The sequence below is a fragment of the Oryctolagus cuniculus genome, chromosome 12 (assembly GCF_964237555.1).
Source record: "Oryctolagus cuniculus chromosome 12, mOryCun1.1, whole genome shotgun sequence".
Lineage (NCBI taxonomy): Eukaryota > Metazoa > Chordata > Mammalia > Lagomorpha > Leporidae > Oryctolagus > Oryctolagus cuniculus.
The window spans coordinates 113,318,001-113,462,179 of record NC_091443.1 but is presented as its reverse complement, the minus strand read 5'-3'; the positions used below and the strand labels follow the sequence as shown (position 1 = coordinate 113,462,179).

The 144,179-nt window shown below is 41.5% G+C and overlaps 4 pseudogenes; all 4 read right to left on the bottom strand.

Moving 5' to 3' along the window:
- Window positions 1-29,705: 29,705 nt before the first annotated feature.
- LOC138844772 (CLIP-associating protein 2-like) lies at window positions 29,706-30,847 on the bottom strand (annotated as a pseudogene).
- Window positions 30,848-67,080: 36,233 nt separating this feature from the next.
- LOC138844769 (zinc finger protein 717-like) lies at window positions 67,081-113,899 on the bottom strand (annotated as a pseudogene).
- Window positions 113,900-124,967: 11,068 nt separating this feature from the next.
- On the bottom strand, window positions 124,968-125,763 carry LOC138844771 (CLIP-associating protein 2-like; annotated as a pseudogene).
- Window positions 125,764-128,242: 2,479 nt separating this feature from the next.
- LOC127485933 (CLIP-associating protein 1 pseudogene) lies at window positions 128,243-129,175 on the bottom strand (annotated as a pseudogene).
- Between the last annotated feature and the right edge of the window lie 15,004 nt (window positions 129,176-144,179).

Here is a 144,179-nt window from a genome sequence, read left to right as displayed (position 1 = left end):
TTTGATTCTATCAGCTAGTATTTGCAGACTCTATTCTTGTTTATGTGCTCCCTTTGGTTCTTAGTCCTATCATTATGATCAATTGTGAACAGAAATTGATCAGTGGGACTAGTGAGATGGCATTGGTACATGCCAATTTGATGGGATTGAACTGGAATCCCCTGGTATGTTTCTAACTCTACCATTTGAGGTAAGTCCTTGGGCCCCTGCACCCACATGGGAGACCTGGAAGAAGCTCCTGGCTCCTGGCTTTGGATTGGCACAGCTCCAGCCATTGCAGCTATCTGGGGAGTGAACCAGTGGTTGGAAAACCTCTCTTTCTGTCTCAACCTCTCTCTGTAACTCCGTCTTTCAAATAAAAAAAAAGGTACATGTAGTTGGAAATATTTCTTCAATATCTAACACAAGCGTAAGCCAATTAGAGAAGAACTCTTCATAAATTTTCCATATAGACATACAATATGTACACAAGTATAATACATAACATACATTACAAAAGAGAACAAAAGAATTTCAGTAATAGCTTTTTTTTTTTTAAGATTTTAAGTATCTTTTTCCTTGTGTTCACCTGAAGAATGTAAGATTGGGATGAGAAATAATACAGGATGTGAGACTGCCTCTTTAAAGAAGGCAGGAGTAAAAAGAACCTAAAACGACTGAAGCTTATGTCCTTTTTTTTAAAAAGAAAATTTATTTATTGTACTTGAAAGTCACAGTTACACAGAGAGGAGAGAGAGAGAGAGAAAGAGAGAAAAAGAGAAAGAGAGAAAGGGAGGGAGGTCTTCCATCTACTGGTTCACTCCCCAGATGGCCGCAACAGCCGGAGCTGTGGCAGTCCAAAGCCAGGAGCCAGGAGCTTCTTCCAGATCTCCCATGTGGGTGCAGGGGCCCAAGGACTTGGGCCATCTTCCACTGCTTTCCCAGGCCATAGCAGAGAGTTGGATTGGAAGTGAAGCAGTGGGATCTTGAATTGGCGCCCATATGGAATGCTGGCACTGCAGGTGGCAGCTTTACCGGCTATCCACAGTGCCAGTCCCGAGGCTTATGTCCTTTTTCCATCATCAGCCAAAGCCAAAAAGATCCCAGAACTCCTTCTGCATTGCCACATGTGTGGTAGTGCCCCAGGTACTTGGGCCATAGTCTGTTACTTTCTCAGGTGCATTAGCATTGAGATGAATTGGAAGTGGAACAGCTGAGACTTCAATGAACACTGAGGTGTGATTGCTTGCATGTAGTTGATGGATTAACCCACTGTGCCACAACACTGACCTGATATTGACATACCATTAACTAAAGTCTATATTTTTATTTCCTTTCATATTACATAATATTCTTTTTCTGTTCCAATAACTCCAAATTATTATTTGAAAATCAGAATCTAGCTCTTTTAGTAATAAAAGTAATACACAGAGCAGTATTGTGATTCTGCAGGTTAAGCTGTTGCTGCTTCGAATGCCAGCATCCCATAATAGAAAGCCTGATATGAGTCCTGGCTGGGCTTCTGTTCCAGCTTTCTGGTAATCCCGCATCCTGGTAATGCACTTAGGAAGGCAGAGGAAGATGGTCCAAGTGCTTGGATCCCCATCAACTATGTGGGAGACCCAGATGGGGTTCCTGGTCCTTGGCTTCAGCCTGGCCCACCCTACTTATTGTACCCATTTGGGGAGTGAACCAGTAATGGAAGATATATCTCTCTCTCACTCTCACTTTCTCAGTCTCTGTCTTTAAAAAATACATCTTTAGCAATAATGTACATATTAGCTATTAAACATTGCAGAAGAACATAAAAATATAAGCATTATTCCCTTCTTTCTAAGGAGTACTAGTCATACTTCCAAGAACAAACTACTCTTAAAGGATTCTTACATTCCATTCTGAGACTTCCATATACATATACAGAAGGGTACTTTAAAGCATCATAAAAAGTGGAATTAAATTATTTGTCTGTTTTACTATAATAAGTTTTCAAGCTGATGCATACAAGAAGGTTTCAAAACCATTTGGGTATATTATGAAAAAAAAAATTGAATGAATTTCAATTGTTGCACCAAAGTAATGTCAGCTTTTAACTCCCATTTTCCATGAGGCTTTTGAAATGCCTTCATAAAGATATATGTGCATGGGGCCAGCATTGTGGTATAATGGTAAAGCCACTGTCTTTGATGCTAGCATCCCTTACAGTCATTACTGTGTGTCCTGGCTGCTCCACTTTTGATAAAACTCTGTGAATGTGCCTGGGAAAGCAGCAAAAGATGGTCAAAGTCCTTGGCTTTGGCACCCATGTGGGAGACCCATATACATTTCTGTTTTATTCCCATAATGAACAATATTACAAAGAACTTACATGGCTTTATGTATTTGACCAAATATATGTAAGATAAATTCCTGTAGTTGAACCATACCAAAGAACATTTGCATTTAAAGTATTTCACAGAGAGATCTGTCAAATTTTTCCTCCAAAGAGACTCTACACCCATATGAATGCAAGAACCTGTCTCCTCACACCTTCAATACATGTATGTGTGATCAGTCAGAATTCCCTCAGATGCTCCCAATTTACCATCTCTTTTGATCTCTATCTTCAAGCTTGCTTTTCTTCTTTTTAGCTCTCTGATCACACTTAGTTTTCTTACCAAACTTCTCTGTGAATACGGTCCTGCACTTATTTCCTCTATACTCACCCTCTTCATTGCCTTTTCTCATGCCTCCAACCTCACTTTTCCTGCTCACAAACTTCCTATATAGCTTCCATGGAGTTCAGCACAACTGAACAGAAAACAGGTGCTCTTTCCCTGGCCTCCGAACCTGTCAGCCTCCAGAACCAATAGAAAATGTTAATCAGGAAACATGGAAATAATTAATGTGAGTCACATTATAAGAAGAAGTAAATTCCCAATGGTATAGCCACAGGGAAAAGGCATCCAGAAAAATTCTGTATTGTCTTTTGTTAAGATAGAATCTGGGGCTCATGCAGTGGCATAGCCATAATAAAGATTGCCACTTGTAGTGCTGGCATCCCGTAAGGGTGCCAGTTTGATTCCTGGCTACTCCATTTCTGATCCAGCTCCATGCTAATGAGCCTGAGAAAGCAGCAGATGATGACCCAGGTGCTCGGGCACCTGCTCCCATGAGGGAGACCTGAATGAAGCTCCCGGCTCCTGGTTTCAGTCTAGCCCCACCTTTGACATTGTCATTTGGGGAATGAACCAGCAGATAGAAGATCTCTCTCTCTCTCTCTCTCTCTCTCTCTTTGCCTTTGTCTCTCCCTCTGTAACTCTGCCTTTCAAGTAAATAAACATTATAAATAGAAAAAATATATAGGTAATTTTAAAAGCAATGGAATCTTTTTTTTTCTTTATTCCATACTACATAGAATTCCTGTCTTTCAATCATGATTTTTATTCACTATTCCTTCTTTGAAACTGGGGTCAGAATAGACAAAAAAAGTGGATGAGAAAGAAAGGGAAAAAATAAAAACCTAAAAGTACCAGATTGGACAGGAAGACTGGAGAAGAGAGAATAAAAATAAGGTTAAGAAATAAAGCCAACTTCTTAAATCATTAAAAACAGAAATGAAGAAATGAGGAGGAAATAGGCAAAGAAGTATGGTTATGTTCTGAGAATTATATCCATTAAATACATGGAATCTGCTCTCTTTATATTAATAAATATAAGTGTTTAAAAATTAAAAGCTTTTTCTTCTTTTATTGAATCACTGCAGTGCTCCAAAAGCAGAATTCAAAGGCAAGCATGGGTTTCAGGGTTGGGACAGAGTGCAAAGGGCAGTGACAGCCTTATTCCTCTAATAGCAACTTCTGCACCCCAACTTGTGACCAATCACCCAGAATCAGCTTCATAAAATAAACCTCTTAGGGGGAAGGCTCAGAGAAAATCAACAATCTCACAATCTCTTTGCCTATGAAGCATCTTGGAAATAAGCATGCTGCTGAAGAAAGTGAGATTATGGCCAAGCTGGATATAAAGAACACAAGGATATAAAGCTTGGAGGCAGTTTGGTGATTTATGAGCACTCACAGTGAACTGCAGATGATGGAAAGGCATGGATCACAGAATGGGAGCCAAAGTGGGCAGCCCAGAAAGCAGTGATCACCCAGACTTTAAGCTGAGATTTGTGAGTATTTGCAAAGTGTACAATGAGTTCTACATACAGCAGCAGTAATTTTTTTTCCTTTGGACATAAGGCAAAACATTTTTTTTTAATTTTTAACTATTTTTTCATTTCCTTTGAAAGGCAAGGAGAGAGGTGGGAAGAGACAGATTTCTTCCATTTGCTGGTACCTCCCAAAGTGCCCACAGCAGCTGGGAAAGTGCTAGCCTGAAGCCAGGATCCTGGAACTCCATTCAGGCCTGGGTGAGTTCAGCTGTTCCTGAGGACAGAGTCCTCAGTGATACCTGACTTTGTAAAGACACATCGCAGTATAAAATCACACCACCTACTGAAGGCTTTTGGGATCTAAGAGAAAACTAACTGCATCACAGATGAGAGCAAAGCATTGACCCAGAGGCTGCTGTGACCCAACAGGTTTCCTGCCTACCTGAGAATCAGCCTGCTCACTAGCGAACCTAGGAAAGAGGACCAAGCAAAGCCACTTGGGACCTGTGAGCAGAGCCCATCTCTTGAGTGAGCAAGAAAGAGGAGCCAGTCATGGGCAATTCTGGGCCCCCTTAACCCTGGAATGGGTGCATGAACTAGCCAACTCCAATTTAGACTGAGTGAACAGACCAATAGGCTGGCCAAAGCTTGTATCAAGGGGCCAGCACTGTGGTGCAGTGGGTAAAAACCACCCCTGTCATGCCAGCATCCCATTTCGGCACAAGTTCAAGTCCTGGCTACTCCACTTCTGATCCAGCTCTGTACTATGGCCTGAGAAAGCAGTAGAAGATAGCCCAAGTCCTTGGGCCCCTGCACCTGTATTGGAGGCCTGGTGGAGGCTCCTAGTTCCTGGCTTCAGATCAGCCCAGCTCCAGCCATTGCAGCCATTTGGGGAGTGAACCAGCATATGGAAGATGCCTCTCTGTCTCTGCTTATCAGATAAATCAATAAATCTTAAAAAAACAATACTGTGTCACCTATTCAGGAATCTGGATACAAGAGTGATCAAGAAAGAACCATCAAGAGAGGTACACAAGAGGAGCGATTGTGGTAAACAGGTAATAAGTGCACAGATTCTAGCCCAAGACAGCAGACAATGGCAATATTCTCGTCTGTTGTAAAGTTTTATTGGGAACAGCTTGGGGAACATATCTGTAGACAATTCCTATGTAAGACACACATGGGCCCTTTGCAATAGGTCTATAAATATTATCATTACTAGTATTTACTTGAGCAATGATCATCAGGAACTACCTCAGGGAAGAGCAATTAAAGGGAATTGTCTCAGTCCCTTTCCTAGGGAATATTGCATCCTACTTCTTACAACCACTTTCCTAATTTTTCATTCAAAAACAACAGAATCTTTTTTTCTATATTCTGTACTGGATAGGAATCAATTGCTCATGATTTTCATCATTTTATTGTTATTATTTGTATTATTTATTCAGGGGAAATAATTCATCCCTGAAGAGGCTTTTTTTCCAGATACCCAACAACTGTCTTGGAAATCACCTGTGATGTCGGATGGATGGACAAGCAACCCCACTGGAGTCATCTTCTAGGAGAAAGGACACTATACCCAAATGGCTATATTTCATTCCACAGAAAAATGCAACCTGAAACAAAGAACTTGTCCATCAGTCCCCTGGTTTAAGCAAAGGGCATATGTACATTATTCCAGGTCTGCAGCCCTTTTCACTCTACTCACGTATGGACTATCTGCATTAGGAAGTAGAATGTGAGCCAGAAGTAACCACAGCAAAAGTGGTCAGCATTTCCATTATAAAACTGATTTTAATGACCTCAAATTCAGTCATAAAAATTCTGCTCTTAGCAAGGGACACACACACACAGCCATATTCATCCCTTTATGAAAACTTTATTGTGAACTGCTTATTTAGGAGTGTCTTTGCATTTAATTACAGCAGTTCTCTACTGCTTATAAAAATAGCTACATAAAACCTGAAAAATGAGTCAACTACATCAAACTATTTAAACCAAAAAAACCCTGGGGCTGGTAGTGTAGCAGTACCGGCATCCCATATGGGTGCTGGTTCAAGTCCCAGCTGCTCCACTTCTAATCCAGCTCTCTACTATGGCCTTGGGAAGCAGTAGAAGATGGCCTAAGTCCTTGGGCCCCTGCACCCATGTGGGAGACCCGGAGGAAGCTCCTGATTCCTGGCTTCAGATTGGCACAGCTCCAACTGTTGCAGCCATCTGAGGAGTGAACCAGTGGAAGGAAGACCTCTTTCTGTGTAATTGTAACTTTCAAGAAAGTAAAAAAATCTTTAAAAAAAATAAAAACCCTAAAAGATAAAATGTTAATTCTGGCAATCTACACAAATGACCCATGTCCACTTTGTGTTTTGAATACTTCCTGACATCTCTCTGGCTTTCCCCTCCTCCCTCACCCCTCACTCCCTTTCTACATCATTGCCCCACATACCCCTGAAGCTCTCTCCCTTTGGAGCAGTCTCAAATGATGGCATCCCATATGAATGCCAGTTTCTTTTAAGATTTATTCATTTATTTGAAAGTTGGAGTTATACACAGAGAGAGACAGAGAGGTGACGGCAATGTGGTATAGCATGTAAAGCCACCACCTGCAATGCTGGCATCTCATATAAGCACCAGTTCATGCCCCAGCTGCTCCACATCTGATACAGCTACCTGCTAATGGGCTGAGGACAGCAGAAGATGGTCCAAGTACTTGGACTCTTGCCTCCATGTGGGAGACATGGATGAAGCACCTGGCTCCTGTTGTGGACCTGGCCAGGGCCTGGCCCAGCCCTCACTACTAAAACCATCAGGGGGGCCAGTACCATGGCTTACTTGGTTAATCCTCCACCTGTGGCACTGGCAACCTGGGTTCTAGTCCCTGTTGGGGCACCAGTTCTGTCCTGGTTGCTCCTCTTCCAGTCCAGCTCTCTGCTGTGGCCTAGGAAGGCAGTGGAGGATGGTCCAGGTACTTGGGCCCTGCACCTGCATGGGAGACCAAGAAGAAGCACCTGGCTCCTGGCTTCAGATCAGCACAGTGCCAGCCACAGCATGCTGGCCACAGCGGCCATTGGAGGGTGAACAAACAGAAAAAGGAAGACCTTTCTCTCTGTCTCTCTCTCTCACTGTATAACTCTGCCTGTCCCAAAAAAAAAAAAAAAAAAAAAAAAAAAAAAAAAACCAAAAAACATCAAGGGAATGAACCAGTAGAGGGAAGATCCCTCTCTCTGAAACTCTGCCTTTCAAATAAATAAATATATCCTAGAAGAAAGAAAGAGAGAGAGAGACATCTTTCATCTGCTAGTTTTCTCCCCAGATGGGCACAACAGCCAGGGCTGAGTCAGGTGGAAATAAGAAACCAGGAGCTTCATCCAGATCTCCCACAATGGTGGGGGGAACTCAAACACCGGAGCCATCCTCTATTCTTTTCCCAGACCATTAGCAGGGAGCTGGATCATAAGTAAAGCAACAGGGATATAAAGCATCACCTATTTGAGATGCTAGAATTATAGGCAGTGGTTTTAGCCCATGATGCCAAAATGCTGCCCCCCGTGAGTGCCAGTTTAAGTCACAGCTGCTCCACTTCTGATTTGTCTCTGTTAATACACTTGGGGAAGAAGCAGAAGATGATCCAAGTATCTGGGCCCCTGCTCCCACATGGGAGCCTTGGATGGAGTTCCAGCCTCCAGTCTTTCAACCGGCTCAATCCTGTTCATCGTGGCCATTTGAAGAGTGAACTGGCAAATTGAAGATCCTCATCCTTCTCTGTCTCCCTCTTCCTCTGTAAACCTGCCTTTAAAATAAAATGCTTAATTCTTACAAGAAAAGGAAAAGGGTAAAAGAGGAGCCACATACAAATAACAGAGCAAAGCTACACTTGTGCAATCCCTCAGCAGCCTTCTGTCTTAAGTGGGAAGTCTCCAGCTTACAGACACTGACATAAAAGTCACACTTACAACATATTTCAAAATAACAGAGGACAGGTTTACAAGGCAGGTTGATTTTAAGATGACTTTTATTGTAAAGTTACACTATCAATAGGCAGATCCCTTTTAGTGCAACCAAGTGAACCCAGTGCCTACTTCAAGGAAACAGCCAAGATGTGCTGACAGTGGAGATAGCTGAAATGTCTCTGTTACTCTTCTCAACATCCTAAACAGAAGGGAAGAAGGTACTCATGTCTGTGATTATAGAGGATGGAAGCACACCAATTTCAGAAGAGGGGCAGAAAAGCTCAGAGAGAGTTTTCTTAGAAAAGAAAAGAAAAGAAAAGAAAAGAAAAGAAAAGAAAAGAAAAGAAATCTCAAACTATAATGCGGGTTGAAAAAAAAAACCATCAGTTCTCACCAGGTTCCAGGAAAACTGCTCATGTGAGCCAAACAATGGTATAGTTCCCATTATGGGCAGGTGTAACCCAACCAGGAACTCAGAGAATGAGCAAAGCTTTTCCAAGATGAAACATGAACTGTGAACCAGTCACACAGGACATCTATGTCTAGTGCTCAATGCGAGTCCCAGAATAATCACCCAGCAAACCTGTTAGGTCCCAAGAGAAGTCAGCTTTTTAGCCTTATGGTCACAAGGAAAACACAGCTGCTTGAAATGCTTTATGGTAACTAATAACACCTTCGTCCTTCTCTGAAAAACAAGGGCTGACAGTTAGGAAAACAGAATTATATGTAGTCTACCAGATGTGAATCAATGGAAAAGCTAGAAAATCATGTCAAGAAACATAATGATAAAAGCAATGAAATGAGGGATGGATGAGTTTCTTCACCCCTTTTCCTCCTTCAAATTCCCTAGGAACCTACACTTGTTAACATAGTGGCATTCACTCCACTGCCAAAACATTGGAAGGTAAGACAAGTTTGTCTACTTGAAGGTGCCCAATGTGAGTCCTTCAGTCTTTTTCAATGCCCAGTGTCACACAAGAAGCAGTCTTCCCAGGGAGAGGCCAAGTAGCTGGGCCATCATCCCCATTACAGACCAGCAGAAACAGCAAAGAGAAAAAGTGGAGAAGAAAGTTAGGGAAAAAAAAAATGGAAACCTCAATTTGTGGAGACTCCATCTTTCTGGCTTACAGGTGCTCAGACAAGAGCCACCACAGGTTTTAGGAGCCACTGGGGGGCAGCAGCACATCAGGGTCACTCAGAAAAATCAACAGCTTCCTGTTGTCTATACAAAGCTGATTTTGGTCTGTACACAATCCAGGTGAAATGCAACTGAATCAAGAAAAGAAAAAGACTTACAAAAACCTTCAAATACAGTATTCCACTGGAAATGAACTTTGCAAAGCTAAGTCACCCAATAGAGTAGATGGGGGAATCCATATTTCATAGAAATGCCATCCATGATAGCCCTGATATTCAGAGACCAGTTTTGAGTTTTACAATCCCCCCACATATGCATCCTCTCTTCATCTCCCCCAACAAAGACCAGACACTGAAGAATCTCCATATCATGCACATCTAGGAAAGCACATCTGTACACATGAGTTGTACAAACTGTGCACATGGATACCTCATGCACACTGGCCATAAACATACATCTCCACATGTCACTTAAGACTGTTCCAGAACCAGGTTCTCTGAGCCAACAGTAGCAACATTATTTTTGATACATACACCTCTCTCATCACACAGGATTCATATTTCTCTTTCTGGAAAGTAATAAAGTCATTTTCAACCACATGATTGACATCTTTGACAGTATGTAGAAACAGAATTGATGTCTTTGGGATGTGTTGTCTAGAAGTGTCTGTCTTCCACAGGATTGGTAATTGTAGCCATTCATTCCCACTTAAACAGATTTGTTAACTTTCTTGGATTTGCCATTAACATTTGACAGGGGAGAGGATTTTTTTTTCCTGCCAAGATTATTTGTATATTTATGACATCATTCATGGATCACACAAAATTACCAAATTAAAAGTTATATGCTGTAGATTGAGTATCCAGTGCCACATGCAGTTGCCTTGGCAGGGCCAGAACAGATGATTTCATGGACGGGCTATTTCCCACCTCTGATTTAAAGCAAAATGTTAGCTAAAGTTCTGACTTCTTTCACTTTGGTTACTGGCCAAGTTGGAGCCAATGTCCACTAAAGGCCCCTGGAACCTACTGGAGTTAGAAGAAACTTTTTTCCATTTCCCTTGTAATTCTAGAGTGCACTTTCATAGCCACCACTTCCACTTCAAATTGTCTGTGGATGACCTAGTTCTGTGGCACACTGGTTTAAGCTACCTCCTGCAAAACAACCTTTCTACATGAGCACCAGTTCAAGTCTCAGCTCTCCACTTCCAAACCAGTTTTCCATGAACAGGTCTGGGAAAGGCAGCAGATATCCCAAAAGCTGTAAAGGACTTGTCCCACCTATCCTTTCCTCTCTTTTTTCTTAACCCACTTCCTCAACTTTGTGGAGACCCAAGTTGCCAAACCAACCCTTCATGTGTCCTTGCAATGCAAATAGCAAAGCTGATAAGTAGCACAGAGCATCTTGTGAAACAGAAAAGCTAGACATCCATTTTTCCCCAATTGCTTTCTACACCTACCCACCCCTTTTAGTGAAAAATTCCCTCTGCACTGAAGAGCCAGGTGGGTGTCCTGGCTCACCTGCCAACAGCCCTTTCCTGAGATGGGCTGCACCCCCCTTTGCTTCCAAGAAAGCAAACTGTCTCTGTTGAGGTCAGTCTCTGTCTCCTTTTCCTATCTCTCCTTCTGAGGGTACAAAAGGCCAGAACTTGAGCTATTCCAAACCTAATAACTTGGGTCCCTGCCACCCACATAGGATTCCCAAAAGGTGTTCCAGGCTGTATCCAGGATTCACTTTCCAACTGAGCTAAGGACACTATCCAGGACTCACTTTCTATTTTTACTTCCTAGATGGCCTCATTGTGCTCAACAATTACTAATCCATGAAACACCACAACACATGAATCACTGAAACACAGTTATGCATGTGAAAACTTCATTATCCTGAAAGTCAGTGAAAGGAATGGCTGAGAGCCAAGAGCCGCCATAAGAATGGCCTTAATAAAACAGTCCTGGGAAATGGGGAGTAAACTAAGTTCACAGAGAAAGCAGATAGCTACTACCCAGAGATAAGGGCTACTACCCAGAGATAAGGGCGACAGAACATCCTGGTATGCACATAAGCCCCCTCCCCTGTGCTTGTTCAAGCTTAACAAAAAAAACCGCAAGGCACGTAGGGCACGTAGCCACCCCTTTCTGCTCTTCAAGGACCCCCTCCCCTTGTCCAAGCTTAGACACGTAGCTTAGACACGTAGCCCCCCGTTTCTCCTCCTCCTCGACGACTTCCTCCCCTTGTAGTTGCCCAATAAACTTATGCCACCCTATGGTATGTTAATTTTGTGGTTTTGCCCTTTAAAAACTGTGTAAAGTGATTGTACGGGGCTCCTCTCTGCCTCCGCTGCTTGCGGCAGCAAGTAGAGGGCCCATTTGCGTAAATGAAATAAAATTGCCTCCTGCCTTTTGCATCGTCTGGCCTGGAGTCTGTGTTTCTGGGGTCGTCACAAAAGGACACCGCTTTTGGGGTCCTTCATTGGGGGCTCGTCCGGGATTTGGGGGACCCAAGACTCCCACACTCCATCGACCTGATGGAGGTAAGTTTGCTTACTTGTGTATTATTGTAATTGTGGTTTGTACTGTTTGTCTTTGTCTGCCAGGGCGACGTGGAATCCATCCTGGGGCACCTGTACAGGCTCAGTATTGAGAATACTGGACCAGTGGGGGAGACAGACGTGTCCTGAGACCCCTGGTTCAACCCTGGAGGATGCTCCAGTGGTGGTCTGGGAAGGAGGGAAAGAGGGAAAGAGGGAAAGAGCCTGGCCAGACGGCCGCTCCCTTCTGATAGTTTCGGTTTTGTCTAGGTCTATTGCCGCGCAGCTTGTGATTTGTGTTCTGTGTGTCGCTGTTTTTGTTGTCCTTTATTTCTTACTGTCTCCCCCATCTGTTTTTATTGTTGTGTTTGATTGTTAGATGTATACTTGTATAAAAAATGTGTATTGTATTCTTATAATGTGTTAATGATGTCTAATTCTCAATGCAACTCTAGGGCCAAATGTAAGGACAAATTTTTGGGATGGAGAGGCTTGTACCTAGATTTGGCTCTGGTAACCAAGAAACTTTGCTGCCGAATGACCTTCTCCTGCTCCTTGGGAGCCTGGCCAGCTCCCGGGGAGGGGGATAAAGGAATGTTTTCTGATAAACAGGTGGGCATGCTTCATGTCTCGGCTCTCTGGCCAAGACCCGAGATGGGACGCACTGCTTGCCTAACATCTTGGCAATGAGCCACCCTTGTCCTTGGGGGCTTTAAGGGGGAGCTGGAGCAAGCCTCTGTTGCTGCTGTTTCATCCTGGGGGAGCACACAGTCAAGCTGAATGTTAAATGTGCCCGTGATGATTACTAATGATGTTTAATTCTCAGTATGGATCCTTCTCCGGAGCTGTGTGAAGATTGCCTAGTGATGCCCACAGTACTGTAAATTCTACCAAACCTCCTTTGTAGGCTTTGGGGAGGTGAGGATAAATTTTGTTATCTGTGTAGTGATGCATGTGTAAGCAATTAAAAAAAAACAGTATAGGATAAATGTAAATTAAAAAAAAATGCTGCCCTTTGGAGTCAAACTGCTAGATAGTGGTAGAAAAATTATATCAAGCTCTGTACTGCTGCCAGAGACAAATAAGGTTATTCAGTGTAAACAATACAGAATTCCAGGTGGATATGAGGAAATATCTAAAACTGTAAAAAAATTATCTTAGTGCTGGAGTAATGATTCCCATAATCACTAAAAGGAATTATCTAATTTGGCATGTTAAGAAATCAGATGAAACCTGAAAAATGACTGTGGATTACAGGGAATTAAACAAAGTTACTCTCCCATTGACTGCTACAGTCCCAGATACCATCATTTTAATGTAAAAGGTCACAAACATAAAAGCGTGTTCTTGATAAGAAAAGTTAAAAGAAAAAGATACTTTTAAATAAAAAAAGGACATGGTTTGTAAAAATTGTTTATCTTAATGGCTGGTTTATACTGGAATGAAAAAAGGGGGGGAGAAGAGAAAGGTTTGAGCAAGTTACAGAAGGTGTGAGAAAGTTGCAAAATGTTATGGAAAGCATAAGTTAAAGCAATAAGTTAAAGTAATCCATTATGTTCTCTTGATGTCTCTGTTAAATTCTAACTGTTTAAAAACAGCTGCAAAAAGAGCAGTGGTGAAATGGAGGGATCCTATCACCAATCAATGGAATGGACTTGATCCAGTACTGGTATGGGACAAGGGCTCCTAAGGGATGGGTTTTTCCATGTAACCAACATGCCTTTCTGCAATTGCTCCCTGGGCCGTGTGGCCCTGATGCTAACATCTGTATTTACAGCAGCGGATAGAGCACGTCAGTGGTGTGCTTTATCTGAAGACTACAATAACAATCATCCTAATAGGAGAGGACACTGCCCTTGCCATGGCTGCATCAGTAGTAAGTGTTCCTGGACTGGCTTTTGGAAATAATCATGGACCATGAAGGCTTACATGTTTGGTGACCAAAGCAATCAATCTTACTGCTACTGTGCTATCCAATATAGCCAAAGAATTGGATCAAGTTCACTCAGGAGTGCTTTTAAGCCATGCAGCTAACAATTACTTACTGTTAAAAAAAATCATATAAGTTGTAAATCTGTACCTGGGGGATGTTATTTTAACATTACTAACAATGTGCCATATATAGAGTCTGTTATTGATTAACTTAAAAGTAAAATGCAACATATGTTTATTACTAACCCACTATTCATTTGAAGGGTTTCAATGGATTCATTGGTTATTAATGTTGACTGGACTGCTACTGCTTTTCCTACTTTGTATGGGATGTATTCTGTGTGTTCTGCATTTTATGCTGACTTCGCTACAGTATGAATGGACTGAGATTCATCATTTAAAACTTTGTACCAAACCTCCTTTGTAATCAAAATAATTGATATTTGGCTGTATGTTTCATCTCTCACCTAATGTGGGGCTGGAATGGTACTCAAAGACGGGTAAGACGCTCAGCATCCTGTACCAACCTAAGACAGGGCTCTAGGCCAAGCTGCCAGAGTTACCGATGACGGGTAAGGACAGAGATGACTGAGGGCAACCTAAGACAGAGGCCATTCTCAATTAAATAAAAAAGGGGGAGATGTGGGGACCCATGGCTGACCATGGGCCCACATGCTAAGGCCTGGCTTGCTGATCATTGGCATTAGCCCTTACACAACAGTATCAAGCCCTGGCCACCAGTGACTGTATTGAAACCCCTCATTAACGGGCACACAATTTTAGGATTAAAATTAGTTCAAAAAAAAAAAAATGGGAGAATGAAAGGAAAGGCTGAGAGCCAAGAGCCGCCATAAAAAATGGCCTTAATAAAACAGTCCTGGGAAATGGGGAGTAAACTAAGTTCACAGAGAAAGCAGATAGCTACTACCCAGAGATAAGGGCTACTACCCAGAGATAAGGGTGACAGAACATCCTGGTATGCACATAAGCCCCCTCCCCTGTGCTTGTTCAAGCTTAACAAAAAAAACCGCAAGGCACGTAGGGCACGTAGCCACCCCTTTCTGCTCTTCAAGGACCCCCTCCCCTTGTCCAAGCTTAGACACCTAGGGCACATAGCCCCCCATTTCTCCTCCTCCTTGACGACCTCCTCCCCTTATAGTTGCCCAATAAACTTATGCCACCCTGTGGTATGTTAATTTTGTGGTTTTGCCCCTTAAAAGCTGTGTGAAATAGCTGCTCGGGACTCCTCTCTCTTGCTCGCTGCTTGCAGCAGTAGAGGGCCCATTTGCGCAAATGAAATAAAATTGCCTCCTGCCTTTTGCATCGTCTGGTCTGGAGTCTGTGTTTCTGGGGTCGTCACAAAAGGACACCGCTTTTGGGGTCCTTCAGTCAGAAATAGTTTTCAAAGTCACACCTTCTACTCCACTATGCAGGGTATTCTGTAGGAAGAGATGCAGTTTTTTGTCACCTCTCTTCTTTCTTACCCTTCCTCACATTAACAACTTGTATAGATGCTTCCACAGACCACAGTCATTATGAAACTATAGAACTAATATCCCCACATGTCAAAAATGTCATAGGCTTAAACATGGAACCCCAAACAAGGCAAGTAATGGGCCCTCTTCATTAAAACTGTATGGACTGTAAGATAATCAGCTTGGAGGATCTTTGGGTGACTGTAAAGACTGGGCAGAGAGAAAGTATTACTTTTCTATATTTATGCTTTTATGGTCCTCCACTCTATGCAGATCCAGATTAAAATAGCTCCAGTTAACCCACACAGTAGATAGACTGTGTTAATTTCAGCTCACTTTGCAAAGAGATCAGTGGCAGGTAATTGATGGAACAAGGATATAAGCCACTCTTGCTCATCGCCCAAAAGATAGATCAACACGGGGCCAGTGCTGTGTGCAGTGGGTTAACACCCTGGCCTGAAACGCCAGCATCCCATATGGGTGCCTTTCGAGACCCAGCTGCTCCACTTCCAATCCAGCTCTCTGCTATGGCCTGGGAAATCTGTAGAAGATGGCCCAAGTCCTTGGGCCCCTGCACCTGCCTGGGAGACCCAGAGGAAACTGCTGGCTCCTGGCTTTGGATCGGTGCAGCTGCAGCTCTGGCCATTTTTGGAAGGCCTCTCTCTCACTCTCTCTCCATGTAACTTTGACTTTCAAATAAATAAATCTTAAAAAAAAAAAAAGAAAAACATTGGAATGTATTCCTTGCCCTTGAATCTCAATTGAGTCTCACACCCTATGGCCCTCATACCCCACCCTGCATTCTTTCCCAAGTACCCAAAGCCCCACCCAGTTCCAGGAATTCCCCTCCACCTGCAGCCCCCTATCTCCATTCCCATCCCAATCCCTCCTAAAATATAAGAGTGACAGCCCCTGGGGATCCGGGCATCCTGCCACATAGTCCATCAATGTACATCAAGGCAGTTGGTCACACACCTCTAGGAATTTATTTCCTCTGAATAAATTCAGTCTGGCTGTAAATCCACACACTGCCTGCTCTCTATTCTGCACCTCTTTTCCTAACACTGTGGTGCCCTGTGTGAGGAGGCACCAATCTGCAACTCTTTTCCTAACAGTAATAACAGTTGACATCCTTGCTAACAGAAGGAAGGGCTAAAGACAGACATCAAAAAGCAGTGAGATAAATCAACAGCTATGATTCCATGGTCTCAAATTCAAGATTGAAAAAATGTTGGTCAACTAAATATGGAAGAGGTAAATCCACAAAGCTTCAGCACACCCTTCATACTGCTCCCACTTGGAAAAGGTCAACTGAACACTAGGATACCAGCTGCCAGCTGTGCCCACAGGGACCCCACTGGGCCAGCGAGCACAGGATGCAGGCTGTGGAGCAGATTCTAGTCTGATCCTCCTTCTCCAACCTCCTACCCCCTCGGGCTCCCTGCTGAAGGCTATCAACACCCACCCTGCTGGAATGGCCTCAGGATACAGCAGGAGGCCTGACCAGAAGGCATTCTCTGATCCACTCAAAGTGAGAACCGGCCTTATTTATATTTAAATAAATATATTTAAATATTTAGAGAAAAGGAATCTTGCTGATCTTCGCTGTGCTCTTATCTGTCCTACTTGTGCAGCTCCCCAATCTGTTAACCCTCCCCTTATAACTCTAAAATAAAACACGTTAAGGAAAGTTTGGGCAAGGTAGCTTGCTACTGTTCTTGCACTGGGAGGCTGCAAGTGGCGATGGGAGATGGGACAGCCCAGATTCCAGCCCTGACTTTGCACTGAAAAGCTGCCAGGATCACTGAGAAGCAAGTGAGCCACATCTGGGAGCCGCCAGCGGCCCTAGCACCCACCCCTTCCCCGACACGAATCCGCGCACCTTCTTATTCTCCATACTTGCCATGGAAAGTCCAGGGAGCACGTCCTCTTTCTTCCGGGCACAGAGGAACAAAGTAGAGTGTGGGGCAGAGAAAGTCCCCAGCACGTGGGACCCACAGGCAGCAAATGAAGAGGCGCAGCAGCAGCGGGTGGGAGGCTCTGGGTGTGTGTTTGCAAACTGCCTGGGATTGCAGTGTGGAGCGAGAGGCAGTGAATGTGTGGGAAGGATCAGAGCAGTCAGAGCAGCCTCACGGTACTGCACAAGCTTCCTCTGCTCCTAACTCAGAGGCGCTTGGGCAGGAATGCGCTCCCACAGATTCTTTCCTAACAGGGAATACATCGGGACACCTGAGGACTCTGGGAAATGGAGTCCAGGCTGGGGCATCTGGCTCTCCTCAAGGGCTTCAGAGGGCATTTGCTTTCTCTTCCTTCTCACCTCAGAATCTCAAGGATCAGTTGGTATTCTTCCTTTCGTGAACAAAAGCCTAGAATCTTTTTACCCAGAGGTTTTCTCTTTCATTAGAAGGCTCTTTTCTAGCATTTTCTTCTTAGCATAAACCTCTCCTGCCACCAGATCTCCCACAGGCCCACATCAGAGGGCAGATGATAATGACTTGTTGAGTGCACAGAATATTGAGGTGTCATCTAAATAGAAGACTCATGAGTCAAAACTCACCTCATGAGTGTACTGCAAGGTGAGAAAACTGAGGCAGGGGATTTTGGTCATGCTCAACCTTAGAGGCCTCCTTAAAAAGCAAGAACAAACAAGCAAACAAACAAACAAAACCTATCATAGCTCAGAAATGCCCAGCTGCCCACCTCTTGAGTACATGCTCCTGGAAAATGATACATCCCCTAAAACCAGAAGTAGGGGCAGGCACCATCTTGATACCCTAGAAAGCATATGCAGAGAGAAAAAACCCAACCCTACTAGAACCCATGTTTCAAAGGATCCAGCAGAAGCCTCAGAGGCTGGCCTCATGACAAATTTGCCCACAGGGGAGGCAAGACACAGAGGGTGTGAAGTGTTAGAGTAGACCGCCCGAAAAATGTCACTAAGAGACGTCTCTTATGCAAACAGCAAGGGGAAGCTTTATTGATTATCCAGCATGCTGGGGCTGTCTGATCATCATGAGCAGAGCAGCCCCGAATAACCAAAGGTTAGGGTTTATAAAGGCAAAAACCGCAAAATCGGGAGGGGGGAGAGAATACACGGTTGCTACGTGGTTGCTAATATTTTACAATCAGCAATTATATCTTAAGACATAGACAAATCACATTTTCATTATTAGCTCAGGTAACCCAGGTGTAACCTTTTTATTTTTAAGCTTGAGCAATCATGCTAGGGGGTTTTTGCGCTCTGCCAAGGGTGATGTTGTGCACTGCTATTGTCTGACTATTTGAGATCATAGTTTCAGACCAGAGTCTCACAGTAAGGGGGGGGGGGGTGTTTCTTTCCCAGAATGCAGTCTCAAGTGCTCCAAAATGGAGTCCCTACTGTCAAGGTGCTACTTTACTCTGTCTTATTTTCACAGCTGCACCAGCAAGGTTTAAACCTGTAAGCTTAAGCTTAACTTTTTACACCCGCACATATGCAATTTTAACTCTTCATTCCCCACTCCTCGTTGTGAGGATTTCTAATCTTAGAGATTATTCATTTTTGTTTCTCTTAATGTGACATATTGATGTCTTACAACCATGAGTTTAACATTTTTAACTTGTTCCCGCATGAAGGTGATGAGTCTATTTAATACACAAGGTCCTATGGTTACAATTATGAGTAGAACAATTAAGGGTCCTGTTAGGGCTGACAGTAGAGTAGTAAGCCATGGGAACTAGCTGAACCATGACTCACACCATCCCTGTTGAGTTTCCCTCTCCTGTTGCCATTTTTTTCAGTCGTTTTTTGAGTTTGGCCATGGAGTTTTTAACCACCCCAGTTTAGTTGGCATAAAAACAACATCTTTCCTTTAGGGTCGCGCATAAATCCCCTCCCCCATGAAAATGAGATCCAACCCCCGCCTGTTCTGTAATACTGAAATGTAGATACTGGGCTGCATCTGGGAGATTGTGGAAGATTTGTCAGGCAGAAGGGGCGGGGATCTCCACCTGGCAGGTTATCAGGTAGAAGGGGGCAGGGCAGGATGCAAAGGCCAGGCTGCCCATGAAACATTGTCAGGATGACTGAGATGTAGATGCATATGCTGGACACATTAGGCCTTTATGTCACACACACACATAAGCTTATAACTGACTTACTGCCTAACATTTTTTTTTCAAGAGGTAATACCCAAAATTCTTCTTTGGGATTATGGATGGAGTTCCGTTTTCTGTAACTTCTTCGAAGCTGGCATGTGGGCGTCGAGGGGGATTTGGGTATTTCCTCTTGCTACCTGTCTTATGGTGTGCAACAGTGGCTTTGGAAAGACTGTGTTGTTCGATCCAGAGGGCTGCTCAGGTCGTCCAGTGGAATGGGCTGGAAGTCTTGCCTGATGACCATTTGGAGTTCAACAGCTTTTAGTCTGTTAGAGGGCATTAAAAACACATGGTGCAAAGAGAAGCATCAAGATTGCAGAAATTAGTGGGCCAAGGAGAGGAAATAGCCAGGATTTTTATGATCAGATGTTAGGCCAGAAATCCCAGCCCTGCTTGGCCTGGTCCTGGAGCTGTTTGGCTTTTTTCCAGAAAAAGTACAAATTTGGGTTTGTGTCTGTCTAGTCTGATTGACCCAGAGACTATATATATATCTGTCTGTCTATCTATATATATATATTGGATAACTAGTAGCCAGTTTTGCTAGGAAGTTAAGCCAATGTACAAGACGAGAGTCTCAGGCTGGGAAAGAAGACAGACTAATGAATTATTTACATTTAACTATTTATATTATGGATTATTGTGTACACCCCTCAAGAGATAGGCCCTTTAAGTCCTCAGTGAGGACCTGTCCAAATAGGTGTAGGGCTATCTGAGTTAGCTGTTACTGAAAGCCCTGTTTTTAGGAACTGGCAGGGAGGGCTTTCTAAGCTTAATGTTATTGGATAGACTTTTAAGGCCTGGCTGGGTGTGTGAGGCCCAGAGCTATCCATGGGATGTTGGAAGAGAATTGAAAGAGATGCAAATCTCCTTTAAGGGAGGCACCCTGTTGACTTGCATTACATGGCTGGACTAGGAGGAGAGCTGAATAGGAGGCTGATAGAAATAGGCAACTTGCGTTTCACTGACCCTAGGCCATTCCCTCAATAGCAGGGGCTGGAGCTGGAAGCTGGGCAGAGGCTGGGCAGAGCCAAAGGCTTTTTAGCTCGGGGCCACAGGGTCTGCGGTTCTGAACCAGGAGTCCTTCGACACCCAGGGCAGTTCCGTGTCCAGTGACCATGCTCTTGGCAGAGCTGACAGAAGGCATTTGCTGTCATGACAGCTGCTTGTCCAATGTCCTGGCTCCTTATATCAGTAACAGGTGCCGTTTGGGGTGCATTGGCCTTGCTGGGTCTCCTTGACGGCAGATCACCGTGTAAAGCAGCCATTGATTGGCCTGTTGCCTATCCTTTGCTGCTAGCTTGCTCCTTGTTCTCCTGGTGTCTAATAAAGTAGACCAAGGAGGCAGCCTCTATGCTGTCAGTCAAGCGGGTGCTCAACCCAACCCTGATTTTTGGAGATCTTTTTAATATCAGGGTGAGCTAGAAAAACTATGGTCATGGACAAATTATGACACTTAGTATTTTCCTGCGAGTTAAGACCGTGCCCATGAGGAAAACTATGACCTTTTAGGTAAGATCAACTGTGGTGACCTGTTTGTATACTTTGAGGTCATCAGTGTAACTTTTTATTTATTTTTTTAGTTTTGTTTAAAAGGGGAGTTCTGCCCATTTACCACATACACCGAAAAATTGATTTAGCTGTTAGTTTAACCTCTTTTTTTTTTTTATGTTGTTTGGGGCCCTATACTGTGGCCAGGCATTATTACAGAAAAGGTCAGTCATCCCTTACATAAGGTCTGGGGATCAAACTGTACATTACAGTGGAGAGTCCTGCAGAACAGTAGTAGTAACTTCCCTTCTGGAAGAGAAAAGAGGAGAAGTGAGGCAGTGAGTTGGGTCTCTAGCCTGACTTTCTGGGCTTTTAGATTTAACTGGCAGTTTAACCAGTGTTTACTGCGTAGCCTGACTTAGAGGAGAAATTGTGGCAGAGGTCTCTGCCATTCTTTGGCTTCTGGGTATTTACCATGTAGCCTGTGGACACTAGAGTATTTTTGGTTTTTTGGAACCCAGTTTTCTAGCATCTGCCGCATAACCATAATTTAACAGAGACAGTAGAGTACACAATGGATTAACATGAATTTTATGTCTCTTGTTGTCGAATAAACCAGAAATAATAAAAAAAAACCTTGTATATAAGCGTTTACATAATTTAGAATTATTTAACAGAGTCAAAAAGAGCTTACAGGACCTAACTCTAGAAATGGCAGAGTAACCGATTAAGCAGACACTGTTAAAATAGACATTACAGTTTTTGCAAAAACAGATTCCAAGCTTTATGATTTAGACCATTTTTAGATATTTACTAATATTAGTACACATTTTTTTTTAAACCCATTGTTATAACAGAAGATCAGACTTCAACTTTAGGTCAGTGTAATTTTGGCATTAGCACTCAACTCTGTAAACAATATTTTAAAATCGTAAACATTTTAAAACTTTTTATGACTTGTTTACACCTTTTGAAACTTTATACCCATAGTTACTTTTACATAGCCTTGAATTGTCATGTATGGACAACCTATGAGAAATATATTTTTTCAAGTTTTACTTAGCACTGATGCCTAGATGACTTAAGACACTGAGTTATTAATGAATACCACACCATTATTTGAAATAAAAGTTAAAATTACACTTTTATGTTTTTAAGTAACATGAGGATAACACCTCCTGGACAGCAAACACTAGTGCATGTTTACAACTTTGAAAAGATCTTTATCATTAAGAGAAATAAGTTTAAAGCATATTAAAGACTTGTAAAACTGAGCAAGCAAGCCACTGAGCAAACCAAAGGGCATTTGTATTACCTCAATTTTCTGAACTAATCTGCATTGGCTTACTTTAGTTAACAACATAAAGGCTTGTATACACAGAATTGTACTCTTATTTTTATAAGACCACTTTAGCTGGAAAGCAAAAACATAAATACAACATAGGTCTGACACCATTTATAACATTTTAATATATTTTATATAATCTGAATTGACCCAAGCAGCTGTTACTTTAACAAATTTAGAGTCTCATCCTTTGAGAGTTCCAGGGATCCGACTGGAAGCCCAAAGTTGGAAGACTCGGTTTAGAATTTAAGCTGTCAGAGAGTGAAACCATTTAGACAAAATTAGTACATTTCTGATCAGTTGGGTAATCACTCAGACATTAAAAACAGATAAACAATGTAAACAAACTTTGCATTGTAGTTTTTCCAATCAAGACTTTAATGGCAATAGAAAAACGCGAAACCTTCAAGACAGGTGAATGCTCTCAGATGAGTCAGGGACAGCAGCACAGAAAAGAGCTGATTATTAGCATATGAACCCACTGTTTAGGTTTTCATTAGCTGCAAAGAGAAAAACTCATCAGGTTGGAAAGGGTGAATGGCTTAAGGTTCTGGCTCCCTTAGGTAAGGTCAGCAGTAGCATTGAATTGGAAATTCCTCCAGGAGAGGAAAAAGAAGCAGCACTGGGGTGGGGGCTCTGCCCAGAGATATTTGGCTATGCCTGCCGGGGTGCACCAGGCCACATGGACTAGAATAGAGTGCAGAGAAACGCTGTGGTCCCCCATTTACAGGGAAGACTGCACACACCAGGGCTCGGCAGGACTAACCGTGGGGTTGGGTAGGTGCGCCGTTTCACCAAGAGTGTTGGGAACCTCCTAACCAAAGCCAGATCAATTAGGACTACTGCAGACACTCAGTCAATTACAACAGATATTTAACTTTAGCTCTTTTCCAGATTTAGTCCTCAGGCAATCAAAGCTTAGCAACAGTAATAGTTCACAAAAAACTTTAAGACGCACCAGAGCTACCATAAGCTGCAAAGACGGAAAACTTTCTACCAGGTTGGAAAGGGTTAACAGGTAACAGGTAACAGCTCTTCCCTAGGTGGAGAGACCTCTGGAATTTCCCTCTCCCTTTCTCCTGCCCAGTGGTATTGGAATGGAGATGAGGAGAGCAAAAGGGTGGGGGAGGGAGCCCCCAGGAGGAGGAGGAAGGCAGAAAGCAATGAAGCTCCTCATGTCTGGGGGCTGAGTGGGGTTTGAAATCTCCTATCACTCAAGGTTACCCACTACCTAGTTGTCTGAGTTTACCTGAAGGGCCAATATTAGCCTCGGCCAAAGCTAAGCCCTGCTCATGTAGCAGTAGGCAGCATGACCAGGCGTCCCTCCGAGAGAGAGACCTGATCCTCGGGTCACAGTCCAGCCGCCGGGAAGCCAAAGCAAGCTCAGGGGGTCTCCAGGCTCTCAGCCAACTGCCCTTCCTAATTTCCCTCCCGTCCTTACAATCCCTCTGGAGTTTCGGCTGTAGCTGAGCCGTGGCCAGGGGACTCCGCGTACTCGGAGAGCTGTGGGGTGCCGGACACTCAAAGGTCACTTCCACAGATCTGGTCCCGCTTGAGGGAAAGAATACTGACCTCTGATGTCTTCTCAAAATCCCGGTCCGGGTGCCCATGACGGCCAGGCAGGAGAATGGCCTCTTTCACTCAGCGAATGAGTGGTAAATGGAATGAGCCCTCTGGGGGGGCCAATCCACTCCTAGAGCAGACCATTCAGAGGCACAGAAAGACTGCTGCTTTACCTTCTTAATCAGAAGAGAGAGATTAGATCCCCTAGCCCGTACATCAGGCCAGTGAGCCAAAGTAAGAGATAGCAGCGTGGACACAGTTTGACCCATGTTACAGACAGAAAAGCAATTCCCCAAAAAAACTGAAACCTAAAATGTAACCGCTGTTGGCACAAAACTCTCACCTAGGGGAATTTCTGATGGGAGTTTCGCTGAGCGTCCTCAGTCTCCTGGTCCTCTCGGGGCATCCCCCAAGGTGGTAGCCTGGGGCTTCCAGGCACGTCTGCCAACCACAGTGCATACTGTGCCAACCCAAAAACTGAAACCAAAACAGGCCTGTAACCTGAAAAACTGAAACCTGAAGCGCGCATATACTGAGTCCCTACCTTAGGCGCCTTGATACTTACCCCAAGAGATGTCCATTGGAGGCGTCCACGGGCAGCCGAGATCTCGTTGGGGCCTCCAAATGTTAGAGTCGGCCGCCTGAAAAATGTCACCAAGAGACGTCTCTTATGCAAACAGCAAGGGGAAGCTTTATTGATTATCCAGCATGCTGGGGCTGTCTGATCATCATGAGCAGAGCAGCCCCGAATAACCAAAGGTTAGGGTTTATAAAGGCAAAAACCGCAAAATCGGGAGGGGGGAGAGAATACACGGTTGCTAAGCGGTTGCTAATATTTTACAATCAGCAATTATGATCTTAAGACATAGACAAATCACATTTTCATTATTAGCTCAGGTAACCCAAGTGCAACCTTTTTATTTTTAAGCTTGAGCAATCATGCTAGGGGGTTTTTGCACTCTGCCAAGGGTGATGTTGTGCACTGCTAATGTCTGACTATTTGAGATCATAGTTTCAGACCAGAGTCTCACAGTAGGGGGGGGGGGGGTGTTTCTTTCCCAGAATGCAGTCTCAAGTGCTCCAAAATGGAGTCCCTACTGTCAAGGTGCTACTTTACTCTGTCTTATTTTCACAGCTGCACCAGGAAGGTTTAAACCTGTAAGCTTAAGCTTAACTTTTTACACCCGCACATATATAATTTTAACACTTCAGAAGGTGTATTATGAGTTGTGGCCTTGTGGTGCTGGCTACAGCTACTAACACACTAGGAATAAGTGGTAGGCAGCAGTCTAAGCTATCCCTGCCTCTGTCTGGCCAGCACCGTAGCATGCATGGACTGAGCCTGCCCTTGGAGTGCCTGCTGAGGCCAACAGATACATGGAGACCTAAAGTCAGAGGAAGGAGGAAGCACTGCTGCAAGGTTGGAAAGTTGCCATAGCAATGGCATTTTCAGGGGGTGATGTGGCAGGGGCCCTGGGAAAGTGGGCTGATCTGATCCTATGTTCTTCCTCTTATGTTCTTCTAAGCTTAGCTTTGCCTGGGTTGAGCACAACAACCTGGGTGGGTAATGCTGAGAGGCCACCAGATGAGATTCTGGTTAATGTATGCAGGTTGTGAGTCACAGTGCACAGAGTATGTGCAACACTGGGTGTTGACCAATGTGCTCACCCACATGCATGATCTGAGGGTCTGACACAGGGAAAGTAGGGCATAGGGTTTGTAAGACAGACTGGTGAGTGAGTGAACTGGCTGACTTCTTAGCTGGGACTACTAGAGAAGGGGAGGAGAGGTTTGCAGGCTAGAAACAGAGCAAAGAGATAGCAGTTAGTACATTCCATTTGCCCCTTCCCCAAGATGCACAGCCAAGGTTAGCAGCTGACTTCTTAAATCTGAATTGGTGGTAGTAGTCATGTTTGAAGTTGTGAAGAAGGGACTCATGTGGCTAACATTCTGCCTGTCCTTCCTGCAAAAGGTCCAGCAAATAATATTTCCTTAAAACAAACATAGGCATGCACATAGTGTGAGGCTTTACAGAAAGTTCTTGCAAAATATAAGTACTCCTTGCAGACTTGAAACATGTTATGTGTGTGGCCACTCATTGGGATTTGTAGTTTCATCATTAGGGCTGGATTTTGCCCTGGTGGAGCACAAAACTGTGTCTACTGGAGTCTCTGGCCACTCCTATTGCATTTACCTTTGTTAGTCATTTCCTCAGGTTCCCAGCTGAAAGGCACCAAACATGAATCTCTTTAGCTAAAGACTAAAATCTATCTGAACTGCAATAGGTAGTAATTGGCTAAATTTTCATTACAAAGTTTCTACCAGAGCTTGCCTTCATCAAAGTCTGTTTTATTCTGACTTTTTCATGCACAGTGATGGAGCCAGGACAAAAAGCCTTAAATCCATGCTAACCTCTCACTTACATAACAAGCAGTCCCCTGTTTCTCTACCTTGCTAATACAATCCCACCTCGCATTGATTATTCCTGCCCTAACAGGCCTATTGGACACAACACTATTTGAAGACTCTTCATATCAGTCTGAGAGCTCTCCATCTCCTCCCAAGCTGTCTGCCCCTTCTCAGCTCAGCCTCACAGTCCAGCCTCAGTCTAAACCCCTCCCATCTCACACTGTTATCTGAAAGGACCTTTAAAACTAGCCCAAACTCTTCCTCTGTCTCAGCAGCCCCCAGCTTTGGCTCAAACCTCCAAGTCCCTTCCAGCCCCTTTGTATTATAAACCACTAGTCTGCAAGGGAGGGTGTTCTTTTTTTTTCTGCTATGTGTTCACTGGCAACTCTCTTTCATGAATTCACCTGAGAGGGAGCCCCTCCCAGGTTTTAGTCTTCCAAATAAAACTGGTCTGACTGTGGCTTCATGCTTTCTCCTCTTTCCTAACTCACAGCATGTCTTGTTTTGAGGACTTGTGTTTGGAGATTTAAGTATACCACCTCAATCTCCTACAATTTAAAGGCCAATTTATGGCCAGTGCCACGGCTCACTAGGCTAATCCTCTGCTTGCAGCACTGGTACCCTGGGTTCTAGTGCAGGTTGGGGCACCGGTTCTGTCCCAGTTGCTCCTCTTCCAGTCCAACTCTCTGCTGTGCAATCTGCCTTTCAAAGGGATGCTGGCCTTTTTCCTCTCCTAGAGATTCCATAGTGAAACACAAAGCAGCCTGGAATGACATGCTTTTCATTAGTTAGAGCAGTGCAGTAAATGAATGACATTGAATTAGGTTGGCTGAGAAAAAGAAGGAAAAATTTAAACAACAGTTTTTTTGTGATGATTCTTTGATAGCTGACATCGAAGTATGTTTCTAGAATGAACAAGGTAAGGGTTTACTGCACATGGTGAACTGAATAAGCAATAACTTTATCATAGCCTTATCAACTGAAAATATGTAACTTTAAACATTATTTTTAATGCTTATATAAATTAGCTTTCACTTAGACACTGTAAACCATATTTTTCTATTACATAGTTCACCCACTTCTTGAGTGTCTGCTATTCAATGCCAGGTGCTTGATCCAGTGGCAGAATTATCATCCAGCTTGAGCCACTCTACTGAACTATCAACAGTAGTTAAAGAAGAATCCTAAAGCAGAGGTTAAAATTAAACCAATATTTTGATTTACAATGAATGTAAAATACAGCAGAGATCATGGTGCATGAAGCAATTTTGAGTTTACATGTTTATAATATTTCAATGTTTAAAATATCTTTTCTTCCTAAAGATAAAGTGTAACATGTGCATATGTATACAGCCATCTATGTACACTGGATTGTAGTTGTGCTCCTGGTGAATCTTTTCTCCCCAGATTCACTTAAAAATTCATGGGAGTACCACTGCTATAAGACCTTCTACTAAAAATATTTCACAGTAAGACAGAAAAAATAGCTGGGACACATTATTAAATTTTCAAGTAATGTTATGCACAGTATTATTAATTAATTAATTAATTAATATATGCTCAACAGTAAGCTTAGAACTATAAATGTACCATGTAATTAACATTAGAGAATAAAACTGTTACAGGTAATGGGAGAGGACATAGAGAAGCATTTTTCCTGCTGCTCAAAGAGAAACAAAGAGAGGGAAAAGCCTAGGATGTCATCCATTCAGTACGCTTGTCTAAATTCTTTACATATGTTTCTACATTTTTTCAATTAAATGAAGTACAGATAATTCTGTAACAATGTCAAATTGCTTCCCTAATAGCTACTTGCCTTGCAAGTCAAATTTGCTTTATATTAGGATTTACAAAAATAATAAAAGTCAAGATGAGAAACCATTATCATCCTGGTTCCAAGTGACATAATTTGGCCTTTCATCAAAACTGGTAATTTCTGAAGTTTTGCTACACATGAAAAGAACAGGTGTCACAGAACATGATTAAAAAATTTGTTAAAAATTAATAGAAAATCACCCTTGAAGGAGCTTTCCAAAAGACACTATAGGCAGCAGTTCAGTTAGAAATATCAGCCCTGAAGAGGTAGAAAATTTGAGCACATTATCTGAAGACAGCTTTGGCACCATCTTCTCTCTCCTCAGGATCAACGTTTTCAAGTAAGACAATTTCATGGTAACAGGAAACCAGGTTCCATAACTGAACAAAAAGGTGCTGGTCAACTCCCATGTCTCAATAATTAGTTTATTACATACAAAACAGAACATGGTTATGGACATGCCTGCACTTGATTTATTTTGGTCTGTTTCCATGATCAAGTTTATTCATAAGTGAATTTGATTTTAATAAATACAAAAAGGTATCATTCGTAACAAAGATACAAAGAAAACCCCCTGCAATAAAACCTATTTTCAAAAATATCAAGAAAACAACAGGGAGATGATTTGGTGCAGCTTTCTTAAGAGATCATAGAGAGGACACGGTTTTAAATAAAAATGGCAAGATCAATAACCAACAAGCAATATCAGTTGCACAGAACTAGATGATTCTGTAACATTTCTCTTTGAGGTCTTAGTTTTCAAACTACAGATCACCCTGAAGAAGTGGCAGCTAATGACAGGTATCACCATCACAAACAGAGGCCTGTTGAAGTTCAATACAGTCCTGCATTAGTTCACATCATTTAAGTATTTCTAGCATAGGACATGATACAGGACAAAACTCAAAGTAGGAATAAAAATATTATTCTGCAGTGGAATAAAGGCAAAAAATGTTTGAAAGTGTTAACTTTTAAAGCTTTAAGCATTCCTGTTTAACCAGGATTTTTAAAAAATTATATAATCATAAAATTGGCAAAGGTTAATGGGAAGACAAAGAACTACAAATATGTGAAATGATGAATTAGGTTAAAAATTACTTTGTACTGGGGCCGGCGCCATGGCTCACTTGGTTAATCCTCCACCTTGCCGCGCTGCCATCCCATATGGGATATGAATCAATGGAAGGAAGACCTTCCTCTCTCTCTCTCAGTGTCTATAACTCTACCTGTCAAATAAAAACAAATTACTTTGTACTTTTTGATGTTTATACTGCTTCTTGGGGCTGGCACTGTGGCACAGTTGGTTAATCCTCCGGCATTACTGGCAACCCATGTGTGTGTCAGTTCTAGTCCCAGCTGCTACTCTTCCAATCCAGCTCTCTGCTATGGCCTGGGATAGCAGTGGAAGATGCCCCAAGTGCTTGGGCTCCTGCATCCACGTGGAAGAAGCTCCTGGCTCATGGCTTCAGATCAGCGCAGCTCCAGCCATTGTGGCCATCTGGGGAGTGAACCAGTGGATGGAAGACCTCTCTCTCTGTCTCTGCCTCTCTCTATAACTCTGTATTTCAAATAAATAAAACAAATCTTAAAAAAAAATACTGCTTCTTCATGAATCTGTAATTACTACTCTAAAAGTTACATGCAGGCTGAGGGCAGTCCTCCATTACAGAAAGTAGAAAATGAAACAAAATGAAGTTCTAATACTAGGAAACAATGGTTAAGCTCCAAAAGATGTTTTTGAGTATTCCTTTTCACTAATGAGGGTAGTCTGTCCTTTTCAGTAGAGACCTGGTTCACTTTGTTGAGCTTCATTAACTTTGTCCAGAAATATCAGTAGTGGGATCAATTCCTCCTGAACCTCTCTGTGCACTTTTGATGCAAAGATGACAAACATTTTATTGCTGGTGAGTTGGCTGAGATATGGTTTTAGCTCATCACCAATCACTGCATGAACAGCCACCAGACAGAGGACACCAGCTTCCTGAACACTGCTCTCTGAGTGATCATAACCCTGTATTAGGCCTAGCATACTTTCTGGCAATAGTAGGTTAAGGGGTTCCTTGGACTTTCTCGCTATCACATTTGTTTGCATTTTGATTACAGCCATGTTAATTGGGTAATCTGTAGTCTGGATGATAGGACCAGGCACTTTGATACATTGCTCTGGAGTAATGGAAGTAGCTAATGCTGATGCAGCTCCCTCAGCCGATCTCATCACCTCCTTATGAGGATCTTTATGTGCTTCCAATGTTTTCATTACAGTCAGTTCTGCATCGTTTTTAAATCTTGCTGGTTGATGCCTTAGGTTCTCTCAAAACCTCTAATGCCAAAGCCCTGATTGTTGGCTCTTTATCTCCAAGGGTTTCAAGCAATAAAAGCAATATTGTTTTGAAATGTTCATCCCAAACACTGAAAGATTTTTCCTATTCCACTTTCATGAATTCTTAGAGGGTGATCTTTCTTTCTTCCACACGTTCATTGTGATTAGACAGCTCCTTCAATAATTCTGCAACTAGGTCAGAATGCTCTAAGGAAAGATCATCAGGAAATTGGGCAGCATCATCATCAAACATGGGTTCCTTGACTGTAGAAATGTTGAAGGGACTGATGCTATCTTAAGAATGGTGTGGATTATAGTCTTGAGAGCATAGGTAGGAGTGAGCAGGCAACAAATGGAGCAATGAAGTTTTATTATCAAGAGCTGTTTGGCTTGAGTCAGTAGCATCACCTCCTGCTCTTGGGTCAGCAACACCAGGACCACCACACACTGAATCACCATCATCTTTTTTAGAATCCTTTTTCAATGGCTCATTCATATCTTCTTGACTACAGAAACTGAAATTCTGTATTGCTTCAGTGACACCTCAAAGAGAGCTGTAAATATCTTCAGAGTTTATATTTTCTGAATCATACTCAAATGCACTTGGAGATAATGTATTCTGTGATTTACTGGTAGGAGAAGTAAGAGGAATGGACTAGTTGGCTGGCGATCATGGTGTTGGCCTCATCAAAGGATTCCCCATGGAATTCTGCATTCTGTTGCTGGTATTTCAAAGGTGATTATGAAGAAGCTTGGTAGCACCATCCTGAAAAGATTTTGGTAAAGTTCCTAATAACATTGTAAACTCCAGTGTATTGAGTTCAAATAAAGAAATCAGCACTGATTGTGCTGCCTTCCGAACATCAGAACATTTGGGTTCTGTTGCCAAATGATAACTTGAGACATTGCCAGGCAAGTTTCACTGTAATTTATAAAATCTCATGTGCCCATCTGTTTGGCTATAGTTTTTATGTATATAAGTATAGCAACGTTCACCTTGAAGCTTGGTGTTTGGGTCTGGTCAACTGTAAATCTCATTAGAATATTAAACTGAAGATCAATTGGAAAAGATTCTCTGGTGCCATCAGGGCTTTTCTGAACTTTTGCCTGAACAGACCCAAGCAAGTCAGCACCCATTTCTTTTTTTATTAGTTGTGTGAGCAGCACAGATAACCAATCTTGAGGATCATCCTTGTGGACCTGTATCAAATCCACTAGGCTCTCCAAAAACATGTTGAACACCCTGCCATAAGGATTAGAAAATATTCTTGTGAAAATCTCACATAATCTTTTCAGGTCAACTCGACTTAAGGGTCTCTGATTTTTTTTAAATAAGTTCTGCAGGCCCAGGAGTCCTTCCTTCCTTTCTGACCAATTGGAACTAGCACATCTATTAAGGACTTTTGCAGCATCTTCCATCTGCCTCATATATGTTGGACTACTACCATTTTGAGAACTATATAAGCCTTCTTAATAACCACTAGGCACATTGCTGTTGGCATCATCATCTGAAAACATTCCATATAATTCATATCTTTGAGCAGGTTTTTCCAGGGCATCTGCTACTGCCTCTTCCACATTGGAACCTGTGTTCAGGACTCTCATATCACTGACTGATTAAAACCAATACCTGGATTAATGTCAAGATTATAATTGAAATTGTTAAGATTGTAATTGGTATTGTCAAGATTGTAATTGACATTAGTTTCACATAGGTTTTAGTTCAGCTTGACCCCAGTAATCATGTATTCCCCCATGATCCTAGCAACCATATATTCCCCTCCCAATTTTGCATTTTTTGCCTTTATAAACCCTGTTGCTTTGCGCTGCAGGGTCGATAGTTCTTTAGGGCATGCACCCATTCTCCATGCTGGCAATAAAGGACCATCAAATTTTATCAATGTGTGGTGCTCCTTTGTTTACACTCACTCAGGTACAACAATGAGACTTTTGAGGCTGTGATAGAGACCATTCCAATCTGCCTTGGATCATTTCCTCTGAGGGAAATTCTCATGCTGCTAGGACACCCAGGAAACCCTGTGGAGAGGCACATGTATGTAGAAATCAGGACATAGCCAAAGTCCAGTGACAGCTTGTCAACCATGTGAATGAGCTTTAAGTGAGTCCATCAGCCTCAGTCAAGCACTCAGATGACTGCAGCTCAGTGGATGTCTGACTTCAGCCGCAGGAAAGACCCTGCACCACACAGTTACTCCATCATTTTCCACATTTCCAGCTCACAGGATCTCTGAACAATATCAACTGATGATCTAATGATTCTTTTAAAGCCGGAGTTGGGATAATTTCTTGAGAGCAACATTAGATAGCCTAAGTAAGGACATTTTTGGTTGTTGGAAAAGAAATTTTCTTGGCTTGCTTATTGTCTTATATCTAACTGTGCTCAAAGACCGTTTTACCTCATACAGTTGTTCCCCTAGAAGCATGCAGTGGCAGCAGGGAGGCATGTACACTATGATCCTGAAGTGCTCGGTGTTTACCATGAGGCCAACTGCAGCCGTTATTATGTGTGGATGCCTTGGTTGTTCCTGGCTTAAGGACTATGACTGTCTTGCAGGCCTACACCATTGGGCTGCATCAACCTGCTGCTGTGGGGGCTGTTTCTATAGAAAGCAGGAGGGGAAGAAGAGAACCTCAGCATTGGGCACTTGGGAGACAGGAGGAATAGGACCTTTCAAAGAAAAATGGGCTCAGATTTTTTAAAGCTTTCTTTTTTTATTTGTATTTATTTGTTGAAGAGACAGTTATAGAAAGAAAAAGGAGAGAGGAAAGAAGAGAAGGAGAGTGATGGAGGGAGAGAGGGAGAGAGAGAGGGAGGGAGAATCTTTCATCCACTGGTTCATTCCCCAAAAGGCCACAGTAGCCAGGATTGAGCCATGTCAAAGTGAGGAGCCAGTCACTCCATCCAGGTCTCCCACATGGTGCCATCCTCCATTGCCTTCCTAAGTACAGAATCAGGGAGCTAGATCAGAAGTAGAGTAATCAGGAGAATACCCATATGAAATGCTGGCACTGCAGGCTGTGCCTCAAGCCACTTCTTGTGGGCTCATTTCTTGTGACTGATTTTTCTGTGGTCTTTCTTTAGAAAAGTAGAACAGTGGCAGACAGCTCTGTGATGTAGCAGGTAAAGCTGCCACATGTGGAATCAGCATCCCATATGGGAGCCAGTTCATGATCTTTCCTCTCCACTTCCTGTCCAGCTCTCTGCTGATGTTCCTGGGATAGCCCAATCACCTGGCCCCCTGAGACCCTGTAGGAGATCAAGAAGAGGCTCCTGGCTTAATCCCAGCCCAGCTCTGGCCATTGCAGCCATCTAGAAAATGAACCAGTGGACGGAAAATTCTCTCTCTCTCTGTCTAAATTTTTTAAATGAAAACAAAATAGGTAACAGAAAATATAAACCAGGGAGAGTTCAGGTGACATAAAAGAATCAGTTCCACATCAGTACACATATAAAAAAGGAAAAGTGGTGTATTTTACCTTTAGCAGACTTTACTTTTCCCTTCTTCTCTTTCCTATTCTCCATTGAAGAAATGGCTTGCCACTGGGGCACTGGCATCAGGACTTCTGAGGCCTTGGAAGGCAGGATATGGGTAAGGAGAAGTCCAAAGAAGGAAAGTATGGGTGAAAGGGAATAGCATTTGGGAGTCGCCCATGCTATATTTTTTCAGCTTCTACCTCCTTCCTGTGCTATAGAGTCATCTCTACTTTTTCAAACACCATATTATTTCTCTTAAACACCACATTATTTCTCTTAGAGTGACCAAATATGCTTTAGTAGGAAATGAGACTACAATTGCACACACATTCATTGCATGCCCACCTGAACTTTCATAATCACATGGTACTTCCATTATGAAATTTAGTGCCTCCTGCTTCACAGCACCTGCTTATATATGTGTGTTTGTAGGCTTGAAGTGGATTCTAAACTCAGATAATTACAGAGCTTTGTTCTCTTTTCTTGAAGAGGGTCCCATCCATGTTCCTGAAGGTAAAGTCTTATCTGTGCCTCAATTTGGTCCATCATGGCCATTTCACATCTTTCTCTCAAGAATGTTCACTTATTTATTTACTTATTTCTTTAAATGCTTATGGCATAATGTAGTGCATATTTTAAAGACCTGTATCACCAATTTCCTTCCTAGATTTAGGCACCAAGTCCTTCCAGACCTAGGCCAAGCTAGTTCATGCAACTTACCAGGGCGCACCTGATTTTTTAAAGATTCATTTATTTATTGAAAGGAAAAGTTACATAGAGGCAGAGACAGGGTTGGGGAGAGAAGATCTTCCATCCACTGGTTCACTCACCAAATTACTTCAGTGGCTGGAGCTGGGCTGATCTGAAGCCAGGAGTAAATAAGTAAATAAATAAGTGAACATTCTGGCCAGGAGCCAGGAGCTTCTTCTAGATCCCACATGGGAGTAGGGGACCACACATCTGGGCCATCTTCTACTACCTTCTCAGGCCACAGCAGAGAACTGGATCAGAAGACGAGCATTCAGGTATTGAACCAGTGCCCATATGGGATGACAGGATGCAGGTGGTGGTTTCACCCACTACACCAGTGTCAGCCATGATTTATGCCTGATTCAAGATTATCTTCTGGGGCCAGTGTTGTGGCATTGAAGTTTCAGCCACTGTTTGTGAAACTGGCATCCCATCTGGATGCCAGTTTGAGTCCTGGCTGTTCCACTTCCTATCCAGTTCCCTGCTAATGCATCTGTGAAGGAAGCTGAAGATGGCCCTAGTATTTGGACCTCTGACAGCATGTAAGAAGACACTCCTAGCTCCTGGTCTTGGCCTGGCCCAGCCCTAGCCATTGCAGCCATGTGGGAAGTTAACTAGTGAACCAGGCCAAACCCATGGGGAAGGAACTCAATTTGGGTTTCCCACTTGGGTGGCAGGGTTCCTAGTACTTGGGCCAAATTGTGATGCTTTCCCAGATGCATTCAAACAGAGATGTATTGAAAGCAGGACAGGCAGCATGTGAAGTTTTAAGCTTTTTGTTTAGTGAGAGAAATGCATAGGAGAGTGAGGGCCCTATCTAAAAGAGAAAGGGAAATATGGGTTCATACCAAGCACCAGAAGCCAGCTACATGGAGGGGCATTCTGGTGGGAAAGCATGGGTCAGGTGGCCAGAAGACCATGTGCCCCAGAGGCACAGAGCAGCAAGGGGATTCAGGGCAAAAGGAAGAAAAAGGGCAAAGGGCAAAATGTCAAAAAAGCCAGATCCACTATACTTCAGGCCTTTCATCCACTTCCCAAGTGGAGTGGTTAACTAGTCTGGCAGATGGGTACACTGGTGTGGCCAGGAAGGGGCATGAGATCACACAGGGGACATGGTGAAGGTGTGGCCTTCCAGCTCACAAACCTGATCAATCCTGTCCTATATGCCTGCCTACAACAATTAGAGACATAGATATGTGACAACATTTTCCTATTAAAAAAAGATTGAAAACTCTCTCTTTTAGTGTTTGATTTATTTTCTAGGCTAAATAAATTTATCCTTTAGGAGCAATTATTCCAAATAGTATTATGATAACTTCCTTTTCATTTTAGTAAAGACAAACAATGAATTTAAATGGAGGCAGAAGGGGCCAGCATTGTGGTACAGTGGGTTAACATGCAGCTTCTGATGCTAGCAGTCCATGTGGAAGTGGTGATTCAAACCTCAGCTGCTCTGCTTCTGATCCAGCTTCTTGCTAATACACCAGTATTACACTCACTCCCTGCCAATACACCAAAGAAATCAGCAGATAATGACTCAAATACTTGGGCCCTGGCCACTCCTGTGGGAGACGTGGATAAAGTTCCAGGCTACTGGCTTCAACCTGGCTCAGACTCAGCTGTGAACCAGGAAATGGAAGACCTTTCTGTTTCTCTAACTTTTCCTTTCAAATAAATAAACAAATCTTTGAAGAAAAAAGAAAAGAGCTTCAGAAAACATTTATTTGTATGCCCCCCCTACAGTAAAACAGATACTGTGTCTACCATATCATAGGCACAATCCTAAAAAATATCCAAAAATGTAAATAGAGAATGGATTCTGCCCTATATTTAAGTTTATATACATGTATATATGATATATATGTATGTATATAAACAAGGAAGAACAGAAAAGTATAATTTGCCAATTCTACAAATGAAGTGAAGAACTTAAAGTAAGGGTATAGAGGAGGAAATCGTATATAAGTCTGGGAAGCTCAGAAAATGCTGCAAAAGTAATGTCATATTTTGACAAATGGATTAAGCACAAAGATATTGTGAGAAGGTTATTCTAGACAGGGAAGCATGAGCAAAATATGAGCTATGAAACAACATGGCAAACGATGGGTACGAAAGTCATGTGATAAAATAAGAATATATTTGATGGGAAAGAGGCAGAGTGATAAATGGCAAAGTCAGAGCCAATCCACAAATGACATGGGTTATACTAGAATGTGAACCTTTACCTTCATTAAATTGCAATCCTCTCAATAAGCAGTTGTTATGACATGAAAAATATACTTTATAATGGCCACATTAAGGGCTATGATATAGCAGATTAAACCACTGCTTGTAGTGCTGGCATCTCATATGGGGGCTTGCTCAAGTTCCAGCTGCTCCACTTTTGATAATTTGTCTGGGAAATCAGTGGAGGACAGCCCAACTACTTGGGCCCCTATACCCTTATGGGTGACCCAGATGAAGCTCCTGGCTCCTGTCTTTGGCCTGGCCCAGCCTTGGCCACTGCAGACATTTAGGGAGTGAACCAGCAGATGAAAGACCTCTCTCTCTCTCTTGCTCTCACTCTCTCTCTCTCTCTCTCTCTCCCTCTCCTTCTCCCCCTTCCTCTCCCTTTCTGTCTCCTTCTCTTTCTCTGTAACTCTGTCATTTGAATAAATATAAATGAATCTTTTTTAAAAAGGCCATTTTAGCAATAATATAAAGATACATGATTATGTGTTCAGGATATGATGTACCAGAACATTCACAAGACGCATCTAGATAATAGATTTGGATAAGGGGTAGATGAATACACTCAGGAAATACATATGCATTAAAAATATCTTTCAGCTGGTGCCACAGCTCACTAGGCTAATCCTCCACCTGCGGTGCCGACATCCTGGGTTCTAGTCCCGGTCGGGGCACCGGATTCTGTCCCGATTGCACCTCTTCCAGGCCAGCTCTCCTCTGTGGCCTGGGAGTGCAGTGGAGGATGGCCCAAGTCCTTGGGCCCTGCACCTGCATGGGAGACCAGGAGAAGCACCTGGCTCCTGCCTCCGGATCAGCGCGGTGTGCCAGCCACAGTGCGCTGGCCACAGCGGCCATTGGGGGTGACCCAATGGAGAAGGAAGAGCTTTCTCTCTGTCTCTCTCTCTCACTGTCCAGAAAAATATCTTTGAATTTTGAAATTACAGATATCAACATTTCTTTTAAGGGCACAAAATATACTTTCATTACAGTATATAAATATTTATTTCTGGGCTAATGACAATATGTATTTTTCAGTTTAATGAAAATATTTAATATTAAAGTAACAATCCAAGGTGCTATGGAATAACTATCTGAATGTTAATCTTTAAATTTTAAGATGTAAACTAGAAATGCCTGTCATTATAGAGTAATAAAACATTTTAAATACTACCATGATATAAAAGATACATATATAACCATATTTTAAAATTCACAAGGTTGATATATTCACTTTGAAACATCATATTATAATAAAATTCTTTGAAAAGTTTAAGAAAAAATATATTATGAAAAAAGAATGCAGAGACTTCAAAGACTTTTCCAACAAAATAATGTTTTTTAATTCCATTTATAGGGGTTCATACAATCTTCCTTCCTTCCTTCTTTCCTCCCTTCCTTTCTTCCTCCCTTCCTCCCTTCCTCCCTCCCTCCTTTCCTCCTTTCCTCCTTTCCTTCTTTTCTTCTTCATTTATTTGAAAGACAGAGTTACAAATAAAGAGAGGGAAAGCTAGATCTTCCATTCACTTGTTCAGTCCACAAATGGCCACAATGGCCATTTATTTATTTGGATCAGTCTAAATAAAGAGCCAGGAGCTTCTTCCAGGTCTCCCATGTGAGTGCAGTGGCCCAAGTATTTGTGCCATTACCTGCTGCTTTTCCAGGTGCATTAGCAGAAAGCTGGATCAGAAGTGGAGAAGCCAGGTCTCAAACCAATGCCTATATTGGAAAGCTGGCATCCCAGGCAGCTTTACCCTATGCCACAATGCTGGTCCCTATTTTTGGAATTTTTGAAGAATCTTACAGCTTTAATGTTTTGGCCAAATGATTAAGACACCTGCTCTCCATAATGAAGACCCTGAAGTTGATATCTGGTTGTGCCTCTGGCCTCCAATTTCACCCAAAAGCAAGCCCTGAAAAGCATTGGTGATAACACAATTAATTAGAATCCTTCTACCCATATGGGAGCTCAAGATTAAGTTTTTGGTCCTGGCTTCTTCCCATTTCAGGCAGTTGGAGAGTAAATCAGTGGGCATGATGGGAGCTATCTCTCAATCTCTCTCTCTGAGTTCCTTGTTCCCAGATTTTGCCTGGCCTAACCCCAGCTATTGTGCATATTTGGGGAGTAAGTAAATCAGCAGGTGGACAATCTCCCTGGTTCTCAAAGAAAAAAAAATACATGCAATTAAAAAGCCCTGAAAATAACATGTGAGAATTTTGATTTCTGGTGTTGATTTATATTTTAATTCCATTTCACTTGAGAAATGCACTTGGTAAGATTTCAATTTTCTAGAACTAATAGTTGAGACATTTTCTGAATTAATAGGTGCTCTCACCTGAAGAGTAGTTAAGAATATGTGTTCTGGGACTGGTGTTGTGGTGTAAGGGGTTAAGCCACTGCCAATTCTGAACCAGCTTCCTGCTAACGTAACTGGGAAATGAGCAGAAGATGGCCAAGTGCTTAGCCCCTAAACCCATATTAGAGACTCAGAAGAAGCTCCAGTCTCCTGGATTTGGCCTGGCCTACCCTTAACTGTTGTGGTCATTCGGGGGAGTGAACCACTAGAAGGAAGATCTCTCTCTTTGTCCCTTCCTCTCTCTCTCTGTAATTATGCCTTTCAAATAACTAGATAAATAAAACTTTTTGTTTTTTTTTTTTTTTTTTTTTTTTTTAGAAAAAGAGCATGTGTTCTGATGCGGCCAAGTAGAATGCTTCTTATAGAATTGTTAGAAAAGTTGATCTCCACTGTTGTTCACATCTGCTGTTTCATACTGATTTTATTTCTGGTAGTTCTATCTTTTCTTGGATATCAGGTTTTAACATTTCCTTCCAGTTATTCTGTTGCTGTCTGATTCTCCTTCTACTGTGTCAATATTTTCTTTTTTTTTTTATTGAGTAAATATAAATTTCCAAAGTACAGTTTCTGGATTACAATGCCCCCCCCCGCACAATTTCCCTCCCACTCACACCCCTCCCATCTCCCACTCCCTCTCCCATTCCATTCACATCAAGATTCATTTTCAATTCTCTTTATATACAGAAGATCGATTTAGTATATATTAAGTAAAGATTTCATCAGTTTGCACCCACACAGAAACACAAAGTGTCAAATACTATTTCAGTACTAGTTATAGCATTTTCATTGAGTATTATTCATCATAGCTAATTCACTGCAGCCAAGATTTGGAAGAAATGTCACTGTAAAGATGAATTTGTGAAGAAAATGTAGTCCATACACACAATGGGATTTAATGCAGCCATTGGAAAGAAGAAATTCCTTGACATGGATGAAATTTGAGGATATTATGATAAGAAAATAAGCCAAACAAAGAAAAATACTATAAGATTCCACCTAATTAAAGTCTTTAAAGCACTCAAAATGCTAGAAGTAGAAATATGGTTCTGGATGGCAGGAAGGGTTTACTCTTTAATGAGATGAAGAAGTACTGGAGATCCATTACACAAGGATGTGTTTGTGTGTGTATCACTACTGAACTGTACATGTAGATGTTAAAGATGGTAAAGTTAGTATGTGCTTTTATCATAATTATCACTTGGGGGTTATTTTGTTTGTGAGATGCTGTATCCAAATCCTCTTGTACCTTACCCTAAAAATGGCCCTGCCTGTGGTCTTAAGTCACTCTGAGATTGCATGTGAGCATAGCTGTCATCAGGTCACTCCCAGGTGGATGTTTGGCAGTCCATGACTGGTGTGTCCAGAAATATCGAGAAACATTGCAAATATATGCTTCTTTTCTCTTCTCCCAATCTTGTCTGTGTGGTTATCAGAATGGTTTTGCTTGAGAGTACAGGAAGCCCCAGAGGTCTCCAGAGTTCATGACAATGCAACTGCAGTGCAGTAGGAACTTGCTCTGTCATGAATGGTACCTCCATTTGTCAGTAAATGGGCAGCTTCCTTTTCCTGGCCCAGGATTTCTAAGTGTGCCCAGGAAATAGTAGTTCCAATATTACTTCATTAGGTCTCTGGCAGATGTTTATAGCATGCAGAAAATAACCACGAAGGTATAGCCTTCCCCAGATTTTCACTGGCCTTCATGTTCCATTAAGGATGCTGTTTCAGAGAAGGAACATGAGAGTCTGGCATTTTTCTTCTCTATCCCATGGCAGTGACTGCAGTGGGCTTAAGTGTGTGGTGAGCACAGGAAACATAGCTGAGTGGAGAAATTCACAGTGCCCTGAAGAGTCAGTGTATTCTTCCATGAGTTCAATAAACACAGTGGTAAAAGGTGCTGGAAGAGGCCCATATAGTATTGAGGGAGGAGAAAACAGAGGGTTAGAGTAGGCAACAAGAAGGAATTGTGTGTTTATGTACAAAAGTTTTAAATGTATAAAAATTTTACTTGAGATTTAATGGAGTATTTTCATAATTTCTTTTTTTTTTAATTTACTTTTTTTGACAGGCAGAGTGGAGAGTGAGAGAGAGAGACAGAGAGAAAGGTCTTCCTTTTCCATTGGTTCACCCTCCAATGGCCGGTGTGGCTGGCACGCTGCGGCCGGTGCACCGCGCTGATCCAAAGGCAGGAGCCAGGTGCTTCTCCTGGTCTCCCATGGGGTGCAGGGCACAAGGACTTGGGCCATCCTCCACTGCACTCCTGGGCCATAGCAGAGAGCTGGCCTGGAAGAGGGGCAACTGGGACAGAATCCGGTGCCCCAACTGGGACTAGAACCCGGTGTGCCAGTGCCGCGAGGTGGAGGATTAGTCTATTGAGCCACGGTGCCGGCCAATTTACATAATTACTTCAAAGTATTCATTCACAGTTCCTTCCTTGTTTCCAACAAACCAGTTTCCTTCTTGTTAATTAGTGTTATTTGCAATTATAATATAGTTTTAACTTATTTGAGAGACAGAGAGAGAAAGTGACACAGAGAGGAAGAGAGCTCTCATTTGCTAGGTCAATCCCCAAAGGTCTGCAATCACTAAGACTGAGCCAATACCAAAAGTAAGAGCCAGGAACTTAAATTGGTGCCCAGAACCAAAATACTTAATCCATAATGCATTAGGAAACTGAATTCAGGAGCTGGAAGCAGACATCAAACCCAGCCACTCTGATTGAGAAAGATATCTTAAATGCTAAGCTAAGTGGATTCTGTCTCAGATCTTGGCCAGAGAGCCGAGACATGAAGCATGCCCACCTGTTTATCAGAAACATTCCTTTATCCTCCTCCCTGGGAACTGGCCAGGCTCCCAAGGAGCAGGAGAAGGTCATCCGGAAGACAAGTTACTTGTTTACCAGAGCCAAACCTAGATACAAGCCTCTTCATCCTAAAAATTTGTCCTTACACCAGCTTAACAAACAAACAGAACAAAACAAAGCAGGCAGAAGTTGGGATTGCAGCATCCCATATTTGAGTGCCAGTTTGAGTCCCAGCCACTCTGCTCTGATCCAACTTCCTACTAATATGCCTGGCAGGACACCAGAAAATGGACCAAGTGATTGGTTGGGTCCCTGCTGCCCACCTGGGAGAGCCAAATGAAGTCTCTGGCTTCTGAATTTTGCCTTGTCTACCCCTGGTGTTGCAAGTTTTGTAGAGTGAACTAGAAGATGGAAGATCTCTCCTTCTCTCCTTTCCAAGTAGATGAAAAATAAACAAACATAAAACAGTTTAAACATAAAACTATTTGTTTTAGATTCTGGGGGCCAACTTTGGAAAGGTGTTACTTCATGCCTGGTGCATGTGCCAGGACCTGAGCCTCCTGTTAGTTCCTAAAGACAGAAATAGGCAGCAGTGAAACTCTGTGGTTAAATTTGCACTGACAGTTTTCGGAAGAGGGCCAGGTTTCCATTAGATCCTCAGTGGACCCTGTTTGAACCATCATGTTTGTGCCAGGTGTTGCATTTCTCTCAGTAATGCCTATATACATATACTGTATAGCTATATATACATTTATTTGTATACTCTTCCTAGGGAAAGGAAGCATGTCCTTTGTTTTAGTATACACAGCAACATCCCTGCACCACACCTTAACATGGGGATGAAACTCATGGCCAGAAATGTGGGAGCCTTGTTAAATATACTCTTCATCCATCCACCTTGGAATGGGGGTGGTAACACTCTGATTTTGACCCACTGATGTTGCTCCATCACAGTCTAGGTAAACACAAACAAATCTGACCTGTTCTCCAGCTGCAAGGTACCTGAAAAAAAAAAGAACTTAAGGCTTTTGACCCCCAGCTTTGTGGAGTCCAGATAATAAGCAGGCCAACTACCACTCAGAGAGGAATGCCTGCATTTTACGGACATAAGTAGAAATTATCAGACCAAGAATGTGATGTCTCCAGAGGTAGGATCACTTAGTCTGGCTCTAGGATATTTCCACAGGGTCATAGGTGATTTTTTAAAAAAAGATTTATTGATTGATTTGAAAGTCAGAGTTGCACACAGCGAAGGGGAGGCAGAGTGAGATCCAAAGCCAGGAACCAGGAGCTTCCTGCAGGTCTTCACACATGGGTATAGGGGTCCAAGCACTTGGGCCATCTTCTATTGCTTTCCCAGGCCATAGCAGAGAGCTGGATGGGAAGTGGAACAGCAAGGACTTGAACTGCTGCCCATATGGGATGCCAGCACTGCAGGTGGCAGCTTTACCTGCTATGCCACAGAGCTGGCCCCATAGGTGCTTTAAACCCTGGCAAGATTGCCTCTCATTCTGAAGCTCTCTTCCCTCCTCTAGTTTCCCACTGCATCCAGGGATGCCTGAGAACTCACAATTAACTACACTTCTCCTCAGGGTAGAGCCTGAGTACCACCATCAGCATTGCCAGCACACATTCAACATCTTATTACTTATTCAAAAAATAGGCTCTTATCCTGGTGCAACTCTGTACAGAGGAAGCCAATATCTTACTGGGAATGTTGTATCTTTAGTAGGCCTTGTTAAAGGGCCAAGTCCTAGTTGTTTCTGTTAGTCAGAAGTCAGCTTCAATAGGCAGCATGATAGTATAGTGGCTTAAGCATCTGCTTGCAGTGTCAGCATTCCATATGGATGCTGGTTCAAATCCTGGCTGGTCTGCTTCTTTTTTTCTTTTTTTTTCCCGTAGAAACCATTGAAGCTTATTGGCAGTCACAATGCTTACACCATTTGTAGCAAACACTCTCACATGTCTATCCCAACCTGATCACATGAGAAAGGATTCACCACACAGTCACCAGAGAAGGGAGGGACTCAACAGGCCTGTTTCCAGGGGTGGAGGAAAAAGAAAAGCAAAACCTCGTTGATGAGTGGCCCATGGCAAGAGCTGAACTAGAGATGGGTACAACCAGCAGCAATAATTGTGAGGAAAGTACAAGGTGAATAGCTTTCTCCATAATTTTTCCTCTGTAGGTTCATTCTTTATTAAATATTCAAAACATTTTTTATGGTTCCCATTTCATAAAAACATATACTTTCAAGGGGTGGGAGGATGTTTACTCCATGCTAGGTAGGCCTTGTTATGAGAACCCCTCCACTGAAGGAACTTCCTCCTGTTCATACATTCACAAGTGCAGGTGCATGTATAAATATCCACATGCATACATCCACACACCCTGCCTCAAGGGCTGGGGAAGGCAAAGGTATTGGCCACATGCACCTGGGCCTCTGGTGGCATCAACCAAACTGCTCAGCCTGAGAGCAACCGGCTCCCTTAGTTCTCTGTGGTCTGTGTGTCCAGAGGCCAGAAATCCTAAAACACACTGTGAAACCCAATGTGTAGGAGGCATCTATTGGAGGATGAGCATGAGCCCCAGATGAGGAAGGGTGGAGGTGAGGACACTGAACGCTGTTAGGTGGCTGCATGGCATGGTCAGAGCCAGGGGCTGGGGCACTGCTCTGGCATGGCTTAAAGGTCCTAAAAACAAGAGTTCACATGGTAACAGGACGTGACCATTTCTGGGGTGAGGAAAGGGTAATACAAAAAAATGTGCATTTGGAATTTTTACTTCTTTTGCCTCTCTACAGTTAATCACTAATTAAATCTCTGCACTTTGACACACCCTTGTCCAGTAAAGCTTCAGGCCAACAGGATACATGTCTTCACTCACATGCACACCCCTCACATCAACACTAGTGCACTAGACCCTGTAAAAATTTTTGTCACACTATTTGTTTTTAAACTGGAGTCAATATAAACCTTGTTCAAATGTTATGAAAAAAATGTACATGTTTATACAAGGCAAGCTGTGGCAGGACACTGGGGGTTCTCCCCCTCAGGAGGCCCCAGGAGGAGGGGCTGGAGGCACAAATGTCCTTGTCTCTATCTCCTCCCACCACCATTCCCACCCCATCCCCAAGAACCAGCAGTGCCCTGCCCTCAGTGAGTGCATTTACATCTGTTCCCCTGAGAAGTAGCTAGGTGACTTTTGCCATTGCCCCCACACCCCTGGATGAAGGAGCTCAGAACAGGCAGGCCCTCTCCCTTGCAATTGTTCTCTCCTCTGGGCCAGACCCAAGGGACACTGCTCTGTAAAAGTAGAGTCCAAGGAAGTGTGAGCTCATCATGTCATTGCTGTTCATGGGTTGGTCCACTTCTAATCCAGCTCCCTGCTAATATGCCAGGAAAAGCAGCAGGGGATGGCCCAAGTGCTTGGACCCCTGGACCCATATGGGAGACCCAGTGGAAGGTCCTGGCTCCTGAGTTTGGCCTGACCAAGCTCCAGCCATTGCAGCCATTTACGGAGTGAACCAATTGATGGAGGACATTTCTCTCTCTCTCTCTCTCTCTCTCTCTCTCTCTCTCTCTCTCTCTCTCCCTTTCTCTCTGTGTGTGTTTGTGTGTCCCACTCCCTATTTTTAAAATATTTACTTTTATGAATTTGAAAGGCAGAGTTACAGAGAGAAAGAGAGGGGAAGAAAAGAAAGTAAAACAGAAATAGCTTCCAATTGCTGATTCACTCCCCAAATGGCTGCAGCAGCCGGGACTGGGTCAGGCTATTTGCCATAAGTCCCACATGGGTGCAGAGGCCTAAGTATTTATATCACCTTCTGCTTTCTCAGGCTCATTAGCAGGCAGCTGAGTCAGAAATGATGTCAACTGGTGCCAATATGGGCTGTGGGCATTACAGGTGATGGCTTAACTGGCAATCAGCAGGGCCAAAATATTCCAGAGATGCCATTTCCTGCTTCCTCCTTCTGCCAGAGACCTTTAGAGCCTGACCATTTGACCAGTTCCAGCCAAAAGTACATTCTTACTTAGACATTTGCTTATTTATGCTTATTTCCACCAGCATAAGAATCCATCTACTGAACATCAAATAGAATTTGAGATTTTTATATTGCAATACCTTGGGTCAAGTTCAGACTCTATCCTGAATAAACTTTTCACTAATTCTGAGATTTCAGGTTCCCCCACAAGCTTGAAATATAGGAGGAGGGCAGATGGCATCAGGGCGCTTTCATTGGCTACTGATCTGGGCAGATCAAAAGTTTTTATTCTGACTCCTTTCAATGTTTAGTAAAGGCAGCTGATCTCCAAACTTGTCTTCAGCTTTTCAGTCATATTGCAGGAAGACATGAAATTAGCATCTACCTTGGAATGGTTCAGATCCTACTGAAAAAGAAAATTCTGAGCTGATGGGTCAAAAAGTATTCAAAGGTTATTTTATTTCATGTTAAAACTGAGATCTGCATTCCAGGAAGAGCTTCTGCCTTCCTGTTCTAACATGCAGCCTATGCTGGGGCATGTTGCTGAACTGAACCTGCACACACTCGTAACTGTGATGACCACAATGTCCATTCTTACATATTAATTTCACCCTAAAAGAGAGCAGATGGCCATAAACAAATGTCCATCTGTCCAGATCTCAGAAGTTGCTGCCTGGGGAGAGAGAGATCATGAGATCCACACCTACACCTCTACCTCATGGTGTTTCAATCTGGGCTGTGGGTTTCCCAGTGATATCAATGGGAGGTACAGACTACAGATGAGACACTTCTGCTGTGATGCTAGGTTATTTGTTAGGATTTATTTATTTTTTTTATTTTGAAAGTCAGAGTTACACAGAGAGAGGGGAAGCAGAGAGAGAGAGAGAGAGGTCTCTCATCCAGTGGTTCACTCCCCAATTGGCCTCAATGGCTGCAACTGTGCTGATCCAAAGCCAGGAGCCAGGAGCTTCTTCCTGGTCTCCCACATGGGTGCAGGGGCCCAAGGACTTGGCCATCTTGTACTGCTTTCCCAGGCTATAGCAGAGAGCTGGATCAGAGGTGGAGCAGCCAGATCTCGACCTGGCACCCATATGGGATGCCAGCATTTCAGGCCAGGGTATTAACCTGCTGTGCCACAGCACTGGCCCCAGCTAGGTGATATTAAAATGGGAGTCCAATAGAGAAAAGTTGAAGATCTTAGGGAAGCTGCAAGCCTGCACCAAAAGACCAGGTGAAGGGCAGGTAACTGTCTACTAGGTACCTCTTAAGTTTTTTGCCCAGTTTCACCAGCTAGCACTAAGAGATGGGTATTATCATCTTGATTTTCTAATGAATGAATTGGACATCATGGGAGTTAGGCAATAGTCCCAGGTCACACATGAGTAGAGGAATAGAGTCCACTATGGGCAAGCAGACTTCTGCCCATGCTTATTATCCTGAAGTACATGGCCTGTCTCTGTTCATGGGGAGTTGACCAACTTGGCATAGGAATGGACAACCAGAGCTTCACACCCATGCACACAGAAAGCTGAAAGAATTTCCCAGAATCCCTCCCTTTTGTTTCCTTAACATTCCACCTGGTGTAGGTTAGATGTATTATCTCTTTTTTATAAAATTTCACTTCCTATAAATCTTCAAAATAATTGTGTTGACACTCAGCAACCTCAAAGTGGCCAATGGTATTTTGACACCATTGTCACTATCACCATCATCTCATGTATTTCTGCTTGAAGGCCTTTGGGCCACTGTAATTATGACCATTTGTTCTCACACTGAATCTTTCCAATCTTAGGTCACTGGGAACTTCCTCATGCCAGCCCCATTGGGGTTTTATTCATCCCACTAATACAAGTGAAGCTTCTTGCAAAAGCCTCTCATGCTGTCTTTCTGTTTCTTCCTAGAGCACCCAGTTGTGTGGCCCTCTGTAGGAAAACGAAAGCCTCATGGACATACATCAAAGAACTACTCTAAGGGTGTAAAGTTCAAGGCTTTGCTACTAGGAAACAGAAAGTAGTTGAGCGTCTATGTTTTTCTTTAGCCAAAATAAGAGCCTAGAAGACTTAGCTCTGGAATAAAGTCACTAAAAGCATTCCAAATGGGTCTATCAGCTTTTATTTACAGTATTATGACAGTTGCTCTTCAAGGAGCACACTCTTCTCCCTCTTATTCAAACATATCTTAAACTCTGGTCCTGACTGCTGATGCAGATGCAAGAATCTGGCCTGGAAGGGACTCTGGAGATCATGCCACAGTGAGGCCCCATTCTTCCTGGTTCTAACCTAGTAGCTATGAAATGGGAATGCTCACCCAATCCTATCCCCGAGTAGTCAGACTGTATCAAAGCATCCAATAACAAAGAAAATTAATTAGAATTTTCATGTATTTGGACCTTAGGTGTTTGCAAGTGTAGATAATGAGACAGAAAATTTTTGGGGAGGGGGAATCACAAGACAATTGGCTTCCTGGAAATACACCTTCAACACGGGCTGCCTATAGCTGCTCAGCACAAAGTCCCAAGAAAGTCAGCTTCCAGCAGCACAGCAATGCTCATCAGAAGCTGTACTCTGGCAAGGTTTTCTTTCCTCTTATGAAAGGAGCGTGGTACTTCACCTTCTGCAAGTTGCCATAGGGAGTCTGCTCCCCTGGGGCTACTTTGTGCCATGCCCAGGGCACTGCCTCTGGAGGTCTGTTGGCTTTCCAAGGGAGATGGATGGACTTGGGTGCATACTGGATGTCCCTGCCTAGGCACTCACAGAACCTGAGGGCAGGAGACCAAGCTTTTACATGCTGGGCCATGGCTGGTCTGAAACTGTCACTCCCTCAGGGGGACTGTGAGAACCCTGTTGTGTAGCTCTCTGACCTGTCAGTCTTCCTGTTCTTCCGAAACACAAACCTCAGAAGGGTGAATGTCCCCTGCAATGATCATCAGAAGGGTAAGCAAGCAAACTGTTTCTGTCTCTGCTTTTCAAAAAACCGTACTCTCCTTCATAGCCATTTTTCTTTAAAAAACACCAGGTCTCTGTCAGACACTTAAATCAATTAGCATGGCTCTCAACAGGAGGAATAGTCTATCCTTCTACCCTATATGTTTTACCTTCTCTTCTGCTTAAAATCAACAGTCAGACAGCAAAGACCAGGCCTCCCTCCAAACTTTGGCTTGAGAGTATTAGTTGAGACTCTTTTTGTCAAAGCTCACTCCCAAATTCAGGCATGTAAGACTGAGCTCAAAGCAAGGGGATACAAGTCCACTGTTTCTAGTACATGAGGCAGGAAGTTGATGCAGGTAGGGCACCCAGTGTGGATCTCAGCCCTTCAGACATGCTATTAGAATCCCCCCAGATCTCAAGTGAGAAAGGGTTAAGTGTGGGTGTAGGCACATAGTCCTACCAATCACTCCCTCCCTCACTGTGGGCTTCAGGATGCATCTAATTCCATAGATTGGTAATTTGAGAAGCATCTCAAGCTAAGGAGAGAAAAACATCTCAAACTAAGGAGAGATAAAAGCATAAATGTACTTTTATCTCTATAATTGTATTACAGATGTGAAGCAAGGCATTTCTGGTTGACAACACTTTAGAGTGAATTCTCAAAACCTGGGATTCCTTTGACCCCCAAAGTCTAAAGAACAAAAAAGTGTCTTGATAATTTTTGTCATCATTATCTAGCTGGGTTATAAACTAGAAGATGGAGAGGACTGGCTTCCTGTGAATCTAGATATTTCACCCAGCCTCTATCTTCACTGCCTGTCAACAAGTGTTGTCACTGCAGATCATCCCTCGTACTATAGCTTAAAAATCCATGAACAGCTTGTGGGGCCAAACTTCTTTTTTTATTTAATTTAATTTAATTTATACAAGTTTCATGCATTTTGTAAGTGCAGATTTAGGAACGTATTGTTATTTCCCACCCTAGCATCTCTCCCACTCACACTCCAATACTTCTTCCTCCTCTCATCTATGGCATTCTTCTCAAATTTCAAAAAACTAATGCTAAAATTCATATTGAAGCACCAGAGACCCCTCCCTGAATAGCTAAAGCAATCATACAATGGAGCCAAACTTCTATTGTGCATGTATAAGAGCTTAAAAAGTTAAAATCTTTTTAAAAGAAGGCTAATTTGTTTATTTATTTCAGAGGCTGTGTGTGTGTGTGTGTTTGTGTGTGTGTGTGAGAGAGAGAGAGAGAGAGGGGGAGAAAAGTCTTCCACTTGCTGGTACACTCCTGGAATGACCAGGAAAAGGAGAGAAAGTTCTATATATGTAAGAATTTATGCTTTCACAGCAAAATGGGCCAAAACAAAGTGGTTAAAATCATACATTGAGGGACATTATGCATGAGGGACATTATGATGCAGTGGGTAAAACCACTGTCTGTGATGTCAGCCTCACATGTGGGCACTGCTTTGAGAGCTGGCTGCTCTACTTTCGATCCAGATCCATGCTATTGGCTGCACAAGATGGACCAAGTGCCTAAGCTCCTGTCACCCACATAGGAGACCCAGACAATGCTCTTGCTCCTTGCTTTGTCCTGACACAGCTCTGGCCATTGTGGACTTCCGGAGAATGAGCCAGCAGATGGAAGATCTCTTTCTGTGCTTCTTCTACTCTCTTGTAACCTTTTCTTTAGATTATTTATTTATTTGAGATAAAGAGTTACAGAGATAGGGAGAGACAGAGAGAATGGTCTTCCATCTGCTGGCTGCAATTGCCAGAATTGAGCTGATCTGAAGCCTGGTGTCAGGAGCTTCTGGGTCTCCCACATAGGTGCAGGGTCCCAATTACTCGGACTAATTTCTACTGCTTTCCCAGGCCATAGCACAGAGCTGGATAGGAAGAAGAGCAGCAGGGACACTAACCAGTGCCCATATTGGGTTATAGCACTCCAGGCTGAGACTTAGCCCAACAAACCACAGCACCAGCCCCATTACTCTGACTTTCAAATAAATAAGTCAGTCTTCTAAAAAAGAAGTACTGATCCAAATGCCTATTGGTTTCTGTAATTTAAGCAAGCCTTTGATAACCTGCTTTAAATCTGTTTTTCTAAAAAATGGAGATCATTGTAAAAATCAAGAGAATGACTAGGAGAAGAAGGAGGAGGAAGAGTGGAATCATGGGCTGGAGGGAAGGTAAGGTGGGAAGAAGTATCACTATGTACCTAAATCTGCATATATGAAATACATGAATTTGTAAACCTTAACTAAAATGAAACTTTAAAAAAAGGTATTTTCAAAATCATTAACATGCACTTGTACCTGTATTGGCTGGACACGAAGTATTGTAAACTTACTCTTGTCAATTATGTAAAAACATAATAATTTCTGTTAAAATTACAAATAACTCCGATAAAGGCATAATGTTCATTGTGTTCTGTGTATTTAGTACAAAGAACTAGCTTATAGAGTTTTCTTTGGTCTGAACATGATTTAAAATATAAATTTACTTGTCTAATATCTCAGTCTCTTATGCCATCTATATGTAATTGGAAAGTATACATTGTTCACTTTGGGTAAAGGTAAGAAAAATGTCTCTAAATACCAACTTAAATATGCTTTGCATCTTAAATTCTTTGGAAATGACTATCTAAATTTATTAGCAAGTATATTTTCATAAATTATTCACATATCACAAATAATTCAAGACTGCTTTAAAGTAACTAAAGGCTTAAGTAAAAATAAATCTTTATAAAGTAACTAAAGGTTTACATAAGCTGCCAAATTAGTGACTAAGTCATAAAAGATTTGAGAAAAAATTCTTTTTTTTTTTTTTGACAGGCAGAGTGGACAGTGAGAGAGAGAGAGACAGAGAGAAAGGTCTTCCTTTTTTCTGTTGGTTCACCCTCCAATGGCCACTGCAGCCAGTGTGCTGCGGCTGGTGCACCACACTGATCTGAAGCCAGGTGCTTCTTCTGGTCTCCCATGTGGGTGCAGGGCCCAAGGACCTGGGCCATCCTCCACTGCATTCCATGTGCCCCAACTGGGACTAGAACCTGGGGTGCCAGCACCGCAGGCAGAGGATTAGCCTGTTGAGCTGCGGTGCCAGCCAGAAAAAAATCTTAAAAGCATAATTTCTGCATAGTACAACTGACTATGACTTCGAGATACTGTCCACAGCATCTTCAATACAACTGACATAAAAATAATATATAATCTTCATGGTATTTTTGACTGTAAGCTCATTTTGATTCCGAAGTTGTTAAATTGCTCTAAATTATAGGATAATATTCTGTGCTAAGACCAAGGAAACACAAATTTTGCATTTTATTAAAGTAACCTCTTGCAGTGTCTACTGTCCTTAAGTTCAGAGTTTTTAGAAAGAGCTAAATCTTAAAATGGTTAAAGTTGCATTTGAATATGTACCTGTTCTAAAATATTTAGTGATCACTTTATGACTTTGATTATATCTTGCTTACAACTGGTTAGATCACTTTAATTAAATAGATGGAAATCATTTCATACATTAAGTGATCTTATTTTGACCAGTTATCTTAAACCCTCTTAGCATGTCTGTCAGGTTTTCTGAAAATAAAGTTGATAAATATTTTGGACTTCATATCAAAGGCTATGCCTCTCATATTGCAGAGCTAATACCTAGTTAGGCTACTTGAATTATTTTAAAAGTACTTTCAAGATGCAAAACAATGCTGAAATTGAAGGTATTTTTTTTTAACTTTTATTTAATGAATATAAATTTCCAAAGTACGGCTTATGGATTACAATGGCTTCCCCCCCATAACGTCCCTTCCACCCGCAACCCTCCCCTTTCCCATTCCCTCTCCCCTTCCATTCACATCAAGATTCATTTTCGATTCTCTTTATATACAGAAGATCAGTTTAGCATACATTAAGTAAAGATTTCAACAGTTTGCTCCCACACAGAAACATAAAGTGAAAAATAATAGATGATTTTTTAAATGATGATGAAATCAGATCAGACCTATTGTCATGTTTAATCCCAGCGAGAGTCAAGTTGGGAGTTGCTAATTCCTTCTTTTTTTTTTTAACAGAAGATCAGTTTAGTATACATTAAGTAAAGATTTCAACAGTTTGCACCCCCATAGAAACACAAAGTGAAATATACTGTTTGAGTACTCGTTATAGCATTAAGCCTCAATGTACAGCACATTAAGGACAGAGATCCTACATGAGGAGTAAGTGCACAATGACTCCTGTTGTTGACTTTACAAATTGACACTCCTGTTTATGGCATCAGTAATCTCCCTATGCACCAGTCATGAGTTTCCAAGGCTATGGAAGCCCCTTGAGTTCTTGAGATCTAAATGAAAGATCTCTGTGAGTGAGATCCCAGTGGAAAGAACAGGTCTTCAAAGAAGGAGGTACCTTTCTTTGAAGGGAGGAGAGAACCTCCACTTTGACTATGACCTTGTCTAAACAAGATAAGAGTCGAAGGTATGTTGATATAAAAATACTCTTGATACAAATGTCCAAAAATTCACAAAAATCTAACATTCTTATGGAATTGTTATGTAATGATGGAAAGGCCTAGAGGCTTAAAAGGGACAAATGATTATAAAGTCTTTTAGATATTTTCTAAAATGGTGTGCAGATTAAACATAAGTGTACTCATTGTCATTTAATAAGTTCTTAAATTTTAATTATGACAAAAGTATTTTTGCTATACACAGTTTTATATTCTCCAAAAACACTTGTAATCAGATTTATGGAGAAAGATTCTAACAAAAATGAGCTACAAGATGACTAATCAGAAATTTGCTCAAGAAAAAAGGAATTTGGTCGCAAGAAGAGAACAAATATCAAGATGAAGTCACTGGTGTCAACCCTGAACAAAATTAAATGAAGCCAAGATGTTGTGGAGGAAGGAGTTTTATGCAAGGTTGCATGATAGCAGCTCAATATGGAATGGTTAAAATGCTGGGTGTCCTTTATTTGCTATTATTGATTTTGGTATTGTTTCACTTTGGCTTAGATGCCTCCCTCAAAACTCTGTAATGTGACATTGCTAAAATTCCTGGCCTTAAAACTCTGTATATTTTGAAACTTTTGTAAAATTTGTCTCTGCAAGTCTAGAGGCTGTCAACCTACAGATGCACTGTGGATGGAAGCCCAGAAGAATCCTCATTTTATCAGGTACCCTATAACCAACCCTCAGAAAACGCTTTGCTGCCCACCCAGTTCTACACTGCTTGTGAGCACAAAGTAGCCAGAGTGATCGTTGTCCCACAATCCTCTAATAGAACTTAGGGCCACTTTTTGTTTTCTGAGAGGGGATTTGAGGAGCTAGAAGGGTTAATAGACAATTGGTAAAGTCCCCTTTGGTAATAGGGAACTAGGTCTTCCTTAGGTGCTGAAACTTTTCATCTGCTCATTAGACAAAATACATTTCTCCAAGAAAATGAAAGATAGGGAATATAATTGGTCTCATACCCATAGGTACCCATATAAGAAACAAGATTCTGGCATCATACAGGAACACACCACAAAGCAATGTCTCAATTTCCAGCTCTAGAAACCACTTCTAGCCTTAAAATCAATATAGGCATTTTTCATCTTTCAGGAGAGTAAGCATCTGAGGGTTGTTTGGACAGGGAAAAAACCACACAGAAAAATAGGCCTCCATATGAATGGGCAAGTTCTCTAGATATCTGCAGAACTGTGACTTCTGTGACAAAGGAAGTGAACCCAAGCCTGTACATATGTTCATTGTGACATGAGTTGGAACCAGCTCTCAACATCTCCCATTTTCAGAGAATCGTCTCCTTCAACCTCTAATCGGCACCGTGGTGCCAAGGGTGACATCCGAATCAGTTAAGAGGAGCAGAATCAGTAGTAGTGATGAATCCCTGAAAACAAATTCTTCATTAAAGCCTAATTAAGAGTTGATAGGGGCCAGTGCCATGGCTCACTTGGTTAATACTTCATCTGCAGTGCTGGCATCCCATATGGGTGCCGGTTCTAGTCCCAGTTGTTCCTCTTCCAGTCCAGCTCTCTGCTGTGGCCCAGGAGGGCAGTGAAGGATGGCCCAGGTGCTTGGGCCCCTTCACCCACATGGGAGACCAGGAGGAGTCACCTGGCTCCTGGCTTCGGATCTGTGCAGTGCCGACCATGGCGGCCATTTGGGGAGTGAACCAATGGAGGGAAGACCTTCTCTCTGCCTCTCTCTCTCTCTCTGTCTATAACTGTCAAATAAAAAAAAAAGAGTTGATAAGGGACAGCTGTGATTTGGCCCAATCATCTCAGTTGAGAAGGATGGGGCAGGTGGAAAACAAGTGAAATACAGTAAAGTATTCCATTTCAAGGCCTTGGGGATAATATATGAGTGTAGGACTCAGATCACAAGCATTACATTGCAGAAAAAGCAGTATAATGTGTGTTGGAATGTAGATTGCAGTCATGATTTATATGTAAAATATTGCCTCCTGGGAAGCATTTAGAAAAACCAGATAAACCCTCCATGTAGGGCTGGAATACAGGTGTTCATGGGCAAAGATTCAGATGGAGTGCCTACATTTACTCATCCAAATAAGACTTTGTGTGAAACTCCAAGCACTGCTTTTGAATATTTGGATCCATAAACAAAGGAGATTTCCAGCAATTTTCACTTCCTTGAAAAGATCTTTCCCAGGCATGAATGAGGTCCATAACATCAGCAACTGCAGAATTTTCCTTCCCATGAACAGTTAAGATTTTGGACCCCTGAGTAAGGGTATTAGTCTTAGAAACCTGGAGAGTCTCCGTGTGTTTGAATTTGAATTGTGCTGTGATTAGACAGACTCTCCAAGCTGCTCATTTTTAGGGAAATGGTTCTTAATGCCTCCAGGTCTCAATGTTTTTTGGAAATAGGAAGGACATCAGGCAGAATAAGAAACATCTGCAACTGTCTGGAGCAATCTGATTCCTAACAGGCACTCTTTAAGGCTAATAAAGCTTGATGTGGAACTGCTGTGGCTTGCTCCAGCCATCGTAAGTAGAGTTTGCAGGATGTGGAATATAGACAAAATTCAGAAAATCCTTTCTTTTCTGGCACTTGGGAGCAAACTCAGAAGGCAGGAGACAGATCATATGGATGTATTTTCTACCAGTGTTGACGAACATGACAGAATTCAAGCAGTGGCTGTGTCTTATGGTGCAATATAATTTCCTGAACAATATCTGGTAAAAGTAACTGAACCCCCTCAGGAAGGCCAGGAATAGGGATGATCATATAAACATTTTTGACAATTGTTAAAAATCTACAATTTCTAAAAATCCTGGGAAGTAATCTCTAGCGCATCTCTGGATACCTCTTTACACCATAAAAAAGAAAACCAATACAGGTGTTTTGAGTTTTTTCTGTGAGAGTAAACATACCAAATATTTGTGAGCACCATAAGCACACCAAGCAGTATAATATACCTTCATATTAATGGCCAAGGTCTTTGGGTAGCTGCAATATTGGGATGATTGATGTAAGTGAGCCTGAACTTATCCATGTATGAGTTGCATCCTTGTTTGGCAATTGTTCCCAAAGCTGTCCTTTTTAGGTCAAATGGTTCTTTTGGCCACTAGGTGGTAGTGTGGTGCCGGGGGAGAATGTCTAATTTATCAGAATGGGAGACATCTGCAGCTATTCTGAGTCCCCTGGAACAAATGCCTCATTACAGTAATTGAAGTTTGATGATAAACAAATGTGTCTTGGCCAAATCATGCTGAGTGAGGAGGATGCAGAGGGTGGAAAGTAGGTAAATATATAGAGAACTCCATTAAAAGCCATTGGTGGGAATATATGAATGCAGGACACAGATCACAGGCATTTCATTTGACACAAATCATGTCAGACAATTTGGAATTAAACAGAGGCCATGATTTAGGTGAAAAAGAGCATTTCCTCAGATTAGGATTATAGTTATTGTTAATGTAATGTTTAGAATTATGAGTAATATTAGGTTTAGGATAAGAGGAACCTTGGAAGCTTCAATTAGCATTAGGATTAGAGTTAGCATTAGAGATATTGCTAGTAGAGGGAGTGTTTGTATTTAGGATTAGGGCTTGAATTAGCATTGAGTCTAAGGTTAGACTTTGGGGTAGATTTAACATTAAGATTATATGGCTAATGTAGAGTTAGTGTAGGTATTAAATTTATGGTTGAAACCTTGGTTATGTGCTGCTCCTCCGCACGCGGAGGAGCCGCACCGGACCGGGCGCTTGTTATTCCCTTTTTTTACAAGTCCTTTCTATAGTAAAGTAAGAATAAGTAAACAGCAAAACTCCCAAAGCAAGAATGAGTAGAGAGAAATGAGAAAGAACGAAGTAACGAACTTCCCCGTGAACTCTCCAACACACTCTCCAACCAACCCACACCACTATGCCGTCTCTCTCCTCCTATATAGTCCTCCTCCACCAATCCCAACTCGGCTGCCCACACGTCGAGCACGCCGCTCTCCTCCAATCAGGAGCAGCTCCTGCAGCTTGTCAAGTTGGTGAGAGGCAGCTGGGTAGAAGCTGTTTACTCCTCTCCCAGCGCCATATTGTGGGAGAGCAGATGCATAGAATAAGTCTTAATTCCAGTAACAGTCTAGTCCGAGTTGCTCCCCACAGATCCCCCTTTCTTTTTATTTTTTGGCGTTGATACGCGCCTGTGTAAAGTTCAGCGTGATCTTCATGCTATTGACTGTCTTGTTTGTCGTGCTACTTCAGAGTTCGTTGAAAAATGTCCCATATTCCAAAGATCCCAGGGATTGGTTATTCATTGTTTTCTTCCTCAAATGGAGTTTTCTTCTTCTAGATCTTCTGCTGGCAGGTTTATCAACCGAATTCTTCTCTCAGGGGTCCATATTGGTTGTGCCGCACCCTGTGGAAAAAAACAAACGGCGCCTCGTACTCTTCTGAGTAAGGGGAACGGGCCTTTCCATTGGTTGTCCTGTAAATCCTTCCACATTACCCACTGTATTGATTCCTTATCAACTGATTGAGCATGCATTTCTGCAGGTGTTTTACCGTTCTTTTTCTTGTTCAAAAAATTAATTGTATAAAGAGCTAGGGCCAAGACATCCTTGTTGGATGTGGCCATTTCCCCTATTCCCCCTTTTTGTTTAATTATTAAATTTTTTAAATATAAGTGAGCGCGTTCTACCACAGCTTGCCCCTGTGGATTGTATGGAATACCGGTAATATGGGAGATTCCGAATTCTTTCAAAAATGCAGCAAAACGCTTTGATGTATACGCTGGGCCGTTATCCGTTTTGATCACATGAGGAACTCCCCAGGCTGCAAAAGCCTGCAAGCAGTGTTGGATTACTTGTTGTACTCCTTCTTTATTCATGGCTGTGGCCATAATTACACCTGAGTATGTATCTACAGTGACGTGAACACAGCTTTGTCGCCCAAAAGAGGGGATATGTGTAACGTCCATCTGCCAGATATGTCCTGGTTTAAGGCCACGGGGATTGGCTCCCGCAGGAATCTTTGGAACTATGGTAACAACGCACTTTTCACTGGATCTAATAATATCTTCTGCTTGCTTGCGGGGAATATTAAATTTAAAACTTAAAGTGTGGGTGTTAACATGCCATTTAGAGTGATATTCTTTAGCTTGTTCCAAAGCGGTGCATGCAAGCAAGAATCTTGAATAGTGATCTGCCATCATGTTTCCTCGAGTAAGTGGGCCAGGTAAATTAGAATGAGCTCTTATGTGGCCTATGTAAATAGCATGCTCTCTTTGATTTAATAACCCCTGAATTTCACTTAGATAAGAATAGACTGAGGAGGATTTAAGAATAAGGCACTGTGTAGCGAGCATCTGAACTGCATTCACCACATATGCACTATCAGACAAAATATTCATGGGTGCACTCTCTCTGCGTAATACTGTTGCGATAATAGCTAATTCTGCATGTTGTGGAGAAGGGGATGCTGTTAAAACGAAATATCGTTGATTGTTAAATATAGCTGCTCCTGTTCCGCCTTTAGCTCCATCCGTAAATACGGTAACTGCCCCTTGAATTGGATCCCTTCGCACCTTCTGCACCCGTTTTATTGAAACCTGTGTGCAGAAGTTAACAAATGGATGGCGAGGGTAGTGATTGTCAATCTCTATTTGTAGAATGAGAACTATGTATGCCCATTGCCAGCATTCCCTTGTAAAGGCTTCTACTGCCTCTTGAGCAAAGGGAACTACACATCGCTTTGGAGTCTTCCCCGCCATTTCTGTCGCCTTTTTTATTGCTGTTAATATTAAATCAGCCACCGCAATGCCTTGGGTGTATAGTACACGCGGTGCATGTGAATGTGGGTATACAAACAACAAGGGTCCTCCTTGCCAAATGACTGCGAAGGGATACAGCTGTTCCATAAAAATTAATATTTCTAGGGCTTGTTGTGGATCACATCTTTCCATCTGCATTGCTTTAATTTGTTTTTCAATTTTCTGTAACGCCAAGCGGGCTTCTATTGTCAATCTACGAGGGGAATCAAGCTGGGCATCTCCTTCTAAAATATTGAATAATGGCATCATATCTTCGGTAGTTAATTTACAATAGGGCCTCAACCAATTTAAATTGCCACATAATTTTTGGAAGTCATTAAGGGTCTGTAACCCATCTATTGCAATTTCAAATTCTAATGGGGTTACCTTTTCAGAAGTTACTTTAAGTCCTAAGTACTGTACTACTTCCCCTTTTTGTATCTTCTCTGGCGCTACTTGTAACCCAACTTTTTCCAAATATAATAGCAGCAGCTTATATGCTTCCATTAGGTGACTTTCACTTTCGGCCGTTATTAACAAGTCATCCATGTAGTGTAAAATTTGTACCTTTGGGCACTGTTGTCGAACCGGCTCTACTGCTTGGTCAACATATAGCTGGCATATGGCAGGACTGTTGGTCATTCCTTGGGGAAGTACCCTCCATTCATATCTTTTGTCGGGACCTTGATGATTAATGGAAGGTACGGTGAAAGCAAACCTCTGAGTGTCTTGTTCATGTAGAGGTATGCTAAAAAAGCAGTCCTTCAGATCGAGTACTATTAGTGGCCAATGCTTTGGGATCATAGTAGGAACCGGGAGTCCGGGTTGCAATGCCCCCATGGGTTGCATCTGCTGATTAACAGCCCGTAAATCATGCAACAACCGGTATTTCCCTGATTTTTTCTTTATCACGAATATTGGCGTATTCCATGGGGAGGTTGATGGTTGCAAATGGCCTGCCTCTAATTGTTGTGATACTATATCATTTACCGCAGCCAACTTTTCCTGGGTAAGGGGCCACTGTGGTATCCACTTTGGCTTGTTGTCCAGCCATGACAATGGCAGCGGCTGCATCTCAGTGGCCCCCACGAAAAACCCGTGTCCTGTCTTTTAAAATCGCCTTTGGGCTGGGCTAGGTCCCTTCTGCCTTCTCTGGAGCCTAATCCTCTCTCCTGATATCCCTTTTTATACATAATACGCCGTCCTGTAGAACTCTCCAATTGATCCTCATTTGTTAACGTCAGTCCCAATTGTTCTAAAATGTCTCTTCCCCATAATGTGATGGGGAGTGCACTAACATAAGGTTGCACATTTCCCTTGTTCCCTTCTTGATCCTGCCAATGAAGCACCTGAGCACTCCTTGATGGTGTCATGGCCGCACCTAGGCCTACTAAAGTATTATCTCCTGGCTGAAGGGGCCATGACTTCGGCCAATCATTTTCCAAAATTATACTTACATCCGCACCTGTGTCTAGCAGGCCCTGAATTGACTTTCCTCTAATGGTTAAGGTCCACAGAGGTCGATCTGCTAAAGACAGGGACAAGGCTGCAAATTTCTCCCCTTGGGGTCCATTAACATCCTGCGCTCCAATCATGATTAGTATTTGAGCCACAGGTTCTTCTGGTTTGATTTGAATAATACCCTTTGTAGATTGTATTAGCACTTTTAACTTATCAAAAGGTAATTGAATGACTCCGGTGATGACCATTAGGCCTCTCAAAGCATTTGTTTCTTTTCCTACGATTATTCCAAGTCCGTTATGCTCCGCTGAAATTGTTTCTGCCCTCACCTCTATGGCTTGTGGCCCCATTTGAGGTGTCAGTACCGAATATTCGGTGGCTCGTAACTCTGCGCGGTAAATATTTGGTTTTGGGACCGTGGCACCCACCGATTGTTTTGGCCCCGGGGTGCAGGGGCCCACATTCCGTTTTTTTGCTGTTGACCATATACACCTGATCTTCTTATGGGGCCCGGCTCATTTGGCATCCTCTGGGGATTGCCTGCGCTGTTTATTTTAAAGTAACATTCACTGACCCAATGATTTCCTCTTCTACAGCGTGGGCAAAGGCCTGGTCTTCTCGAGTTCTCTATGCCCTGACGATCTCGGGCTGGAAATCTGGCCCTACATTCCCTCATTAGATGCCCTTCTCGACCACATCTAAAGCATATACGTCCCCTCATGTTCTGTCTAAATTGTCGGGTTACTGCTACTGCAGCATGTGATCCAGAAACTACATCATCCATGACATCCCTACAGATTTTCAAAAAGGTAGGGATGTCCTTATGCTGCCATGGTCTAAGAGCTTCCCGACATGTTTTATTGGCCTGCTCATACGCCAATCTTTTGACTAAGGGCATTGCTTCTTCCACGGTTTCGAAAATGTTTCCTGCTGCTTCCATTAATCTGTTCACGAAATCAGCGTAAGGTTCAGTAGGGCCCTGTACTATCTTAGTTAGGCTGTGTCTTACTTCTCCTTTTCTGGGTATCACCTTCCAGGCTCTTCTTGCTATCTCTCTCACCTGTAAGAGGACAGCTGTTGGTAATCGGGCCTGCTCATCGGGACTAGCAAATCGCCCTTCTCCATTTAACATTTCCTCATCCCATGCTTGATTCCCTGTTTGATAGTTCTGCTTTGAATATTCTCGTGCAAATTCTTTATAAGCGGCTAACCACAAGAGGAAGTCACCCCCGCCTAACACCGCCTTTACTAAGTTTCTCCAATCCTCAGGTATTAGGCCTTGCTGCCCAATGTTATCAAGGATTGCCTGAGTGTAACTTGCATGGGGCCCATACAATTGTACTGATTGCTGCAACTCTTTAAGTAATTTATGGTCAAGAGGCGTCCATCCCCTGTTTCCCTGTGGATCCTGAATTACAGGAAACACCTGGCCTGGTTCCTGGTACTGCTCCCAAGCAGGTTTTCTATAAACAGCTTCCCTTTGCTTGTTTTCGGTTCTTGGCCTTTCTAGCTCCTCCTGCATACCTACTCCCTCCATCACTCCTTCTTCTTCCTCCCACTCTTCTTCAATCTCATATGGAAAAAAGGGGCTTTTCTTTACAGGAGGAAACTTTGGTAGTACCAATGGGCGATACCGGGGTGGTGATTCATCCTTTATGGTTGAATTTGCCAGCCTTGTATGGCCAGGATATATTCTTGGCATCTCTCTCGGGGGCGAGGTTCCCTCCTCAGCTTCCTTCTCCCCCCCATAAGCTTCCTGGCTCTCTAAATCCTTCTTTGATTTTCTTCTCACTTGTTCGTTACAATAGTTGCTCGCCTGGCTGCCCTGCCATAATTCTTCCTGCATTTCACTCCCCTCATTAAGCAACAACTCGATCCCTTCCGTGGGGTTCTGAAGCACCTGATCAACGAGTTGCCACAGCTTCAGCACTTCTATCGGTTCCCCAGCCTCGCGCATTTTCCGTCCCACCTGCCTCCACTGCTGTGGAAACCAGGGGGACGTCTCTACGATTGCTCTTACGAATGCATGAATTTTCCTCCCCCCTTGTTTCCCTTGCTTAGAGGAAAAGCTGCGAGGAGGTGGGGAGTAGGAAGAGAGAGAGAGAGAAACCATATTTAGCCCATGGATGATCTTTAGGGAGAAACAGAGGATGGTGCCCAGCAGGAGGAAGAGGTAGCCAGTGGGCAAAGAGTAGCCAAAGAACTCCATTGTCTGTACCGTCTGTGACATGTTGGAGCAGTGGGCGCAATGGAAGACTGAGTCTCCCAGACGTTCCCAGTTAATACCTCCTTCCTAGCTTCTAATTTTCTTCCCCCGCGGCTTTTTTCCTAGGTTTTAACTAGCTTTTCACCGGCACTCTTTCCGTCCGGCCTTCCCCTAGGCTCTTTGCTAGTCTCCCTCTCCAGTAATTTCCCACTTCTTCCCGGTCTTTCCCTCCTAGGTTTCCTATCCGAGTCACGGCACCACTTGCTGCTCCTCCGCACGCGGAGGAGCCGCACCGGACCGGGCGCTTGTTATTCCCTTTTTTTACAAGTCCTTTCTATAGTAAAGTAAGAATAAGTAAACAGCAAAACTCCCAAAGCAAGAATGAGTAGAGAGAAATGAGAAAGAACGAAGTAACGAACTTCCCCGCGAACTCTCCAACGCACTCTCCAACCAACCCACACCACTATGCCGTCTCTCTCCTCCTATATAGTCCTCCTCCACCAATCCCAACTCGGCTGCCCACACGTCGAGCACGCCGCTCTCCTCCAATCAGGAGCAGCTCCTGCAGCTTGTCAAGTTGGTGAGAGGCAGCTGGGTAGAAGCTGTTTACTCCTCTCCCAGCGCCATATTGTGGGAGAGCAGATGCATAGAATAAGTCTTAATTCCAGTAACAGTCTAGTCCGAGTTGCTCCCCACAGTTATGGCTCAGATTATGGTTGGAGTTAGACCTAAGGTTATGGTTAAGGTCATGGCTCATTTTACAGTTGGCTTACTGTTATGGTGAGTGTTAAATTTAGAGATTTTTGCTAAAGTCAGGATTATACTTATGAATAGATTTATGGTTAAGTTGAACGTTAGAGTTAAGATAACAGTTAGTGCTAGGATTAGGGTTAGGGTTACATATTTTATAAAGGATAGTATAGTGGCTCACATTAGGATTTGAACTAAGTTATGTTTTGAGTTAGGGTTTGTTGCTCCCCCTCTTCGTGGAGGAACGACACAGGACCCTGCGCTGTTCTTTTGTCTGCTCGGCCCTTCCCGGGTTTGCTGCTGGTCCTTCCCGGGTGGGCTGCCGATCCTTCCACCTCTGTGGAAGGGCGGTTCCCCCTGCCACTTTCCCCACTTCCTCAGGGGAGCGACACACTGCCGGCCGGCTCTCTTGGGGGCTGCTCAGATGTTCCTTCAGATAGATGTTCCTGGTGCATGTTTTCTCTCTCCTCCTTTATAGTCCTCTTCCACCAATCCCAACTCTGCTACCCACATGCCGAGTACGCTGCTCTCCTGCAATCAGGAGCAGGATCAGCTCCTGCAGGTTATTGTTCGAACTGGAGGCAGCTGCGTAGAAGCTGTTTCCTCCTCTCCCAGCACCATATTGTGGGAGAGCAGATGCATAGAATAAGTCTTAATTCCAGTAACTTAGTCTAGTCCGAGTTGCTCCCCACAAGGGTTAAAGTTAGAAAAGAGAATAGGATTATTGTTAGGGATAGTGTTATGTTTAGGTTTAGGGCTAGGGTTACAGTCTTGGTTGTGGCTAGAGTTAGGGTTAGGATTAGTCCAAGCTTAGAGTTATAGTTAGGGTTAGAATTAAGACTAGGTTAATGATTAGTGTTAATGCTATGGTTAGAGCTGGAGTTAGGTGTAGGATTAGGATTACTCCAAGAGTTCAGGCTAGCTTCAGGGTCAGGGTTATTGTTAGATTTACAGTAAGGCTTAGGTTTAGGCCTATGTTTAGGATTCCTTTTAATGTTAGTGTGAATGTCAGGTTTAGGCTTGGGTTAGATCTACGATTTTGGGTGTTAGTTCTACGTTTAGGGTTAAGGCTGGGGATACCTAGTATTAGATTTAGGGTTAAGGTTAGGGCTATGGTTATGGTTAGATCTAGGACTAGGTTTATGACTGTGGTTGGTATTAGGCTTAGGGTTGGGTTAGGTCTAGTATTGGGTTATAGTTAGGGTTATAGTTAGGGTTAGAGCTTGTCTTATGGTTAGATTTAAGAATAGCAAAATTATAGAATTAAGATTAGGGATAGGATTAGTTAAGTTTAAGGTCAGGATAAGGGTCAAGGCTAGTGTTAAGAGGTAGTCCTGGGGTTAATGTAAAGATTAGAATTAGTGCTAGGGTGAAAGCTAGGATTAGGGTGAGGGGAAGTGATTATTTTAGACTAAGAGTTAGGGATATAATTATGGTTAGGGAAAGGGAGGGAGAAGTCTTTGGGTTAAAATGGGGTTTTGGTCTGATAAGGTTAGGTTTATGCTTTGCAGCAGGTGTAGCATTGGGACTGAATCTATGATTATAATTAGGGTAAAGGCTATAGTTTGGGTTATGGTTACTGTCAGGGAATTACAAAGGAGATGAAGCTTCACTCTAAGCTGCTCTGCAAGAGGAAATGGCCTAACCACAGACCATTGTTACAACTATGTAACCCTTCTACTAGGACTACAGGGCCTAGGAGGGTGGTGTTGCTATGACTACAAGACCCTGGGAGGGTGGCACAGGGATGAAGTTGCCCTTCAAAAACTGTATATAAGTGGACCCTCAGATGCTGTAAAGCAGAGGTTGCTCAGCCTCTCTCCCTGGTCTGTAGTGCCTTGTGCCCTCGGGGATTCTCCTGGTCTGTAGTGCCTTGTGCCCGCAGGAGTTTGGCTGAACAGTCTCTCCCTTGAGATGCCATAATAAAGGTGTGCACCTGAGTCTACATATGAGAAGAATGTCTTTGGTATCTTGATTGGGATTGCATTGAATCTATAAAATGCTTTTGGGAGAATGGACATTTTGATGATGTTGATTCTTCCAATCCATGAGCATGGAAGATTTTTCCATTTTTTGGTATCCTCTTCTATTTCTTTCTTTAAGATTTTGTAGTTCTCATCATAGAGATCTTTAACGTCCTTGGTTAGGTTTATCCCAAGGTATTTGATTGTTTTTGTAGCTATTGTGAATGGGATTGATCTTAGCAGTTCTTTCTCAGCCATGGCATTGCCTGTGTATACAAAGGCTGTTGATTTTTGTGCATTGATTTTATATCCTGCCACTTTGCCAAACTCCTCTATGAGTTCCAATAGTCTCTTAGTGGAGTTCTTTGGATCCTCTAAGTAAAGGATCATATCGTCTGCAAAGAGGGATAGTTTGACTTCTTCCTTCTCTATTTGTATTCCTTTGATTTCTTTTTCTTGTCTGATGGCTCTGGCTAAAACTTCCAGAACTATGTTAAATAGCAGTGGTGAGAGTGGGCATCCCTGCCTGGTGCCAGATTTCAGTGGAAATGCTTCCAACTTTTCCCCATTCAATAGGATGCTGGCTGTGGGTTTTTTATAAATTGCTTTGATTGTATTGAGGAATGTTCCTTCTATACCCAATTTGCTTAGCGTTTTCATCATGAAAGGGTGTTGAATTTTATCAAATGCTTTCTCTGCATCAATTGAGATAATCATATGGTTTTTCTTCTGCAGTCTGTTAATGTGGTGAATCACATTGATTGATTTGCGAATGTTGAACAATCCCTGCATACCAGGGATGAATCCCACTTGGTCTGGGTGGATGATTTTCCTGATGTATTTTTGTACTCTATTGGCCAGAATTTTATTGAGGATTTTTGTGTCTATGTTCATCAGGGATATTGGTCTGTAATTTTCTTTCAGTGCTGCATTTTCTCTGGCTTAGGGATTAAGGTGATGCTGGATTCATAGAAAGAATTTGGGAGGATTCTCTCTTTTTCGATTGTTCTGAATAGTTTGAGAAGAAATGGGATTAGTTCTTCTTTAAATGTCTGGTAGAATTCAGCAGTGAATCCATCTGGTCCTGGGCTTTTCTTTGTTGGAAGGCCCTTATTACTGTTTCAACTTCTGTCTCAGTTATGGGTCTATTTAGGTTTTCGATGTCTTCATGGTTCAATTTTGGTAGATTACATGTGTCCAGGAATCTACCCATTTCTGGTAGATTTTCCTGTTTGCTGGCATACAGGTCCTTGTAGTAATTTCTGATGATTCTTTTTATTTCTGTGGTGTCTGTTGTTACGTTTCCTTTTTCATCTCTGATTTTGATGATTTGGGTCTTTTCTTTTTTTAGTTAGTTGGGCCAATGCGGTGTCAATTTTGTTTATTTTTTCAAAAAACCAGCTTCTCACTTGGCTGATTTTTTGTAGTGTTTTTTTGGATTCAATCCTGTTAATTTCTTCTCTGGTTTTAATTATTTCTCTTCTCCTACTAGATTTGGGTCTGGTTTGCTGCAGTTTTTCTAGGTCCTTGAGATGCGCTGAAAGCTCATTTATTTGGTACCTTTCCAATTTCTTGATATAGGCACCTATTGCTATAAATTTGCCTCTCAATACTGCTTTTGCTGTATCCCATAAGTTTTGATATGTTGTGTTGTTGTCTTCATTTACTTCCAGAAAGTTTTTGATTTCTCTTTTGATTTCTTGAATGACCCAGTGTTCATTCAGGAGCATGTTGTTCAGTCTCCATGTGTTTGCATACTTTCTGGGGTTTCCTGAGTTGCTAATTTCCAGCTTCATTCCGCTGTGGTCTGAGAAGCTGCATGGTACGATTCTAATTCTTTTAAATTTGCTGAGACTTGCTTTATGGCCTAGTATGTGATCAATCCTAGAGAAGGTTCCATGCGCTGCTGAGAAGAATGTGAAGTCTGTAGATGTAGGGTTGAATGTTCTGTAGATATCTGTTAGATCCATTTGGGCAATAGTGTCAATTAAATCTGCTGTTTCCTTGTTGATCTTCTGTCCTATTGATCTTTCTATTTCTGAGAGTGGAGTATTGAAGTCCCCCAGTACTATTGTATTGGAATCTAAATCTCCCTTTAAGTCCCTTAACATATCTTTTAAATAGACCTGTGCCCTGTAATTAGGTGCATATACATTTATAATAGTTACATCTTCCTGTTGAATTGAACCCTTAATCATTATATAGTGTCCCTCTTTGTCTCTCTTAACAGTTTTTGTATTAAAGTTTATTTTGTCTGATATTAGTATGGCTACACCTGCTTTTTTTTGGTTTCTGTTGGCATGGAATATCTTTTTCCAACCTTTCACTTTCAGTCTGCATGCCTCTTTGTTAGAGAGATGTGTTTCTTGTAGGCAACAAATAGTTGGGTTGTGTTCTGTGAGCCAGTCAGCCAAACGGTGTCTTTTAACTGAAGAATTCAGACCATTAATGTTCAATGTGACTATTGATAGGTAGTGACTTTGCCCTGCCATTTTCCCAGAGATATTTTCTAGTATATGCTTTGAGCTTCCCATGCTCTTTTACTGGTAGGTGTTCTTCCTTTCCCTTCTTTCATATTGATGGGCATGTTTCTGTGTTTCTGAGTGTAGCACATCTTTAAGTATCTTTTGCAGGGCCGGACGAGTGGCCACAAAGTCTTTCAATTTCTGTTTGCTATGAAAGGTCTTTATTTCACCTTCATTCACAAATGAGAGCTTGGCAGGATATAATATTCTGGGCTGGCAATTTTTCTCTCTTAGCACCTGTGCTATGTCTCGCCATTCCCTCCTAGCCTGTAGTGTTTCTGATGAGAAGTCAGCTGTGAGTCTGATTGGAGATCCTCTGAGAGTAATCTGACGTTTCTCTCTTGCACATTTTAGGATGTTTTCTTTATGTTTCACTGTGGTAAGTTTAATTACCACGTGTCGTGGTGAGGATCTCTTTTGGTCATGTTTATTGGGGGTTCTATGAGCTTTCTGTACTAGGATGTCTCTGTCCTTCTCCAAACCTGGAAAGTTCTCTGCTAGTATCTCACTAAAAAGGCCTTCTAATCCTTTCTCTCTCTCCATGCCTTCAGGAACTCCTAGAACTCAAATGTTGTTTTTTTTAATAGTATCCTGTAGATTCCCAAAAATATTTTTTAGATTTCTAATTTCCTCTTCTTTTCTTTGGTTTGACTGTATGTTTTCCTGTGCTCTATCTTCTAAGTCCGATATTCTCTCTTCTGCTTCACCCATTCTGTTTTTAAGGCTTTCTAATGTGTTTGTCATTTGATCTATTGAGTTCTTCATTTCATTTTGATTTCTCTTCACTATCACACTTTCCTGTTCTACTAGTTTCTGAGTTTCATTTTGATTCTTCCTTAAAATTTCATTTTCACGAGAGAGATTTTCAATCCTGTCCAATAAGGATTTCTGTAGTTCAAGGATTTGCTTTTGAAAACTTCTAATTGTTCTTATCATAAATTTTTTGAAATCCGTATCTTGCATTTCTTCTATCTCATCATCTTCATAATCTTGGTTTGGGGTGTTTTGTTTATTTGGAGGCATCATAGTGTCATCATTGATCTTGTTCCCTCGATTTCTGTGTTTGTTGCTTGGCATAGTTAATTCTTCTTTTGTCACTGTGCATTTTTTTTTAATTTTTTTTTATTTTATTTTATACTATGTCCGTGTTAAGTGGACTGCCTGCTGTTGGAGGAGCCTTGGAGGCTTGAGATGGGTGCGGCCTGAGAGCTCTGCTTGGTTCTTCCTGGTTAACGGTGTGCAAAGGTGACACCCTCAGGTTATGCGTGGTAAATCTCTCTCTTTTTATTTATTTATTTATTTTATTTATTCAGGGGGTAAGTAACACCGCACGGCACGGCTTCTCCCCAGAGTCTGTTTAGGCTCCTCTGGGCTCCCACTGGGTTGCCTAGGCTACTGAATTGTAGTGACTCAGTTCCTTAGCTCTCCGCTGTTGAGCTGTTGATATGTAAATCCAGAGAGGGGGCCTGCTCTTTGTCTCTTTCGAATTCTTCAAGCCTTGAGAGAGAAACCCCCAAGCTCTTTTTTTTTTCTTCTTTCCGGTAGTGAGTCTGCTGCACTTTCCAGCCCCCCTCTAGATTCTGACCCCCTTTTCCCCGCCAATGTCTCGGGTTATTGAGCTCACCTCCCCTTCCAGCGCCGATGTGTGGACTCCGAGCCCTGGACGTCGGAACTCTCCCCGCAGTTGTCTGTGTTTTTTCATGAACTCCCCTTCCTGCACTGGCGCACAGACCCTGCGGCTTCCACGGCAACCACAGCACGGCTTCCGCGCGGTGGGCGACCTTGTTCTCCCAGTAGGTCCTCCGATTCACAGCCACTCGATCCAGAAGAGTTTACTCTGCAATATTTTCCTGGTTCTTTTTTCTGAGGCTACCGTAACTCCCCTTTTATTAAACTAAATTTTCCCTGACTATCGGTGCGCCACCTTACTATTCCGCCATCTTGGCTCCGCCCCCTCAGGAATTATCCAAGATTAGGTTTCAATGCAAATTTAAAGGAATGGTTGTCGTAAGCCTAGGAACACCAAAGAGGCATTGTGCCTTCAAATATGAAGACGTGCATACATATGGACTACTTGAAAAATGCAGTGTGCATGAAACTGGCATAATGAATTTGCAGTGTGCATCAGAACACACTTGCAACAATTTTTTTCCAGAAAAAGATTAACTGAATTCTCTTTCACTACACAGTGGTTAATAAATAATACATTTCCATTATTCAAACACTGGTTAAATAAATCATACTTGAAATTTCTGTTGTACCTTAAGTTATAATAGCAATAGGGTTAGTGTCTCAATTTGAACACAGCTACATTCATTATACTTTGAATATTCATTAATTGGTTGATGAATACAAATCTTAATATGTAGCAAGAACAAAATCAAAGAAAACAGGAAACGAATGTTGCTGGATAACAGTGTTTCGCCAGAAGTTACCTAAAAAGATGAAATTACCTCGCAGTGTCATACCAGCTGACATCATCAGAGTACACCATGGGGTCTTCATGCCAAAGAAAGGCAAAGCTTGACTTAACACTGTATGCATTTACCACTGGGCTTTCCAGTATGAAAACTTCACACACTGTATGGGTGAATTACAAACTGCAGAGGGGGCGATCCCGGGAGGAGCCCATGAATGCATGAGTGCCCACACTCTGGTCTTGCGGGGAATATGAAACAGCCCGTGCCGTTCAGAGGGCCTGATGTGACAGCCCCTACCCCAGCTACCAGCTCATCCCCTGAACGGCCACGGTTCCGGTCAGGAGTGGATCACACCAGCAGTCCCTGGGAGAGGACCCCGCCCTTCAACCCCCTCTTGCCAGGAAGCCTCAACAGCACATGTGCAAGCCTCGAGCTTCCCAAAAACTATGTTTCTGAGGCTCGGTTTCACCCACAGGCGTGTTCCTGAGGCCGGCCACTGCCTCTAGCTAGGACTTGTGGCCTGTTTGGCGCACCGGGCGGGCTCCTAGAGAGCCAGCTGATTGGGGCATCTGGGGTCCTGCTGGCTCCATGTGCGAATGGCAGACGTTAGCCGAGTGGGGCCAGGCCTGGCCACCCTGACCAAGGGCCGATCCTCACCCTGCAGCCAGCAATCTGCCCTGCAGTCGGTTGGGGGCCTCAGGTCAGTGCTGTCCCAAGCTCTGCGTGTATTGGTGTGCAGTGCCGTGTGCATTCTTCCTGTCCCTAGCCCTAACTGAACCTTGCCCCTGCTCTAGAGCTTGCGGTCTTCTCAGGCTTTTTGCTGAAGATCGGGGGCTGTGCCCCAGGCTGGAATGTTCAGGCTTTCATCTTGGACCTGCCTCGCCCCAGCCCAGTGGCTTCATGGGCTTCTCAGTCTGCCTGGAGCACCAGCCAGTCTCTTTCTCAGGGAGCTAGCCAAAGATTGAGTCCCAGTCCCGCAATATGTCTGATCTGTCGGAAAGGCTGATCATCCAGCAGATTGCTAGAACAAAACAGGCGCCTTGCCTGGGATCCAAAGAGGAGTTTAGATTTTCTATGTCTTTATGGTTCAGTTTAGGTAGGTTGTATGTTTCCAGAATCTGTCCATTTCTGAGAGATTTCCCAGTTTGTTGCCATACAACTCTTTGTCGTAATTTCAGATGACTCTTTTTATTTCTGTGGTGTCTATTGCTACATTGCCCTTTTCAACTCTGATTTTATTGATTTAGGTTTTCTCTCTCCCTTTTTTGGTTAGTTGGGCCAATGGTGTTTCAACTTTGTTTTTTTTTTTTTTTTTTTCAAAAAACCAGCTGTTCATTTTGCTGAGCTTTTGTAATGATTTTTTGGATTCATTTCTGTTTATTTCTTCTCTAATTTTAATTATTTCTCTTCTCCAACTAGTTTTGGGTTTGGTTTACTGTAGATTTTCTAGATCCTTGAGATGCATTGCTAGCTCATTTATTAGTTGCCTTTCCAAATTCTTGATGTAGGCACCTATTGCTATAAACTTTCCTCTTAACACTACTTTTCTGTATCCCATACGTTTTGATATGTTGTGTTATCTTCATTTGCTTCCGGAAAGTTTTTGATCTCTCTTGATTTCTTCTATGACCCACTGTTCATTCAGGAGCATGCTGTTTAGTCTCCATGTGTTTGCATATGCTCTACGGATTCCTGAGTTGCTAATTTCCAGCTTTGTTCCATTGTGTTCTAAGAATATGCATGGCATATTTTTGATTCTTTTGAAGTTATTGAGACTTGCTTTATGGCTTAGTATGTGGTCAATCCGAGAGTAGGTTCCAAGCACTGCTGAGAAGAATGTAAATTCTTTAAGTATAGGATTGAGAGTTCTGTAGATATCTGTTAGATCCATTTGGGCTATAATGTCAATTAAATCTGCTGTTTCCTGGTTGATTTTCTGTCTGGTTTATTTGTCCATTGATGAAAGTGGAGTATTGATACAATACAATACACTACAATACTCTTGTTTTGGATTCTAAGTCTCCCTTTAAGTCACTTAACATATATTTTAAATAGCCCAGTGACCTATAATTAGGTGAATTTATGTTTATAATAGTTACAACTTCCTGTTGAACTGATCCCTTAATCATTATATAGTGCCCCTCTTTGTTTCTCTTAACCATTTTAGTGTTATTGTTTATTTTGTTTCATATTAAGATGGCTATGCCAGCTCTTTGATGGTTTTTGTTGGCATGGAATATCTTTTCCAACCTTTCACTTTCAGTCTGCATGAAGCTTTGTTGGAAGGATGTGTTTCTTGTGAGCAGCAAATAGATGGGTTCTGTTTTTTAATCCATTCAGCCAGTATGTGTCTTTTAACAGGAGAATTCAGGCCATTAACATTCAATGTGACTATTGATAAGTAGTAACTTTGTCCTGCCATTTTACCAAAGATAGTTTCTAATATATACTTGGAACTTCCTGTGTTCTTCTACTGAGAGATTGTCTTCCTTCACCTTCTTTCATATTGATGACTGTGTTTCTGTGTGTAACACAACTTTAAGCTACTTATGCAGGGCTGGATGAGTGCTGACAAATTCTTTCAATTTCTGTTTGCTATGAAAGGTCTTTATTTCACCTTTGATCCACAAATGAGAGCTTTCTGGATATAATATTCTAGGCTGGCAGTTTTTCTCTCTTAGTACCTGGGCCATATCTCGCCATTCCCTCCTAGCCTGTAGGGTTTCTGATGAGAAGTCTGCTGTGAGTCTAATTGGAGATCCTCTGAGAGTAACCTGGCATTTCTCTCTTGAACATTTTAGATTCTTTATGTTTCACTGTGGTGACTTTTATTACAAAGTGTCATGGCAAGGACCTTTCTGGTCATGTTTATTGCTAGTTCTGTGTGCTTCCTGTACTTGGATGTCTCTTTCTTTCTCCAATCCCAGGAAGTTTTCTGCTAGTATCTCACTAAAAAGGCCTTCTAATCCTTTCTCTCTCTCTTCAGGAACTCCTAGAACCCGAATGTTGGGTTTTAATAGTATCCTGTAGATTCCTAATAATGTTTTAGATTTCTAATTTCCTCTTCTTTTCTTTGGTTTGACTGCATGCTTTCCTGTGCTCTGTCTTCCAAGTCTGATATTCTCTCTTCTGCCTCAGTGATACTGTTTTTAAGGCTCTCAACTGAATTTTTTATTTGTTCTATTGATTTCTACATTTCATTTAGATTTCTCTTCAATATCTGAAATTTTTGTTTTATTGAATACTCATTTCGTTTTTATTCCTCCTTAAGATTTCATTTTCATGAGATTTCTTTTCATGTGCTGCATGGATTTCAGTAGTTTGTGTGTTTGTTTTCATTACTTCTAAATATTCTTATCATCAGTTTGCTGAGTTCCATTTCTTGTATTTATTCTGTCTCTTCATCTTCAAAATTCTGTATTGAAGTGTCATGTTGTTTTGGGAGTGTCATGTTGTCTTCCTTATTCTTGTTTCCTCGGTTGTTGCATTTGTTGTTCAGCATATGTGGAGATACTCATTGTATGGTTTATTTATGTTAATCTCTGTGAAATGGTATCCTTTTGACCAAAAGGTTAACTCAGTGGCTATAACTCAGGCTTAAAGTTAGGCATTTAGTAACTTTCCCAAACTCTCTTATGAGTTCAAGTATTGTCTATTACTAGAGTTATTTGGTTCTCATATATATAGGATCATGCCACCTGCAAACAAGGAAAACTTGACTTCCTCTTTTCCAACTTGTATCCCTATAATTTCTTTTTCTTGCCTAATGGCTCTGGTTAAAGCTCCAAGATTAGCAATGATGAATGTGGGCATCCTGACAGGTCCCAAATCTTAGTGGAAATGCTTGCAACTTTTCCCATTTAATATGATGCTGTCTAGGATTATCAACTATTGCCTTGAATGGGTTGAAGAATGTTCCTTCTATGCACAATTTGCTTGTATACACAATGCCATGGCTGAGATAGAACTTGTAAGATCAATCCCATTGACAATAACTACAAAAATTTAAATGCATTGAAATAAAGTTACCCAATTATGTATAAGATTTCTAAAATGAAAATTAGAAAGGATTTTTAAAAATAGAAGAGAAAAAATTAGAAAAATAAAACTCTTCCATGTCTATGGATTGGAAGAATTAATAAAAATTAAAAAAAATAAAAAAAAGGTCCATACTACCCAATACAGTTTAGAGATTTAATGTGATCCCTATCAAAATACCAAGGACATTCTCTAAAGATGTAGAAAAAGTGTTTATATTCATATGAAGCACAAGAGACTCCAAGTAGCTAAAGCAATTTTAAACAACAAAATTAAATCTGAAGGGTAATAATTTCAGATTTCAAGATGTGCTATGTGGCAGTTATAATTAAAATTTCCTGGTGATAGCAACAAAACAGACATGTAGACCAATTGAATAGAATAGAAACTTGAGAAATTAATTTATGCAGCTAACTCAACTAATCTTTGACTACTGAGCTAAAACCAGTCTCTGGAGACTGAACAATCTCCTCTGTGGTGGAATGAGAAGGCCATGCCAAGATGGCCACTGGCAAGTGAGCATCAGTTACTTGGGAACGGCTTTGAGTCCCACCTGGCAATGGAGCCTGCCTGGCAACAGGCTGTGATTGGTTGGGGCATAGACCACCCCTTGACTGGATTGGCTGGTCTTGGCTATATAAGCTGTTGTACTAACTGAAATAAATGAGTCTGCAGGCTGCTTGCCTCAAGTCCACATTTACCCAACTCCCAGGATCTGTGTGGTGACTCTGCGCCTCTTGCCCCCACCATGCTCCTCCTCTCAGAAATGAATCCCCTGCAACATTGTTGAGAAATCAACTGCAACACTCCTCAACAAATGGTGTTGAGAAAAGTGGATCCACACATACAAAAGAATGAAACAAGATGACTACATTACACCTTATATAAAAATCAACTCACAATGGATACAGGATCTAAATCTATGACATAACACCAATGAAATATGAGAGGGAAACATTTGGGAAACTCTGCAAGACAAAGGTATAGGCAGAGTTCTTGGAACAGAGCCCAGCAGCACAGGCAGTAAAGGCAAAAAATAGACAAATGAGATATATCAAGCCAAAAGCTTCTGCACTGTGAAGGAATCACTTTACAAAGTGAAAAGGCAACTGACAGAATGGGAGAAAATATTTTCAGGGTACACAACTGCTAAATGACTAGCAACCAAGTCCTATAATGGGCTCAAGAAACTCAATGAGAACAGAACAATCCAGTTAAGAAATGGGCTAAAGATGTAAACAGGCATTTTTCTAAGCATGATATAAAAAATTGCCAGTAGTCAAATGAAAAAATGCTCAGGATCACTAGCCACCTGGAAATTCAATAAGAATGACAATGGGGTTTCAGCTCACCCCAGTTAGAAGAACTGTCATCCAAAATAAAGAAAAATAATAAATTCTGATGATGTTGTGGATAAGAAGGTACCATAATATACCAATGTTTGGAATGAAAACTAGTACAAACATTATGGAAGACAATATGGATATTCCTCAGAAATATGAAAACAGATCTACCATTTGTCCTAGCAATCTCACTCCTTGGAATTCATTCAAAGAAAAAGAAATCCTCATGTGAACAAGTTGTATCCCTGTGTTTATTACAGCTCAATACATGATAGCCAAGATATGAAATCAACCTAGATGTTCATCAATTGATGAGTGGATAAAAATGTGGCATGTACAGACAGTTCAATACTACTCAACCATAAAAAAGGAGTGGAATCTTGTGTTTTGCAACAAAATGGATGCAGCTGGAAAACATTATGCTTAGTGAAATCATCCAGTCCCCAAATGACAGACGTTTTTCTGATTTGTGCTAGTTAATACAGAATACAAAAAATTGTATAAGAATGAAATGGGTATCTTGTGATTAGATTGATATTTTAGTGTTAGGCCTGTGACTACAGAGTGGATTTAAAAAAGTTTTTGCAAAATCTAAAGAAAAAGAAGGAAGGGAATTCAGGGAGAATGTGGAAGGGGAAGAAACTATGATATCTTCTGATAACTGTACCTATGAATTATATGAAATCTGTTCGCTTTATATTAATAAAAATTGAAAAAGTGTTAGGTATCTATTTTTGCAAAAGAAAGAAACACAACAAAAATATTCCATGGAATTTGAGGTATAAACCTGCAGAATTAATTGTGGTGGAATGAGAAGGCCATGCCAAGGTGGCCACTGGCAACAGAAACTGCCTGGCAACAGGCTGTGATTGGATGGTTTTGGGAACCACATGAAACAGAGCCTGCCTGGCAACAGGCTATGATTGTATGGTTTCAGAAACTGCCTGGCAACAGGGTGTGATTGGTAGGGCATAGACCACCCCTTGACCAGCTTGGCTGCCTTGGCTATATAAGCTGCTGTAGAAACTGAAATAAACAGGCTGCTTGCCTCTGGCCTTCTTTCACCCAGCTCCTGGAGTCTGTGTTGTGACTCTGCACCTCTTGCCCCGCCACACTCCTCCTCTCAGAACGAATCCACCTCCACCAATTAATAGCAATTTTTAATTATAGTTTTTCTGGAGATTTCTCATTTAGAAATTTTAGCATCTTTCTACACACTAGATTTTTCTATAATTACTTACAATTAGAATAAATTGTCATGAATTGCAGATGTTACTTTAGAAGTTGTGCAATTAATTTGCAATTAATTGCAAGCTATAGCTGTCATCTGAATAGCATCTCATCTGTGTAACATCTAGTGCTCACTGCTTTATGATTAAAAAATCATAGAATAAACAAAATTTATGGTACTTCTGATGAAACATTCTAATAGGAAAAGGCTAACAAAGTTTGAAAAGATAATGAAAATGGGACTGACTTGAATAGAATCCTATTTGTTGTAAACAGTAGCTAGTAACTATTGTTTATTGTGGAATAAAAAATACTGATTTCTAGCTTGATTATCTTGCCTTAATTCACATTAAATTTAAACATCTTTTTAATTCACTTACATTAACTGTTAAATTTACTTTATTCCACTGATTCAAAGTCTAATCTCATCCAAAAACCACTTTACAGACACACCAAGAAATAATGTTTAATCTGAATACTCTATGATCCATGATGTTCACATATATGATTAATCATCACAGCAGGTTTCTAAAACCTGTCAAATGATAGAATTATTAAGTCTTAACTATCCACATCAGCAATGTAACTAGATACTGCCAAGATGTTTGTCAGGATTTTTCAATTTTAACCACCATACATACAACTTAGTCATATTCCAATCTTTCTAATTTCATGAATCAAATGTGCCAAATTATTTTAATGTGTATTTCCTTAACTATTAGAAATGCCAGGCACTTCCTTTGTTAGTCACTTGGATTTTCCCTTTTTGAAATTGCCTAAAACTTGGTGGGAGGATCCCTGGAAGAACCACCGACAATTTTTTTTTCCAAATATAGCCAATTATTCCAATATATTTTGTTTAAAAGTTGTTTTTAACTTATCTAAAATGTCATATTATCTTTATTTTTAAAAAAGTTTATTTATTTATCTGAGAGGTAGAGTTACAGACAGAGAGAGAGGGAAAGACAGAGAGAAAGTTCTTCCATCCACAGTTTCATTCTCCAATTGGCTGCAATGGCTGGAGCTGGACATCTGAATCCAGGAGCCAGGAGTTTCTTTCAGATCTCCCACATGAGTTCAGGCTCCCAGACACTTGGGCCACCTTCCACTGCTTCCTCAGGCAATAGCAGAGAACTACATTGGAAGTGGAGCAGCCGGAACATGTATTGGCACCAATATGGGATGCTGGCACTGCAGGTGGAGAATTATCCCACTATGCCATGGTATCAGCCCCAACATTATCCATCTATTTATACTTGTTTCTCTCAGGTAAATGAGATTTTTTTCTCTATGGCGTTTAATTCTGTTTTAGAAGTAAATCCAAATAATTAAAGGTATGCATTATTCCATGTTTCATTACTTTAACTACAATATCTGAGAGGAGTTTCTTTGGGAAAGAAAAGGTTTGTTTCAGCTCACAGTTTGAGGTAACAGGATCCAGTGTCCTCATCCTTCATCTTGGATGGATGTTGCTCATTGGTGTGGAGACATGATCATATGGTGCTCCAGGAAGGGGAGAAACAATAGCTAGGCAGAACCTGAACTCAGGTAATCAAACCTCTCTTGAAAACCATCTTCTAATGGTGCTCTCCCAACGACCTAAAAAATTACCACTGGCCCTACCATCTATCCACTACAATTTGATAATCTCTATCTTTAATCTTTCACTTTTAACATGAAAGTACCACGGTGTAAACAGCTCCATGAGTCATGGGGAAACAACTCCTACTGTACCCTTGACAGGTTATTCAGCAAGTGATTTGATTTTTCTTGTCCTTTCCTGCTCTGGCAAGTTACTATTGCAACTCCTGTAGTTCTAGATGATGTCATACATTGGTAGGATGATTATGAATCAGTACTAAGTTTCTCTTTTAAGAGTTCTGAGTATTCTGCAGGTTATGGATTTTAGGTTTTAAAATTTTGAAGTATTATTAGGACACTTAAGCATTTTCATTAAAGTACAATTTATTGGGATATAATGGGTACTATATCCCATAATAGACTCTTTCTGAGAAAACTGATAATCTTATAATATTGGGAATCCCTGTCCAATTATTTGTCCATTCTGATCTTAGTAGTCTTATATCTTTCTGATATATTCTGATTTATTTATTTATTTGAAAGTCAGAGTTACACAGAGAGAGAAGGAGAGGCAGAGAGAGAGAGAGAGAGAGAGAGGGAGAGAGAGAAAGAGAGAGGTCTTCCATCCACAATTGGGTTCACTCCCCAATTGGATGCAAGAGATAAGCTGTGTCCATCTGAAACCAGGAGCCAGGAGATTCCTCCAGGTCTCCCACATCAGTGCAGGGGCCCAAGGACTTGGGCTGTCTTCTGCTGCTTTCCCAGGCCATAGCAGAGAACTGAAGTGGAAGTGGAGCAGCCAAGACTCAAACTGCTACCCATATGAGATGCCAGCACTGCAGATGGTGGCTTTACCAGCTACACCACAGCACCAACCCCCAAAGCAATCTCCTGAAGGAAGAAAGGTGGAGGCTTCACACTTTCTGATTACAAAAGTATAGTAATAAAAAAGTATGGTACTTACCATAGACACTGGAGCTGTGGAACACAATAAAACCCAAGAAATAAACTCTTGCAATGATAGCCAACTGATTTTGGACATGGGCACCAGGAATACACAATGGATAAAGGATAATTTTTTCCATATATTGTGTTGGCAATAGTGTGCATTTATTTGCAAAAGAAAGAAAACATACTTTACATTTCATCACACAAAAATAAACTTAAAATGGATTAAAGTGTTAATCAAGAGCCCCAAAACCATGAAACTCCTAGAAGAAAATATCAGAGAAATATTCTTTGACATTGTTCTTGGAAATGGAATTCAGATAGGAAAACAAAAGCACAGGCAGCAAAGCAAAATGAAGCAAATGGCATTAAATCAAACTAAAAAGCTCCTGCATGGAAAAGGAATCAATCAAAAAAATGAAAGGATAACTTACAGAATGGGAGAAGATATTTGTGTATAGAGATGATCATATAAAACATACAAGGGACTCCTGGCAATTGGAGATCTACTATGCAGCATAGTGCCCAAAACTAAAATACTGTAATAGTTAGCCTTTCATTACTAAAAGAAAATACCTATTTCAAGCTTCTTATAATGCAAGGAGCTTTATTTGGGCTCATGATTTCAGATTTTCACAGTCTATGTTTGGACAGGCCCCATTGCTTCAACCATCTTGTGAGGCTAGAGGATGGCAGAGCATATAGGAACTATCACATAACAACTACAAAGCAATGAAAGAGTGGCTAGGCCAAACTCAGGCTGTTATAACCAACCTTCTCATCAGAACTCCTTTTCAAAGCATGTCTCCAGAGACCTAAACAGTTTCCCCTATGCCTACCTCTTAAACACCATAAAATCCACCTCCTAAATGCCATAATAAAGTCAAGTATTTGTGAAGGTTTTAACACATGGCCCCTTGGGAGACACACAAACTAATACCTAAACCATAGCAAAGAATGTATTAAATAACTAAATTTGCTAAGAGAATTGATATATATATATGTATCATATATATATATTTATTTATTTAAGGTACACAAATTTGATGTATTTCCTATATACAGATTTAAGAACCTAGTGGTACTTCCGACACTAACCTCCCTCCTGCCATGCCCACACAATTTCTTCCTTATTCCTCTACTATTCCAACTTGTAATATTTACAAAGATTCTATTTTCAGTTTACTTTATACTCATAAGATTAACCCTAAACCAAGTAGAGTTCAACAAATAGCATGAAGAAAAAAAAATTGTTCTTCAACAATAGAGACAAGAGATATAAACAATCATCAAATATAAAAGTGCAAATTCCACTCAAAGATCTTATGTGTTCTTAGAAAAGGAAACAACAAAACAATAATAAAAATAGTAAAGAGAGTGGAGTAAATTTTGAAAAACGATGGGTATGATTATGGGTTTGATGCTGGTAACAACGTCACAGGTGCATACTTATCACCAAACACAGTAAGTTGTGCACACCTATTTTTATATCAGTCATACAATAAAGTGTTTTTTAAAGTTTTGTATATATATATATATATATATAAAATATAGTATATTTTTTTTAAAAATCTTTTTTATTTGAAAAACAGAATGAAAGAAAGAGACAGAGTAAGAGAGCTCTTCTATTCATATATATATATATATATATATAGCCAAGAGCTAGTGGGTGGCATAGGCATAAGCACTTGAACAACCTTCTTCTACCTTCCCAGATGCATTAGCAGCAAGCTGGATTAGAAGCACAAGAAGCACACCAGACTGCACCCTAACTGCCTAACTGGCTTTCTGATATGGGATGCCAGTGCCACAAGTGGCAGCTTAACTTGCTGTGCCATGATGCTGTCTCCTATGTATGTAGTTCTGAAATTTCTTTTTTGGAATTAGAATAATGATGCAGCAAAGCCAGCATCCAATTCCTCTGTGAGATTGACTCCTGTCAGTCCACTTCTGATCCAACTCCCTATGCATGCACCTGAGAAGGTAGCAGATGATAGCCCAATTGGTTGGGTCACTGCCACTCCTGAGGGAAAACAGGAAGGAGCTCCCAGCTACTGGCTTCAGCCTGGCCCAGCCTTGATTATTGTGGGCATATGAAGGAGAGTCAGTGGACAAAAAAATCTCTCTATCTCTCCCCCATCATACAAACTTTCAAATAAATAAATAAATTTTGTAAAAAATACTGCCTTAAATAATCTCTATTGCATTTTTTCAACATGTAACAATTTTTTGGGTGTATTGATTGAGAAATTGAATATTGGTAAATTTTCTGATTACTATTATTTATTTCTTTGTTAAGAGGTAGATGGAGTGAGCTCCTATCATTTCATGCACTTCTCAAATGCCTGAAATTAGCACTGCAGCTTCCAGGAGCTCAGTAATCAATCCAGATCTCCCATGTGAGTGGCAGGAATTCAATTACTACCTCACAGGGTGCACATTAGCAGGAAACTGGAATCAGTGTCTAAGCCGGGAGTGAGTTGGGACTAGAATCAAATTATTCATGTTTCTAGTTATAATTAGACACACATTGTTTGCTGCTAGACAGGAAATCTCACAAATGGGAACTGAGATAAGGCAATAGGTTTATTAAATAAGCTAGCATTTGGGGGAGTTCTGTAGTTCTAAAAATGATTAGCTCTTTAGTTCTATCAGTGTTCTTTTTCATTTGTAAGTTAGTAAGAAGCTTTGTAAAAAGGAGAAAGCAGAGTGGGCCACTGCTGTGTTGTAGGGAGCTAAGCCTGTGGTCCCGGCATTCCATATGGATGCCTGTGCATGTCTCAGCTGCTCCTCTTCTGAATCAGCTCTCTGCTATGGCCTGGGAAAGCAGTAGATGTCTCAAGTGATTGGGTCCCTGAAACAACTTTGGAGACCCAGAAGAAACTGTTGGCTCCCAGATTTGGATTGGCTCAGTTCTGGGTATTGTGGCCATTCGGGGACTGAGACAGCAGACGGAAGACCTTTCTGTCTGTTACTCTACATCCAAAAGAAATAATGGATCTTTAAAAAACAACAAGGAGAAAGGGGAGGTAATAGGAGAACAAACAACAGGAACAAAGTAGAGGGCCAGCTATGTATTGGACTCCAAACAGGTGATAAGCAGCTGATTGGGATTATAGCATATACAATTATTCTGCAGTTACAAATCCAATGCTTTGGTCGTGTGGACTCGAGTGAGCCAGATTACTTTATACCTATAGCTGGCTTTAACAGGGACAGTATTTGAAATTTTTAAGTAACAGCATTTGGAATTAAATAAGTGATTTGTTTCCCTTGAAATGAACCCTCTAGTTAGTAACAAGGACAGCATTTACCTTTTTTGATATTCAGATTGTGAAAAGAAAAAGGAAGATGTAGCATGGTTATAATCTATTACTGCTACTCCTTCAATCTATATCTAGGAACAGGAAAATTGGCTAATTTTGGCTGTGTTTTGCTGAGTGGGGGCTATGTGAGAGATTTGGTAATTATGGAATGTGGCAAAGGGAAATGTATCTTTTTTACTTCTCCCCTTTAAGAGAGAGCAAACCAAAGACATCTGTTTAGCTGTAAGTTTAGATTTTGGTTTACAAAGTTTTTATATGCACATACCTATAATGTCGTTATGTCCTCAGCAGGGTTTTGATACTATTATTATGTTACCCATACTTTTAAAATTTCTTGAAAAATAAAATGGATTTTAAATGGTATCCAGGAAAAAAAATTGAAAATCATTATAAATCATTGGAAGAAAGAGCTTGGATGATCCAGTCTGTTGTAGCCAGGTAGCCTGTCTTTAAATCTTGTGAACACTTATTCATATGTGGGATGAAGTGATGAAATGTTATTAAAAGCATAGAGTGAAAATTGACCACTATACAGATAATACTTTGATTTGATAGAATTCAGTTGAAGGGCCGTAGAATATATAACCACCTTGGCTAGAGAAGTTAAACACGTAAGATTCTAAGTGAGTTTTTTTTTTTTAATTTTGTATCAATGTTTTCAGGTTAAATCATTACCTCTAATAGTGATTGAAAATATTTTTATCACCTTACTGGATGTTCTGTATATAGATTTTACCCTCAGGTATGAGAATACAAAACATCAGAAATAGTTACCACCTTTTAATTGTATTGTTTGTGTAGGGTTGGGGCACAGGACAAGAAGATACAGATTCCAATAGGTCACAGAACAACTTGAAGCTGCTTGTGTTTTACCTCTCTACAACACACAGTGGCACTATGACATGAACAAGAGACATCTGTATATTTGCACATGCAGCCACAATACCCCCACCTTCACATAGAGCTATATCTTACCAAGAGCAGCATCCACGGTCTTGTTTAGAGTACCACACAGTTCCATATGTATTTTTAAAGATTTATTTATTTATTTGAAAGTCAGAGTTACACACAGAGAAGGAGAGGCAGAGAGACAGAGAGAGGTCTTCCATCAGTGGGTTCACTCCCCATTTGGCAGTAATGGCCAGAGCTGAGCTGATCCAAAGCCAGGAACCAGGAACTTCTTCTGTGTTTCCCATGCAGGTGCAGGAGCCCAAGGACTTGGTGCATCTTCTACTGCTGTCCCAGGCCATAGCAGAGAGCTGGATTGGAAGTGGAGCTTCCAGGACACGGACTGTTGCCCATATGGGATGCTGGCACTGCAGAAGGCAGCTTTACCTGTTCTGCTACAGCGCTGCCCCCCATATATATGTTTATAGACAAAAGTCACCTGGAAACAAGTCATTAAAAAACAGGGTGTTGGACAGCAAGCCAAGCCAGTGGACCTGTTGGTTATCAGGATATTCATTGCAATTTGAGACAAGCAGATAAAGGGGTAAGGGCATAAATTGTGGGGACTTGATACCTTCATCTTCTGATGTTCAGCTTCTCAACATTCTGCCATTTCTGGTATTCTCACTGTACAAGGTATGTGTGCCTCCACTTCTAGAAGTACCTAAGTGTGAGGTGCAGAGTACAAAATGTGGTGTGGAACCTTGCATCCCAAGGACATAACAGCAGTGCATGCTACAGAAAAAAATTATGACATAACATAGACTATTCCCCAGTCAGTTTCTCAAATTAACTTACTCAGTTGAGTAGGCAGGCGCCATCATGTCAAAACATCAAGCCAGAATTGTCTGCCTTTGAATTGGGAGTTTGTAGAAAGCTGACAGGTGACCTGCCTGAAGCTCCAAATAAAAAACACAACAGACTAACAACAGTACAACCAATCAAGTTTATACCAGGAAAAAAAAAATGTGAAAAAATGTAACTCTAGTCATATTAAGTTGGACCTCCAAAGAAAGTAGGAAAAGATGATTTCTTTTAGTTTGATCTCAGAATTAGAAACTGCTTTAACAGAGGAAGCCGAAGCAAGAAACTCTTAGATTTTTTAAAAGCTATTAAGAAGTATAAGAGCTGTTATGAAGTGATCATTTTTATTTACTCACTGAAAGGCTGGAAGGCCTTGAAATCAAGTGTTTTCTGTATAGTTTTAGACATATCAATATTTTAAATTATATTTTATTATTAACAGAACATGTTGTTTTAATAGTTTTAAAAATAATTACATTGTCATGAAAATCAGAAATTCCGATAATTTGGGAGGAATTCGGTAGGAAGGAAAGGTAAATATCTTGGCTTTCCTTAAAACATAGCCCAACAGAGTGTTATAAATGCTAGCAGTCACAGGAAAATCTATAAGCCATGAGACACAACAATTAAGGAGCAAACCAGCAATGTTAACAGTTACATGAATCTATAGTCTGACCACTTTGGGTCTCTATGTGGTTACTTTTTTGTCTTGCTTGATTACATAAGTTTCATTAATATGTTAGTTTTTTCATCAAAATGTGTGATGTTTTCATTCATTCGCTTTGTTGGAAACCTGTGTTAAAAATGTTTATTGGGGGAGTGCTCCAAGATGGTGGATTAGGGAGGGAGCACACTGATAGTCTGAGAAAAGATAGTTTAATAAAAGTGGAGATACTGTAGTCTCAGGGAAGAGTTAGAGGAAAAACAGCAGAGGAAACTTCCAGAACTAGTGGGACATGGTGGACCTACATGGAGGGCACAGATGCCAATGGCTTGGGTCCCCAGTCACCAAGTCTATGCACCAGCACAGAAAGGGAGGTGAGGCAGTAGCTCAAGAGACTGGAGGAAAAGCAGCAGGAAGTGCCTAGAGAGAATGAGGGTTGAAGCCCCATGGGGAAAAGTTCACCAGGCTAACTAGAGGAGAGAAATAAATAAATAAATGGACCCGTATGGACAATATTCTCTCTCTCTACTCACCTTACAAAAGTGGAGAAAACAATACAACAGGCACCATTTTGGACATACGTAACAGCTGCACCAGCTCAGGGCTGAGCCAGCTCTCAGCCAAGCAGAAAAACCTGACTCTGATGGGGAGCAATAACAGGAGGTTAAGACCTAATGAAGTGTGGTGTTTATGAACTGGGAAGCACTTGGCTCCTGGCTTCGGATCAGCACGTAGTGACCATTTGGGGGGTGATCCAATGGAAAAGGAAGACCTTTCTCTCTGTCTCTCTCACTGTCTAACTCTGAAAAAAAAAAAAAAAAAGAACTGTTAAACCAATGTGGTTTTTGCATTGTATATATTATTATATATTCTTAAATAGTGTTAGTATGTATTCTGAAATAGTGTTAAAATCTATTATTTATTTGTTTATTTATTTATTTTTTGACAGCCAGAGTTAGACAGTGAGAGAGAGAAAGGTCTTCCTTCTGTTGGTTCACTCCCCTTATGGCTGCTACAACCAGCAGTGCACCAATCTGAAGCCAAGAGCCAGGTGCTTCCTCCCGGTCTCCCATCTGGGTGCAGGGACCCAAGCACCCGGGGCAACAGGGACAGAATCCGGCGCCCCGACCGGGACTAGAACCCGGTGTGCCGGCACCGCTAGGCAGAGGATTAGCCTAGTGAGCCACGGCGCCGCCCATAATTCCATGTGCTATTTTAAGTTTTATTTGTGATTCTTTGGATGAACAAAAATATATTTTGTGTTCTGTTGAAGTAATCTATTGTGTTCTCTTAATGTCTCTGTTAAGTTCTAATTGTTTAAAAACAGTTGATTTTTTTTTAACTAAGAGCTATGCGTTGTTTAAATATGTGCTTATTTTAAAGCATTTGAGTAATCATTTTGTATCAATGATTCAATTTGGTCTGTGTTAACAAAACCCAAGAGGAAGCTAGGCTGCACAAGCAATATAAAGATAAGTGGCAGGCCAATTAATGGCTGCTTTACACAGTAATTTCCCATCAAAGAGACCCAACAGGCCAGTCCACTACATTGGTTTTTGATGTGGAAAGCCAGGGCTTCAGAAGTCAGCTTATGAAAAGCCCTGGCAGCTATGCCAGCCAAGAGTTGGGTCACTGGAAACTGACCTGCCCTGGAGTCGAAGGGCTCCAGGTCAGAGCCACAGGCCTTAGTCTCTTGAAGCTGAAAAGCCCTCCACTCAGCCCAGCATCCAAAGTAACAACTGCTGTTGGGGGGATGGTCAAGTAAGGTCAACAACATTGCAGGCAGAACTGTATATTAACTAAAAATGTTTTCCTTTTAGAAAGCTGCCTACTTTCTCCTTGAGCCAGCTCTCCTCCCCAGCCAGCTAGGTAATGGAAGTCAACAGGGTACCCCCTTTATGATGTACCACATGTAAAGAGATATAGATAGGTCTGAGCCTCATAATTGATAAGGTCTGAAAGCCTACCTGATTGTTTTCAAGCTCTTTCTGTCAGTTTGTATTAGCCTCTCAATGAAAAAACTTGCTCATGATTTAGACACTTTTCTTAGGGCCTCAAATAATGACTCTGTCCTCAGCTTTAGATCCTGTGAGTTTACACTGCTTGTTAGATTCATTTTCTTCAGACTTAGAAAAATTCTAGGTGGCCATGAACATGAAACATCCAATGGAAGCAGTTTCTGCAAGCTGGCACTGCATTCCTCTGGAAAAGCCACCTCCTGCTGAGAAGACACCTCCTGCTGAAAGCCTGTCTTAACATCCCTTCCCAAAGAAACCCCTTTTCAGCATGAAGAATCCAGAGTGATCATTGCCCAGCTCCCCCTAACAGATGTTAGGGTTTCTATCTTCAGAAGGTAGGAATGTGAGGAGTCATATGGCTGAATATGTAGGGGATCCCAATGGAATTTGTTGGTAAAATATTTGCTTCCTTCCCCAAAACATTATCTTTAGCAAAGAACAAATAAACAAGCTGTGGTGAAATTAGAAGGCCATGCCAAGATGGCTGCTGGCAACAGAAACTGCCTGACAACAGGGTGTGACTGGATGGCTACAGAAACCACATGATAACTGAGCCTGACTGACAACAGGCTGTGATTGGATGGCTTCAAAAACCACATGACAGTGTAGCCGGGCTGGCAACAGGCTGTGATTGGATGGCTTTGGAAACTGCCTTGCAACAGGGTGTGATTGGTTGGGGCAAAGATCATTTACAATAATTGGTACTTAGGGAGAATAAAATAAAATACCCAGTGCTTGTAATCCAACTTCTTAGTAATTAACCTAGAAGGTTTCCAGTGATGATCCAAGTACTCGGTTTCCTGACACCCCCATCAGAATACCATATGCAATTTCTAACTCTTGACTTCAATGTGAGCAAACCATGGATGTTGTGGGTATTTGAGGAGTGAACCAGGCTATAGATGGCCCTTTTTCCCCTCCTCTTTATGTCACTCTCCCTTTCCAATCAGTAAAAAAGCCTTTTTCATAATTTCTGAAGATTAGATACAGAAGGCCTGCTACCTTCTCTATTTTTCCCATCAAAAAAAGTTATTTTTGAGTTTCTCTTTTCTCAAATAAAACCCATTTCCCCAAGAGTAAATTCAAGACAGTATGTGTGTATTTCACTGAATTTTGTAAATGGTGAGAGAAATAATACACACACACATGTGCATGCACACAATGTACACATCCCCCATTTACTACGCATCTTAAAGTTGGAATCAGGAAAGTGTAGCTAATAATAAAATGGCATTAGCAGCCTTCCCAGAGCTTGCAAGGAAAAATGTACATGAACATGTTAAAACCTGAAGCACTGGCATCCAATATTGCCTCTGGACCAAGTCGCAGCCAGCTACCTGATGATGTGCCTGGGAAAGCAGATGTCCCAAATGCTTGGTCCCCTGTACCTGCCTGGGAGACTGGGAAGAAGCTCCTTGCTCCTATTTTCAGATTAGCCTAACCCCAATCATTGCAGCTGTTTCATGAGTGAATCAGCAATTGGAAGCCCTTTATATCTGTCCCTCTCTCTCTCTGCAATTCTACCTTTCAAAATAAATAAAATCTTTAAAAAATGAAAAAAAGAAAACAGATTTGAATGAAGATGTTGTCTTTTCCGTGATTGTTTGATAAATATTTAACATGATGAGATGAGCTATTGTTGCTTAATATAGGCTGGATCCTATCTCAGATGTTGAGGTCCCAGGAACAAAACAGACATGGGTTTCTTGTCTTTATGAAAAGAATGCAGAATTTGGAGGTAATTTGACACATAATATTAGATGAATTAATTCATTAACAAAAAATAAATGAGCCAAAATCAATGCAATGGGAATAAATACCAAATACTCCCTTCAGAGAAAGTCATCTTCCCTCACTTGGGAGAGGAGACACTCCAAAGACACCATGTGGGCATATGGTCTTGACCTAATGAATCAAGGAAGTCCCCCACTAAACACTGGACATACATATGATCTGATACACCACTATCTGTTTGTCTAACACAGGGAAACCTCCTCAAAATGCCATCAACAGCGGAGGTGCTAGGAATTTGCTTTGTTATGGCAGCAGTGCTGTGCGTGTCTTTCCTTTGGCTAGAGTTGGCATACTGTGCTGCTCTTAAGCACTCAGACATGGGAAAGATACCCCCCTCTCAGAATCCTGTGCAGATTATGAAAGATAGTGAATCTGTGAGTGATAAGAGCCTGACATTCCAGATACCTGTCTCATAGAGAACAGTTGATGACTTAGGGAGAGAGAGCTCCAACAGTGAAAAAACAAGGTAGCAAACAAGGTAGAAAACAAGTTGGAACACATCATGCTGAGTGAAATAAGCCAGTCCCAAAGGGACAAATACCATATGTTCTCCCTGATCGGTGACAACTGACTGAACACCAAAAAGGAAACCTCCTGAAGTGAAATGGTCACTATGGGAAACGGTGACTTGATCAGCATAGCCCTGACTGTTAATGAACAACTTAATACATTATCCCTCTTAGTAGTTTTTTTGTCTGTTCTACTTAATATGACTGGTTTAATTCTGTAATTAATACACAGTTATTCTTAAGTGTTGAAAATTAACTGAAATGTGATCCCTGTTAAACATAAGAGTGGGAATAAGAGAGGGAAGAGATGTATAATTTGGGACATGCTCAAGCTGACCTGCTCCAAATGGTAGTGTTAGAAACATACCAGGGGATTCCAATTCAATCCCATCAAAGTGGCATGTACCAATGCCATCTCACTATTCCAAGTGATCAATTTCAGTTCACAATTGATCATAATGAAAGGACTAAGAGTCAAAGGGAGCACATAAACAAGTCTAGTACCTGCTAACACTAACCGATAGAATAAATAAAGGGGAGAGTGATCCAACATGGGAAGTGAGATACTCAGCAGACTCATAGAATGGCGGATGTCCTAAATAGCACTCTGGCCTCAGAATCAGCCCTAAAGGCATTCGGATCTGGCTGAAAAGCCCATGAGAATATTTCAGGCATGGAAAGCCAAGACACTCTGGCAAAAGATCTCTGTGAGTGAGATCCCAGTGTAAAGAACAGGTCTTCAAAGAAGGAGGTACCTTTCTCTGAAGGGAGGAGAGAACCTCCACTTTGACTATGACCTTGTCTAAACAAGATAAGAGTCGGAGAACTCAGAGGGCTTCCATAGCCTTGGAAACTCATGACTGGAGCATAGGGAAATTACTGATGCCATAGACAGGAGTGTCAATTTGTAAAGTCAACAACAGGAGTCACTGTGCACTTACTCCTCATGTAGGATCTCTGTCCTTAATGTGCTGTGCATTGAGATTTAATGCTATAACGAGTACTCAAACAATATATTTCACTTTGTGTTTCTATGGGGGTGCAAACTGTTGAAATCTTTACTTAATGCATACTAAACTGATATTCTGTTAAAAAAAAAAAAAAAGAAATTATCAATTCCCAACTTGACTCTCACTGGGATTAAACATGAAAATAGGTCTGCTCTGATTTCATCATCATTTAAAAAAATCATCTATTATTTTTCACTTTATGTTTCTGTGTGGGAGCAAACTGTTGAAATCCTTACTTAATGTATACTAAGCTGATCTGTATATTAAGATAATCGAAAATGAATCTTGATGTGAATGGAAGGGGAGAGGGAGTGGGAAAGGGGAGGGTTGTGGGTGGGAGGGACAGTATGGGGGGAAGCCATTGTAATCCATAAGTCGTACTTTAGAAATTTATATTCATTAAATAAAAGTTAAAAAAATAAATAAAAAAAAAGAAAACAAATATGTTATTACTTGACATATATGAGGCTGTAGCATAGATCAATTCATACAAAAAAGTAGAGCAGTTATTTGTAGGGCATGTAATGAAAAACATAAAAATAATTCTTTAGAGGGATGCTGGTGATTGTTGCAAAGCCGTATGATGTATTTAATGCCACTTAAATGTTTACTTCACATGGTTTAAGTGCCACATTTAGGCATACATACTTATATAAAACAATAAAAACTTTGACTTTTATAACCACTGTTCTAGATAATAGTCATAAATATGATTAATACATACATCCATTGTCCCATACCCATGTGGAAGTGACTAAAAGAATAGAATTAAAAGTTTGAAAGCATGAAAAGTCATTTTTGTATAGAAGCATAATTTTAGGGGCTGTCACTGTGCTAAAGGCACCAGCTAGGATGCCAGCATCCCAGATGGGTGCTAGTTCATGTCCTAGCTGTTCCATTTCTGATCCAGCTCCTTGTTGATATCTCTGAGAACAAAACCGAGCAAAGTTCATGTGTCTGGGCCCATGAATACACATAGGAGACATGGATGAAGCTCCTGGTTTCTGTTTCTGGCTTGGCTCAGCCCTGGCCATTGCAGTCACTGGGGAGTATATCAGCAGCTGGAAGATTCTCTGTCTCTTTTCCTTTAAATAAAATTAATTTTGAAAAGCATAATTTTATATCAGTAAAAATTATAGATGTATTCCCTGTTCTTTATTCTTTGTGGACCTTTATCTTGACACTTATTCACATGATAACCATTAACTCATAAATTCTTTCACTCCCAGGGCTGTTATCACACTTTCTAGCTACTACCATAGCACAAAATAGATTCAGTCTCAGATGGAAGATGGCCCAAGTGCTTGGGCCCTGCACCCATGGGAGACCAGGAGAAGCACCTGGCTCCTCCCTTTGCATCAGCGCGGTGCACTGGCCACAGCACGCCAGCTGTGGTGGCCATTGGAGGGTGAACCAATGGCAAAAGGAAGACCTTTCTCTCTGTCTCTCTCTCTCACTATCTGCTCTGCCTGTCCAAAAAAAAAATATATATGGAGACTTACTGAAGGATCTGCAGTACAGTCTCCACGCATTCCCAGTTCTATCCATCAAACAAGCATTTCTCTGAATAATTATCAGCAATAATCTGGTGTGAGTTTTCAAACCACAGTATAATTATCAAAACTATATAGAAGTAAAGTCAGTGAAAATACAAAATGTTCTTTCTATATTTGAATGCATTCATTCATAGCACATTTAATTCCAAATATGAACTTACTAAACCACACATTAATAAAAAAGTTAGAATTTCCCATGAGTTCTGCTGTATCCTATCTGCTTTCCAGGAAGATGGGCTGTCTGCAAAGAAAATATAGGGATCATCCTCCTTGTTCAGTTATGGATGGCTGCAGTGTCATGTAGGAAATGTAACCTTATGTTCCCTTGATTCACCAGCTCAGGTTCATGAGAAGCCTTTCTAGGCTGCCAGAAGATACTGCAAACTTTTAACAGTAAAACAAAAAATTCCAAAATGTGCAATACAGAAATGTCAGTTAAATTTCAAAGGATTTCCAACTAGATTCACAGGCGACTTCTCATTAGAATCTTTATGATATATGAGAGAATGGAGAGACATAGCGTGAGTCTTAAGAGAAAAAAAAAATCAGTCCACTGAGAATACTATACCCTGCAAAGTACTCCTTTATGTTGAATGTGAAGTAAAGACCTATCAAACAAAAAGAAACTGAATTTGTCAACACTCACCCAGCCTTATTAAAGAAGCTTTCAGGTGTTATGAGTTGTGATTTACAGCAAAAAGCTTTTCTGTAGTCATAACATTCATGAGGTTATTCTGTGTGAATTCTCTGGTGCACTATGAGTTGTGACTTCTGGCCAAAGGTTTTCCCACAATCATTGCACTCATAAGGTTTCTCTCCTGTGTGAATTCTCTGATGTTTCTTCAGGTCTGACATTTGGACAAATGCTTTTCCACACTCATTACATTCATAAGGTTTCTCCCCTGTATGAATTCTTTGATGGACTGTGAGATGTGATTTCTTGCCATAGGCTTTTCCACAGTCATTACATTCATAAGGTTTCTCCCCTGTGTGAATTCTGTGATGCATTATGACATGTGACTTCTTGCCAAAAGCTTTTCCACATTCATTACATTCATAAGGTTTTTCCCCTGTGTGAATTCTCTGATGGACTTTGACTTGTGACTTAGAGCTGAATGCTTTGCCACAGTCATTACATTCATAAGGTTTCTCCCCTGTGTGAATTCTCTGATGGATTTTGAGTTGTGGCTTACTGCTGAAGGCTTTTCCACAGCCATTACATTCATAAGGTTTCTCCCCTGTGTGAATTCTCTCATGGATTTTGAGTTGTGTCTTACTGCTTAAGGCTTTTCCACATTCATTACATTCATAAGGTTTCTCCCCTGTGTGAATTCTCTGATGGACTTTGAGTTGTGACTTACTGTTGAAGGCTTTTCCACAGTCATTACATTCATAAGGTTTCTCCCCTGTGTGAATTCTATGATGGATATTGAGCTGTGACTTGTAGCCAAAGGCTTTCCCACAGTCATGACATTCATAAGGTTTCTCCCCTGTGTGAATTCTCTGATGGATGATGAGATGTGACTTCATGCCAAAGGCTTTTCCACAGTCATTACATTCATAAGGTTTCTCCCCTGTGTGAATTCTCTGATGGATTTTGAGTTGTGACTTACTGCTGAAGGCTTTTCCACAGCCATTGCACTCATAAGGTTTCTCTCCTGTGTGAATTCTCTGATGCATTATGAGTTGTGCCTTTCGTCCAAAGGCTTTTCCACAGCCATTGCACTCATAAGATTTCTCCCCTGTATGAATTCTTTGATGGACTGTGAGATGTGATTTCTTGCCATAGGCTTTTCCACAGTCATTACATTCATAAGGTTTCTCCCCTGTGTGAATTCTCCGATGCATTACAAGATGTGACTTCTTGCCAAAGGCTTTCCCACAGTCTTTACATTCATTAGGTTTGTCCTCTGTATGAATTTCCTGATGTCTAATATCATCTACCTTCGAGTATATGGCTTTTCCACATTCATTACACTCTTGCGAGTTTTCCTGTAAGGAAGTACTGTGAATGATGGTATGGCAGGACTTAGACCTGAAGGATTTTCCACGAGGCTTACATGCATAGGGTTTTTTCTGTATATGTTGTCTCTGATTTATTAAAAGATCTGATTTGTAAAGAAGAGGTTCCACATATCCCATATCTTCATAGAGTTCCTCTCTTGTGTTGATTTGTTGATGCTTACTGAGGTTAGTATTTTTATGAAGAGTTTTTTCTATTTGAGTTGTCTTTCCAACAGTGACAGTTGACTTATTACAGGAGTCTCCCATATGGACCGTTCCAAATCTAAAGAATATCTTCTTCCTTTTGAAGTCTTTCCCTTGTCCACTATGTTCAAATGAAGGCTTCACAGTCTGAATCTTGTGATACTCACTAAGAAGCTCATAGCACTGGGCAGAGTTCCCAGGTACCTTAGCGGCATCAAGTTTCTCTCTAGCTTGCAGCTCATCAGCCCCACCATTGGGATACACATTGTGACACACGTTGTATTCCTCAGGTTTCATTGATGAATAATTTCTTTTTTTGTTAATCAGCTTTGAAACATGACTTGAATTTAAATTAAGTCTTTTATTTAATTCAACTCTTCTGGGAGTTGATGTCTTATTATTTGTAATAACATTCTGCTTAAAATTTTTTTCTTGAATTTCCTGGTTGGTCCTAATAATGTCATCACTCTTCATGGCAACTGAAATGAGACAAAAAAAAAATCATTGAATCACATATAATTACTTTCTTCTGGAATACTGATGTAAGGGGAATGAAGATTGTAACATAATCAGTAGAAGACACTTATTGACACTCATTATGCTTGTTTTTTTCCCTTAAGACATTGATATATTAGGTTGTACCAATAGATTTCTCTGTACAATCGTTTAGTACTTTAATTTTATTCAAGTATGGCAAATGGCTTTCCTGGTTAGATTTGTTAATTCACTGCTTAGGGTGCCTGTATCTCAAAATAGTGCCAGTTTGAGCCCTGGCTACACTGATTCCATTAAAGCTCTTGCATATATAAATGAGAAGGCAGCAAATAATGAATCATGTGCTTGGGACCTGTGATAAATCAGGTTAGACTAGATGAAGTTCCAGCCTTTTGGCTTCAGACTAGTCAGATCTCACTGTTGCAGGCATTGGGGAAATGAGCTTATAAATGATCTTTCTCTTCTCATTGTCATTCTACCCTTAACAATGATGAGACAACTATAAGATTTTAAAGAATGGATAAATATTTAGTAAGTATATTCCCCCATTGCCTAAGAAACATGTTTTTCCCTTTCCTTCTTCTTTAGTTAATTTTTATTAAAAAGTTTATGTTGTGTGCTCTCTGATATTTCAAACATAAATATAGGAACACTTTACTGGATCATTTTCTTGCAGGTGCAGAAGAGTGAAATGTGTCTGTACTCTAAACAGTATCACATGTAAGGACCAAGATTTGAACCTATAGTTGTCTCATGATCAGTCTTTCCAGGGGAACATTTGTGGATTTTACAAATGAGAAACTCTGCTTTTATCTGCACTCTATGATAGCTTCCCCATATTCATAAGGAAATCTAACATCTTCAGCATCTCAGAACTACAACAGGTACAGAAACATTGCAATATACCACCTTGGGTATACACTCTCTAACAGCTGAAACAATTTATTTTTGCAACCCAGAGTGTGTTTGCCTTCTTTGAAATACATTTTCTAGCTCATTCTGAAATCACTAGTCTTGGTTATCTCCCCTCAGGTTTTTCTATTAACACTCATATGTGATAATTTGTGTTTCTGGAGGCTTTTGATCAACTGTCTCTTATATTCAGAGAAATCTTAATTTCCTATTCCTTTCTTATCTTTTTTCTTTGAGACAGAATTCATACTTCAAACTACATATTTGAGACAATCAACATAAAACCATGAGGTTACTTGACCTTGGGATTCAGAATCTCAAGACTTTCTTGGTGAGTTTAGGATCACTTATTTTTCTGTTTCTATACAAGTTCCTGCTTACTTCAGGACCTCTGATGTCACAGCACAGAGGCTTACTTCTGACCATCTCTTAGCATTCCCTTATTTATTTACATACTTGAGAGTCAGAGAGATGGAGAATGAGACACACAGAGAGAATGAAACAGAAGGTTGCCAACCACAGGCTCTCTCCTCAAATGTTTTTAACAACCTACTTTTTTCTTATTTTATTTGAAAGGCACAGAGAAAGAGAAAGGAGAGAGACAGAGAGAGAGAGAGAGAGACAGAGATCAGATTTATTTGTTCAGTCATGAGTTTCTTAAAATATGTGCCTGGCCAAAACCATGAGTGGTAACTCATCTGAAAGAAGTTTTTCTAACTTGCCCAACTAACAAGAAATGAAGAAAAGAATAAATGCATGAAGGAAAAGGTATTAAATATAGAGAATTTGGGGAATGTATCTAACCTAGAAAAAAGCCTTAGTAACATCAGAAAAGGATTGCAACTTTTTTTTTAATCAAAGAATGTCTTTATCAAGAACACAGAGATTTAGAGATCAAATGACATCCCTAGATACTCTAGAATCCCTTGTCTGATGCACAAAGCCAGATATCATCAGGAGTAACACTTGGGAAAAAGTCATGGAAAGAGCATCAGTGAACATCTGTTGCAATCTTTCTGCCTTGGCCTCCCTCACCATTAAGTACGTACTGACCTGGAAGGTTCTGATTTAGGAATTCGTTCACCATCCATGGCTCTGCTCCTTGCTCCAACTTAAAGATCAAATCGGGTTTGGTAATGCAGTGTCCTATTAATGCAAACAATGTAAGACTTTGTGAAATCACTATCTTGGGTTATTTAAAGGAAAACAGCTTATTTCAGGAGCTATGCAACAAATGTTCCAATTTGGATCCTTTCCTAGATGATACAACCTTAGGATTATTCATGGACACAAATTCTCTAACTGCACATCATTAAACTTTATAAAGTCTTCACTTATTTTTCAAATAGCAAGGCAATGTGTTCATTACACATGTGATGGGTGCCACTCACCCAAGAAGAGCAGGCTGCTGTAGGTCTCCAGCATCACATCCCTGTACAGGATTTTCTGAGCTTTGTTCATGTGCTGCCATTCCTCCCAAGTAAAGTAAACAGCCAGATCTTCAAACATTATCATCACCTGTAATAGAACACTTGTGGTCAACAGATCAACTGTCACAAAGCAAATACTGGTGTTTTTTACCTTACAGATGGGTATGAAGGAAGAGGGAAGGATGTGCTTTCATTTCAGACTTGTTGAGCATTTGGACAGCCACACAGAAGCACTCAGCAGGGAGTCAAACCTATGGCCTACAGGCTGTGAAAAATGCCCCAACTGGAAGAAAACATGGGTTTCAGGTCACAAAGGGCCATGTATTTCAAGGGGAATTGCACCCAGGCTAAAAGGAGGACAATATTGAATCTCTCTCTCTCTCTCTCTCTTTTTTTTTTTTTTTTTTTTGGCCCCAAGATCAGTTTAATATTTCACTCTCTAGAGCAAAGAAAGATGATCTGAAAACTGGACACAAAGACCTCTTAACTTCTTTACAAACTACTGTCAATTATGTTAGGAAATTTACACGCCTCACTTTTTTATTAAAAAAAAAAACATCTTAAGCACAAGGGTAAGATAGCTGTCACAAATACAGAGAATCATAATAAAGATAAACAACACTGTTAGAGGAAGTAGTAAAGGGCAGGGGAGAAAAACCCAAGAGAATGAACCTTTCCCATAATGACTAACAGCATCCTGTAGATGCCTATGGTTGAAGACAAGCAGATTGCTTATTTCACAGCTCTCCTAGGGATCCTAGAAGCAGTGATGGTCCTGGTTGAATGCCATTAGACTACTGCTCAAGATACAGCCTCCCCAATTAAAAATGTAATTGGCACTTCGTAAACAGGAACATGGTCAAAATACAATGAAAACCTTACAGAATGTGTGAAGTCAGGCTGGAGTGAGTCTCTGACCCATGACACTCAATCTTTTCCTCATCCAGAAAAATTATTGAAGGTGAGAAATGAAGCTATGCAAAAAAGCCTATCCACAGATAGGCATTCCATAAGTGGTAATTTCCATCTATAAAATGGGGATAGTACCCATTTCCCAGGAGTGTGTTGGGGATTAAACAGGAGTGTCTGAAAAGCATATGGCTTGATGTTAAGTGCTCAATAATATTGACAGCATTCCATAAATCGTAACCACCACAGGAGATATCCTAAAGCAAATTCAATAGCAGCAAAAACCACATGGGCCTTTTCTGATTTACTGTGTTTGAAATTATTTTTATAGCTACCAAGTGTTATGATTGTATTTATGACACATTTTCCAGGAAAAGATTAACAAAAACCCTCAATATTTGTACTCAACAATATTTTTTGAACCAACTGAATATGCAACTTAATTTTTGTGCCCCTTGAAAGTTTTAACCTCAATTCAAAAGGTAATGGAGAAGGGAGGAAGAGGGCAAAATATCTGTGAACCATATAGATATTAACTTTGGAAAATACAAGGAATCTCTACCCATAATAACTACCACTAGAATGCTATTATGTAAAGGCATAAAACAAGATACATTTTTCTAATGAAATTTAGCCATTTTTGCTGGAAATTTTAGATTCCATTATACCAACTTTATTTTCTCCAAGAAAACTAAGCTATAAAAACATTTTCCCATTTCACTCAAAACAAAATACGAAAAGTAACAGAGATGCGTCCCTGGGCTCCTGCACCCACATGAGAGACCCAGAAGAAGCTCCTGGCTCCTGGCTTCTGATTGGGACAACTCCAGCCACTGTGGCCATCTGGGGTGAACCAGTGGATGGAAGATCTTCTCTCTCTCTGCCTCTCCTTCTCTCTGTGTGTAACTCTGACTTTTAAATTAATAAATTTCAAAAAAAAAAAAAAAGCCCTGGAATCACACAAATGAATTCATTGGAGATCATAACTTTATGTTTCACATTTCTGCTTATATGTGGTCATATTTTTGTTATATTTTAAGAAACTTATTAGCACATGAAGTCTGAGTCAGCGTAGTTTTACTATTCAGAAAATAGGAAAAAGCTCACAGTAATTTTCTGAAGCGGCATGGATACTAAATATTGGTCAAGACTTTCAAGAAGAAATTACTGAAAGTGAGTGGGAAAATTTTGATACGCCTTTTAATGTCACACAATCCATACATAACATCAAGATCAAAAGGAAAGGCATGCTCAGGGCAGTCTTCTAAAGAAATACTTATTTGAAACTGGTGAGTTTCTGAAAGTAATCTGAAAAATCAAAGTTTTCTTTTTTGAACAGATTTATTTATTTATTTGAAAGTCAGTGTTAGACAGAAGGAGAGGCAGAGAGAGAGAGAGAGAGAGAGTCTTCCATCTGTTGGTTCACTCCCCAAATGGCTGCAATGCCTGGAGGTGTACTCATCCAAAGCCAGAAGCCAGGAGTCAGGAGCTTCTTCCAGGTCTCCCACATGGGCAAAGGGGCCCAAGGCCTTGGCCTATCTTCCACTGCTTTCCCAGGTCATATCAGAAAGCTGGATCAGAAGTAGAGCAGCTGGGACTTGAACCAGTGCCCATATGGGATGCACTGCAGGTGGCAGCTTTACCCACTATTGCACAGTGCTGACCCCAATAAATGTGTTTTTTAATTAAGTGTAGCAAAATAGAAATCACCATCCAAAAGTTAGGTTGCCAGGCATCTACAAATCATCTGACACTACTCAAACCATCTATCTCCTGAAATATAATTTATTTCATCTTTTTACATGCAGAGACCCTCACAGACATTCCTTGAGCTACCAGGATGAATTCCTAGAATATAGAGGGCAGCAGCATGGCTCTAGATATCAAGTATATAGCAGACTAGGTTTCACAGACCCCCCATTTCTGAAAAACATGATAGCAGAATGAAGTAATGGGCATGTGGTAGAAAGCAATGTAGACAGTGACTCTCAGACATGAGGGGTTGTCCCTCCACCCCAGGCCACACCCTCAAGACCATTTAAGAAACATCTGCTATGCCCTTGCCTGTCTTTCTAATCCATACACAACTTTTTTTTGAAGGCTGGTCCAGAACTGCCAATATCACCAGTCCTTCCATAACTTATGGATGAGGTAAGGTAATATCAACTAAATCGTATTCATTCTGGTCAGTATGATTAATAACTGCTAGGATCATGCAATCTAGGATCTTTGCATTTCAGTGACTTTTTGCTGTGCTCTGAAGTAGTAAGGAATTGTCTCAGAGAGCATCAAGTGATATTCTGTCAGAAATGATTCTTATTCCTGGAGTTCCCTTCTTCAAGTATCATAAAAGCTACTCACTTCCAAAGGAAATAGGACTGTCAGCCAGGACCCAAAAGTCCATGTTGCTAGAAACTAGGTGTTGTATAAACTTCCATAACCTCAAATGAGTAGTGCTGCTCAGTCTACACAGTGCAGGAAACTAGAAAATTCATTTGGAGAAGATATACCATAAGCCCCACAAATGCAACTGTCACATAGTGTAAGTCGGCCTGCACATATCTCACAATGGTTTCTCAAGAAATGTGGGGACATTTCCCTAGTACTACTAATATACTTCATCTTACAGATGGGTAAACAGTGACAGGGGTACAATCTACATTCAGTTAGCCCATACACATTTCAGCTAAAATGGTCTGAAAACCCATCTCCATCCTGTGGCCATCTTGGCTGAGACAGATTGTCTGTAGTAACTTTGGAACTACCTTCTGTACACCTGGAGTCACACTGCATCATTTGACAAAAAAACAATCCTTGAAAGCCCAACCTTATTCACTCTTTCTCCAGCTCTAGAACTGAGGATTTACCACTGGTGTCTCTTCCTGGACCAGCCAAGATCTTTACGGTGGATCTGAATGACAGATTCTAACACCTCAGATCCATGACTGTTACTTTTGCCAGCAAGAGACAGGCACCTGTACTGCTCCCCAAGTTCCCTTATACCTCCACACTGACATTCACAGACACAGAAATCACCCACACAATTCTTGAGTAATAGGAGGAAAGCCCAGCACCAGGAATTCTATGGAGATGGTGGTAGTGGTTGGAACGGCACACACTAAGAAGGAAGACAGAGGAGTGTTTCCATGGTTCTGTCCTCCCGACATCATGGGCAGATGAGGCTACATTTCCCATAAAGCAATGCAGACCTCCATTAGGAAGCAGTGAGGATGACCCATATATTTACTGGAAAATCAGCCTCCTGTGACAGAGAGTATACATCAGAACTTGTCTAACTACATGAGATACCCACATAATACTCAAATTCCTCATTAATTCTTGGTTTGACAGATATACATTTCAAAGCAACATACTATAACTGGCAAAATTCAAATGTGGAAATAATTTTTGGAAATTGTGAAATTTATTATTTAAATTGTGGTTCCAGAGCCTTTCATACAAATATTTAGAAAAAAAAACTCCAGGGACTCTTTTTAACATAATACATAATATTATGTACATACATATGTATTTAATGTACATAATACATGATATTATGTACATACATATGTACATAATATACATAATACATTCATATGTATTAATATTCCTGAAAAAAAGGATTTTAATCCTTTAAAATGATGCTTGACCTTACGTACTAAATTAATTTTGGTCCATCAATGGATCTCACTTCACAATGAGGAAAAATATTAATACATTAAGTGGATTAATATGGCTGGAAAACAGAGTGAGTGCCATCTGAAATGTTTGTGAATATTTAAAATTGAACTACTTGGTAATTCTATACCCAGTTACTGAAATTTATCTACTCATCACTCCATCCAATTATTTGTGTATATTTAACAAAACTTTATTTATTCATTTATTTTTTTAATTTGGATTCTTCCACAAACTAGGCAAAGAGACAAACATGATCATGTCATGGAGCTCCTGCTTTTACTCCTTTTCCTGTCTAAATGAGGATGGGCTGAAATTATCAACTTCTTGAGGATCTGAGTGGTAGTGTCACAGGCCATTGACTCTTGGTTCACAGCTATTGGTCAGTTTTCTATGTATAATGTAATAATTGTGCTGTTCAAATTCCTGTATCATCTCTAATCTGGTATTTGCCTTTCAGTGACTTTATTCTACAAATTGAGGGGGGTCAGTCTCTTTTTTTTTAAATATTTGCAGAATTTTTTAAAGATTTATTTATTTACTTAAGAGGCAGATTTACTGAAATTTTGTAAGTTACTTGGCTAGAGAAAATAAGAATTCATAGATCACAAACTAAAATAATTAAGATGGCCCTATAAAAAAACTCAAGGTCTTCAAGCATTAACATTTATTACCCTAGACTTAATTATCAAAAAGCTGATTATTTCAACTATTCCCTATTTGGCAGCCCAATTTTATCTATTAAATCTGAAAAAAAAAATAAATAGCACCTCATGTTAGATTACTAAAATCTTAATGCTATGTGCCACCCATATGTCTACTGTAACTTATATCTAATACCAATGTATCTGATGTCTCTCATTAGATAAATGATGTGTCTCAACTATTACAAGTGTGGAGACTTTTATTCAAAGCTTTTCCAAAAGCCCCTCAGTCTCTGCCTTCACTTTGAAAGGACACTTCTAGGATATACATGGGCACCTCATTGATTTTGCCAGCAAACACATTTTTTTCAATGGGAATACAAGCATAAATCACATTGATAACATCCTCCTTGAATGACACTATTTGACACATTGTGAAGAACAAGGCTAATATCTTACAGTTCATTTGGGCCATCTAGCCCAAACCTTGGAGAGTTGGAAACTGTTATACTGGGCCTACCCATAAATGGGACATTGTGCCAGGTGGGTTTTGTATACTTGAACTGCAAGGGCAGTATCACAGAAATTAATGCTCCAAACTGATCCAGCTCCCTGCTAATGTGTCTGGGAAAGTAACCACAGGATGTTCCAAATGCTTGGGCTCCTGCACTCATGTGAGACACCTGGAAGAAGCTGCAGGCTTTTGATACCAGTCTAGTCTAGCCACAATCATTGCAGCCATCTGGGGAGTGAACAAATCAGAAGATCAATCTCTCCCTCTCTCACTCTATGACACTTTCAAATGCATAAATAATCTTTTAAAAAGTAGATCATTTCAATGGATTCCCCAATGCTCAATCATGATGACTTTTACTACTTTACATCTTTTTTATTCTTTTTTAAAGATTGACTTATTTGAAAGGCAGAGGGGATCTGGTGTGGTGGCACAATGGGCAAAGCTGCCGCTCGTTCAGTTGGCATCCTGTATAGGTGCCAGTTCAAGTCCCAGCTATTCCACTTTTAAACCAGCTCCTTGCCAATGGGCTGAGAAAAGGAAGATGGCCTAAGTACTAGGGTTCCTGCCACCCACATGGGAGACCCAGAAAAATCTCCTGACTTCAGCCTGTCAAATTTTTCCTCCAAAGAGACTCTACACCCATATGAATGCAAGAACCTGTCTCCTCACACCTTCAATACATGTATGTGTGATCAGTCAGAATTCCCTCAGATGCTCCCAATTTACCATCTCTTTTGATTTCCAAGCTTTCTTTTCTTCTTTTTAGCTCTCTGATCACACTTAGTTTTCTTACCAAACTTCTCTGTGAATATGGTCCTGCACTTATTTCCTCTATACTCACCCTCTTCATTGCCTTTTCTCATGCCTCCAATCTCACTTTTCCTGCCCACAAACTTTCTATATAGCTTCCATGGAGTTCAGCACAACTGAACAGAAAACAGGTGCTCTTTCCCTGGCCTCCGAACCTGTCAGCCTCCAGAACCAATAGAAAATGTTAATCAGGAAACATGGAAATAATTAATGTGAGTCACATTATATAAGAAGAAATAAATTCCCAATGGTATAGCCACAGGGAAAAGGCATCTAGAAAAATTTTGTATTGTCTTTTGTTAAGATAGAATCTGGGGCTCGTGCTGTGGCATAGCCATAGTAAAGATTGCCACTTGTAGTGCTGGCATCCCATAGGGGTGCCAGTTTGATTCCTGGCTACTCCATTTCTGATCCAGCTCCATGCTAATGAGCCTGAGAAAGCAGCAGATGATGACCCAGGTGCTCCGGCCCCTGCTCCCATGTGGGAGACCTGAATGAAGCTCCTGGCTTCAGTCTAGCCCCACCTTGGACATTGTCATTTGGGGAATGAATCAGCAGATAGAAGATCTCTCTCTCTCTCTCTCTCTCTCTCTCTCTCTGCCTTTGTCTCTCCCTCTCTGTAACTCTGCCTTTCAAATAAATAAACATTATAAAAAGAAAAAAATATATAGGTAACTTTAAAAGCAATGGAATCTGTTTTTTCTTTATTCCATACTACATAGAATTCCTGTCTTTGAATCAATAGCTCATGATTCTTATTCACTATTCCTTCTTTGGAACTGGGGTCAGAATAGACAAAAAAGTGGATGAGAAAGAAAGGGAAAAAATAAAAACCTAAAAGTACCAGATTGGACAGGAAGACTGGAGAAGAGAGAATAAAAATAAGGTTAAGAAATAAAGCCAACTTCTTAAATCATTAAAAACAGAAATGAAGAAAGGAGGAGGAAATAGGCAAAGAAGTATGGTTATGTTCTGAGAATTATATCCATTAAATACATGGAATCTGCTCTCTTTATATTAATAAATATAAGTGTTTAAACATTAAAAGCTTTTTCTTCTTTTATTGAATCACTGCAGTGCTCCAAAAGCAGAATTCAAAGGCAAGCATGGGTTTCAGGGTTGGGACAGAGTGCAAAGGGCAGTGACAGCCTTATTCCTCTAATAGCAACCTCTGCACCCCAACTTGTGACCAATCACCCAGAATCAGCTTCATAAAATAAACCTCTTGGGGGAAGGCTCAGAAAAAATCAACGACCTCACAATCTCTTTGCCTATGAAGCATCTTGGAAATAAGCATGCTGCTGAAGAAAGTGAGATTATGGCCAAGCTGGATATAAAGAACAAAAGGATATAAAGCTTGGAGGCAGTTTGGTGATTTATGAGCACTCACAGTGAACTGCAGATGATGGAAAGGGATGGATCACAGAATGGGAGCCAAAGTGGGCAGCCCAGAAAGCAGTGACCACACAGACTTTAAGGTGAGATTTGTGAGTATTTGCAAAGTGTACAATGAGTTCTACATACAGCAGCAGTAATTTTTTTTCCTTTGGATATACAGCAAAACATATTTTTAAAAATTTTTAACTATTTTTTCATTTCCTTTGAAAGGTAAGGAGAGAGGTGGCAGGAGACAGATTTCTTCCATTTGCTGGTACCTCCCCAAGTGCCCACAGCAGCTGGGGAAGTGCCAGCCTGAAGCCAGGATCCTGGGAACTCCATTCAGGCCTGGGTGAGTTCAGCTGTTCCTGAGGACAGAGTCCTCAGTGATACCTGCCTTTGTGAAGACACATCGCAGTATAAAATCACACCACCTACTGAAGGCTTTTGGGATCTAAGAGAAAACTTTAGCTACATCACAGATGAGAGCAAAGCATTGACCCAGAGGCTGCTGTGACCCAACAGGTTTCCTGCCTACCTGAGAATCAGCCTGCTCACTAGCGAACCTAGGAAAGAGGACCAAGCAAAGCCACTTGGGACCTGTGAGAAGAGTCCATCTCTTGAGTGAGCAAGAAAGAGGAGCCAGTCATGGGCAATTCTGGGCCCCCTTAACCCTGGAATGGGTGCATGAACTAGCCAACTCCAATTTAGACTGAGTGAACAGACCAATAGGCTGGCCAAAGCTCGCATCAAGGGGCCAGCACTGTGGTGCAGTGGGTAAAAACCACCCCTGTCATGCCAGCATCCCATATGGGCACAAGTTCAAGTCCTGGCTACTCCATTTCTGATCCATCTCTTTGCTATGGGCTGAGAAACAGTAGAAGGTAGCCCAAGTCCTTGGGCCTCTGCACCTGCATTGGAGGCCTGGTGGAAGCTCCTGGTTCCTGGCTTCAGATGAGCCCAGCTCCAGCCATTGCAGCCATTTGGGGAGTGAACCAGCATATGGAAGATGCCTCTCTATCTCTGCTTACCAGATAAATCAATAAATCTTAAAAAAAAAAAAAAAATACTGTGTCACCTATTCAGGAATCAGGATACAAGAGTGACCAAAAAAGAACCATCAGGAGGGGTACACAACAGGAGTGAGGGTGGTAAGCGGGTAATAAATGCACAGATTCTAGTCCAAGACAGCAGACAGTGGCAATGTTCTCGTCTGTTGTAAAGTTTTATTGGGAACAGCTTGGGGAACATATCTGTAGACAATTAATATGTAAGACGCACATGGGCCCTTTGCAATAGGTCTATAAATATTATCATTACTAGTATGTACTTGAGCAATGATCATCAGGAACTACCTCAGGGAAGAGCAATTAAAGGGAATTGTCTCAGTCCCCTTCCTAGGGAATATTGCATCCTACTTCTTACAACCACTTTCCTAATTTTTCATTTAAAAACAACAGAATCTTTTTTTCTATATTCTGTACTGGATAGGAATCAATTGCTCATGATTTTCATCATTTTATTGTTATTATTTGTATTATTTATTCAGGGGAAATAATTCATCCCTGAAGAGCATTTTTTTTTCCAGATAGCCCAACAACTATCTTGAAAATCACCTGTGATGTCGGATGGATGGACAAGCAACCCCACTGGATTCATCTTCTAGGAGAAAGGACACTTTACCCAAATGGCTATGTTTCATTCCACAGAAAAATGCAACCTGAAACAAAGACTTGTCCATCAGTCCCCTGGTTTAAGCAAAGGGCATATGTACATTATTCCAGGTCTGCAGCCCTTTTCATTCTACTCATGTATGGACTATCTGCATAAGGAAGTAGAATGTGAGCCAGAAGTAACCACAGCAAAAGTGGTCAGCATTTCCATTATAAAACTGATTTTAATGACCTCAAATTCAGTCACAAAAATTCTGCTCTTAGCAAGGGACACACACACACAGCCATATTCATCCCTTTATGAAAACTTTATTGTGAACTGCTTATTTAGGAGTGTCTTTTTGCATTTAATTACAGCAGTTCTCTACTGCTTATAAAAATAGCTACATAAAACCTGAAAAATGAGTCAACTACATCAAACTATTTAAACCAAAAAAACCCTGGGGCTGGTAGTGTAGCGTAGCAGGTAAAGCCGCCGCCTGCAGTACCGGCATCCCATATGGGTGCCGGTTCAAGTCCCAGCTGCTCCACTTCTAATCCAGCTCTCTACTATGGCCTTGGAAAGCAGTAGAAGATGGCCTAAGTCCTTGGGCCCCTGCACCCATGTGGGAGAACCGGAGGAAGCTCCTGGCTCCTGGCTTCAGATTGGCACAGCTGCAACTGTTGCGGCCATCTGAGGAGTGAACCAGTGGAAGGAAGACCTCTCTCTCCCTCTCTATCTCTGCCTCTCCCTCTCTCTGTATAATTCTGACTTTCAAGAAAATAAAAAAAATCATTAAAAAAAAAATAAAAACCCTAAAAGCTAAAATGTTAATTCTGGCAATCTACACAAATGACCCGTGTCCTCTTTGTATTTTTGAATTCCTCCTGACCTCTCTTCTGGCTTTCCCCTCCTCCCTCACCCCTCACTCCCTTTCTACATCAGTGCCCCACATACCCCTGAAGCTCTCTCCCTTTGGAGCAGTCTTGTAGACTGCCAGTCAATCATGTGAGAAATGTTACCTACTTCAAAATGGTTTTGTAGGGCATGCCTGAATGGCATCTAATGGCAATAAGCAGGCCTTTTAATATCCCTTAACTATATTTCCAGCATATGTGGGGCCAGCATTGTGGCATATTAAATAAAGCCACTGCACATGACACTAGCATCCCACATGGGCTGTGGTTCATGTCCCAGCCACACTACTTCTAATCCAGCTTCCTGGTAAAGTGGCAGAGGATAGCCCAAGTGTCTGTGCCCTGTTCCTTCACAGGAGACTTGGATGAATCTCTTGGCTCCTGCTCTGACCCAGCCCAGCCTTGGCTGTTGTGACCACAGAGGGTGTGAACCAGTAGAAGGAAGATTCACTTCTCTCTCTTTCTCTCTCTCTCTCTCTCTGTGTGGTGAGAGTGTGGGTGTCTTTCCCTCTTTCTAATTCTGCCTTTCAAATAAATAAATATGTCTTAAAAAAGTATTTTAGGGGCCAACGCCGTGGCTCACATGACTAATACTCCATCTGCAGCACTGGAATCCCATTTGGGCACCGGGTTCTAGTCCCAGCTGCTCCTCTTCCAGTCCAGCTCTCTGCTGTGGCCTGGGAAGGCAGTGGAGGATGGCCCAAGTACTTGGGTGCCTGCACCTGTGTGGGAGACCAGGAGGAAGCACCTGGCTCCTGGCTTTGGATCAGCATAGCGCCAGCCATAGCAGCCATTTGGGGGGTGAACCAACAGAAGGAAGACATTTCTGTCTGTCTCTCTCTCGCTCACTGTCCAATTCTAACTCTACCTGCCAAATAAGTAAAAAAAAAAAAAAAAGTATTTTAAAAAGGGTCCACACAGTGGTACAGCAAGTTAAAATCATAGTCTGCAGAACTACCATACCTTATAGGTACCAGTTCATTTCCTGGTGGTTCCAATTCCCATGCAACTCCCTGCTAATGGTCTGGGAAAGCAGCAGAGGATGGCCCAAATTCTCGGGCCTCTGCAGACACATCAGGGATCTGGCTTTGGGCTCTAGGCCTCAGTCTAGCCCAGCCCAGGCTGTTCTGCCTATTTGGTGAGTGAGCCAGTAGATGGAACATCACTCCTAAAATAAAATAAAAAATAAAATTAAAAAGAAACAAACACACACACACACAATTCCTGTCTTTCTGCCTTTCTGCTTTAAAAAAAAAAAAGATTTATAAAATAAAAAAAAGCTGGTCATGAATATTATGACTCAAGTTGACATATGATGGAACCAAGAAAGCTACTGCTAACTTTGTCTAGTGCCTCCTAATGCTTTCCTGCAGAAAAATCATTTCTCTTCCTTTCCAAGCACCCAAATACCAAAGGTACCAGTGCAACCCAGCATAACACTGTTTAGGGCTGCTTCAGTATTGAAGGAAAAAAATAGGAGCAAGGACACAAACCCAGGATGGTTTCAGGGTGACAGGATCCTCCTTACTTTGCACCTTGGTTTCTAATTGGAAATGGTTACAAGGCGAACTTCAGATACTGCAGAGCTGCACAAACACCTTCAGTCAATCACAGACATTGCCATTGGCTCCCTGTGTGTACACTGGAAGCACAACACAGAGCACTCCACAAGGCAGGAGCATGTTATACAAAATTTCTCCACCCTGCTGACCACAATCTAAGAATGTGCTGATCCAAATGCATTTCAGTTCAAGAAAGAGACTACCTGACGTTTTCTCCCTCCGATGTATTCCTGTGTGAAGAATCCATCCTCATGGCACCACCACCCAATGAAAGCCAGGCTACTAGCAGAGCTGTGGCTTTGATGCTCTGAGAGGAATGGGTAACATCTATGGGTTCTGACTGGACTAAAAAGCTTCTCCCTGCTCTAGGAGTCTGATACAGATTTGAATTAAAAGATAGAAACACAAAAACCAGCTGAATCTGTTAGGAAAGAAGAAAGGAATATTGGTTTCTAATAGTTACTTTGTATCACATTAGCCTTGAGAGGATTTCATTTAGTACTTACTTTTGAGGAAATAAAAAGATTGATCCAGTTCAGTCCCAACACATAGCATCTTCAGCCACTGATCGCATTACAGCTTGCCTTCATCACTATTTCCACTCAACAAATGACAGCCCAACACAATGCTGACACCTGTTCACTAGGCATCTCCAAAATCTTGACACACAGTCAACAAAAGGGAAATGATGGGGCTGGTATTGTGGCACAGTGGGTTAAACTACCACAGCCTCAAATGATGGCATCCCATATGAATGCCAGTTTCTTTTAAGATTCATTCATTTATTTGAAAGTTGGAGTTATACACAGAGAGAGAGACAGAGAGGGGAAGGCAATGTGGTATAGCAGGTAAAGCACATCTAGGAAAGCACATCTGTACACATGAGTTGTACAGACTGTGCACATGGATACCTCATGCACACTGGCCATAAACATGCATCTCCACATGTCACTTAAGACTGTTCCAGAACCAGGTTCTCTGAGCCAACAGTAGCAACATTATTTTTGATGCACACACCTCTCTCATCACACAGGATTCATATTTCTCTTTCTGGGAAGTAATAAAGTCATTTTCAACCACATGATTGACATCTTTGACAGTATGTAGAAACAGAATTGATGTCTTTGGGATGTGTTGTCTAGAAGTGTCTGTCTTCCACAGAATTGGTAATTGTAGCCATTCATTCCCACTTAAACAGACTTGTAAACTGCCTTGGATATGCCATTAACATTTGACAGGGGTGGGGATGTTTTTTTTCCTGCCAAGATCATTTGTATATTTATGACATCATTCATGGATCACACAAAATTACCAAATTAAAAGTTATATGCTGTAGATTGAGTATCCAGTGCCACATGCAGTTGCCTTGGCAGGGCCAGAACAGATGATTTCATGGACTGGCTGTTTCCCACCTCTGATTTAAAGCAAAATGTTAGCTAAAGTTCTGACTTCTTTCACTTTGGTTACTGGCCAAGACAGAGCCAATGTCCACTAGAGGCCCCTAGAACCTACTGGAGTTAGAAGAAACTTTTTTCCATTTCCCTTGTAATTCTAGAGTGCACTTTCATAGCCACCGCTTCCACTTCAAATTGTCTGTGGATGACCTAGTTCTGTGGCACACTGGTTTAAGCTACCTCCTGCAAAACAACCTTTCTATATGAGCACCAGTTCAAGTCTCAGCTCTCCACTTCCAACCCAGTTTTCCATGAACAGGCCTGGGAAAGGCAGCAGATATCCCAAAAGCTGTAAGGGACTTGTCCCACCTATCCTTTCCTCTCTTTTTTCTTAACCCACTTCCTCAACTTTGTGGAGACCCAAGTTGCCAAACCAACCCTTCATGTGTCCTTGCAATGCAAATAGCAAAGCTGATAAGTAGCACAGAGCATCTTGTGAAACAGAAAAGCTAGACATCCATTTTTCCCCAATTGCTTTCTACACCTCCCCACCCCTTTTAGTGAAAAATTCCCTCTTCACTGGAAGAGCCAAGTGGGTATCCTGACTCACCTGCCAACAGCCCTCTCCTGAGATGGGCTGCACCCCCCTTTGCCTCCAAGAAAGCAAACTGCCTCTGTTGAGGTCAGTCTCTGTCTCCTTTTCCTATCTCTCCTTCTGAGGGTACAAAAGGCCAGAACTTGAGCTATTCCAAACCTAATAACTTGGGTCCCTGCCACCCACATAGGATTCCCAAAAGGTGTTCCAGGCTGTATCCAGGATTCACTTTCCAACTGAGCTAAGGACACTATCCAGGACTCACTTTCTATTTTTACTTCCTAGATGGTCTCATTGTGCTCAACAATTACTAATCCGTGAAACACCACAACACATGAATCACTAAAACACAGTTATGCATGTGAAAACTTCATTATCCTGAAAGTCAGAAATAGTTTTCAAAGTCACACCTTCTACTCCACTATGCAGGCAACTCTGTAGAGAGATATGCACTTCTTGTCATCTCTCTTCTTTCTTACCCTTCCTCACATTAACAACTTGTATAGATGCTTCCACAGACCACAGTCATTATGAAACTATAGAACTAATATCCTCACATGTCAAAAATGTCATAGGCTTAAACATGGAACCCCAAACAAGGCAAGTAATGGGCCCTCTCAATTAAAACCGTATGAACTGTAAGATAATCAGCTTGGAGGATCATTGGGTGACTGTAAAGAACTGGGAAGAGAAAAAGTATTACTTTTCTATATTTATGCTTTTATGGTCCTCCACTTTATGCAGATCCAGATTAAAATAGCTCCAGTTAACCCACACAATAGATAGATTGTATTAACTTCAGCAAACTTTGCAAAGGGATCAGTGGCAGTTAATTGTTGGAACAAGGATATAAGCCTTAGCCATTCTTGCTCATCGCTCAAAAGATAGATCAACACGGGGCCAGCACTGTGTGCAGTGGGTTAACACCCTGGCCTGAAATGCCAGCATCCCATATGGGCACCAGTTTGAGACGCAGCTGCTCCACTTCCAATCCAGCTCTCTGCTATGGCCTGGGAAATCAGTAGAAGATGGCCCAAGTCCTTGGGCCCCTGCACCTGCCTGGGAGACCCAGAGGAAACTGCTGGCTCCTGGGTTTGGATCGGTGCAGCTGCAGCTATGGCCATTTTTGGAACACCCCCCCCCCCCCCCCCCCCCCGCCTCTGTGTTGTAACTTTGATTTTCAAATAAATAAATAAATCTTTAAAAAAAAGATAAACATTGGAATGTATTCCTTGCCCTTGAATCTCAATTGAGTCTCACACTCTATGGCCCTCATACCCCACCCTGCATTCTTTTCCAAGTACCCAAAGCCCCACCCAGTTCCAGGAATTCCCCTCCACCTGCAGCCCCCTATCTCCACTCCCATGCCAATCCCTCCTAAAATATAAAAGTTACAGCCCCTGGGGATCCGGGCATCCTGCCACATAGTCCATCAATGTACATGAAGGCAGTTGGTCACACACCTCTAGGAATTTATTTTCTCTGAATAAATTCAGTCTGGCTGTAAATCCACACACTGCCTGCTCTCTATTCTGCACCTCTTTTCCTAACATTGTGGTGCCCTGTGTGAGGAGGCACCAATCTGCAACTCTTTTCCCAACAATAACAGTTGACATCCTTGCTAACAGAAAGAAGGGCTGAAGACAGACATCAAAAAGCAGCCAAATAAAGCAACAGCTATGATTCCATGGCCTCAAATTCAAGATTGAAAGAAAGTGTGTCCACTAAACATGGAAGAGAGGTGAATCCACAAAGCTTCAGCACACCCTTCATGCTTCTCCCACTTGGAAAAGGAAAACTGAACACTAGGGTACCAGCTGCCAGCTGTGACCACAGGGACCCCACCGGGCCAGGGAGCGCAGGATGCAGGCCTTGGAGCAGATTCTAGTCTGATCCTCCTTCTCCAACCCCCTGCCCCCTCGGGCTCCCTGCTGAAGGCTAACAAGACCCACCCTGCTGGAATGGCCTTTGGATGTAGCAGGAGGCCTGACCAGATGGCATAGTCCTATCCACTCAAAGTGAGAACCGGCCTTATTTATATTTAAATAAATATATTTAAATATTTAGAGAAAAGGAATCTTGCTGATCTTCGCTGTGCTCTTATCTGTCCTACTTGTGCAGCTCCCCAATCCGTTAGCCCTCCCCTTATAACTAAAAAATAAAGCACGTTAAGGAAAGTTTGGGCGAGGTAGCTTGCTACTGTTCTTGAGCTGGGAGGCTGCAAGCGGCGATGGGAGACGGGACAGCCCGGATTCCAGCCCTGACTTTGCACGGAAAAGCTGCCAGGATCACTGAGAAGCAAGTGAGCCACATCTGGGAGCCGCCAGCCGCCCTAGCACCCACCCCTTCCCCCGTCACGAATCCGCGCACCTTCTTATTCTCCATACTTGCCGTGGAAAGTCCAGGGAGCACGTCCTCTTTCTTCCGGGCACAGAGGAGCAAAGCAGAGTGTGGGGCAGAGAAAGTCCCCAGCACGTGGGACCCACAGGCAGCAAATGAAGAGGCGCAGCAGCACGGGTGGGAGGCTCTGGGTGTGTGTTTGCAAACTGCCTGGGATTGCAGTGTGGAGCGAGAGGCAGTGACTGTGTGGGAAGGATCAGAGCAGTCAGAGCAGCCTCATGGTACTGAATGAGCTTCCTCTGTTCCTAACTCAGAGGCGCTTGGGCAGGAATGCGCACGCACCGATTCTTTCGTAACACGGAATACGTCGGGACACCTGAGGACTCTGGGAAATGGAGTCCAGGCTGGGGCATCTGGCTCTCCCCAAGGGCTTCAGAGGGCATTTGCTTTTGTTTACATTCTCCTCTCTTCCTTCTCACCTCAGAATCTCAAGGATCAGTTGGTATGCTTCCTTTCCTGAACAAAAATCTTAACGAGTGACACCCGCTGCTGATAACTGATACCCAAACCTTTGCTCCTCATAAAGTGCATTCTTCTGGAAAAGTCTTATTTGCTGCTTTGTCCCTGGAAATTTCTCTCAAATAATAAATAACTACGAATACAATATAACTTTTTGAAGAGGTGTGGAAGGCATAGTTTAACATCCAAATTTGAGAATACAATTTTTATATGTGTTTTATTGATGTTTATAATTAGTTTTTAAAGAATTTTATGTATTTGAAAGGCAGAGTTACAGAGAGGCAGAGAGAGAGACAGAGAGAGGGAGAGAGAGAGAGAGGTCTCCCATGCACTGATTCACTCCCCAAATGACTGCAATGGCTGGAGCTGAGCCTATCTGAAGCCAGGAGTATCTTCCAGGTCTCCCACGTGGATGCAGGGGCCCAAGTACTTGGGCCATCTTCCTCTGCTTTGCCAGGCCATAGCAGAGAAATTGATAGGAAGTGGAGCAGCCTGGACTCAAACCAGTACCCATATGGCATGCCAGCACAGCAGACAGTGGCTTTACATGCTACACCACAATGCCGGCCCCTATACTTCTTTTCAAATTATTTTTCACCATCTTTTAATGCACCAAGCACAGAAACAAACAAGGGAACTGGATACAGAACTAACATTGTTGTGTGTCTTATAGGAGCCGGGTTAAGAGACTAAATGCCTTACATCATATCATTTATACCTTAGATTAATTCTGGAGACAGTATCATCAGGAGTTTACAAAGAAGAAACTGAGGTACAAAGAGTTCAGCATTTACCCATGGTGATATCACTAAAAGATCTGGGTTCAAGGTCAACCAAATCTACTACTGGTTTAGGAAATCTTTGTTTTGTCTTGGGGCTTAGTTTATAAAACCCCAGATTTCTCATCTGGAAAAACAGTGAGAAATAATCTACACTATAGAGAACCACCAACAATTATAACTTGTCTAAAAAAGGAAGGAGATTCAAAGTTGCTATTATTCCATGGTCATTTTTCTTAGGTTTAATGTCAAGGAAGCACATATAAGTATTCTTAAGAATATGTGTGGGTTTTTTTTTAAAGCTTTTAAGTAAAAATGTAACTGGATAACTGGATGACATGGAGTTCTATGTTTATGATTACTTCTGTCCATTATAGTCCATGGGGTTAGGCTGTTGCTGGATTAGGAATGCTTAAATGTTCATCCATTTACTTCACACTAGTATTTACTACCCTAGGCAATATTCTTTCAGTAGATTCCTCTTTCTTGCCAAATTGAAAATTTCATGAGGACAAGAAATGTGCTTGCATTGATATTGTAACTCAGCATCTTGACAGTCTCTTAATTGAATGAATAATTGAAAATATAAAAAATTAACAAATAAGATTTCTGACCTCCAAAAACTGTCTAGTAAAGGATTAAGTCTGTTTGATGACTGCCACAATTAGGTGGATATATAATTTGTTGTTCTGATACAAATTTGATCATAAAAGGGACATATAAATCAGTACACAGGGTTGAAAAGCATAAACAGAGATCATCCAGGGCCACACAGTTTAAATGTTCACTCTAGCTATGCAAGACATTCCATTTATTTATTTAATAAGCATTTATTGAGCAATCCTTTGTGTGGTGTATTGATAGATCTAGGCACCTGGAGTGCCTGCTGAGGCCAACAGATACATGGAGACCTAAAGTCAGAGGAAGGAGGAAGCACTGCTGCAAGGTTGGAGAGTTGCCATAGCAATGGCATTTTCAGGGGGTGACATGGCAGGGGCCCTGGGAAGGTGGGCTGATCTCCTGATCCTATGTCCTTTCTCTTATGCTCCTCTAAGCTTTGCCTGGGTTGAGCACAATAATCTGGGTGGGTGATGCTGAGAGGCCACCAGATGAGATTCTGGTTAATGTATGCAGGCTGTGAGTCACAGTGCACAGAGTATGTGCAACATTAGGTGTTGGCCAATGTGCTCACCCACATGCATGATCTGAGGGTCTGACACAGGGAAAGTAGGGCATAGGGTTTGCAAGACAGACTGGTGAGTGAGTGAACTGGCTGACTTCTTTTTTTTTTTTTTTTTATCTTTTATTTAATGAATATAAATTTCCAAAGTACGACTCATGGGTTACAATGGCTTCCCCCCCCATACCGTCCCTCCCACCCACAACCCTCCCCTTTCCCACTCCCTCTCCCCTTCCATTCACATCAAGATTCATTTTCGATTATCTTAATATACAGAAGATCAGCTTAGTATACCTTAAGTAAGTATTTCAACAGTTTGCTCCCACACAGAAACATAAAGTGAAAAATAATAGATGATTTTTTTTTAAAATGATGATGAAATCAGATCAGAGCTATTGTCATGTTTAATCCCAGTGAGAGTCAAGTTGGGAATTGAAAATTTCTTTCTTTCTTTTTTTTTTTTTTTTTTACAGAAGATCAGTTTAGTGTACATTAAGTAAAGATTTCAGTCATTTGCACCCCCATAGAAACACAAAGTGAAATATGCTGTTTGAGTACTCGTTATAGCATTAAGCCTCAGTGTACAGCACGTTAAGGACAGAGATCCTACATGAGGAGTAAGTGCACAGTGACTTCTGTTGTTGACTTTACCAATTGACACTCCTGTCTATGGCATCAGTAATCTCCCTATGCACCAGTTATGAGTTTCCAAGGCTATGGAAGCCCCTTGAGTTCTCCGACTCTTATCTTGTTTAGACAAGGTCATAGTCAAAGTGGAGGCTCTCTCCTCCCTTCAGAGAAAGGCACCTCCCTCTTTGAAGACCTGTTCTTTCCACTGGGATCTCACTCACAGAGATCTTTTTGCCAGAGTGTCTTGGCTTTCCATGCCTGAAATACTCTCATGGGCTTTTCAGCCAGATCCGAGTGCCTTTAGGGCTGATTCTGAGGCCAGAGTGCTATTTAGGACATCCGCCATTCTATGAGTCTGCTGAGTATCTCACTTCCCATGTTGGATCACCCTCCCCTTTATTTATTCTATCGGTTGGTGTTAGCAGATACTAGACTTGTTTATGTGCTCCCTTTGACTCTTAGTCCTTTCATTATGATCAATTGTGAACTGAAATTGATCACTTGGAGTAGTGAGATGGCATTGGCACATGCCACCTTGATGGGATTGAATTGGAATCCCCTGGTATGTTTCCAACTCTACCATTTGGGGCAAGTCAGCCCGAGCATGTCCCAAATTATACATCTCTTCCCTCTCTTATTCCCACTCTTATGTTTAACAGGGATCACATTTCAGTTAATTTTCAACACTTAAGAATAACTGTGTGATAATTACAGAATTAAACCAGTCATATTAAGTAGAACAGACAAAAAAAAAATACTATGAGGGATAATGTATTAAGTTGTCCATTAGCAGTCAGGGCTATGCTGATCAAGTCACCATTTCTCATAGTGTCCATTTCACTTCAACAGGTTTCCTTTTTGGTGTTGAGTCAGTTGTCACCGATCAGGGAGAACATATGGTATTTGTCCCTTTGGGACTGGCTTACTTCACTCAGCATGATGTGTTCCAGATTCCTCCATTTTGTTGCAAATGACTGGATTTCGTTGTTTCTTACTGCGGTATAGTACTCTAAAGAATACATATCCCATAATTTCTTTATCCAGTCTACCGTTGATGGGCATTTAGGTTGGTTCCAGGTCTTGGCTATTGTGAATTGTGCTGCGATAAACATTAGGGTGCAGACCGCTTTTTTGTTTATTAATTTAAACTCCTTTGGGTAAATTCCAAGGAGTGGGATGGCTGGGTCGAATGGTAGGGTTATCTTCAGGTTTCTGAGGAATCTCCAGACTGATTTCCATAGTGGCTTGACCAGTTTGCATTCCCACCAACAGTGGGTTAGTGTCCCTTTTTCCCCACATCCTCGCCAGCATCTGTTGTTGGTAGATTTCTGTATGTGAGCCATTCTAACCGGGGTGAGGTGAAACCTCATTGTGGTTTTGATTTGCATTTCCCTGATTGCTAGTGACCTTGAACATTTTTTCATGTGCCTGTTGGCCATTTGGATTTCCTCTTTTGAAAAATGTCTATTGAAGTCCTTGGCCCATCTCTTAAGTGGGTTGTTGGTTTTGTTTTTGTGGAGTTTCTTGATCTCTTTGTAGATTCTGGTTATTAACCCTTTATCTGTTGCATAGTTTGCAAATATTTTTTCCCATTCTGTCGGTTGTCTCTTCACTCTCCTGACTGTTTCTTTTGCAGTACAGAAACTTCTCAATTTGATGCAATCCCAATAGTTGATTTTGGCTTTGACTGTCTGTGCCTCCAGGGTCTTTTCCAGAAATTCTTTGCCTGTGCCAATATCTTGAAGGGTTTCTCCAATGTTCTCTAATAACTTAATGGTGTCAGGACGAAGATTTAGGTCTTTAATCCACGTTGAGTGGATTTTTGTGTAAGGTGTAAGGTAGGGGTCTTGCTTCATGATTCTGCACGTGGAAATCCAGTTTTCCCAGCACCATTTATTGAATAGACTGTCCTTGCTCCAGGGATTGGCTGATCTCCTGATCCTATGTTCTTCCTCTTATGCTCTTCTAAGCTTAGCTTTGCCTGGGTTGAGCACAACAACCTGGGTGGGTGATGCTGAGAGGCCACTAGATGAGATTCTGGTTAATGTATGCAGGTTGTGAGTCACAGTGCACAGAGTATGTGCAACACTGGGTGTTGACCAATGTGCTCACCCACATGCATGATCTGAGGGTCTGACACAGGGAGAGTAGGGCATAGGGTTTGTAAGACAGACTGGTGAGCGAGTGAACAGGCTGACTTCTTAGCTGGGACTACTAGAGAAGGGGAGGAGAGGTTTGCAGGCTAGAAACAGAGCAAAGAGATAGCAGTTAGTACATTCCATTTGCCCCTTCCCCAAGATGCACAGCCAAGGTTAGCAGCTGACTTCTTCTTAAATCTGAATTGGCAGTACTAGTCATGTTTGAAGTTGTGAAGAAGGGACTCATGTGGCTAACATTCTGCCTGTCCTTCCTGCAAAAGGTCCAGCAAATAATATTTCCTTAAAACAAACATAGGCATGCACATAGTGTGAGGCTTTACAGAAAGTTCTTGCAAAATATAAGTACTCCTTGCAGACTTGAAACATGTTATGTGTGTGGCCACTCATTGGGATTTATAGTTTCATCATTAGGGCTGGATTTTGCCTCTGGTGGAGCACAAAACTGTGTCTACTGGAGTCTCTGGCCACTCCTATTGCATTTACCTTTGTTAGTCATTTCCTCAGGTTCCCAGCTGAAAGGCACCAAACATGAATCTCTTTAGCTAAAGACTAAAATCTATCTGAACTGCAATAGGTAGTAATTGGCTAAATTTTCATTACAAAGTTTCTACCAGAGCTTGCCTTCATCAAAGTCTGTTTTATTCTGACTTTTTCATGCACAGTGATGGAGCCAGGACAAAAAGCCTTAAATCCATGTTAACCTCTCACTTACATAACAAGCAGTCCCCTGTTTCTCTACCTTGCTAATACAATCCCACCTTGCATTGATTATTCCTGCCCTACCTGGCCTATTGGACACAACACTATTTGAAGACTCTTCATATCAGTCTGAGAGCTCTCTATCTCCTCCCAAGCTGTCTCCCCCTTCTCAGCTCAGCCTCACAGTCCAGCCTCAGTCTAAACCCCTCCCATCTCACACTGTTATCTCAAAGGACCTTTAAAACTAGCCCAAACTCTTCCTCTGTCTCAGCAGCCCCCAGCTTTGGCTCAAACCTCCAAGTCCCTTCCAGCCCCTTTGTATTATAAACCACTAGTCTGCAAGGGAGGGTGTTCTTGTTTTTTTCTGCTATGTGTTCACTGGCAACTCTCTTTCATGAATTCACCTGAGAGGGAGCCCCTCCCAGGTTTTAGTCTTCCAAATAAAACTGGTCTGACTGTGGCTTCATGCTTTCTCCTCTTTCCTAACTCACAGCATGTCTTGTTTTGAGGGCTTGTGTTTGGAGATTTAAGTATACTACCTCAATCTCCTACAATTTAAAGGCCAATTTATGGCCAGTGCCGCCACTCACTAGGCTAATCCTCTGCTTGCAGCACTGGTACCCTGGGTTCTTGTGCTGGTTGGGGCACCGGTTCTGTCCCAGTTGCTCCTCTTCCAGTTCAGCTCTCTGCTGTGGCCCAGGAAGGCAGTGAAGGATGGCCCAAGTGCTTGGGCCCTGCACCCATATGAGAGACCAGGAGGAAGCACCTGACTCCTGGCTTTGGATAGGTACAGCACACTGTCCATAGCAGCCAATTGAGGGGGTGAACCAATGGAAGGAAGACCTTTCTGTCTCTCTCTTGCAATTTCCTACTCTGCCTGCTAAAAAAAAAAAAGCCAATTTATAAACAAGGACTTGGAGGTTAACACTACTGATGTGTTTCTATGATCTAAGAAATTCTCTTGGCTGCTTTTATTGGGAGGTGGGTGTCAGGAAGGGAGTTGCTGGTGTTATGCCACCACAAAACACACCAAACACCAGAGTAAGGGAAAGGGTTTTTTGGGGGAAACCTAGCAGACTGGAGGGAAGAGGCAAAGAAGGAAAAGGAGAATAAGAGAGAAAGAGGAGAGAGAAGAGGAGCTAGCTAGAGAAGAGAAGAAGTGAAGAGAGCCACGTGTTCAGGAACAGGTCCTTTTAAAACTTTGCTGGAGGGTGGGCAGGGAAGCAGTAGTAGCGAATCCCATTAAGAGGGGGGTGAGGCTGACACCAGTGGTTGGGCCATGTGGCTACCTGGCTTCCAGCAATGGTGGTGGGGACTAGGGCCTAGGATGCAAATCAGAGTGTAGATCGCACCATAGATAAAACTGTGCCATTTTCCTAACAGTAGGGAAGAGATGGATGAGGTTTCCTTTATGAATTCTGTGGTACTTCACTAAAGCTTTTAACACTTTGGAGATTTAAGCTCTTCAGATTAAAAGCTCATTAACAATTCCTACTCAAAGATGCTGAAAATAATCAGCTATCTAGGTTATAGACCTTAGCTGTGTTCTTACTCCAACTTGAAATTTCTAAAGAGGACTTCACTTAATGTTTTGAAAGTGAAGTTTTCAGGAAGAGAAGACTAAGAACTATGCTTTTTCCCTTTACTTAGAATTTAGTTGTGTTAAGAAAGGGGAGTGTGGAACCCAGGGACTGTTGGGAGGCCTGACCTCCTAATGGCTACCCATGATTTCCTACAGCTTTTTTATGTAAGTGAAATCAGATGAGAAAGGTTAATGTGCAAGCAAGAGGACTCTGGCCATCAATATATTGTCCATAGTGGAGACTAGGGTGCATGCGGAGTCTTCAAGAATTCCTTTAAAAAATGTGTATAAGGGAAAAACTAGATACTGATTTTTAAAAATTGTACCAACAGTAACTTACCTTTTAACTCCATTTCCCCTGTGCACTTTTTACAATCCTTTGGGTATAGTTTACTCTATGTGAGGTCTAGAGCACTCTGGGGATACAGGAGACATTATTATAACTGAGACTGCATCATGTGTTGATTGCACTTTATAGGCTCAGCGTATGGGAACTCAAGTGTGGCCCATTGGACTTAGCCTGATGGGACAGTAGTCGTAATAAAGGCAAGCTAGTACTGAGTAATTACCAGCGGGATATGGTCCTTAGCATTTTAAATGTGTTGCCCTATTTCATTCTTGCTTAAATGGTAGGTATCATTATTATCATAATTTTACAGGTGAAGAAGAACAGAGATTGCCCAAGATGCTATTGGTAAAAAGCGGCAAAACCACCATTTAAACCTGGAAGGATTCTTTAATGATGATGCTTAATTTTAGTTGGATGTGTCAGAGTCTGGCTGACTGTACATACTCTGTATAGGCTCTGCACAATGAGGAAGGTGAAAACTTTCAAAAGTCATTACACATGACTTAAATTGATGGAGCTAGAGAAGAATTTGAGGCCCAAGGGACTTTTCCCCCACCTTGGATGAGAAATCTAAGAATCCTGGTGTCTCCCATATAAGCCAACTTTCAGGAGTGGGTGATGTATAGTTCTTTTGCAATCTGTCTTTCAAAGTGATGTTGGCCTTTTGCCTCTCCTGGAGATTCCATAGTGAAACACAAAGCAGCCTGGAATGACATGCTTTTAATTAGTTTTGAGCAGTGCAGTAAATGAATGACATTGAATTAGGTTGGCTGAGAAAAAGAAGGAAAAATTTAAACAACAGTTTTTTTGTGATGATTCTTTGATAGCTGACATCATTTCTAGAATGAACAAGGTAAGGGTTTACTGCACATGGTGAACTGAATAAGCAATAACTTTATCATAGCCTTATCAACTGAAAATAGGTAACTATAAACATTATTTTTAATGCTTATATAAATTAGCTTTCACTTAGACACTGTAAACCATATTTTTCTATTACATAGTTCACCCACTTCTTGAGTGTCTGCTATTCAATGCCAGGTGCTTGATCCAGTGGCAGAATTATCATCCAGCTTGAGTCACTCTACTGAACTATAAACAGTAGTTAAAGAAGAATCCTAAAGCAGAGGTTAAAATTAAACCAATATTTTGATTTACAATGAATGTAAAATACAGCAGAGATCATGGTGCATGAAGCAATTTTGAGTTTACATGTTTATAATATTTCAATGTTTAAAATATCTTTTCTTCCTAAATTAAGGTGTAACATGTGCATATGTATACAGCCATCTATGTACACTGGATTGTAGTTGTGCTCCTGGTGAATCTTTTCTCCCCAGATTCACTTAAAAATTCATGGGAGCACCACTGCTATAAGACCTTCTACTAAAAATATTTCACAGTAAGACAGAAAAAACAGCTGGGACACATTATTAAATTTTCAAGTAATGTTATACACAGTATTATTGTCAATATATGCTCAACAGTAAGCTTAGAACTATAAATGTACCATGTAATTAACATTAGAGAATAAAACTGTTACAGGTAATGGGAGAGGACATAGAGAAGCATTTTTCCTGCTGCTCAAAGAGAAACAAAGAGAGGGAAAAGCCTAGGATGTCATCCATTCAGTACGCTTGTCTAAATTCTTTACATATGTTTCTACATTTTTTCAATTAAATGAAGTACAGATAATTCTGTAACAATGTCAAATTGCTTCCCTAATAGCTACTTGCCTTGCAAGTCAAATTTGCTTTATGTTAGGATTTACAAAAATAATAAAAGTCAAGATGAGAAACCATTATCATCCTGGTTCCAAGTGACATAATTTGGCCTTTCATCAAAACTGGTAATTTCTGAAGTTTTGCTACACATGAAAAGAACAGGTGTCACAGAACATGATTAAAAAATTTGTTAAAAATTAATAGAAAATCACCCTTGAAGGAGCTTTCCAAAAGACACTATAGGCAGCAGTTCAGTTAGAAATATCAGCCCTGAAGAGGTAGAAAATTTGAGCACATTATCTGAAGACAGCTTTGGCACCATCTTCTCTCTCCTCAGGATCAACGTTTTCAAGTAAGACAATTTCATGGTAACAGGAAACCAGGTTCCATAACTGAACAAAAAGGTGCTGGTCAACTCCCATGTCTCAATAATTAGTTTATTACATACAAAACAGAACATGGTCATGGACATGCCTGCACTTGATTTATTTTGGTCTGTTTCCATGATCAAGTTTATTCATAAGTGAATTTGATTTTAATAAATACAAAAAGGTATCATTCGTAACAAAGATACAAAGAAAACCCCCTGCAATAAAACCTATTTTCAAAAATATCAAGAAAACAACAGGGAGATGATTTGGTGCAGCTTTCTTAAGAGATCATAGAAAGGACACGGTTTTAAATAAAAATGGCAAGATCAATAACCAACAAACAATATCAGTTGCACAGAACTAGATGATTCTGTAACATTTCTCTTTGAGGTCTTAGTTTTCAAACTACAGATCACCCTGAAGAAGTGGCAGCTAATGACAGGTATCACCATCACAAACAGAGGCCTGTTGAAGTTCGATATAGTCCTGCATTAATTCACATCATTTAAGTATTTCTAGCATAGGGCATGATACAGGACAAAACTCAAAGTAGGAATAAAAATATTATTCTGCAGTGGAATAAAGGCAAAAAATGTTTGAAAGTGTTAACTTTTAAAGCTTTAAGCATTCCTGTTAAACCAGGATTTTAAAAAAATTATATAATCATAAAATTGGCAAAGGTTAATGGGAAGACAAAGAACTACAAATATGTGAAATGATGAATTAGGTTAAAAATTACTTTGTACTGGGGCCGGCGCCATGGCTCACTTGGTTAATCCTCCATCTTGCAGCACTGCCATCCCATATGGGATATGAACCAATGGAAGGAAGACCTTTCTCTCTCTCTCTCACTGTCTATAACTCTACCTGTCAAATAAAAACAAATTACTTTGTACTTTTTGATGTTTATACTGCTTCTTGGGGCTGGCACTGGGGCACAGTAGGTTAATCCTCTGGCATTACTGGCAACCCATGTGTGTGCCAGTTCTAGTGCCAGCTGCTACTCTTCCAATCCAGCTCTCTGCTATGGCCTGGGATAGCAGTGGAAGATGCCCCAAGTGCTTGGGCTCCTGCATCCACGTGGAAGAAGCTCCTGGCTCATGGCTTCAGATCAGTGCAGCTCCGGCCGTTGTGGCCATCTGGGGAGTGAACCAGTGGATGGAAGACCTCTCTCTCTGTCTCTGCCTCTCTCTTTAACTCTGTATTTCAAATAAATAAAACAAATCTTAAAAAAAATACTGCTTCTTCATGAATCTGTAATTACTACTCTAAAAGTTACATGCAGGCTGAGGGCAGTCCTCCATTACAGAAAGTAGAAAATGAAACAAAATGAAATTCTAAAACTAGGAAACAACGGTTAAGCTCCAAAAGATGTTTTTGAGTATTCCTTTTCACTAATGAGGGTAGTCTGTCCTTTTCAGTAGAGACCTGGTTCACTTTGATGAGCTTCATTAACTTTGTCCAGAAATATCAGCAGTGGGATCAATTCCTCCTGAACCTCTCTGTGCACTTTTGATGCAAAGATGACAAACATTTTATTGCTGGTGAGTTGGCTGAGATGTGGTTTTAGCTCATCACCAATCACTGCATGAACAGCCACCAGACAGAGGACACCAGCTTCCTGAACACTGCTCTCTGAGTGATCATAACCCTGTATTAGGCCTAGCATACTTTCTGGCAAAAGTCGGTTAAGGGGTTCCTTGGACTTTCTCGCTATCACATTTGTTTGCATTTTGATTGCAGGCATGTTAATTGGGTAATCTGTAGTCTGGATGATAGGACCAGGCACTTTGATACATTGCTCTGGAGTAATGGAAGTAGCTAATGCTGATGCAGCTCCCTCAGCAGATCTCATCACCTCCTTATGAGGATCTTTATGTGCTTCCAATGTTTTCATTACAGTCAGTTCTGCATCGTTTTTAAATCTTGCTGGTTGATGCCTTAGGTTCTCTCAAAACCTCTAATGCCAAAGCCCTGATTGTTGGCTCTTTATCTCCAAGGGTTTCAAGCAATAAAAGCAATATTGTTTTGAAATGTTCATCCCAAACACTGAAAGATTTTTCCTATTCCACTTTCATGAGTTCTTAGAGGGTGATCTTTCTTTCTTCCACACGTTCATTGTGATTAGACAGCTCCTTCAATAATTCTGCAACTAGGTCAGAATGCTCTAAGGAAAGATCATCAGGAAATTGGGCAGCATCATCATCAAACATGGGTTCCTTGAGTGTAGAAATGTTGAAGGGACTGATGCTATCTTAAGAATGGTGTGCATTATAGTCTTGAGAGCATAGGAAGGAGTGAGCAGGCAACAAATGGAGCAATGAAGTTTTATTATCAAGAGCTGTTTGGCTTGAGTCAGTAGCATCACCTCCTGCTCTTGGTTCAGCAATACCAGGACTACCACACACTGAATCACCATCATCCTTTTTGGAATCCTTTTTCAATTGCTCATTCATATCTTCTTAACTACAGAAACTGAAATTCTGTATTGCTTCAGTGACACCTCAAAGAGAGCTGTAAATATCTTCAGAGTTTATATTTTCTGAATCATACTCAAATGCACTTGGAGATAATGTATCAAATCCACTAGCCTCTCCAAAAACATGTTGAACACCCTGCCATAAGGATCAGCAAATATTCTTGTGAAAATCTCACATAATCTTTTCAGGTCAACTCGACTTAAGGGTCTCTGATTTTTTTTTAAATAAGTTCTGCAGGCCCAGGAGTCGTTCCTTCCTTTCTGACCAATTGGAACTAGCACATCTATTAAGGACTTTTGCAGCATCTTCCATCTGCCTCATATATGTTGGACTACTACCATTTTGAGAACTATATAAGCCTTCTTAATAACCACTAGGCACATTGCTGTAGGCATCATCATCTGAAAACATTCCATATAATTCATATCTTTGAGCAGGTTTTTCCAGGGCATCTGCTACTGCCTCTTCCACATTGGAACCTGTGTTCAGGACTCTCATATCACTGACTGAAGATGACGGTCAGCTTGATTGACTGATCCCATACCCCAGACCCAGGGGTTGAAAAATCAAACAGGATTTGTGTCCTGGTTGCTCTCCTGATTTTCTTCCCAGCTGCATCCCTGACTCACATTGGTCAAGGAATATGACTATTCTGGGCAACTCAGAGTCTTGATGGGCTAGCATCTCTGCTACATCCCTGGCCTCTTGGTACCTTGTTTCTTTTCTGTACTAGGGCAAAATTGACCAGGACTCTTTGAACACCAGAACTCACAGTATAGAGGGCTATTGTGGACAGAACTCTTCCAGAAGACCCCGACTGGCTACCAGGCTGTGATTTGGAGACCATTTTCACTCAGCTTTGTCCTCTAGAATCCATCTTGGCATTTCCCATGCCAGAATGCGGTGCTGAAAGCTTTGCTCTCACCTGGCCTAGGAAGCATAGGAACCTGGATTCAGCGCACGTGCAGCCATCTGCACCCAACTGCCCACTTTGCACAGACTGCCCAGAAGCATGATGTGCCTTGGCACCAGCAAAAGTATTCACATCAATGTCACTTCGTGAACACTGCAGACTTCCTGGAAGGGAACTGGCTTTGCTGCTATCTGCTGATACTCTTCCAGCCACAGCTGACAGATTTGCTGTAGACCATTTGGAAGAAAAAGGGTAATTAAAACTTTCTTGTGAGCTAGATGAGGACCTGTCTGATTGTGGAAGAGATTCGACACTGCTGGAACTCTTCAAGTAGGCATGAATACTTTTGTTTAACAGGTAGTATTATAGACAGTGAGAGAGAGAGAGACAGATAAGTCTTCCTTCCATTGGTTCACTCCCCAAATAGCTGCTATGGCTGGTGCTGCACCAATTTGAAGCCAGGAGCCAGGTGCTTCCTCCTGGTCTCCTGTGAGGGTGCAGGGGCCCAAGAACTCTGGCCATCCTCCACTACTATCCCAAGCCACAGCAGAGAGCTGGACTGGAAGAGGAGCAACTGAGACTAGAACCTGGTGCCCATATGGGAAGCCAGTGCCTTAGGTGGAGGATTAACCAAGTGCGCCATGGCACCAGCCCCCCTCCTTAATTTTTTTGACCAAGACAGCTGCATGTCTTTGTAAGGAATGAGTCTGCCACTCTTGCAGCAAGAAATCTAAAAATTCAAATGAACCTATCCTCACAGACTGATTTTGATGTGCAATTGCATATTATTAAAGGCACAAGTCTGGACACATGTGTATTCTGAATGATGAACATGATTGCTGCACATCCAGAAGTTGCCATGTCTGTTCCAGCTATGGTAACACAAGCTTCCTGAACCACTTGGAATCTAAAATCCTTAGCTGCAAATTTAAATGACCCACCCAACAAGCATAAATGTGGAGAAAGCAATCATATTGTGCAGCTCCAGCAACCAGCAGTGACCAGATGTTCTTAAGTGCATTGGCACGCTGATCCCAGTCATGTTTGTCCTCTGACAAACTTTCCCTGATTTTATTTAATGTTTCTTCAAGTTCTTGACTAGAATAGATCTGAATAGAAGGGACATCTGTAAAAGCTTTTACAAAATCATCCTCATCTGGCCCAAGTCCTTGGGCCCTGCACCTGCATGGGAGACCAGGAGGAAGGCTTTGGATTGGTGCAGTGTGCTGGCCATGGTGGCTATTTGGGTGGTAAACCAAGGGAAGGAAGACCTTTCTCTCTGTCTCTCTTTGTCACTGTCTAACTCTGCCTGTCAAAAAAAGAACAAACCACAAAATCATCTTTGTCAATGGCTCCAGCACCTCCTTTTGAAGCATCTTCAAGCTAAGGGCCACCTGCTGAACCAGGTTTCCTTGCACTGTTAACAGGATTTCTGGACATTTTAGGTTCAGGAACCTTGAAGGCTGAAGCAGCTGATGATGGTCTATTTCCATCCCCTGATTTTTTCATCATCAAAGCGTTTATGTTTGCAGACACTCAAAAATCATACCACCTGGATTTTGCACTTCTTTAAATTTAGAAATGATCATTTTTAATCTAGCAGAAGGAATTCCTCTTGTTAAAGATCTACTCACACTTTCTCTCCCACATGTCTATAAATCTCCACTATACCCAATATTGCAGCTTCTCTCACTTGACTATTAGAATCTCCAAATAGGACACACAATGTTACACCAACTTGATGAGGACTAATGGCTGAGTCCCAAAATTGTTTAATGTTTCAATAAGACACAGACACATACCTTGTTGAGATAGAAAATTCTCGTTTTTAAAAACTGAAGCCAAGAGTCCCCATGCACACATAGGTGGTGCTACTTCATTCATGAACTTCAATATCACTGTTTGAGCTTCATCTCAAACCTTATTTTTGACATCTTCCATTCTATTAAAATTTCAATAATTTTTGCTGTGTAAGATTTAAATTGTGCTGAAAATTTATGAAAAAGGCACTTAAATTGCCAATCCCATTAATGATACCTGATCATTGCTCGATCTCACCCAGCCAATGAGCGCATCAATGATCTTGGCCAGGTGGCTCTGGTCATCTTCCAGGTCTGAGATGGCACTGGGGGTATTGAGATACAGCAGGAGTTCCTGGATGACCTGCAACCTGCTGCCAACATCCTTCTGCAACACCTGGGCACTGAAATACTCCATGCTATGGGGTTCCATGGCTGCAGCCAGTGAGGGGCCAACTTGTGCACAGCCTCCAGTGTGGGTAGGCACCGGGAACCCACAGAAAGTGCCCCAGAGGTGTGGCTCCTGGGGCTAGGCAGGCGGTGGGAGCAGTGCCAGGTGCCCAGCTACCCCCAAACTAATCAAACTTGCACCTGCTGAGCTCCAGCCCACTTCTGAGACATTTCTGTGCTAGGCAGTGAAATTTATTGTTTGAAGTTTGAGTTAGTTTGAACTGTAGGTGTTGGGTTTAAAAAGTGGAAAGGCACAACATCGCTGCTTTTATTGTTTCTATTTTTTGAAATGATTTATTTGTAAGTTAACTTTAAGCTTTGATTTTTTAAAAAAGATGTTATTTATTTACTTATTTTAGAGGTAGAGTTACAGATAGTGTGAGAGAGAGAGAGAGAGGGAAAGGTCTTCCTTCCATTAGATCACTCCCCAAATGGCCACAATGGCTGGAGCTGTGCTGATCTGAAACCAGGAGCCAAGAGCTTCATCCATGTCTCCCATGTGGGTGCAGGGGCCCAAGGACTTGGGCCTTCTTCTACTGCTATCCCAGGCCATAGCAGGGAGCTGGATTGGAAGAGGAGTAGCTGTGACTAGAACTGGTGCCCACACGGGATGCTGCACTGCAGGCCAGGGCTTTAACCTGCTGTGCCACAGCACCAGCCCCTGATTTTTATATTTAATTAGGCTTCAGAAAGTCAGACATCTAGCAAATTTCATAAAAAAGTGTCAAGGGAAAATAATTATTTCACATGTTTAAATTTTTTTTTGAGACTTTCAGCAATGCTCCCATTACTACTGCATTTGTGTTTTCTTTCTTTCCATAGTTAAAAAGTCCTATAGTCATTCAGGGCCTCTGGGGAGAGTGAGTCTGAATGAAGGCAGCCAATGGAAAAGCCTAAGGCTATGGTCACCTGTGCTCTCCAGGCCTTGTTCAGTCCCCCAGCATGTTAGCTCCTAGTGTAGGGGGCTGGGAAATTTCCAGAATGTCTTGAGCAAACTCCCCTGTGGTGGACATTGTTTTCACACTGGGAGAAGGGAAGAGGCTGTGCAGAGATGTCCAAACTGAGACGGGAATGCCAGGGGCGAGGGATCAGTAATGAGGCTGAGCAGAGAGCCTTGGTCTGTTCCCCTGAGCTTTAATGTGAACAATGGCCACTCAGTGTTCACAGATTTTTCAACCTTCTCTCTTTTGAGCTTCGGCACTCCATCTACAACTGAAGGCCAGAGTTGCATGCAGTTTTGAAAATGATTTGGGAGACTCAGAGCTGTAATAATACATCAGGTACTGGAATGAAGGTTTTGAACTTCCAGTAATAAGTACTGTGATTTAGAAGAGGGAGGCAGAGACATGGGAGATGGAAGTGTTGCAAGGGCATCACTGAAAACTAGTTAGGACAGGGCCACAGTGGGCACAATACTGGAGGAGTGGCCAGGCTTTCTCATCTTTACTTTCCTCCCCAAAGTTTTAGATGCATCTTTGTTTTAAACTCTACCATCTTTACAGAATATAGCAACTCCCTTTCGTTGTATTTACTTTCAAGAACAAGGAAAGTTCTAAGTTCCCACTTATTTCCTCCCTGTTCTGTTCAAGATTAGTGCTCCAAATTCACTAGAATACTGATGTCCATTGCATTGATGCATCCATGGTGACAATAGCATCATTCCCTCCTCAGAGGCATCACCATTTTTAGATTTTGAGACCATGTGTGTTAAGCCACAAATTCATCCTCAGGTAGCTGTCACATCATAGCTTCTATAAAGTTGAGGTATGCAAAGAGGGAGGGAGGGCAGTTGTGATTCCTGAGACCCAGAGGAGCTTTCTCATTGCATCCTGGCTTTTGTGACCTATCTGGAGTCTACTTTGGAATCTGGACCTGCTTCAGGCATTCTAGGGTGAATAGACATCACAGTGGGCTCAGAAGTCTCAAGGAAGAACTGGGTGCATTTTTTTCTCTCTGCTTTCAGCTTTTATGAATTGGAACATATGCTTCTCTTCCATCCTCTCTCTCTTTCCCTCCTATCTACTTTTCTTATATGCTTCTTGTTCTTTTAAGTGCTATTGCAGCTATCTCCAAGATGATCCCCAATGATCCTTATCAGTATTCACACCCTTTGCACACTCACTGAATCTGAGATAGCCCCGTAGAAACAGTAGTGTTATGGAAGAAATGACATGTTGAAGTAACACCTTGACAGTAGGGACTCCATTTTGGAGAAACTGGGACTCCATTCTGGGAAAGTACCCCCACGCCATGAGACTCTGGTCTGAAACTATGATCTAAAACAGTTGGACAATAGCAGTTCACTACATCACACCTGGCAGAGCATAAAAACCCCCTAGCATGATCACTCAAGCTTGGAAGTGGATAGGCTGCACCTGGGCTAATGATAAAACTGTAATTTGTCTATGTCCTACATATGATTAAAACCAATACCTGGATTAATGTCAAGATTATAATTGGAATTGTTAAGATTGTAATTGGTATTGTCAAGATTGTAATTGACACTAGTTTCACATAGGTTTTAGTTCAGCTTGACCCCAGTAACCATGTATTCCCCCCGATCCTAGCAACCATATATTCCCCTCCCAATTTTGCATTTTTTGCCTTTATAAACCCTGTTGCTTTGCGCTGCAGGGTCAAGAGTTCTTTAGGGCATGAACCCATTCTCCATGCCGGCAATAAAGGACCATCAAATTTTATCAATGTGTGGTGCTCCTTTGTTTACACTTACTCAGGTACAACAATGAGACTTTTGAGGCTGTGATAGACACCATTCCAATCTGCATTGGATCTTTCCTCTGAGGGAAATTCTCAGGCTGCTAGGATACCCAGGAAACCCTGTGGAGAGGCACATGTATGTAGAAATCAGGACATAGCCAAAGTCCAGTGACAGCTTGTCAACCATGTGAATGAGCTTTAAGTGAGTCCATCAGCCTCAGTCAAGCACTCAGATGACTGCAGCTCAGTGGATGTCTGACTTCAGCCGCAGGAAAGACCCTGCACCACACAGTTACTCAATCACTTTACGCATTCCCAGCTCACAGGATCTCTGAACAATAACAACTGATGATCTAATGATTCTTTTAAAGCCAGAGTTGGGATAATTTCTTGAGAGCAACATCAGATAGCCTAAGTAAGGACATTTTTGTTTGTTGGAAAAGAAATTTTCTTGGCTTGCTTATTGTCTTATATCTAACTGTGCTTAAAGACCATTTTACCTCATACAGTTGTTCCCCTAGAAGCATGCAGTGGCAGCAGGGAGGCATGTACGCTATGATCCTGAAGTGCTCGGTGTTTACCATGAGGCCAACTGCAGCCGTTATTATGTGTGGATGCCTTGGTTGTTCCTGGCTTTAGGACTATGACTGTCTTGCAGGCCTACACCGTTGGGCTGCATCAACCTGCTGCTGTGGGGGCTGTTTCTATAGAAAGCAGGAGGGGAAGAAGAGAACCTCAGCATTGGGAACTTGGGAGACAGGAGGAATAGGACTCTTTCAAAGAAAAATGGGCTCAGATTTTTTAAAGCTTTCTTTTTTTATTTGTATTTATTTGTTGAAGAGACAGTTATAGAAAGAAAAAGGAGACAGGAAAGAAGAGAAGGAGAGTGCTGGAGGGAGAGAGGGAGAGAGAGAGAGAGAGAGGAAGAATCTTTCATCCACTGGTTCATTCCCCAAAAGGCCACAATAGCTGGGATTGGGCCATGTCAAAGTGAGGAGCCAGTCACTCCATCCAGGTCTCCCACATGGATGGCAGGAGTGCAAATATTTGTGCCATCCTCCACTGCCTTTCTATGTACAGAATCAGGGAGCTAGATCAGAAGTAGAGTAATCAGGAGAATACCCATATGAAATGCTGGCACTGCAGGCTGTGCCTCAAGCCACTTCTTGTGGGCTCATTTCTTGTGGTTGATTTTTCTGGGGTCTTTCTTTAGAAAAGTAGAATATTGGCAGACAGCTCTGTGATGTAGCAGGTAAAGCTGCCACATGTGGAATCAGCATTCCATATGGGAGCCAGTTCATGATCTTTCCTCTCCACTTCCTGTCCAGCTCTCTGCTGATGTTCCTGGGATAGCCCAATCACCTGGCCCCCTGAGACCCTGTAGGAGATCAAGAAGAGGCTCCTGGCTTAATCCCAGCCCAGCTCTGGCCATTGCAGCCATCTAGAAAATGAACCAGTGGACAGAAAATTCTCTCTCTCTCTCTCTCTGTCTAAATTTTTTTAAATGAAAACAAAATAGGTAACAGAAAATGTAAACCAGGGAGAGTTCAGGTGACATAAAAGGATCAGTTCCACATCAGTAGACACATAAAAAAGGAAAAGTGGTGTATTTTACCTTTAGCAGACTTTACTTTTCCCTTCTTCTCTTTCCTATTCTCCATTGAAGAAATGGCTTGCCACTGGGGCACTGGCATCAGGACTTCTGAGGCCTTGGAAGGCAGGATATGGGTAAGGAGAAGTCCAAAGGAGGAAAGTATGGGTGAAAGGGAATAGCATTTGGGAGTCGCCCATGCCATATTTTTTCAGCTTCTACCTCCCTCCTGTGCTATAGAGTCATCTCTACTTTTTCAAACACCATATTATTTCTCTTAAACACCGCATTATTTCTCTTACAGTGACCAAGTATGCTTTAGTAGGAAATGAGACTACAATTGCACACACATTCATTGCATGCCCACCTGAACTCTCATAATCACGTGGTACTTCCATTATGAAATTTAGTGCCTCCTGCTTCACAGCACCTGCTTATATATGTGTGTTTGTAGGCTTGAAGTGGATTCTAAACTCAGATAATTACAGAGCTTTGTTCTCTTTTCTTGAAGAGGGTCCCATCCATGTTCCTGAAGGTAAAGTCTTATCTGTGCCTCAATTTGGTCCATCATGGCCATTTCACATCTTTCTCTCAAGAATGTTCACTTATTTATTTACTTATTTCTTTAAATGCTTATGGCATAATGTAGTGCATATTTTAAAGACCTGTATCACCAATTTCCTTCCTAGATTTAGGCACCAAGTCCTTCCAGACCTAGGCCAAGCTAGTTCATGCAACTTACCAGGGTGCACCTGAATTTTTAAAGATTCATTTATTTATTTGAAAGGAAAAGTTACATAGAGGCAGAGACAGGATTGGGGAGAGAAGATCTTCCATCCACTGGTTCACTCACCAAATTACTTCAGTGGCTGGAGCTGGGCTGATCTGAATCCAGGAGCCAGGAGCTTCTTTTAGATCTCACATGGGTGTAGGGGGCCACACATCCAGGCCATCTTCTGCTGCTTTCTCAGGCCACAGCAGGGAACTGGATCAGAAGTGGAGCATTTGTGTATTGAACCAGTGCCCATATGGGATGACAGCAATGCAGGTGGTGGTTTCACCCACTACACCAGTGTCAGCCATGATTTATGCCTGATTCAAGATTATCTTCTGGGGCCAGTGTTGTGGCATTGAAGTTTCAGCCACTGTTTGTGAAACTGGCATCCCATATGGGTGCCAGTTTGAGTCCTGGCTGTTCCACTTCCTATCCAGTTCCCTGCTAATGCATCTGTGAAGGAAGCTGAAGATGGCCCTAGTATTTGGACCTCTGACACCATGTAATAAGACACTCCTAGCTCCTGGTCTTGGCCTGGCCCAGCCCTAGCCATTGCAGCCATGTGGGAAGTTAACCAGTGAACCAGGCCAAACCCATGGGGAAGGAACTCAATTTGGGTTTCCCACTTGGGTGGCAGGGTTCCTAGTACTTGGGCCAAATTGTGATGCTTTCCCAGATGCATTCAAACGGAGATATATTGAAAGCAGGACAGGCAGCATGTGAAGTTTTAAGCTTTTTGTTTAGTGAGAGAAATACATAGGAGAGTGAGGGCTCTATCTAAAAGAGAAAGGGAAATATGGGTTCATACCAAGCACCAGAAGCCAGCTACTTGGAGGAGCATTCTAGTGGGAAAGCATGGGTCAGGTGGCCAGAAGACCATGTGCCCCAGAGGCACAGAGCAGCAAGGGGATTCAGGGCAAAAGGAAGAAGAAAAAGGGTAAAGGGCAAAATGTCAAAAAAGCCAGGTCCACTATACTTCAGGCCTTTCATCCACTTCCCAAGTGGAGTGGTTAACTAGTCTGGCAGATGGGTACACAGGTGTGGCCAGGAAGGGGCATGAGATCACACAGGGGACATGGTGAAGGTGTGGCCTTCCAGCTCACAAACCTGATCAATCCTGTCCTATATGCCTGCCTACAACAATTAGAGACATAGATATGTGACAACATTTTCCTATTAAAAAAAGATTGAAAACTCTCTTTTAGTGTTTGATTTATTTTCTAGGCTAAATAAATTTATCCTTTAGGAGCAATTATTCCAAATAGTATTATGATAACTTCCTTTTCATTTTAGTAAAGACAAACAATGAATTTAAATGGAGGCAGAAGGGGCCAGCATTGTGGTACAGTGGGTTAACATGCAGCTTCTGATGCTAGCAGTCCATGTAGAAGTGGTGATTCAAACCTCAGCTGCTCTGCTTCTGATCCAGCTTCTTGCTAATACACCAGTATTACACTCACTCCCTGCCAATACACCAAAGAAATCAGCAGATAATGACTCAAATACTTGGGCCCTGGCCACTCCTGTGGGAGACGTGGATAAAGTTCCAGGCTACTGGCTTCAACCTGGCTCAGACTCAGCTGTGAACCAGGAAATGGAAGACCTTTCTGTTTCTCTAACTTTCTCTTTCAAATAAATAAACAAATCTTTGAAGAAAAAAGAAAAGAGCTTCAGAAAACATTTATTTGTATGCCCCCCTACAGTAAAACAGATACTGTGTCTACCATACCATAGGCACAATCCTAAGAAATACCAAAAAATATAAATAGAGAATGGATTCTGCCCTATATTTAAGTTTATATACATGTATATATGATATATATGTATGTATATAAACAAGGAAGAACAGAAAAGTATAATTTGCCAATTCTACAAATGAAGTGAAGAACTTAAAGTAAGGGTATAGAGGAGGAAATCGTATATAAGTCTGGGAAGCTCAGAAAATGCTGCAAAAGTAATGTCATATTTTGACAAATGGATTAAGCACAAAGATATTGTGAGAAGGTTATTCTAGACAGGGAAGCATGAGCAAAATATGAGCTATGAAACAACATGGCAAACGATGGGTATGAAAGTCATGTGATAAAATAAGAATATATTTGATGGGAAAGAGGCAGAGTGATAAATGGCAAAGTCAGAGCCAATCCACAAATGACATGGGTTATACTAGAATGTGAACCTTTACCTTCATTAAATTGCAATCCACTCAATAAGCAGTTGTTATGACATGAAAAATATACTTTATAATGGCCACATTAAGGGCTATGCTATAGCAGATTAAACCACTGCTTGTAGTGCTGGCATCTCATATGGGGGCTTGCTCAAGTTCCAGCTGCTCCACTTTTGATAATTTGTCTGGGAAATCAGTGGAGGACAGCCCAACTACTTGGGCCCCTATACCCTTATGGGTGACCCAGATGAAGCTCCTGGCTCCTGTCTTTGGCCTGGAGCAGCCTTGGCCACTGCAGACATTTAGGGAGTGAACCAACAGATGAAAGACCTCTCTCTCTCTTGCTCTCGCTCTCTCTTCTTGCTCTCGCTCTCTCTCTCACTCTCTCTCTCTCTCACTCTCCTTCTCCTTCTCCCCATTCCTCTCTCTTTCTGTCTCCTTCTCTTTCTCTGTAATTCTGCCATTTGAATAAATATGAATGAATGTGGGGAGCAATCCGGACTAGACTAAGTTACTCGAATTAAGACTTATTCTATGCATCTGCTCTCCCACAATATGGCGCTGGGAGAGAAGTAAACAGCTTCCGCACAGCTGCCTCCAGTTCAACCAATTAACTGTAGGACTTGCTCCTGATTGGAGGAGAGCAGCGTACTCGGCGTGTGGGCAGCCGAGTTGGGATTGGTGGAGGAGGACTATAAAGGAGGAGAGAGACGGCATGCACCAGGAACATCTATGGGGAACATCTAAGGGAACCCGTGCAGCCCCCCAGAGAGCCGGCCGGCGGTGTGCCGCTCCCCTGCGGAAGTGGGGAATGCGGCCAGGGGGAACTGCCCTTCCACGGAGGTGGAAGGGATAGTAGCCAACCCGGGAAGAACCAGCAGCAAACCCGGGGAGGGCCGAGCAGACGAAAGAACAGCGCAGGGTCCTGTGTTGCTCCTCCACGAAGAGGGGGAGCGACAAATGAATCTTTTTTAAAAAGGCCATTTTAGAAACAATATAAAGATACATGATTATGTATTCAGGATATGATGTACCAGATCATTCACAAGACGCATCTAGATAATAGATTTGGATAAGGGGTAGATGAATACACTCAGGAAATACATATGCATTAAAAATATCTTTCAGCTGGTGCCGCAGCTCACTAGGCTAATCCTCCACCTGGGGTGCCAGCACACCGGGTTCTAGTCCCGGTCGGGGCGCTGGATTCTGTCCCGGTTGCACCTCTTCCAGGCCAGCTCTCTGCTGTGGCCTGGGAGTGCAGTGGAGGATGGCCCAAGTCCTTGGGCCGTGCACCTCATGGGAGACCAGGAGAAGCACCTGCCTCCTGCCTCCGGATCAGCGCTGTGTGCCAGCCGCAGTACGCTGGCCACAGCGGCCATTGGGGGGTGACCCAATGGAGAAGGAAGACCTTTCTCTCTGTCTCTCTCTCTCACTGTCCAGAAAAATATCTTTGAATTTTGAAACTACAGATATCAACATTTGTTTTAAGGGCACAAAATATACTTTCATTACAGTATATAAATATTTATTTCTGGGCTAATGACAATATGTATTTTTCAGTTTAATGAAAATACTTAATATTAAAGTAACAACCCAAGGTGCTATGGAATAACTATTTGAATGTTAATCTTTAAATTTTAAGATGTAAACTAGAAATGCCTGTTATTATAGAGTAATAAAACATTTTAAATACTACCATGATATAAAAGATACATATATAACCATATTTTTAAAATCACAAGGTTGATATATTCACTTTGAAACATCATATTATAATAAAATTCTTTGAAAAGTTTAAGAAAAATATATATATGAAAAAAGAATGCAGAGACTTCAAAGACTTTTCCAACAAAATAATGTTTTTTAATTCCATTTATAGGGATTCATACAATCTTCCTTCCTTCCTTCCTTCCTTCCTTCCTTCCTTCCTTCCTTCCTTCCTTCCTTCCCTCCTTCCTTCCTTCCTTCTGTCTTTCCTTCTTTCCTTCTTCATTTATTTGAAAGACAGAGTTACAAATAAAGAGAGGGAAAGCTAGATCCTCCATTCACTTGTTCAGTCCACAAATGGCCACAATGGCCATTTATTTATTTGGGTCAGTCTAAATAAAGAGCCAGGAGCTTCTTCCAGGTCTCCCATGTGAGTGCAGTGGCCCAAGTATTTGTGCCATTACCTGCTGCTTTTCCAGGTGCATTAGCAGAAAGCTGGATCAGAAGTGGAGAAGCCAGGACTCAAACCAATGCCTATATTGGGATGCTGGCATCCCAGGCAGCTTATGCCACAATGCTGGTCCCTATTTTTGGAATATTTGAAGAATCTTACAGCTTTAATGTTTTGGCCAAATGATTAAGACACCTGCTCTCCATAATGAAGACCCTGAAGTTGATATCTGGTTGTGCCTCTGGCCTCCAATTTCACCCAAAAGCAAGCCCTGAAAAGCATTGGTGATAACACAATTAATTAGAATCCTTCTACCCATATGGGAGCTCAGGATTAAGTTTTTGGTCCTGGCTTCTTCCCATTTCAGGCAGTTGGAGAGTAAATCAGTGGGCATGATGGGAGCTATCTCTCAATCTCTCTCTCTGAGTTCCTTGTTCCCAGATTTTGCCTGGCCTAACCCCAGCTATTGTGCATATTTGGGGAGTAAGTAAATCAGCAGGTGGACAATCTCCCTGGTTCTCAAAGAAAAAAAAAATACATGCAATTAAAAAGCCCTGAAAATAACATGTGAGAATTTTTTAAAATTTTGATTTCTGGTGTTGATTTATATTTTAATTCCATTTCAGTTGAGAAATGCACTTGGCAAGATTTCAATTTTCTAGAACTAGTAGTTGAGACATTTTCTGAATTAACAGGTGCTCTCACCTGAAGAGTAGTTAAGAATATGTGTTCTGGGACTGGTGTTGTGGTGTAAGGGGTTAAGCCACTGCCAATTCTGAACCAGCTTCCTGCTAACGTACCTGGGAAATGAGCTGAAGATGGCTAAGTGCTTAGCCCCTAAACCCATGTTAGAGACTCAGAAGACGCTCCAGTCTCCTGGATTTGGCCTGGCCTACCCCTAACTGTTGTGGTCATTCGGGGGAGTGAACCACTAGAAGGAAGATCTCTCTCTTTGTCCCTTCCTCTCTCTCTCTGTAATTATGCCTTTCAAATAACTAGATAAATAAAACTTTTTTTTTTTTTTTTTTTTTTTTTTTTTTTTTTTTTTTAGAAAAAGAGCATGTGTTCTGATGCGGCCAAGTAGAATGCTTCTTATAGAATTGTTAGAAAAGTTGATCTCCACTGTTGTTCACATCTGCTGTTTCATACTGATTTTATTTCTGGTAGTTCTATCTTTTCTTGGATATCAGGTTTTGACATTTCCTTCCACTTATTCTGTTGCTGTCTGATTCTCCTTCTACTGTGTCAATATTTTCTTTTTTTTATTGAGTAAATATAAATTTCCAAAGTACAGTTTCTGGATTACAATGCCCCCCCCCACATAATTTCCCTCCCACTCGCACCCCTCCCATCCCCCACTCCCTCTCCCATTCCATTCACATCAAGATTCATTTTCAATTCTCTTTACATACAGAAGATCGATTTAGTATATATTAAGTAAAGATTTCATCAGTTTGCACCCACACAGAAACACAAAGTGTCAAATACTGTTTCAGTACTAGTTATAGCATTTTCATTGAGTATTATTCATCATAGCTAATTCACTGCAGCCAAGATTTGGAAGAAATGTCACTGTAAAGATGAATTTGTGAAGAAAATGTAGTCCATACACACAGTGGGATTTAATGCAGCCATTGGAAAGAAGAAATTCCTTGACATGGATGAAATTTGAGGACATTATGATAAGAAAATAAGCCAAACAAAGAAAAATACTATAAGATTCCACCTAATTAAGTCTTTAAAGCACTCAAAATGCTAGAAGTAGAAATATGGTTCTGGATGGCAGGAAGGGTTTACTCTTTAATGAGATGAAGAAGTACTGGAGATCCATTACACAAGGATGTGTTTGTGTGTGTATCACTACTGAACTGTACATGTAGATGTTAAAGATGGTAAAGTTAGTATGTGCTTTTATCATAATTATCAATTGGCGGTTATTTTGTTTGTGAGATGCTGTATCTAAATCCTCTTGTACCTTACCCTAAAAATGGCCCTGCCTGTGGTCTTAAGTCACTCTGAGATTGCATGTGAGCATAGCTGTTATCAGGTCACTCCCAGGTGGATGATTGGCAGTCCATGACTGGTGTGTCCAGAAATATCGAGAAACATTGCAAATATGTGTGGTGAGTACAGGAAACATAGCTGAGTAGAGAAATTCACAGTGCCCTGAAGAGTCAGTGTATTCTTCCATGAGTTCAATAAACACAGTGGTAAAAGGTGCTGGAAGAGGCCCATATAGTATTGAGGGAGGAGAAAACAGAGGGTTAGAGTAGGCAACAAGAAGGAATTGTGTGTTTGTGTACAAAAGTTTTAAATGTATAAAAATTTTACTTGAGATTTAATGGAGTATTTTCATAATTTCTTTTTTTTTTAATTTATTTTTTGACAGGCAGAGTGGAGAGTGAGAGAGAGAGAGAGACAGAGAGAAAGGTCTTCCTTTTCCATTGGTTCACCCTCCAATGGCCACCATGGGTGGCACGCTGCGGCCGGTGCACCGTGCTGATCTGAAGTTAGGAGCCAGGTGCTTCTCCTGGTCTCCCATGCGGGTGCAGGGCCCAAGCACATGGGCCATCCTCCACTGCACTCCTGGGCCATACCAGAGAGCTGGCCTGGAAGAGGGGCAACTGGGACAGAATACAGCACCCCGACTGGGACTAGAACCCGGTGTGCTGGCACCGCAAGGCGGAGGATTAGTTTATTGAGCCACGGTGCCAGCCTATTTTCATAATTTCTTCAAAGTATTCATTCACAGTTCCTTCCTTGTTTCCAACAAACCAGTTTCCTTCTTGTTAATTAGTGTTATTTGCAATTATAATATAGTTTTAACTTATTTGAGAGACAGAGAGAGAAAGTGACACAGAGAGGAAGAGAGCTCTCATTTGCTAGGTCAATCCCCAAAGGTCTGCAATCACTGAAACTGAGCCAATACCAAAAGTAAGAGCCAGGAACTCAAATTGGTGCCCGGAACCAAAATACTTAATCCATAATGCATTAGGAAACTGAATTCAGGAGCTGGAGGCAGATATCAAACCCAGCCACTCTGATTGAGAAAGATATCTTAAATGATAAGCTAAGTAGATGCTCATCTTTATCAAATTTTTTAAATACATGAAGTATATGGAAAATATCATTTCTTTACTTTTGGCCATGCAGTAAGTGCATAACAAAATAAAAGTTGGGGTAATGTGACAATTTTTGAATGATTAGTGAAGTCACATTAAATTGAGTTTCCTTCTATCTATTTAACAGATAGATACATTTAGATACAAAAGAAATAATGACAACTGATATCATCTAACAAAGGTAAATGCAATAGGAGTGGCCAGAGACTCCAGTAGACACAGTTTTGTGCTCCACCAGAGGCAAAATCCAGCCCTAATGATGAAACTATAAATCCCAATGAGTGGCCACACACATAACATGTTTCAAGTCTGCAAGGAGTACTTATATTTTGCAAGAACTTTCTGTAAAGCCTCACACTATGTGCATGCCTATGTTTGTTTTAAGGAAATATTATTTGCTGGACCTTTTGCAGGAAGGACAGGCAGAATGTTAGCCACATGAGTCCCTTCTTCACAACTTCAAACATGACTACTACCACCAATTCAGATTTAAGAAGTCAGCTGCTAACCTTGGCTGTGCATCTTGGGGAAGGGGCAAATGGAATGTACTAACTGCTATCTCTTTGCTCTGTTTCTAGCCTGCAAACCTCTCCTCCCCTTCTCTAGTAGTCCCAGCTAAGAAGTCAGCCAGTTCACTCACTCACCAGTCTGTCTTGCAAACCCTATGCCCTACTTTCCCTGTGTCAGACCCTCAGATCATGCATGTGGGTGAGCACATTGGCCAACACCTAATGTTGCACATACTCTGTGCACTGTGACTCACAACCTGCATACATTAACCAGAATCTCATCTGGTGGCCTCTCAGCATCACCCACCCAGATTATTGTGCTCAACCCAGGCAAAGCTTAGAGGAGCATAAGAGAAAGGACATAGGATCAGGAGATCAGCCCACCTTCCGAGGGCCCCTGCCATGTCACCCCCTGAAAATGCCATTGCTATGGCAACTCTCCAACCTTGCAGCAGTGCTTCCTCCTTCCTCTGACTTTAGGTCTCCATGTATCTGTTGGCCTCAGCAGGCACTCCAGGTGCCTAGATCTATCAATACACCATACAAAGGATTGCTCAATAAATGCTTATTAAATAAATAAATGGAATGTCTTGCATAGCTAGAGTGAACATTTAAACTGTGTGGCCCTGGATGATCTCTGTTTATGCTTTTCAACCCTGTGTACTGATTTATATGTCCCTTTTATGATCAAATTTGTATCAGAACAACAAATTATATATCCACCTAATTGTGGCAGTCATCAAACAGACTTAATCCTTTACTAGACAGTTTTTGGAGGTCAGAAATCTTATTTGTTAATTTTTTATATTTTCACTTATTCATTCAATTAAGAGACTGTCAAGATGCTGAGTTACAATATCAATGCAAGCACATTTCTTGTCCTCATGAAATTTTCAATTTGGCAAGAAAGAGGAATCTACTGAAAGAATATTGCCTAGGGTAGTAAATACTAGTGTGAAGCAAATGGATGTACGTTTAAGCATTCCTAATCCAGCAACAGCCTAACCCCATGGACTATAATGGACAGAAGTAATCATAAACATAGAACTCCATGTCATCCAGTTATCCAGTTACATTTTTACTTAAAAGCTTTAAAAAAAAACCCACACATATTCTTAAGAATACTTATATGTGCTTCCTTGATATTAAACCTAAGAAAAATGACCATGGAATAATAGCAACTTTGAATCTCCTTCCTTTTTTAGACAAGTTATAATTGTTGGTGGTTCTCTATAGTGTAGATTATTTCTCACTGTTTTTCCAGATGAGAAATCTGGGGTTTTATAAACTAAGCCCCAAGACAAAACAAACATTTCCTAAACCAGTAGTAGATTTGGTTGACCTTGAACCCAGATCTTTTAGTGATATCACCATGGGTAAATGCTGAACTCTTTGTACCTCAGTTTCTTCTTTGTAAACTCCTGATGATACTGTCTCCAGAATTAATCTAAGGTATAAATGATATGATGTAAGGCATTTAGTCTCTTAACCCGGCTCCTATAAGACACACAACAATGTTAGTTCTGTATCCAGTTCCCTTGTTTGTTTCTGTGCTTGGTGCATTAAAAGATGGTGAAAAATAATTTGAAAAGAAGTATAGGGGCCGGCATTGTGGTGTAGCATGTAAAGCCACTGTCTGCTGTGCTGGCATGCCATATGGGTACTGGTTTGAGTCCAGGCTGCTCCAGTTCCTATCAATTTCTCTGCTATGGCCTGGCAAAGCAGAGGAAGATGGCCCAAGTACTTGGGCCCCTGCATCCACGTGGGAGACCTGGAAGATACTCCTGGCTTCAGATAGGCTCAGCTCCAGCCATTGCAGTCATTTGGGGAGTGAATCAGTGCATGGGAGACCTCTCTCTCTCTCTCCCTCTCTCTGTCTCTCTCTCTGCCTCTGCCTCTCTGTAACTCTGCCTTTCAAATAAATAAAATTCTTTAAAAACT